The sequence below is a fragment of the Ovis canadensis genome, chromosome 16 (genome assembly GCF_042477335.2).
Source record: "Ovis canadensis isolate MfBH-ARS-UI-01 breed Bighorn chromosome 16, ARS-UI_OviCan_v2, whole genome shotgun sequence".
Lineage (NCBI taxonomy): Eukaryota > Metazoa > Chordata > Mammalia > Artiodactyla > Bovidae > Ovis > Ovis canadensis.
The window spans coordinates 74,182,212-74,326,390 of NC_091260.1; positions in this window are offsets into that span (position 1 = coordinate 74,182,212).

Genomic DNA, 144,179 nt, shown 5'->3' on the forward strand with positions numbered 1-144,179 from the left:
GCTGTCCCCTCCTCCTCCTGCCTTCAATCTTTCCCAGCATCAGTGTCTTTTCCAATGAGTCAGTTCTTTACATCGGGTAGCCAAAGTATTGGAGTTTCAGCTTCAGCATCGGTCCTTGAGAATGAATATTCAGGACTGATTTTCTTTACGATGGACTGGTTTGATGTCCTGCTGTCCAAGGGACTCTCAAGAGTCTTGTCCAACACCACAGTTCAAAAGTATCAGTTCTTCTTCATCAGTTCTACTAGCTCTATGCTGCTGCTGCTAAGTTGCTTCAGTCGTGTCCGACTCTGTGTGACCCCATAGACAGCAGCCCACCAGGCTCCCCCATCCCTGGTATTCTCCAGGCAAAGACACTGGAGTGGGTTGCCATTTCCTTCTCCAATGCATGAAAGTAAAAAGTGAAAGTGAAGTTGCTCAGTCGTGTCTGATTCCTAGCGACCCCATGGACTGCAGCCTACCAGGCTCCTCCGTCCATGGGATTTTCCAGGCAAGAGTAATGGAGTGGGGTGCCATTGCCTTCCTCACTAGCTCTATAGTCTTAAGCAATTGATTTATTGTACTGAGTCTCAGTTTACTCATCTGTGAATAGAGAATCCCAATTGTACCAAAATCATGACAATCATAGAATTGTTGTCAGGATAAAACATTGAAACTGCTTGTAGCAAAATCTGGAAACATGCAATGATCAATAATCTTGACTACCACTAATTTTATTTAAAATGGTCCACACCTAATTGTCTCAGGTCTGTCATCTCTGCAGTGGTACCTCTTTCAAGCCTCCATAGTAAGCACCATCTACCTCTCCTTTTCAGTGTATTTCACCTCATAGTAGAGGCTGTTTCTATCTGGCAATCTAATTAGGAGAATGACTTTTCCACACTCAGATTGTTCAGTCTGGACCAACTCTCCCATGCAGTTTTATCAGGCTGGTGGAGGGTTCTTGCTCTCAGAATCCAGCACAGGTTTCAACTATAGAAGTCTGGTACATGTGTGAGATCTCCTGCCAGAGTGATAAACCTTTCCCTCACTTCAATTTCCGCAAACCTGAAGGAGTTGGCACTTCAAGTTAGTACATAGGTGGGTGATAATCTCTCTCCTTGGCTTGCCAGGCCCTCTTTGCTTTGAAATCTGCTCCCTCCTTCCCAGATAATGGACTCACTGTTCAAATATATTCTTCTTCTTGGAAGTTTTCTCCTGTACACAAAAGCAGGCTGGAAATGGCTATTTGGAAGGTCTGACTCATTCCTTAGAGAAATGGTTTCTCTTCCCCAGAATCGGCGGAGGGTGGATGTATAAGCACACAGCAATGGCATGGGCATTGTTTCCTTTTTTCCTGCACCAAACAATTTTCTAGGCAGCAAAAAGGGAAAGGCTCATAAGTGTATCTAACTTACTTAAATAAGATGTAAAAGGTAATGTAAGATAATAATTGATTGACTTATGCAATATTATTTCGATTTATTTCTTTTTGTGACCCCATCACCCACACTCAACAGCCCTATAAGGAAAGTATAGTATTATTATCATCATTTTACTGAAAAGGAGAAATAAGCCCCAGGGAGTTAAGTAATTTTCCAATATTACAAATATGCAACTGTAGTAATTATTTTGTCATATATATATATATATATATATTACTCTAGAGTATTAACCTAATTACTAATACATTATTTTGTATACATCATTTTTATAACTATAAAATTTAATTATAATATATCATGGACATCAAATAGCCTCTTAATTTCTGGTTCCCCATCCAACACAGCTGAAACATCAGTATGTATCTTTCTTTATGGTACGTATTTGTGGAATTTACCGTTTATTCCTACGTGTTATGTTGAACCATATGAAATTGTCATTTGTGACCAACCTTGGCCTATATGAACAATAATTTATTATGATTAAAACTATATGTAATATCAATAGTACACGAAGTATCCAGAAGCACCCCACTCCAGTACTCTTGCCTGGAAAATCCCATGGACAGAGGAGCCTGGTGGGCTGCAGTCCATGGGGTCGCGGAGAGTCGGACACGACTGATCGACTTCCCTTTCACTTTTCACTTTCATGCATTGGAGAAGGAAATGGCAACCCATTCCAGTGTTCTTGCCTGGAGAATCCCAGGGATGGGGGAGCCTGGTGGGCTGCCGTCTATGGGGTCACACAGAGTCGGACACGACTGAAGCGACTTAGTAGTAGTAGTAATAGTAGTAGTAGTAGTATAGAGAATTCCATTTAGATGAGACTGTCCAGGAGGAAAAGATGGACAAAATGAAATTATTTCTCCCCTTTTTTTCCTGCCTCCCTTCCCTGCTTATCCCATCCCTACACATTATGTTTAGATCAATTTTGAAGTTCATGGATAAAATGCATCCCTTAACATACAGTTATTAAAGATCAAAATATATCCTATTACAAAATAGTCACCAAAGAAGAATAATGATATACTAATGATATATTAAGAATAATGATATACTAATTTGCTTTTGGGGGAAAGAAAAAAAATATCTCTGGCCCCTCAGAAACTTCCATTAAACATAGTTTCTGGACTGATGTCAATTTCTTCAAGGAAACAATCAAAATGCTAAAGCTGAAAATACATTCTCAATAGTTTTGTGTAGATTTCAGCAAGTCAAAACAACTTTTATGAATTACCTTCAAACTAAAAAATGGGAGAAGATATTAATAAAACCTGAGCCTGATGCTGGGAAAGATAGAAGGCAGAAGGAGAAGAGGGTGACAGAGGATGAGATGGTTGGAGGGCATCACTGACTCAATGGACATGAACTTGGGTAAATTTCAGAAGATGGTGAGGGACAGGGAAGTCTGGTGTGCTGCAGTCCACAGGGTCAAAAAGAGTCAGACACGACTTGGCGACTGAACAAGAACATTAATAAAAGGATTCATGTTGATGTATGGCAAAACCAATACAATACTGTAAAGTAATTAACCTCCAATTAAAACAAATAAATTTATTTTTTTTTTTAAAATAAGGCTGCATGGTGACCACACTGGGCCTGGATACAGACAAACAATAGGAAAACACTTTGCTAAGAATCTTGTTGTCAGCTGTGCAGATGCATGAGGCATGCAGACTCTGTAGGCTGACATAGGGAGAAAATTCATGAGACATATTAGCAACTTGACTTAAAAGCGTTAGTAAACTTGACTTCAGAATTGATCCCTTGTTGTTGTGTAAACACTGGCTGCAGAAAACAACTGGCATATAGCTAAATAAGTCAGTAAGAAGAGGTTAGGGTAGTAACTGAACCAATTAATGAAAAAGATAGGTTAAATCAAGAGAAGCAGCAAATAAGAATGATTTCCAGTAAGTTTCCCATTTCCCCCAATTTTTAATTCCATAAATGTTGTTTGCAGACAGTTCCCAACTGACTAAATGATCTATATCTGGGAAATAGACAGTCTCATTACCAGATGAAGAGGCCATATTTCTCGGCTGAGACAATAGCCCAAGTTGAAGAAAAGAGGGTGGGGAAATGTACAAACCATTGAAAAGCAGAAACAAGAGCACAGGCAGCAATTCTGTAATTCACTGAATTGAAGATGACATATATTTTACCCAGCACCCTTATTGTTGTCGCATTAAGAAGAAAAGAAGGTGACAACCTGTACCCAATGTTTCCTAATAATCTAAGAGTTTTCGTTTTGCTCTTAGTAGTAGAGAACTTTTACAATTATTTACACAAAGATGTGTACCATTTATCTCTCTCATTCATAGAAAAAAATTAAAATGCAAGCAAAATAAATTAGAGATTGCCCCTCCCCCCAAATCAGTCAATCCAAAAAGGAATCAGTCCTGAATATTCATTGCAAGGACTAATGCTGAAGCTGAAGCTCCAATACTTTGGCCACCTGATGCAAAGAGCTGACTCATTGGAAAAGACCCTGATGCTGGGAAAGGTTGAAGGCCGCATGAGAAGGGGGAGACAGAGGATGATGTGGTTCGATGTCATTACCAGCTTGATGGACATAAGGGTGAGCAAGCTCCAAGAGTTGATGATGGACAGGGAAGCCTGTCAAACTGCAGTCCATGGAATCACAAAGAGTCGGACACAACTGAGCAACTGAACCGAACACCTCCCCCAAAAAGAGATTAGTTGGCCAATTGAAGATATTCCTCTTACAATCAATATTTTTGTCACTGAAAAATATGTGCCCACTGCTCTATTTCTATGCTGTTTTCTATACATATTAACTTTTCCTTAGAAGCAAGTCATTGTGTAATCTTTTGAATGTATTTCAAAAGGCAATTAAACTCACGGCATGTAGTTTAACTGCAAAATAAAGAGATGACAACATGAATAGCTAGAACCAAGTATGTTATTTCATATAACCAATGACAACCATAAAATAAAGCCTTCCTAACCAATAGCAGCTTTCCCAGGTGGCTCAGTGGTAAACAATCTGCCTGACAATGCAAGGGAAACAGGCTTGATTCCTGGGTCAGAAAGATACCCTGGAGGAGGAAATGGCAACCCACTCCAGTATTCTTGCCTGGGAAATACCATGGACAGAGGAACCTGGTGGGCTACAGTCAATGGGACTGCAGAGTCAAACACAACTTAGTGACTAAACAACTAAAAATAGCAGGAGTATTCTTAGTCATAAGTAAAATCCCAAGAACGCAAATGTTGAAATATAGGAAAAATGGTCTTAAATAGATGAAAAACAGAAATCACAATGATAAGCTTAAAACATATGTGTATAGAACATTAAATAGTTCGGGAACTTGGAGAGATCTTTTGCTTTGCGTGGCTATAATAACTACTCTTGTCTTTATGTCCTCTTTTGTGCAAAAAAGCGCATTTTCACTACACTCAACACAGTAGCTAAAATGACTAAGTGTGTCAAGTTCTTGTATATAGAGCAAGGAAAACTCCCTTAGCGCATCTAGCGAAAGTCTCTCAGTCATGTCTGACTCTTTGCAAGCCCATGGACTGTAGCCCACCAGGCTCCTCTGTCCATGGGACTGTCCAGACATGAATACTGGAGTGCAGTCTTTGCTTTCTCCAGGGGATCTTCCCAACTTAACTCACCTTGTTGGGTTGTAAATCATTGGCATTAAGTTTTAAATCATTTGGATACTTCCCTGGTGGTTCAGTGGTTAAAATCTTGCCCTCCAGTGCCAGGGACACTGGTTCAATCCCTGGCCCAGGGAGATCCCACATGCCTCAGGGCAACAAAGCCCGTGTGACACAGCTAGGGAAGCCCAGCCATGCCCTGCAATGATGAGCTCCTGCAGCACAGTGAAGACCCAACGCAGCCACAGTTTTTAAAAATGAAAAACAGATGTAATCATTCGGGGGTTTCTCATAAATAAAGCATACTCTTAATATATGACCTAGCAATTCTACCCCCAGAGCAATAAGCATATCTATCTACACAAAGTCCTGTACATGAAAGAGTGTCTCTATCTACACAAGCACTTACACATGAAGAAAGAAGTGTATCTATCTTCACAAGGACTAATAGCAGTAGTACTATTACCAGCCCAAACTAGATGACTGCGATGTTCATCAGGAGGTAAATGGCATACTTACACAATAAGAATTGCTTAAGTACAGACAGATATAACAAAAAATGGAAGTTAGAATGCTGAAATAGCAATTAATTTTGGCACACGTGCATGTGTGCCTGTGTATGTATGTCCTGTATACACTGAGAAAGTGCATGAGGAACTCTGTAACCCTAGATATGTTCTATATCTTAATCTGAGTAGAGATTAAATTTGTACCTATAAAAAAATCACTGAACTGTGTATGTCAGATTAGTATACTAGATGTACTCCATTGCAAGTATGTTATCTCTCAATTTTGAAGTAAAAATAATTTACTCAAAGTATCTAAAACATTTATGACTCAATTCAACATAATTCATGTTGTTACAGTTCCTAGATATGTTCCAATGGATGTTGGTAATTTGATCTCTGGTTCCACTGCCTTTTCTAAATCCAGCTTGAACATCTGGAAGTTCATGGGTCACATACTGTTGAAGCCTGGCTTGGAGAATTTTGATCATTACTTTGCTAGTATGTGAGATGAGTGCAATTGTGCAGTAGCTTGAATATTCTTTGGCATTGCCTTTGTTAGGGACTGGAATGAAAACTGACCTTTTCCAGTCCTGCGGCCACTGCTGTTACCCAAATTTGCTGGCATATTGAGTGCAGCACTTTTACAGCATCATTTCTGAGGATTTGAAATAGCTCTACTGGAATTCCATCACCTCCACTAGTTTTGTTCATAGTGATGCTTCCTAAGGCCCATTTAACTTTGCATTCCAGCATGTCTGGCTCTAGGTGAGCAATCACACCATTGTGGATATCTGGGTCATCAAGATTTTTTTTTTTTTTTGTATAGTTCTTCTGTGTATGCTGCCACCTTTTCTTAATATCTTCTGCTTCTGTTAGGTCCATACCATTTCTGTCCTTTATTGTGCCCATCTTTGCATGAAATGTTCCCTGGTTTCTCTATTTTTCTTGAAGAGATCTCTAGTCTTTTCCATTCTATTGCTTTCCTCTATTTCTTTGCATTGATTGCTGAGGAAGGCTTCCTTATGTCTCCTTGCTATTATTTGGAACTCTGCATCCAAAAGGATATATCTTTCTTTTTCTCCTTTGCCTTTAGCTTCTCTTTTTAGCTAGTTATAAGGCCTCCTCAGACGACCATTTAGCCTTTTTGCATCTTTCTTCTTAGGGATGATCTTGATCACTGCCTTCTGTACATTGTCACCAACCTCTGTCCATAGTTCTTCAGGCACTCAGTCTATCAGATCTAATCCCTTGAGTCTATTTGTCACTTCCGCTCTATAGTCATAAATTCTTAAAGAGATGGGAATACCAGACCACCTTACCTGCCTCCTGAGAAATGTATATGCAGGTCAAGAAGCAAAAGTTAGAACAAGACATGGAACAACAGACTGGTTCCAAATTGGAAAAGGAGTATTTCAAGGCTATACATTGTTACCCTACTTATTTAATTTATATGCAGAGTACATCATGAGAAATGTTGGGTTGGATGAAGCCCAAGCCAGAATCAGGATTGCTGGGAGAAATATAAATAACCTCAGATATGTAGATAACACCACCCCTATGGCAGAAAGCATAAAGGAATTGAAGAGCCTCTTAATGAAAGTGAAAGAGGAGACTGAAAAAGCTGGCTTAAAACTCAGTATTAAAAAAACTAAGATCATGGCATCTGGTCCCATCACTTCATGGAAAATAGATGGGGAAACAATGGAAACAGTGAGAGACATTATTTTCTTAAGCTCCAAAATCACTGCAGATGGTGATTGCAGCCATGAAATTAAGACGCTTACTCTTTGGAAGGAAAGTTATGACCAACCTAGATAGCATATTAAAAAGAAGAGACATTACTTTGCTGACAAAAGTGTATCTAGTCAGAGCTATGGTTTTCCAGTAGTCATGTATGGATGTGAGAGTTGGATTGTAAAGAAAGTAGAGCACAGAATTGATGCTTTTCAACTGTGGTGCTGGAGAAGACTTTTGAGAGTCCCTTGCACTGCAAGGAAATCCAACCAGTCCTTCCTAAAGGAACTCAATCCTGAATATTCATTGGAAGGACTGATGCTGAAGCTGAAGCTCCAATATTTTGGCCACCTGATAGAAGAACTGATTCACTGGAAAAGACTCTGATGCTGGGAAAGATTAAGGAGGGAGGAGAAGGGGACGACAACAGATGACATGGTTGGATGGCATCATCAACTCCATGGACATGAGTTTGAGCAAGCTCCAGGTGTTGGTGATGGACAGGGAAGCCTGGTGTGCTGTAGTCTATGGGGTCACTAAGAGTCGGACAGGACTGTAAGACTGAACTGAAGTGAGATATGTTCATGTCATGTACTGTCACATGTAACTCTTTGAATAAGCCTAGTATGGTATAAGTCATTTCTACATTTTTTATAATTTTTAAAATTGAAATATGTTCAATTTACAATGTTGTGTTAGTTTCAGGTGTACAGCAAAGTGATTCAGTTATACATGTACATGTCTGTGTATGGGTATATATGTAGGTACTCTTTTTCAGATTCTTTTCCATTATAGGTTATTGTAAGACAATGAATATGGTTTCCTATGCTATATAGTAGGTCTTGCTATTTATTTGATATGTACTAGTATGTATCTGTTAATCCCAAACTCCTAATTTGCCCTCCGCCTCTGACCCCTTTCATAGCCACGAATTTGTTTTCTATGTCTGTGAGTCTACTTCTGTTTTGTAAATAAGTTTGTTTCTATCATTTTTTTAAGATTTCACGTATAAGTGATGTCAAATGATGAGTGTCTTTCTCCGTCTGATGCATGTCATTTACTCCTTAGCCGTCTATGGGGTCACACAGAGTCGGACATGACTGAAGTGACTTAGCAGCAGCAGCAGCAGACATGAGTTAAACTACCTTGTTGTCTCCATCAGTAAGTTAAGATTAACAAGTCAGCCATATTTTTTTAGATCAAGGTATAAGAATATATATTTTGAGGATGGAACAGGATATAATCTTTATGGTGTCGAAAAGGAAAGACCCGAATACAGGAAAGGACTACATAAATAAAACCAGGATGCTGTCTATTTAAAATACATGTCACCAGGAGAACAATAGAAAATGTCAGATACTTTTCCTGCTCATTCTATTCACATTTGAGAGATTCAGTCTAGTAATGTGAATACACTGGTTTAGGTACATTATTAGCAAAGTAGCTTCTGTGGGCTGACATGAAAACATAAGCAGCATATAAAATATGGACAATTTAGTTAATGGAATTTATGGAAACTTTTGCTATGAATTGCACTCTTCCCTCCCCAAACAGTGCTTACAGTGACCTTATAAAAATGCCTTGCAAGTGATGGACAACTTGTACTGTACTTAAATTCGATTACCTCAAATTGTTATCATGTTAAAAAGTAAGTTGTTTCTGCATATGTCAGGCTAGCTTCTTTTCTACTTCAGTGCAAAGTGCAATGTTGGCAGGTCTTAATTTTAAGTTGCTTTCCTTGGAGAAATAGGTACTCTTCTCAGGCTGATGCATGAAAGGCAAAAACCTATCTAGAGGGTAACCAGGGGACATATAAAATTTTGAAATCTGCAGACATTTCAATTTCAGAGCATTTTTTTAAGGGCAAGTACTTTTTTTTTGTTTTAAGGAAAGTACTTGGTTTTTAAAGTTTACTATTTTATTTATTTATTTTTACATATAAATTTATTTATTTTAATTGGAGGTTAATTACTTTACAATATTGTATTGGTTTTGCCATACAAGGATAGGTGATGCAACACAATTTAAAAGAGAAAAATTTATAAGCTCAAGCATTCAAGGGTTTGTAAGATCCCCCGGAGGAAAACATGGCAACCCACTCCAGTCTTCTTGCCTGGAGGATCCCATGGACAGAGGAGCTTGGTGAGCTAGAGTCCATGGGGCTGCAAAGAGTCTGGCATGATTGAAGCCACTAAGCATGCACACAAACACGCAGGCATTCAAGACATGGGAGCTTGTTAGGAATTTGGTATTTCCATTCAATGGAATACTTAGCAGCCGTGGACATATTTGTGTCGACAGTGATGGTTCCCCTTTATTAAGAGAAGATTTATTTAAAGGTTGAAGAATATAATAAAATCTAATGAACAAATAAAATGCTTTAATTTACAATTTTAAAGAAAGGACATTAGTGAAAAACAAGTCAAATTTGACTATTGTCTATAGTTTGTTTGAGACAACTGTAACAATGTTAATTTGCTGGTATTGATAAATACACCCTTGTTAAAACAGGTTATTAACACTAAAAGAAGCTATGTAAAGGTTTATTTTTCCAATTTTCCTGTAAAGCTAATATTATTTCAAGATCAAAAGATTTTTTAAAGACAATAAAATTAAAAAAAAAACAGAATAGACCATTAAATGTAACTTTAAAATTTTAAATAAAAAGTTTAATTTAAAACATAACAAAAAGAATATGTAGAATGATATCATATGTGTTATGCACACAATTACTGAAATCAGAGTTGGATGTGAATGACTGCAGTTACCTAAAAAGGATAAACGACAGAAAACTTCCCAGTACATTTTAAAATTGTTAATTATAGCAAAAATCACACAAATGTAGCAAAAACACAGATTACAATTCTGTTTTCAAAACAGAATTAAAACTTAAAATCACATTCCAGTCCAACTATAAGAAGCATATCTTTTCTAGAGTTCTCAACTGACTACTTAATAAATTTAATAATTAAATTATCCTACTTTGCATTTTTCAACTTTTCTCATGAAAACCTGTAATTTCCTCTTAAATGATGGAGCAATATTTGAACATCTTCATAAAAATATATGAATTGTGTGAATAATCACATGCATGTGTGCCAAGTCACTTCAGTTCAGTTCAGTTCAGTCACTCAGTCGTGTCCGACTCTTTGCGACCTCATGAATTACAGCACACCAGGCCTCCCTGTCCATCACCAGCTCCCAGAGTTCACTAAGACTCATGTCCATCAAGTCAGTGATTCCATCCAGCCATCTCATCCTCTGTCGTCCCCTTCTCCTCCTGCTCCAAATCCCTCCCAGCATCAAAGTCTTTTCCAATGAGTCAACTCTTCTCATGAGATGGTCAAAACACTGGAGTTTCAGCTTTAGCATCATTCCTTCCAAAGAAATCTCAGGGCTGATCTCCTTCAGAATGGACTGGTTGGACCTCCTTGCAGTCCAAGGGACTCTCAAGAGTCTTCTCCAACACCACAGTTCAAAAGCATCAATTCTTTGGTGCTCAGCCTTCTTCACAGTCCAACTCTCACATCCATACATGACCACAGGAAAAACCATAGCCTTGACTAGACGGACCTTAGTCTGCAAAGTAATGTCTTTGCTTTTAAATATGCTATCTAGGTTGGTCATAACTTTTCTTCCAAGGAGTAAGTGTCTTTTAATTTCATGGCTGCAGTCACCATCTGCAGTGATTTTGGAGCCCCCCAAAATAAAGTCTGACACTGTTTCCAGCGTTTCCCCATCTATTTTCCATGAAGTGATGGGACCAGATGCCATGATCTTCATTTTCTGAATGTTGAGCTTTAAGCCAACTTTTTCACTCTCCTCCTTCACTTGCGTCAAGAGGCTTTTTAGTTCCTCTTCATTTTCTGCCATAAGGATGGTGTCATCTGCATATCTGAGGTTATTGATATTTCTCCTGGCAATCTTGATTCCAGCTTGTGTTTCCTCCAGTCCAGCGTTTCTCATGATGTACTCTGCATAGAAGTTAACTAAGCAGGGTGACAATATACAGACTTGACACACTCATTTTCCTATTTGGAACCAGTCTGTTGTTCCATGTCCAGTTCTAACTGTTGCTTCCTGACCTCATGCACATTTCTCAAGAGGCAGGTCAGGTGGTCTGGTATTCCCATCTCTCTCAGAATTTTTCACAGTTTATTGTGATCCACACACTCAAAGGCTTTGGCATAGTCAATAAAGCAGAAATAGTTTTTCTGAAACTCTCTTGCTTTTACCATGATCCATCGGATGTTGGCAATTTGATCTCTGGTTCCTCTGCCTTTTCTAAAACCAGCTTGAACATCAGGGAGTTCACGGTTCACATATTGCTGAAGCCTGGCTTGGAGAATTTTGAGCATTACTTTACTAGCATGTGAGATGAATGCAATTGTGCGGTAGTTTGAGCATTTTTTGGCTTTGCCTTTCTTGGGATTGGAATGAAAAATGATCTTTTCCAGTCCTGTGGCCACTGCTGGGTTTTCCAAACTTACTGGCATATTGAGTGCAGCACTTTCACAGCATCATCTTTCAGGATTTGAAATAGCTCAATAGGAATATCATCACCTCCACTAGCTTTGTTCGTAGTGATGCTTTCTAAGGCCCACTTGACTTCACATTCCAGGATGTCTGGCTCTAGATAAGTGATCACACCATCGTGATTATCTGGGTCATGAAGAGCTTTTTTGTATAGTTCTTCAGTGTATTCTTGCCACCTCTTCTTAATATATTCTGCTTCTGTTAGGTCCAGACCATTTCTGTCCTTTATCAAACCCATCATTGCATGAAATGTTCCCTTGGTACCTCTAATTTTCTTGAAGAGATCTGCATTCTTTCCCATTCTGTTGTTTTCCTCTATTTCTTTGCATTGATCGCTAAGAAGCCTTTCTTATCCCTTCTTGCTATTCTTTGGAACTCTGCATTCAGATGCTTATATCTTTCCTTTTCTCCTTTGCTTTTCACCTCTCTTCTTTTCACAACTATTTGTAAGGCCTCCCCAGACAGCCATTTTGCTTTTTTGCATTTCTTTTCCATGGAGATGGTTTTGCTAGCTGTCTCCTGTACAATGTCACGAACCTCTGTCCATAGTTCATCAGGCACTCTATCTATCAGATCTAGGCAAGGCAAATTGGAAGTGGTCAAAAAAGAGATGGCAAGAGTGAACGTCGACATTCTAGGAATCAGTGAACTAAAATGGACTGGAATGGGTGAATTTAACTCAGATGACCATTATATCCTACTGTGGGCAGGAATCCCTCAGAAAAAATGGAGTAGCCATCATGGTCAACAAAAGAGTCCGAAATGCAGTACTTGGATGCAATCTCAAAAACGACAGAGTGATCTCTGTTCATCTCTAAGGCAAACCATTCAATATCACCATAATCCAAGTCTATGCCCCAACTATTAATGCTGAAGAAGCTGAAGTTGATCGGTTCTATGAAGACCTACAAGACCTTTTAGAACTAACACCCAAAAATACGTCCTTTTCATTATAGGGTACTGGAATGCAAAAGTAGGAAGTCAAGAAACACCTGGAATAACAGGCAAATTTGGCCTTGGAATGTGGAATGAAGCAGGGCAAAGACTAATACAGTTTTGCTCAGAAAATGCACTGGTCATAGCAAACACCCTCTTCCAACAACACAAGAGAAGACTCTACACATGGACATCATCAGATGGTCAACACCAAAATCAAATTGATTATATTCTTTGCAGCCAAAGATGGAGAAGCTCTATATACAATCAACAAAAACAAGACCAGGAGATGACTGTGGCTCAGATCATGAACTCATTATTACCAAGTCACTTCAATCATGTCAAATTCTGTGCGACCCTATGTACTGTGGCCCACCATGATCCTCTGTCCGTGGAATTCTCCAGGCAAGAACATTGGAGTGGGCTATCATGCCCTTCTCCAGGGGACCTTCCCAACCAAGGGAAGGGACCTGCATCTCTTGTGTCTCCTGCATTGCAGGCAGGTTCTTTACCACTAGTACCACCTGGGAGGCCCAAGGGTATTCACTGCATCCCAAATATTTATTCTCTATTTATCCGTTTATGTTGCAATGCTGCAAATTGTCATTAAAGTTAGTGACTTAGTGCCTGAAACTGAATAAGGTACTATATTTATATGTCCAATGTTAAGAAAAAAAAAATCACCCATACACTGAAGAGGAAGAGAGGTTTTAAATTATGTTACCCCTTGCTCATTTTTTCAGCACCTACTGAGACCCCAATTGCTAGGGTTCACAATTCAGATTTAAATGTCTCAGCCTCTGACCTCAAGGGGTCTCATCTTGCATTAAGCCAAGCAATTATCACCTGGAGCAAAGCATCCTCAAACAGTGAAGATCAGAGTGCAATAGAACCCTTGGGAAAGTTCCCAGAAACAGCTAGGTTTGGATGAGTGAGAAAGACTCAATGAAATAATTGACTAAGGACATTCAAACTGTTTAAAATACAACCTTCAATCATAATCATAACCACTCAAATCAAAAGAATGCATCACTTTTGTCTATAAAGTCTTTTTAAAAATAAGAATAGAACTACCTAAAGTACACATTACTACAAGCATCATCAAAGAAAGTAAATCATTCTCAGAGTAGGCACTCGATTGAAACTATATCTATTTGACCACATAGACAAACCAGAAGAGGATATTAAGAGGGAACACTGACTGACTGACAGCAAAGTAGATATAAGATTCAATAACAAGTCCATATCAGTGAGAATCTATATCCAGACACAATTAATTAATCTGAAATTTCTTCTCTCTCTCTCTCTCTTTCTCTCTCTCTTTTTTTTTTTTTTTTCCAGTTTGGAGAGTCAGGGGCTGTAATCCCTCTGAATCTCATTTGAGATTGTCTCAGGAACTAAGATTTTTTTAACCCGTTGTCAGACAGGATGGAAGTTTTAAGAATCCAGGGAAAGTAATCAAAACTAAAGCTGGAGGGAGAGGGAAAGATGGCGGAGGAATAGGACGGGAAGACCACTTTCTCCCTCACAAATTCCTCAAAAGAACATTTCAATGCTGAGCAAACTTCACAAAACAACTTCTGTAGGCTGGCAGAGGACATCAGGCAACCAGAAAAGCAGACCATTGTCTTCAAAAACAGGTAGGAAAAAATATAAAAGACGAAAAAGGAGACAAAGGAGGTGGGGAGGGAGCTCTGTCCCGGGAAGGAAGCCCGTCCCGGGAAGGGAATTTTAAGAAGAGAGGTTTCCAAACACCAGGAAACAGTCTCCCTGCCGAGTCTGTGGCGAGCCTTGGAAACACAGAGGGCAACATAACAGGAAGGAAAAATAGATAAATAATTAAAACCAACAGATTACAAGCCCACCAGTAACTCCCCCAGCGGAAAAGCAGCACAGACGCCTGCATCCGCCACTAGGAAGTGGGGGCAGGGCAGGGACGCGCGGGAGGCACGGGCTGCAGTGCTTTGTAAGAATCGGGCAGGAACGCCCCACATGCAACCAGAACGATCTAACTTGGGCTAGCAAACCAGACTGTGGGATAGCTACCACGCGAAAAGCTCGAACATAAGACACCGCCAGGACCGAGCACAGAACAAAGGACGGAACGGAAAAAGCCGCCGGGGACAGGCAGCCAGAGCCGTAAGGACTGGAAAGGGGCAATTGCAGACCCGGAGAGACTTTACGTACCTAACTGCAAGCAGGCTCCTTTGCTAAGACTTCTGGGGGTGCTGGACAGTCACAATCTGCCTCACAGGGGGCTCCAGCGGTCCACTCAGAAAGCTGAGCAGCAGCGGGAGAAAAGGTGACAAGCCGAGGCGATCGCGCTCGCCAAACTCCTGCGCTACTCGGACCTGGGAAGGGCACAAAGCGCAGTTCCAGCCGAATATGTGCCTCTGAGGGCTGCCTGAGCGCCGAACCTGAGCGGCTTGGGCCGGGGAAGTGCATGCAGCCTAGGGCCGGCCCCAGACGGTTCCCGGCTGAGCATCCTAGAGCCGGAGCGGTTTGTGCGCCTTGAGAAAGGACAGGTCAAGCGGGGCAGAGATACTGTGTGCACACGACAGTGCTATTTGTTTGCAGCATCCCCCCTCCCCACAGCGCGACTGAACTAGTGAGCCTAAAAAACCAGCAAACAGAAGAAGTTAAACAGAGGGAACCACCTTGGAAGTGATCCCACACGGCCCATAACACCAGAAAGGGCCAGAATATTTTAAATATTTTTAAAATCATTCCTTTTTTTTTTTTTTGCTTTTTTTTTCTAACTTTTTGTTAATTGTTAAGTCTTCTATTTCTCCTCTAATTTTTATTTCTATAACCTATTATTAATTTTTTTTTAAAGACTTTTTTTTTTTTAAGGCAAACACCATATATATAGTCTTTGGATGGTTGTTGATGGTTGTTTTTTTTTTTTTTTTTGATTGTTGGTTTGTTTGTTTGTTTGTTTTTAATAATTCTTTTTCTTTCTTTTTTTTTCTTTCTTCCGTTTTCCTTCTGCTTCTCTTTAATATTGTATCTTTGAAAATCCAACCTCTACTCTAGATTTTTAATCTTTGCTCTTAGGTTTTTGTTGTCAATTTTGTACATTTAAAAACCCAAACTTCACTACCCAAGTTTACCTGAGAGTGAGATTACTGGCTTGACCACTCTCTCCTCCTCTGGACTCTCCTTTTTCTCCACCAGGTGGCCTCTGTCTCTTTTCTCCCCCATCTCTCCTCTATCCAACTCTGAATCTCTGTGTGTTCCAGATGGTGGGGAACACCTAAGGAACAGGTTACCGGCAGGATTTGTCTCTCTCCTACTCATTCCTCTCTCTTATCCTCCTGGTCACCTCTGTCTACTTCCTCCCTCTCCTCGGCCCCGTATAACTCTGTAAATACCTCTGAGCGGTCCAGACTATAGAGCGCACATAAGGAAGTGACTACTGGCTAGCTTGCTCTCTTCTCTTTTGATCTCACCGCATCTCATTCCAGTTACCTCTAACTACCTCCTCCATCTTCTCTTCTCCTTATAACTCAGTGAACCTCTCTGAGTGTCCCTCAATGTGGAGAAACTTTTCATCTTTAACCTAGATGTTTTATCATTGGTGCTGTATAGATGGAGAAGTCTAGAGGCTACTGTAAAAATAAAACTGAAAACCAGAAGCAGGAGGCTTAAATCCAAAGCCTGAAAACATTAGAGAACTCTTGAATTCAGGGAACATTAAGCAATAGGAGCCCATCTAATGCCTTCATACCTACACCGAAACCAAGCTCCACCCAAGGGCCAACAAGTTCCAAAACAAGACATACCACGCAAATTCTCCAGCAACACAGAAACACTCCCCTGAGCTTCAATATACAGGCAGCTCAAAATTATCCCAAAACCTTTGATGTCTCGTAACCCATTAAGGGTCACTCCACTGCACTCCAGAGAGAAGAAACCCAGCTCCACCCACCAAAACTCCAACACAAGCCTCCCTAACCATGAAACCTTGACAAGCCACAGATAGAACCCCACCCAAAGTGAGGAAGCTCCATAATAAAGAGAACTCCACAAATTACCAGAATATAAAAAGGCCACCCCAAACGCAGCAATATAACCAAGATGAAGAGACAGAGGAATACACAGCAGGTAAAGGAACAGGAGAGTTGCCCACCAAACCAAACAAAAGAGGAAGAAGTAGGGAATCTACCTGAGAAGGAATTCCGAATATTGATAGTGAAAATGATCCAAAATCTTGAAATCAAAATGGAATCACAGATAAATAGGCTAGAGACAAGGATTGAGAAGATGCAAGAAAGGGTTAACAAGGACCTAGAAGAAATAAAAAAGAGTCAAAATATAATGAATAATGCAATAAATGAGATCAGAAACACTCTGGAGGCAACAATTAGTAGAATAACGGAGGCAGAAGATAGGATTAGTGAAATAGAAGATAGAATGGTACAAATAAATGAATCAGAGAGGAAACAAGAAAAACGAATTAAAAGAAATGAGGACAATCTCAGAGACCTCCAGGACAATATGAAACGCTCCAACATTCGAATTATAGGAGTCCCAGAAGAAGAAGACAGAAAGAAAGATCATGAGAAAATCCTTGAGGAGATAATAGTGGAAAACTTCCATAAAATGGGGAAGGAAATAATCACCCAAGTCCAAGAAACACAGAGAGTTCCAAATAGGATAAACCCAAGGTGAAACACCCCAAGACACATATTAATTAAATTAACAAAGATCAAACACAAAGAACAAATATTAAAAGCAGCAAGGGAAAAACAACAAATAACACACAAGGGGACTCCCATAAGGATAACAGCTGATCTTTCAATAGAAACTCTTCAGGCCAGGAGGGAATGGCAAGACATACTTAAAGTGATGAAAGACAATAACCTACAGCCCAGATTACTGTACCCAGCAAGGATCTCATTCAAATACGAAGGAGAAATCAAAAGCTTTACAGACAAGCAAAAGCTGAGAGAATTCAGCACCACCAAACCAGCTCTCCAACAAATTCTAAAGGATATTCTCTAGACAGGAAACACGAAAAGGGTGTATAAACCCGAACCCAAAACAATAAAGTAAATGGTAACGGGATCATACTTATCAATGATTACCTTAAACATAAATGGGTTGAATGCCCCAACCAAAAGACTAAGACTGGCCGAATGGATACAAAAACAAGACCCCTCTATATGCTGCTTACAAGAGACCCACCTCAAAACAAGGGACACATACAGACTGAAAGTGAAGGGCTGGAAAACGATATACCACGCAAATAGAGACCAAAAGAAAGCAGGAGTGGCAATACTCATATCCGATAAAATAGACTATAAAACAAAGGCTGTGAAAAGAGACAAAGAAGGCCACTACATAATGATCAAAGGAACAATCCAAGAAGACGATATAACAATTATAAATATATATGCACCCAATATAGGAGCACCGCAACATGTAAGACAAATGCTAACAAGTATGAAAGGGGAAATCAACAATAACACAATAATAGTGGGAGACTTTAATACCCCACTCACACCTATGGACAGATCAACTAAACAGAAAATCAACAAAGAAATGCAAACTTTAAATGATACATTAGATCAGTTAGACCTAATTGATACCTATAGGACATTTCACCCCAAAACAATCAATTTCACCTTTTTTTCAAGTGCTCATGGAACCTTCTCCAGGATAGATCACATCCTGGGCCATAAATCTAAACTTGATAAATTCAAAAAAATCGAAATCATTCCAAGCATCTTTTCTGACCATAATGCATTAAGATTAGATCTCAATTACAGGAGAAAAACTATTAAAAATTCCAACATATGGAGGTTGAACAACACACTTCTGAATAACCAACAAATCACAGAAGAAATCAAAAAAGAAATCAAAATATGCATAGAAACGAATGAAAATGAAAACACAACAACCCAAAACCTGTGGGACACTATAAAAGCAGTGCTAAGAGGAAAGTTCATAGCAATACAGGCATACCTCAAGAAACAAGAAAAAAGTCAAATAAATAACCTAACTCTACAACTAAAGCAACTAGAAAAGGAAGAATTGGAGAACCCCAGAGTTAGTAGAAGGAAAGAAATCTTAAAAATTAGGGCAGAAATAAATGCAAAAGAAACAAAAGAGACAATGGCAAAAATCAACAAAGCCAAAAGCTGGTTCTTTGAAAGGATAAATAAAATTGACAAACCATTAGCCAGACTCATCAAGAAGCAAAGAGAGAAAAATCAAATCAATACAATTAGAAATGAAAATGGAGAGATCACAACAGACAACACAGAAATACAAAGGATCATAAGAGACTACTATCAGCAGTTGTATGCCAATAAAATGGACAACGTGGAAGAAATGGACAAATTCTTAGAAAAGTACAATTTTCCAAAACTGAACCAGGAAGAAATAGAAAATCTTAACAGACCCATCACAAGCACGGAAATTGAAACTGTAATCAGAAATCTTCCAGCAAACAAAAGCCCAGGTCCAGACAGCTTCACAGCTGAATTCTACCAAAAATTTCGAGAAGAGCTAACACCTATCCTCCTCAAACTATTCCAGAAAATTGCAGAGGAAGGTAAACTTCCAAACTCATTCTATGAGGCCACCATCACCCTAATACCAAAACCTGACAAAGATGTCACCAAAAAAGAAAACTACAGGCCAATATCACTGATGAACATAGATGCAAAAATCCTCAACAAAATTCTAGCAATCAGAATCCAACAACACATTAAAAAGATCATACACCATGACCAAGTGGGCTTTATCCCAGGGATGCAAGGATTCTTCAATATCCGCAAATCAATCAATGTAATTCACCACATTAACAAATTGAAAAATAAAAACCATATGATTATCTCAATAGATGCAGAGAAGGCCTTTGACAAAATTCAACATCCATTTATGATAAAAACTCTCCAGAAAGCAGGAATAGAAGGAACATACCTCAACATAATAAAAGCTATCTATGACAAACCCACAGCAAACATTATCCTCAATGGTGAAAAATTGAAAGCATTTCCCCTAAAGTCAGGAACAAGACAAGGGTGTCCACTTTCACCGCTACTATTCAACATAGTTCTGGAAGTTTTGGCCACAGCAATCAGAACAGAAAAAGAAATAAAAGGAATCCAAATTGGAAACGAAGAAGTAAAACTCTCACTGTTTGCAGATGACATGATCCTCTACATGGAAAACCCTAAAGACTCCATCAGAAGATTACTAGAGCTAATCAATGAATATAGTAAAGTTGCAGGATATAAAATCAACACACAGAAATCCCTTGCATTCTTATACACGAATAATGAGAAAGTAGAAAAAGAAATTAAGGAAACAATTCCATTCACCATTGCAAGGAAAAGAATAAAATACTTAGGAATATATCTACCTAAAGAAACTAAAGACCTATATATAGAAAACTATAAAACACTGATGAAAGAAATCAAAGAGGACACTAATAGATGGAGAAATATACCACGTTCATGGATCGGAAGAATCAATATAGTGAAAATGAGTATACTACCCAAAGCAATTTACAAATTCAATGCAATCCCTATCAAGCTACCAGCCACATTTTTCACAGAACTAGAACAAATAATTTCAAGATTTGTATGGAAATACAAAAAACCTCGAATAGCCAAAGCAATCTTGAGAAAGAAGAATGGAACGGGAGGAATCAACTTGCCTGACTTCAGGCTCTACTACAAAGCCACAGTCATCAAGACAGTATGGTACTGGCACAAAGACAGACATATAGATCAATGGAACAAAATAGAAAGCCCAGAGATAAATCCACACACATATGGACACCTTATCTTTGAAAAAGAAGGCAAGAATATACAATGGAGTAAAGACAATCTCTTTAACAAGTGGTGCTGGGAAAACTGGTCAACCACTTGTAAAAGAATGAAACTAGATCACTTTCTAACACCACACACAAAAATAAACTCAAAATGGATTAAAGATCTAAATGTAAGATCAGAAACTAGAAAACTCCTAGAGGAGAACATAGGCAAAACACTTTCAGACATAAATCACAGCAGGATCCTCTATGATCCACCTCCCAGAATTCTGGAAATAAAAGCAAAAATAAACAAATGGGATCTAATTAAAATTAAAAGCTTCTGCACAACAAAGGAAAATATAAGCAAGGTGAAAAGACAGCCTTCTGAATGGGAGAAAATAATAGCAAATGAAGCAACTGACAAACAACTAATCTCAAAAATATACAAGCAACTTATGCAGCTCAATTCCAGAAAAATAAACAACCTAATCAAAAAATGGGCCAAAGAACTAAATAGACATTTCTCCAAAGAAGACATACGGATGGCTAACAAACACATGAAAAGATGCTCAACATCACTCATTATTAGAGAAATGCAAATCAAAACCACACTGAGGTACCACTTCACACCAGTCAGAATGGCTGCGATCCAAAAATCTGCAAGCAATAAATGCTGGAGAGGGTGTGGAGAAAAGGGAACCCTCCTACACTGTTGGTGGGAATGCAAACTAGTACAGCCACTATGGAGAACAGTGTGGAGATTCCTTAAAAAATTGCAAATAGAACTACCTTATGACCCAGCAATCCCACTTCTGGGCATACACACTGAGGAAACCAGAATTGAAAGAGATACATGTACCCCAGTGTTCATCGCAGCACTGTTTATAATAGCCAGGACATGGAAACAACCTAGATGTCCGTCAGCAGATGAATGGATAGGAAAGCTGTGGTACATATACACAATGGAGTATTACTCAGCCGTTAAAAAGAATTCATTTGAATCAGTTCTGATGAGATGGATGAAACTGGAGCCAATTATACAGAGTGAAGTAAGCCAGAAAGAAAAACACCAATACAGTATACTAACACATATATATGGAATTTAGGAAGATGGCAATGACGACCCTGTATGCAAGACAGGAAAAAAGACACAGATGTGTATAACGGACTTTTGGACTCAGAGGGAGGGGGAGAGGGTGGGATGATTTGGGAGAATGGGAATTCTAACATGTATACTATCATGTAAGAATTTAATCGTCAGTCCATGTCTGATGCAGGGTGCAGCATGCTTGGGGCTGGTGCATGGGGATGACCCAGAGAGATGTTGTGGGGAGGGAGGTGGGAGGGGGGTTCATGTTTGGGAAAGCATGTAAGAATTAAAGATTTTAAAATTTAAAAAATAAAAAACTAAACCTGAAAAAAAATAAAAATAAAAAAATAAAAAAAAGAATCAATGAAACCATGTCCCTTGCCAAAAAATAAATAAATAAATAATCAGTGAAAAAAAAAAACTAAAGCTGAAGAATCAATATAAATTTAATATCAATCTTCTACTTTGGGCATTTCCCACGTGGTTCAGTGGTAAAGAATCCACCTGCCAATGCAGGAGATGAGGGTTCAATATTGGGTAGGGAAGATCCCATGGAGGAGGAAATGACAACCCACACCAGTATTCTTCCCTGGGAAATCCCATGGACAGATGAGCCTGGTGGGCTAACGTCCATAAGGTCACAAAGAGTCTCACAGGACTTAGCAACTGAGCACTTCAACTTTTACCGATTTGTGTTTCTTTGATTCTTATAGAAATATTCTTATGCATGTGTGAAAATAATGTTAACATTGCAGTTCTAAGAAGGAATTATTTTTACTAAAAATGAGGAAAGAGGCTGAAGCCAAAATAGTATGAATATGACATGAAATATGAAAGTGGGCTATGGTAATGAAAGTGGATCTTGCAAACTTGATCAGAGAAAAAGTTTTGTGAAAGCACAACCTAAGAAATTACTTAGAAAAGTATACTACATCCTAACTTTTGAATGTAAGACAGAATTTAATAGAAATAAAACACATGCCAAAATTGAACTGATCACTCTGGATTCTATGCTACTCTATTGACAATAACATAAAGAAAAGGAAATTCTAAAACCACATCAAATTTCTGAAATTCGTCACATGCTTTGAAGTTTCACAAACACACAGAATTGATTCTAAATGTGTATTTCCCACTTGAAAATAGCAGTTTTTACATAGCCTCTCAGTCAAAGCACAGTGGGGTGCTCAGTTAAACACAGTCATTTTCAAACACTTAAAATTTTGTTTTGAATTAATTTAATAGCTCTCAATAGCTCATGATTCAAACCCTTTGTGTTTTCCTCAATCTAAACTATTGACCTTGCTGCTTAAGTCTATCTACTCCCAAACATTCACTCAACACCTTCAAAGTTTCACTCAACTCCTTCAAAGTTTCATGCCTCGGTGGGGTGAAGGAGCTGCCCAGTTCCCAACTGTGTCTAAACTGGGGGAAGAAGACAATGGTTAGAAACCATCTTTCCCGACCAGCAAATAAAATCCTGTTGAGTGGTGAAGGGAAGATAATGAAGATGCGTTTGTGTAAAGGACCACAACTGAAGAATTATTTTGAAAGAATTAAACTCTTTCACAGATGTATAGTTCATCCTTCCAGGGATCCAAGTTCTCTCAAGAATATTCCAGCTTTAGGACCCCATAAAAAAAGGGGGCGGTGAGGGTTCCCAGTTATGAAAGAAAGGACATAAGAGATAGGGGGATTTCCTGACATCAAGGAATGAGAGTTAACTAAATTTCTTGAGGAATAAGACAGAGAAGATGAAGGGAAGGAAGTTGGGCCATTATGTGTTCTAACTTTCCTCTTTGGGATAAAACACAGATTGAGGGAGCAGCTGACAGCAAACTATCTTGCGTTCTGCCCCAGTCCCCTGCAGGTAGACTCACCGTAACCCAAGGAAAGGTGCTGTGTTGGAGTGAAACAGTAAGAGGACCTGATTGAGCGCATCTGACCCCTCTACATCCCCTCACATTGGGGAAGGGATTCTGGTCGTCTTGCATTGGATATAGAAGAGGTTAGCGGCTGAGCTAATATGCTCTCCCTGAGTTAATATGGCTTCCGTGGTGGCTCAGACAGTAAAGAATCTGCCTGCAATGCTAAAGACCTGGGTTTGATCCCTGTGTCTGGGAGATCCCCTGGAGAATGAAACGACAACCCACTCCAGTATTCTTGCCTGAAGAATCCCATGGAAAGAGGAGCCTGGCAGGCTGTGGTCCATACGATTGCAAAGAGTTGGACATGACTGAAGCAACTTAGCAAGCAATATGCTCTCTTATTCATGAGAGTTGGTAGCACAGATAACAGGGAGAGGGGCCAGGTCAGAAGGGAAAAATGGCTCAGTCTCACAGACAGTAATCCACTGCAAACAGAGCTCTCAGAGAAGACACCTGAATAGTCAGTGACCTGGGGTGACCTGGAGGGCAGCCTGATAACTTCATGCCATCTTGGGAAAGAGGGAGGTAAGCACAGAAACACTGAGATTTTGATGTATCTACTTGGCTATTTCTTTAGCATCTCAAACTTAATGAAAAAAAAAAAAAACCAAAAAACAAACAAACCTGTAATTTTGGTTCTTGTTGTTGCTCAGTCACTAAGTCATGTCTGACTCTTTGCCACCTCATGGACAGTAGCACATCTGGCTCCTTTGTCCTCCATTATCACCCAGAGTTTGCTCAAATTCATGTCCATTGTGTTGGTGATGCTATCTGAATATCTCATCCTCTGCCACCTTGTTCTCCTCCAGTCCTCAATTTTTCCCATCATCAGTATCTTTTCCAATGAGTCAGCTCCTTGCATCAGGTGCTCAAACTACTGGAGCTTCAGCTTCGGCATCGGCCTCCCAATAACTATACAGGGTTGATTTCCTTTAGGATAGACTTGCTTGATCTCCTTTCAGTCCAAGGGACTCTCAAGAGTCTTCTCCAACACTACAGTTCAAAAGCATCAGTTCTTTAGTCCTCAGCCTTCTTTATCCCTGTTTCCTGTGTTAGTAAATAATCCAATCTATCCAGAAGTTGGAGAGTCATTCTTGATATTTTTTTCCCTCATTACCTGCATCTAATCTACCATCAATTTCATTTGATTTTATGGAGTAGTCACTCAAACCCACCCAGTTTACTGTCTCTCAACCTAAATCACTCTCATCTCTCTTCTGAACTGAGGCGTTAACCTTCTAAGGGGCACTATGGCACTCCGGCTCCCAGTGCATTCGAGACAGTGATGTGGTAGGCAAATGCAGACTGAAGCCAGACTGCCACAGCTCTGCCTTTTGGTCATGGAAGAGTCAGGCCAGTTACTAACTTTCAGAGCCAGATGGGAGATAGTAAGAGTACACACCATATACAGATGAGGCAAGGATTAAAGGTCCTCATATATGTGAAGTGTTCAGAATGAGGCCTGACTCATAAAGAGTATTATAGAAGTATTCGTCCATCTTTTTTGTCTTCTTTCCTTCCATCCTCCTTCCCTCCCCTTTACCTCCTCCCATTCTTTTCTCCCTTCTCCTCCTCCTTCTTCTCTGTCTTACTTTTTCCTTCTTTAATTTTTGTTAAATTCTAATTCCTTGCATAAGCTGTTCACAAGCTACTCCTCACTTTAATTTTATGCTGTGCTTTTTATGGCTGAGTAATATTCAATTCTATATATCTTCCATTTTCTTTATCTATTCATCTGTTGATGGACATATCAATTGCTGCCATGTGCTGGCTATTGAAAGTAGCGCTAGGGTACTGCAGGTGCCTTTTTGAATTATCCAAAACTGGGTCATTTGTAGAGATGTGGGTGGACCCAGAGTCTGTCATACAGACTGAGGAAGTTGGAAAGAGAAAAACAAATACAGTATATTAATGCATATATGTGAAATGTAGAGAAATGGTACAAATGAACCTATTTTCAGGGCATGAATAGAGATGCAGATGTAGGGAACAGACTTGTAGACTTGGAATGGTATGAATTGGGAGATTGGGACTGACACATATACACCACATGTGTAAAATAGATAGCCAGGGGGAAGCTGCTGTGGGAGCTCAGTTTAGTGCTCTGTGGTGACCTAGAGAGATGAGATAGGGGACAGGAGGGAGGTCCAAAAGGGAGGGGATAAAAGACACATATAGTTGAGCCACTTCATTGTAGAACAGAAACTAATACAACATTATCAAACAATTATACCCCAATAAAAAATTAAAATTAAAAACAAATATTAGCTGTGCTCCCTGTTTTATACTGAGCTACTCTCTTTTCCAGTTACTGTGAAGTTTTTCATTTTCTCCAGCACTCCAGGTACATTTCTCTCCCAATGTTTTTTCACTGGCTACTGTGCATTCTGGAGGCTCCATCCCATACTCTTGGCAGACTTGGTTGTACCTGTGTGTTTCAGGCATGCTCAGTTGCTCAGTCATGTCGAGTTTTTTTGTTTTTTTTGTTTTGTTTTGTTTTTTTGTTTTTTGTTTTTGCAAATCCATGACCTGCAGTTTGCCAGGCTTCTCTGTTCATGGAATTTTCCAAGCAAGAGTACTGGAGTAGGTTGTATCTCTTGCATTGGCAGGCAGATTCTTTACCACTAACACAACCTGGGAAGTCCTTATCAAATAGAGACACATCCAATATTATATCCAAATATGTGCCTCTGCATTTGTTTCTTGAGTATCTCTTGAAGAACAGAAGTTGTTAATTGGCACAAAGTTCAATTTACCTTTTTTTTTTCTGTTTGGATTTTTTATGCCTTGCCCAAGAAATGTTTGCCTATCCTAAATTTGCAAACATACTTATCCATGTGTTTTTAGAGCTTTTATGCTTTTAAGTGTTATGTTTATGATCTATCATAAATTAAATTTTTATGCATCAGTTCAGTTCAGTTGCTCAGTCATGTCCAACTCTTTGTGACCCCATGAATCATAGCACTCCAAGCCTCCCTGTCCATCACCAACTCCTGGAGTTCACCCAAACCTATGTCCATTGAGTCAGTGATGCCATCCAACCATCTCATCCTCTGTTGTTCCCTTCTCCTCCTGCCTTCAATCTTTCCCAGCATCAGGATCTTTTCAAATGAGTCAGCTCTTCGCAACAGGTGGCCAATTATTGGAGTTTCAACTTTAACATCAGTCCTTCCAATGAACACCCAGGACTGATCTGGTTGGATCTCCTTGCAGTCCAAGGGACTCTCAAGAGTCTTCTCCAACACTACAGTTCAAAACCATCAATTCTTCAGCACTCAGCTTTCTTTATAGTCCAACTCTCATGGTATGAAGTAAATATAAAGTCTCATTTTTTGAAAAAAAAAATCTAAGATAATCCAGCACCATTTATTGAAAATATCTTTCTCCATTGACCTTTTTCAACAATCAGTTAACTATATATGCATGGATCAATCTAGACTCCCTATTGTTCCATTGATCTGTTTGCCTATGTCATACAAATATTAAATCAGTTACTGTAGTTTACCGGGGTCCAGGCCCGGTGGATCCAGGGTAATTCAAAGGTGGGGATGGAGTCGGCGTCCTGGAAAAAACTTATTTAATTACAGATATAGAGGGAGATTAGAAACAGATAGTGTAGTAGGAGAATTAGTGGAGAAAAGAGGCTGAATAACTGGTTTACACGGAATACCAATCACCACCTATGTAGGCCACAGGTGTCTTTCCATTCTCCCAAAGGAGAGGAGGCACTGAGGCCTCCCCGGTCTGATCTCAGAAGCCCAGGCAGAATTAGAAGGCTTGGTGAGTACCCACATTTCAGATGGGAATTCAGCCAGGAAAACGGGGAGCGAGAAAGAAACGACACGGGGGAATCAGTCTTTCCAGAAACTGATCCGACTTCTTTATTTTTCAGGTTTGTTTATATACCTTTTTGTTATACATAGGGATGAATACAGAGTCACGCGGGGGTCAGCAGACCTGACCCTTGTCACAATCAGGTGCTTCATATAAAATTATACAAAGGTCTTATGAGTTTCATCATCTTTTAGCCATGAAGTCTGCTGACATTTTATGGCCCTTTCTGAAGTCGGTCATTTAAGCACAAAACTTATTTTTCCAGGGGTGATTTTTTTCTTAAATCAGGCGCCACCCTCCAAATAAAGTTGCATTCCTATAGGGTGAGGGTGTAGTGAGTTACAATCAAGAAAGGAATTTACTTAACCTAAGGTTTAACATGATTAATCTTAAAGGTTAATGCTTATTTCTCCTATATGCTAGTTATAGTCATTATAAGGGCAGGAATATGGAGATTTAGCAGCAAATATTGGCTCAACAAATGTAAACCCTTCACCAATGTTTCCCTTAAGATCTATTTTGTCTTAAGATAGTGATAAAGTTACATTTTTGCATAGCAAGGACACAGTGATTTATAACAAAAGTACAGTGGTCTATAATAAAAGAGAAAATTCATTAACTCAAAAAGTCTAGTATTGCTAACATCAAAAACTGCTATATTTCCTTTTCTATATTCCAAATACATTGATTAATATATTCCCAGGTGCCTAAGGATATGGAGGGCTGATGGCAATCATTGACTCATCAATGAAAAAAGCCCTATGCTAATACTCCAAACTCTCTGTGCTGTTTATGATTGAGGGGTTGTCACACAAGGTAGTCTGTCAGCAGAGAGGTTTGACCTGAGACATCCTTGTCACACCCAGGGCAGGGAATTAGCAGTAATTATTGGCAGGACAAATGAAAAAACCCTTCACCAATGTAATTCCTAATCAACCTACTAATACTATACTAATGATCTTCTAACTTCTCAAAAGAGTCTGTATTTAGAAAGTTTTAAAACATCCCTGCCTCTCACTGTTAGGAGGCTGTAAACAATCACATGCGGCCGGACGAGCCTGATCAGGCAGGCCAGAGAACCTTCAGAGTTCATAAGTTGAAACACTCTTATCACGCCCAGGAATTTTTATTAACTGGAGCTACAAGTTAACTCCTTCTCTGAGAGAAAGGGTTATGGGGAGAGCTCTCCGTAAAGTACTCTGGTTTTGGGGGTAGATGCTCGGAAACAGGGGGTTTCCTGAGGCTTGATCACGCCTTTGCGTATGCCAAGCTTCCTTCCTCATGACTTTTGCCGTGGGCGGAGTTCCTCATGCTGGCTCCCAACAGTAGTTTATAATAGATCTTATCAAAGTTAAGACTAGTTAACCAATTGTAAATCTTCCAATTTTGTGCTTTTGCAAAATTATATTTGCTCTTCCAGGTGCTTTTCATTTCCACATATAATTTTTAATTAGTTTGTCAGCCTCTATCCAAAAATATTTGTTGAAACTTAATTGATATCCCTTTGAATTTTTAAATATTTTTACACATTAAAATGATTTCATGACATTTGTCATCATTTTAAAAGCGATCTTAATATACATCCTTAAAAAATAATTATTGGTAAATGGAAAATTCCTAAATATAAAGACTACTATAGGAAGATTTCCAACCAGTAATTGAAATACATTATAATAAATTTAATTAAAGAGTTGGTATCAATACAAGACTGGCAGATATAATTAAGAATCCAGAAGTATAACTGTGATATAAACTGCCATTAAATTAGATAATCTTGAACTAGAAAAATTAGTTATTAAATTGACAAAAAGACCCAAAATAGATGTAATTACTAATAATACTATTCTAAGTTAATTTACCTAAATATGACAATTCTTTGCATTGCAAACATTTTAAAAAGATAAACTGAGAAACATTTATTCAGTTTTACAATAGGCAAAACTTTAAGATATGTTCTTGCACATGAGTATGAAAAAGAAAAAATCCAAAGAAATGAAGTAAAGATATGAATGAGTAGTTCACAAAAGAAGAGAAACAAAGTTGACCAGGTATTGAACATTCATTAAACATATTAACAAACCAAATCAGATTAAAGCAATAATAAAATGTTTTTGCCATTTAATTGATTAGCCAATTAGAAAAAAAAATAAACTGTGTAGTTCCAGGATTTGTTATTGCTATACTAAAATGAGTTCTCTAATAATCTGTAAGGGAGAAGGCAATGGCACCCCACTCCAGTACTCTTGCCTGGGAAAGCCCAATGACGGAGGAGCCTGGTAGGCTGCAGTCCATGGGGTCGTGAAGAGTCGGACACGACTGAGTGACTTCACTTTCACTTTTCACTTTCATGCACTGGTGAAGGAAATGGCAACCCACTCCAGTGTTCTTGCCTGGAGAATCCCAGGGACGGTGGAGTCTGGTGGGCTGCTGTCTATGGGGTTGCACAGAGTTGGACACGACTGAAGCGACTTGCAGCAGCAGCAGCACTAATCTGTAAATTTATACACTCTCTGTAAAAGGCAAGTTTTATGGTATGTATAATGTTTAGAATGTATATATCATTTGCCCCAGCTGTTTCACATCAATGAATGTATTAAAATGCTAATGAAGAAGGTGCATGACATGGTGTGTGTGTGTGTGTGTGTGTGTGTGTGTGTGTGTGTGTGTACCCATGTAAAGATTATCACTGCAGTGTTGCTTATAATAGTACATACCAGGAAGAATTCAAAATATCCACTCGTAAGACACCGTGATTAGTTGCTCAGTTGTGTCCCAAGTATTGTAATCTGCCAGGCTCCTCTGTCCATGGGGTTTCTCCAGGCAAGAACACTAGAGTGGCTTGCCATGCCCTCCTCTAGGGAAGCTTCCCAACTCAGGGATCGAACCCAGGTCTCCCGCATTGCAGGCAGATTCTTTACAGACAGAGCCACCGAGGAAGCCATAGGATACTAGTGAAATAAATTGCATACATCTCTATAAAAAAGGGATATATTGCACTTAAAAAGTGATTTGAGTTTGCATAGTAATTGGCATAATAAAGGACCACATCCTTTGTTCAGATTTCTAAAAGGATCTTGAGAAAACTACATGCAATATAAGATCAGTTTTGATTTGTGAATGTATACACAAAGACATTTAGCATCACATTAATAAGTGTTTTATCCTGAATAGTAGTGTTTGGATTGTTACCATTTTGTGAGGTATTTTAAACAGCTTAGAATTTTAAATAGCTATTTATGATAAAGGAATCAGCAATGAATAAGAAAACAAATTTACAGGTTAAATACATAAGAAATATTAATCTCCAATATGTATATGAAAAATATTCAACCTCACTAATTATTGGGAAAGTGTATATTTTAATGACATATAGCATATAATTTTTCCTAATTATTTTCCAGTATATAACTTTTAATGTGATGAATTCAGTATGGAAAATGATTATGAGAAATGCATCATTTCATATATTACTAGCAGAGGGCTTAAATTGATACAGATTTTCTAGTGTGCAACTTCATATCTTTAGTAAAATAATTTTAACAGCTTTATTGAGGTATAATTGGTATGTAAATGACTGCACATATTTAATGTGATGAGTTTGGACATATGCAAATACCCATGATGCCACGACCACCGTCAAGGAAACAGATGTAGCAAATACCTCCCAGGGTGTCCTTGCAATCCTTTGGTTTGGGGGTTATTTTTCCTTTCCTTTTCTTTTTTTCTTTTTTCTCCCGCTGGTGATAAGAACACTTAACATGAGGTCTATACTCTTAACAAATTTTTACCTACAGACACCATGTTGTACAGCAGATCTCTAGAGCTTATTCACCTAACATACATGAAATTTCACTCCCATTGAGCAACTCATTTCCCCTACTAAGTGAAAGCAAAAGTGTTAGTCACTCAGTTGTGTCCACCTCTTTGCCACCTCATGGACTATAGCCTGCCAAGCTCCTCTGCTCATGGAATTCTTCAGGCAAAAATACTGGAGGCAGAAACTGTTCCCTTCTTTGGGGGATCTTCTCTACCCAGGGATTAAACCCAAACCTCCTGCTCTGCAGGCAGATTCTTTACCTCAGAGGGAAGCCCTCTTCCCCCAACAAAGTGGGCGTGTAATTTGCTGTAGCAAGTCTTTTCTTGGCAGTGATTCAAAGCTACTTGCAGTGTGTATAAGGAGACCCTTACGGTCACATTCTCTAAGGTATTTTTCATAACAATAAAGTTTGGAGAGATATTAAACGACTACTCTGACAAGAGTGAAGAGATGACAGCAAAAGTCCTTGGACTACTGGACAGCAGTTATAAAGTAATTAATTAATGCTGTAGGACGAGACAGTGAAATAGCTCTAAGATCTGTATTTACATAGACAACTCAGGAGAAAGTAGTAATTAGCTTCTCAGTGTTGTGAGATTAAAAATCAAAATATGTATGTTATTAATGTTTAAATGTTCTCCAAGCCAGGCTTCAGGAATACGTGAACCGTGAACTTCCTGATGTTCAAGCTGGTTTTAGAAAAGGCAGAGGAACCAGAGATCACATTGCCAATATCCGCTGGATCATCGAGAAACCAAGGGAGTTCCAGAAAAACATCTATTTCTGCTTTATTGACTATGCCAAAGCCTTTGACTGTGGATCACAATAAACTGTGGAAAATTCTGAAAGAGATGGGAATACTGGACCACCTGACCTGCCTTTTGAGAAATCTGTATACAAGTCAGGAAGCAACAGTTAGAACTGGACATGGAAAAAAAGACTGGTTCCAAATAGGAAAAGGAGTACCTCAAGGCTGTATATTGTCAGCCTGCTTATTTAACTTCTATGCAGAGTACATCATGAGAAACACTGGGCTGGAAGATGCACACACTGGAATCAAGATTGCTGGGAGAAATATCAGTAATCTCAGATATGCAGATGACACCACCCTTATGGCAGAAAGTGAAGAGGAACTATAAAGCCTCTTGATGAAAGTGAAAGAGGAGATTGAAAAAGTTGGCTTAAAGCCCAACATTCAGAAAACGATCTGGCATCCGGTTCCATCACTTCACGGGATATAGATGGGGAAACAGTGGAAACACTGGCAGACTTTATTTTTCTTGGGCTCCAAAATCACCGTAGATGGTGACTGCAGCTATGAAATTAAAAGCTGATTACTCCTTAAAAGGGAAGTTATGACCAACCTATATAGCACATTCAAAAGCAGAGACATTACTTTGCCAACAAAGGTCTGTCTAGTCAAGGCTATGGTTTTTCCAGTGGTCATGTATGGATGTGAGAGTTGGACTGGGAAGAAAGCTGAGCACTGAAGAATTGATAGTTTTGAACTGTGGTGTTGGAGAAGACTCTTGAGAGCCCCTTGGACTGCAAGGAGATCCGACCAGTCCATCCTAAAGGAGTTCAGTCCTGGGTGTTCATTGGAAGGACTGATGCTGAGGCTGAAACTCCAATACTTTGGCCACCTCATGCGAAGAGTTGACTTGCTGGAAAAGTCCCTGATGCTGGGAGGGATTGCGGGCAGGAGGAGAAGGGGACGACAGAGGATGAGATGGCTGGATGGCATCATTTATTATAATTTTCTCGATGCACATGAGTTTGGTGAATCCGGGAGCTGGTGTTGGACAACGAGGCCTGGTGTGCTGCAATTCATGGCATCACAGAGTCAGACATGACTGAGCGACTGAACTGGACTGAACTGAACTGAGGATGCACTAAGGACTTCCCTGGTGACTCAGTGGTATAGAATCTGATTGCCAATACCAGAGACTCCTGTTGGAGCCCTGATTCAGGAAGATCCCCTTGAGGAGGGCATGACAACCCACTCCAGTATTCTTGCCTGTAAAATCCCATGGATAGAGGAGCCTAGCAATCTCCAATCTGTGGAGTCCTGAAAATGTCAGACACAACTTAGCAACTGAACAGTAACAACAGTGAGGATACACAAAAATTGTAGATATTTAAGTTTAAAGTAAAAAATGGGAAATAGAGTGATTAAGGATATTTTTAAACATGTATCCTCCTATTTTTAAAGATTTTACACAAAATAATATGATCTTATCCAAAGTTATGGCGAGTAAATTTTAAAAGTTTAAAATGAATGCTAAATTCAAGTTTTCACAAGGCCAAAAATGCTTTTATGTTCTCTGTGTAGCTGAATGTTGCTTCCTTTTCCAGAAATAGATAAAGAGGTAGCTCTAAGCTTCGTGATCACAGAGAAATCATTTGTCCTACTCCTATCTTAGGCTTACCTTTAGTACGCAGCACCTGACAGACCTTTAATAGTATTTGTAGGAGTAATTCACAAACAAATGTGCTAATTAATTATACCAGAAGACTACCTAATAGATGGTATATGCAAGAGCCTGGCAAGAGTATTGACCTTGGCATAGCCAGCCTGATACAAGAAAGCAGGACAGCTTGTCATTACTGATTACATTGCATGTCTTTGCTCAGGGTAATGTGCTATTAGTAAGATTCAATCGCACACTGAATTACTATCTCATTAAAATATACACGTAAACATCCTTGTAACATATTTTATAATAGTGCTATTAATGTTACAAGCATACCAAGTAAACAGTTTTATTATAATTTTCTTTGTGAAACTTCTCTATGTTTGAGATGTTGGTGCCCTTTTTTTTTTATAAAGCCTTAAAGTTAATCTTATACCCTTTTAAAGAATAGTAATTATAATGAATAATAATTATAATGAATAAGGGTTGGAAAACAAAGTCTCTTTTTAAAAACAAGTCCAATTATTTAAATGAGACTAGGAAATTGTAATTCTTTTCTACTGCTTAGTAGTTGAGAAGAGAATGAAAGGTTGCCTTGACAACGGAAGACGGCAAAATAAAATGTTAATGAATAGTAATTGTTCTAATCATCATATAAAATACTGGCTCTATAATATGTAGGACAAATGCTTATTGAATTTTAAATCATATAATAACAACCAGACATTAAACATTCATCTCTTTAATACATATTTCAAACTATTACTTTTGATAATGAATGAATTTCCTCTTGAACCCAATTAGTGTTACTTAAGGAGTCCACAGTAACATTTACCATTTCACACTGATGTTTCAAAAATGGATGGCCTGGAGATGGAAAAAGATGGGACGATATTAAGGGAAAATTTTCAATAACAGTCCTCTTTCTCCACATGCTAAATGTGAACCTAATGAAAATCGAAAATAACATCAATAGTGAGATTGTTGGCATTATTACTTATAAAGCTTATAGTGCCTGCAATTAACACCAGACGTCCTAATATTGTGTTATATTGAGCCCTGCTTAGGCGGTTCGACAAAGTGCTTCTAATATTGAAGTTTGCTCTTTATACATCTTGTTTCATGGAAGACCAACTCTCAAGAGCTGGCTACCAAGTGAGAGAAGAATGTACTAGCCTCCACCTGGTCAGGTGTTGTGGCTAAACTCTTCACAGCTCAGGGACCATTTCTCACTTGGGAAAGTACGCAAAGACATAGGCTAAGTCGTTTCAGTCGTGTCCAACTCTATGTGACCCCATAGACGGCAGCCGACCAGGCTCCCCCGTCCCTGGGATTCTCCAGGCAAGAACACTGGAGTGGGTTGCCATTTCCTTCTCAAATGCATGAAAGTGAAAAGTGAAAATGAAGTTGCTCAGTCGAGTTCAACCCTCAGCAACCCCACGGACTGCACCCTACCAGTCTCCTCTGTCCATGGGATTTTCCAGGAAAGACGACTGGAGTGGGGTGCCATTAGTAGTGTTAAAAATACTGTGGCATAGAAATATAAGGCTGTGATCTCTGGTTCCTCTGCCTTTTCTAAAACCAGCTTGAACATCAGGAAGTTCACGGTTCACGTATTGCTGAAGCCTGGCTTGGAGAATTTTGAGCATTACTTTACTAGCGTATAAAGTACTGTTCTAACTTTTGCCAATATTTTTAAACATATGTAAAAATGGGGTTTAGCCTCACCTATTTTTACATGACTTTTTTTCATTCTCAGAGACTGTCAGTACCATATCCTTGCTAGTCTGTTCCTATGTTCACAAGACCCTCCTCTCCCCAAACTAACCAGTACACCTTTGTGTGTCTTCCAGAAACTGGTTTTGGTTTAGTTCAGTTCAGTTCAGTTCAGTCGCTCAGTCGTGTTCGCTCTTGGCAACCCCATGAGTTGCAGCACGCTAGGCCTCCCTGTCCATCATCAACTCCTGGAGTTCACTAAAACTCACTTCCATTGAGTCGGTGATGCCATCCAGCCAATTTATCCTCTATCATCCCCTTCTCCTCCTGACCTCAATCCCTCCCAGCATCAGAGTCTTTTTCAGTCAGTCAACTCTTCCCAAAGTACTCTTCTCAAAGTACTGGAGTTTCACCTTCAGCATCAGTCCTTCCAAAGAATACCCAGGACCCGTCTCCTTTAGAATGGACTGGTTGAATCTCTTTGCAGTCCAAGGGACTCTCAAGAGTCTTCTCCAACACCACAGTTCAAAACTATCAGTTCTTCAGTGCTCAGCTTTCTTCACAGTCCAACTCTCACATCCATACATAACCCCTGGAAAAACCATAGCCTTGACTAGATGGACCTTTGTTGGCAAAGTAATGTCTCTGCTTTTGAATATGCTATCTAGGTTGGTCATAACTTTCCTTCCAAGGAGTAAGAGTCTCTTACTTTCATGGCTGCAGTCACCATCTGCAGTGATTTTGGAGCCTAAGAAAAATAAAGTCTGACACTGTTTCCACTGTTTCTCCATATATTCTCCATGAAGTGATGGGACCAGATGCCATGATCTTCATTTTCTGAATGTTGAGCTTTAAGCCAACTTTTTCACTCTCCACTTTCACTTTCATCAAGAGGCTTTATAGTTCCTCTTCACTTTCTGCCATAAGGGTGGTGTCATCTGCATATCTGAGGTTATTGATATTTCTCCTGGCAATCTTAACTCCAGCTTGTGCTTCTTCTAGCCCAGCGTTTCTCATGAGGTACTCTGCATATAAGTTAAATAAGCAGGCTGAAAATATACATACAGCCTTGAAGTACTCCTTTCCCTATTTGGAATCAGTCTGTTGTTCCATGTCCAGTTCTAACTGTTGCTTCCTGAGCTGCATACAGGTTTCTCAAGAGGCAGGTTGGGTGGTCTGGTATTCCCATCTCTTTCAGAATTTTCCACAGTTTATTGTGATCCACACACTCAAAGGCTTTGGCATAGTCAATAAAGCAGAAATAGATGTTTTTCTGGAACTCTCTTGCTTTTTCCATGATCCAGCGAATGGTATGTTGGCAATGTGATCTCTGGTTCCTCTGCCTTTTCTAAAACCCACTTGAACATCAGGGAGTTCACGGTCCACGTATTGCTGAAGCTTGGCTTGGAGAATTTTGAGCATTACTTTACTAGCGTATGAGATGAGTGCAATTGTGCAGTAGTTTGAGCATTCTTTTACATTGCCTTTCTTTAGGATTGGAATGAAAACTGAACTTTTCCAGTCCTGTGGCCACTGCTGAGTTTTCCAAATTTGCTGGCATATTGAGTGCAGCACTTTCACAGCATCATCTTTCAGGATTTGAAATAGCTCAACTGAAATTCCATCACCTCCACTAGCTTTGTTCATAGTGATGCTTTCTAAGGCCCACTTGTACAGTTCTTCTGTGTATTCTTGCCACCTCTTCTTAATATATTCTGCTTCTGTTAGGTCCATACCATTTCTGTCTTTTATTGAGCCCATCTTTGCATGAAATGTTCCCTTGGTATCTCTAATTTTCTTGAAGAGATCTGTAGTCTTTCCCATTCTGTTGTTTTCCTCTATTTCTTTGCATTGATTGCTGAGGAAGGCTTTCTTATCTTTCCTTGCTATTCTTTGGAACTCTGCATTCAAATGGGTGTATCTTTCTTTTTCTCCTTTCCTTTTCACTTCTCTTCTTTTCACAGCTATTTGTAAGGCCTCCCTAGACAGCCATTTTGCTTTTTTGAATTTCTTTTCCATGGGGGTGGTCTTGATTCCTGTCCCCTGTACAATGTCATGAACCTCTGTCCATAGTCAATCAGGCACTCTGTCTATCAGATCTAGTCTCTTAAATCTATTTCTCACTTCCACTGTATAATCATAAGGGATTTGATTTAGGTTATACCTGAATGGTCTAGTGTTTTTCCCTACTTTCTTCACCTCAGGTCTGAATTTGGCAATAAGGAGTTCATGATCTGAGCCACAGTCAGCTCCAGGTCTTATTTTTGCTGACTGTGTGGAGCTTCTCCATCTTTGGCTGCAAAGAATATTATCAATCTGGTTTCGGTATTGACCATCTGGTGATGTCCATGTGTTGAGTCTTCTCTTGTGTTGTTGGAAGAGGGTGTTTGCTATAACCAGTGTGTTCTCTTGGCAAAACTCTGTCAGCCTTTGCCCTGCTTCATTCTGTATTCCAAGGCCAAATTTGCCTGTTACTCCAGGTGTTTCTTGACTTCCTACTTTTGCATTCCAGTCCCCTATAATGAAAAGAACATCTTTTTTGGGTGTTTGTTCTTTAAAAAGTCTTGGAGGTCTTCATAGAACCATTCAACTTTAGCTTCTTCAATGTAATTTGTTGGGGCATAGACTTTGATTACTGTTATACTGAATGGTTTGCCTTGGAAATGAACATTCTGTTATTTTTGAGATTACATCCAAGTAGTGCATTTCGGACTCTTTTGTTGACCATGATGGCTACTTCATTTCTTCTAAGGTATTCCTGCCTGCAGTAATAGTAGCTTTTGGTTAGTAATCATTTATTCCCCAAATGCTCTGAAATTTGTGTATCTATCAATCCCAATGTTCTCTTCACCCAAGACTGAAGATCACTCCATACACTATAGTGGTGGCCTAGTCACTAAGTTGTGTCTGACTTTTTGTGGCCCCATGGACTGTAGCCCACCAGGCTCCTCTGTCCATGGGATTTCCCAGGCAAGAATACTGGAGTGGGTTGCCATTTCCTTCTTCAGGGGATCTTCCTGACCCAGGGATCAAATCCACATCTCCTGCAAAATATTTCAGGCAATCTCTTGCATTCGTTTTAGGTTCTTCTTCTTTTTTTTTTTTTTGAAATGTTTTTTTAAATGTATTTTTAATTGGAGGATAATTAGTTTAAATATTGTGTTGGTTTCTGCCATACATCAACATGAGTCAGCCACAGGTGTACATACATCCCCACCCGCCTGAGCCTCCCTCCCACCTCCCACCGCATCTTACCCTTCTAGGTTGTCACCGAATACTGGGTTGAGCTCCCTGCACACACAGCAAATCCCCACTGGCTGTCTATTTTACAAGCGGCAATGTATATGCTTCAGTGTTCCTCTTTCAATGTGTCCCACGCTCTCCTTCCCCACTGTGTCCACAAGTCTGTCCCATGTGTCTGCATCTCCATTGCTGCCCTGCAAATAGGTTCACCAATACCATCTTTCTGGATTCCATATATATGCATTAATACACAATATTTCTTTTTCTCTTTCTGACTTACTTCACTCTGGATATTAGGCTCTAGGTTCTTTCTTTACTGCTGAGCCACCAGGGAAGCCACTATATCGTATTCCAAATTGTACACAGCCTCCAGGGCCCTGCCATTTGAATGCTATAAAAAGCTGTTTTAATCATGAAACACAGTTACTTAGAAAATGCCAACATTTTAGTTATAAAAATTAATGCTTCTTAAGGTGTTAAAATTCAATAGAAAAAAATGTTTTGTCATTCTTATAAGTTAAAGCCCAAAGTAAAAAGATATATCTTAAAGTGCAAAACAAACAACTCTGTCTTCAAATCCACCCCCTATTTCCTTAGTTTAATCACTCTTACCCAGAAACTGTCTCCACATCTGGATGGCAGTACAGCCTGAGTACCTCTCCCTGGACCAGAATAAATCCTTTATGGTCTTAGAAATGTAGTTAGATACAGGTCAAAACCTAGATGCGTTGTTCACTTTTTAAACTGTTCAAAAGTTTAAAAAGATATTTTCTCAATTCAGGATCCTCAGTAACCAAATTTAAAACACATGTCAGATTCCCACCCTGATGGCAATTATCCTGAGAAAATTATAACATCAAAAAGCCTGCTTAGTGTTATAAAAAGACATAAAAAAGATTTAAAGGGGTACTGATTACTGGAATGGTGATTCCAGTTGAAAAGCATTTCTCAAACAACCTATTTCATCTTGAGAGAGCTTTGATAGATTGCGACTTTCAAGAAATTTCATTTCAATTATTATCAAACTGATTGGTATAAAGGTATTCATAATATTCCCCTTAGTCTTTTTATCTATGTAAGATCTTAAAGATGTCAGCTTTGCCTTTAAAATATTGATAATGTGTATCTTCATTTTCACTGAGCACATCTGCACAGATGTTTATTTTTATGCATCTCCTCCCAGAGCCAGCTATATTTGGTCTCACTGATTTTTGTCCTGCTTTCAATTTTATAGATTCGTCCTCTTTGTTCTTTTCTAATTTTTTCATGTTTGGGACTTGTTTACTATTAGGATTTACTCTCAACTACTTTCGTGTATCACAGGCAGCAGTGTTCATTATATTAATCACGGTGCTGCATCCATAATTCTTATTTCTCTCCTAACTGAAGTGTGTACCTTTTGATCCCCTTCACCCAGATTCTCCTCCCCTAAGTCCCTGCTTCCTATAGCCACTTTGGAGCATGCTTTATAAATTACCAGTAATGAAACAGAATCAACAATTTTAAAAAACTTTCAACAATGTCAAGCACCAGATGGCTTTACAGATGAATTCTCCCAAACAGTTAAAGAAGGGTTAACACCTATCCTTCTCAAACTATTCTCAAAAAATGCAGAGGAAGGTATGCTTCTGAGTTCATTTTATATGGCCTGTGATATTAAATCCAGACAAACATACCACAAAAAAAGAAAATTACAGACCCACATCACTAATAAACATAAAAGAAAAATCCTCAACAAAATACTAACAAATTGAGTTTAACTACACATTAAAGGCTGCACTGGTACCAGGATTAGATGGTTACACAATCTGCCTGCAATACAGATGACCTGGGTTTTATCCCTTAGAGGGCAAGATTCCCTGGGGAAGTGAACCCCTACCCACTCCCATATTCTTGCCAGGAGAATCCCATGGACAGAGGCGCCTGGTGGGCTACAGTCCATGGGGTCGCAAAAAGTTGGACATAATTGAGTAACTAACACTTTCACTTTCTTTTTCACACATTGAAAGGATCACACACCATAATCAAGTGGGATTATCCCAGGGATACAAAGATCATTCAATATCCACAAAATAATAAATGTGATACACCACATTAAGAATTTGAAGGAAAAAATACTATATGATCATCTCAATTGATGCAGAAAAAGCTTTTGGCAAAATGTAATGTACATTTGGGCTTCCCTGATAGCTCAGTTGGTAAAGAATCTAGTTGTGGTGAGCAGGGTCTATTCTTTAGCTGTGATGCAAGGGTTTCCCATTGCAGGTGCTTCCATTGTTGGGGAGCAGGGGCTTGAGGATGAGCAGGTTTTAGTAGTCGCAGCTCCCAGGCTCAGTAGTTGTGGAGCCTGGGGGTCCAACTGCTGAGTGGTACGTGGGGATGAGAGGACTCATACAAGGAATGGAACCCAGGAATCCTGCATTGGTAGGCGGATTCTTTACCACTGAGCCACCTGGAAGCGCTTATCCTCAACTATTTAATTAATATCTCCCCATATGACCTCTTTGCCATTTTATTAAAAGACTATATTTGTAATCCAGGCACTCTTGAACCTTATATTTGTAAACATGGAGGCTTTGTTCACATTCTCCTAACACACTATGTTTCTTGGCCCAGACATGATGCAGTAAGAGATACACTTCCAGGAAAAATGTTTCTCTAAATAATTTCAGTCTACTGATCCATTCTCCAAACTATTGAATGAATTCGCCAAGTAAAAAGAAGAAAAACAAAAAACCAAAGAGCTAGCAAATCTTGATTAAATAAACTATTTTATATAAGCTTTTAATCAAACTTTCTTGAACTTCGAAAAAGTAATCAAGAAACGCTTTCCATGATAATGTTGATCTCCAGTGGGGACAACAACTTCATTTTCCAGAATGAAACAAATTATAGCCATGGAGGAGGGCATGACAGCCCATTCTAGTCTTCTTGCCTGGAGAATCCCCATGAACAGAGAAGCTGTGTGGGCTACAGTCCATGTGGTCGCAGAGTCAGGCACGGCTGAGCAACTAAGCACAGCACACAGCACAGCACCCTAAAAGTGCTCATTCCCAGAAGTAATTTTCTAAACTGTTTGTATGAGTTTTTTCATTATGCATTCAGCTCTTATTTTAAAGTAGACAAAGTCCTTCTTATTATTTGGAAAACTCAGTAGTGGCCACAGAACTGGAAAAGGTCAGTTTTCATTCCAATCCCAAAGAAAGGCAATGCAAAAGAATGCTCAAACTAAAGCAAAATTGCACTCATCTTACATGCTAGTAAAGTAATGCTCAAAATTCTCCAAGCCAGGCTTCAGCAATACGTGAACCATGAACTTCCAGATGTTCAAGTGGGTTTTAGAAAAGGCAGAGGAACCAGAGATCCAATTACCAACATACTCTGGATCATTGAAAAAGCAAGAGAGTTCCAGAAAAATATCTATTTCTGCTTTATTGACTATGCCAAAGCCTTTGACTGTGTAGATCACAATAAACTGTGGAAAATTCTGAAAGAGATGGGAATACCAGACCACCCAACCTGCCTCTTGAGAAACCTGTATGCAGGTCAGGAAGCAGCAGTTAGAACTGGACATGGAACAGACTGATTCCAAATAGGAAAAGGAGTACGTCAAGGCTGTATATTGTCACCCTGCTTATTTAACTTATATGCAGAGTACATCATGAGAAACGCTGGGCTGGAAGAAGCACAAGCTGGAGTCAAGATTGCCAGGAGAAATATCAATAACCTCAGATATGCAAATGACACCACCCTTATGGCAGAAAGTGAAGAGGAACTATAAAGCCTCTTGATGAAAGTGAAAGTGGAGAGTGAAAAAGTTGGCTTAAAGCTCAACATTCAGAAAATGAAGATCATGGCATCTGGTCCCATCACTTCATGGCGAATATATGGGGAAACAGTGGAAACAGTGTCAGACTTTATTTTTCTTGGGCTCCAAAATCACCGCAGATGGTGATTGCAGCCATGAAATTAAAAGACACTTACTCCTTGGAAGGAAAGTTATGACCAACCTGGATAGCATATTCAAAAGCAGAGACATTACTTTGCCAACAAAGGTCCATCTAGTCAAGGCTATGATTTTTCCTGTGGTCGTGTATGGATGAGAGATTTGGACTGTAAAGAAAGCTGAGCACCAAAGAATTGATGCTTTTGAACTGTGGTGTTGGAGAAGACTCTTGAGAGTCCCTTGGACTGCAAGGAGATCCAACCAGTCCATTCTAAAGGAGACCAGTCCTGGGTGTTCTTTGGAAGGAATGATGCTGAAGCTGAAACTCCAGTACTTTGACCACCTCATACGAAGAGTTGACTCATTGGAAAAGACTTTGATGCTGGGAGGGATTGGGAGCAGGAGGCGAAGGGGATGACAGAGGATGAGATGGCTGGATGGCATCACCGACTCGATGGACATCAGTTCGAGTGAACTCCGGGAGTTGGTAATGGACAGGGAGGCCTGGCATGCTGCAATTCATGGGGTCGCAAAGAGTCGGACAAGACTGAGCAACTGAACTGAACTGAACTGAACTGATGCACAGGCAGACATCCAAAAACAGGCAGTAAAGCAATAATAATGGTTAGATAGCATGACGAACTCAGTGCACATAAATTTGAGCAAACTCCAGGAGATAGTGGAGGACAGAGGAGCCTGACTTGCTGCAGTCCATGGGAGTCACAAAGAGTTTGACATGATTTAACTTACTTAACAAGTATCTTTACTATTCAAGTCATTTTGATTTGTGGCTTTTTTTACTTGAAATTGAAATCTTATTTATTGGTTGTGATGACTAATGTCATTAATTTGACTAGACTCTGGTAATGAGATGTTTGCTCAAAATCTTGTCTAAGTGCTGCTATAAAGGCATTTTTTAGATAAGCTTAAAGTTTATAATCAGTTGATTCTAAGTCATGAATGACCCTCGACAATGCTCATCCCATCAACAGAGAGCCTTAAGAGCAAAGACTTGGGTTTCTGGGAAGAGTAATTGTACCTCCACAATGTAACACAGAAAAATTCTGCTTTAGTTTTCTAGCCTTTAGACTTAAGACTGCAACATCAGTTCTTACCTTAATCTCCAACTTCATAGTTTGCCTACAGATCTTGGACTTGCCAGTCCACACAATTACATGAGCCAGTTCCTTAAATCTCTTAATACATATGTATTCTACTGGTTCTATTTTCTGGAGAAATCTGATTAATATACTGATGCAGTGCTTCTATTTTGCAACTAACAATATTATGTTCAAATGGAAGATAATGCTAATTAATAATTTAAATAATTGCATAAAATCCATTATCTGATTCTTTATTTTTATGAAAACATCTACATTTGGTATGTATTGGGGGAACTAACAGATATAAATAATCTTAATCTCAGGTTCATTTTATGTAATATTTATTTATTTAAAAACTAATGTTTTCAAAAAGACTAAGTGAATATTTTTATAACTATTTTTAACTTAAACTGAATAAGACCTATTTTGTTTATCCCCATTTCTTTTGTATTCTCTGAATCTGGGTAAAATTTATTCTTTTATAATGGCAGGATTATCTTACCTACTTTTGTTTAGTACAGAGGAATTTTCTTGCAGTAAGATAAAGACAATAGAATATGCTTAGAATTATGGGATAATATAATTTTAAACTCACAAATAAATTTTTATTATTTCTTGTTGTCAAGGAAACCATTTTGTATGCCCTTGTGCTATATTACTAAAATGTTAGCCTTTTTTAATGCAAATACTTATTCCTATTTAATTTTGTATGCTATATTAATCATTGTAATTTATATTTGATGAAGCTATTTTAAAGTGTTTGCCAATAAAACACATGAAAAATGAAGCACAAATCAAACAGCTTTTGCATGAGATAGGCATCATTATAGGAAACAATCTATCACTTATCAATTGAAAATGTATAAAAAGAATTATACGTATATGCTTGGTAAGAAAAATATTAAAAGTTTGATCATTGAGTTGTAATATATTGTATGAAATGTCTCGAAGAAGGTGAAAGCATTTTGCCAAAGATGATATAAATATTTGTTAATATCTGCAGAGCTTAGAAAAAAAAATTTTTTATGTAGTCCTAGGAACCTTCTGGTCACATCACTTCATAGCAAATAGATGGGGAAACAGTGGCAGACTTTATTTTGGGGGGCTCCAAATTCACTGCAGATGGTGATTGCAGCCATGAAATTAAAAGATGCTTACTCCTTGGAAGGATAGTTATGATCAAACTAGATAGAATATTAAAAAGCAAAGACATTACTTTGCCAACAAAGGTCTGTCTAGTCAAGGCTATGATTTTTCCTGTGGTCATGTATGGATATAAGAGTTGGACTGTGAAGAAAGCTGAGCACCGAAGAATTGATGCTTTTGAACTGTGGTGCTGGAGGAGACTCTTGAGAGTCCCCTGGACTGCAAGGAGATCCAACCAGTCTATCCTAAAGGAGACCAGTCCTGGGTGTCCATCGGAAGGAATGATGCTGAAGATGAAACTCCAATACTTTGACCACCTCATGCGAAGAGTTGACTCATTGGAAAAGAGCCTGATGCTGGAAGGGATTGGGGGTAGGAGGAGAAGGGGACGATAGAGGATGAAATGGCTGGGTGGCATCACCGACTCGATGGACATGAGTTTGAGAACTCCGGGAGTTGGTGATGGTCAAGGAGGCCTGGTGTGCTGCAGTTCATGGGGTCACAAAGAGTTGGACATGACTGAGCGACTGAACTGAACTGAAGTGAGGAACCATTAGGAAGCTTCAAATTCCCCATAGAATCAAATATCTCTTCCCATTGTTTGATTGGTCTCAGTCTAAAATAGCATCACTTATATATTAAATGGGGTTAATAGCCAAAAGTCTCAGAAATAGAAGGCTACACTCTAAGCATTTAAACATCTTAGAGTAATTTTTCATTGAAACGGTAAAAAAATATTGAATAAACTTTAGTTTTTAAATCAAAGCATATAGGTATAACAAAGGTATGTATTTCAGAGATACTGTGGAAATCCACAAAATCTTAATTGCCTTCACATCAGTTTTTCAGCATTTTAGAATTTTGCAAGAGCATTTCTTAAATATATATTCAGAGTGTATCTAATCTTTAATGGCAAGGCAACATATAAGCATACAAGAATCTGCCTTCCTGTGCACTCAGGAGGCAGACAATGATGACTATATCTGAGACTAAATGAGAAACACATAGACATGCATATGCCACGACTTTGTGACAAATAGGTAAATAAAATGAAAACCTGGGCTTCTGATTTGCCAGTGTGGGGTGATAAACTGAGTGACAGCGGACACTGGTGAATGATCCAAGTCATGGGAGAGAAACTGTGGCTAAATCACCAAGTACCAGTGGACATGCACCTGTACACACGCATACCCAAAAAGGCGGGTGCACACACGTACACACACATGGGCTTCCCTGGTGGCTCGGATGGTAAAGCATCTGCCTATAATGAGGAAGACCCGGGTTCAATCCCTGGGTCGGGAAGGTCCCCTGGAGAAGAAAACGGCAACCCACTCCAGTACTCTTGCTGTGAAAATCCCATGAGTGGAGGAGCCTGGTAGGCTACAGTCCATGGGGTCACAGAGTCAGACATGATGGAGGGACTTCACTTTCACTTTTACGTATAGTATATAAGTATTTGGGATTCTGTGGTGGCCCTGGGGGTAAAGAACCCACCTGCCAATGCAGGAGATGTACGAGATGTGGGTTTGATCCCTGGGTTGGGAAGATCCCCTGAGGAGGGCATGGTAACCCACTCCAGTGTTCTTGCCTGAAAAATCCCATAGACAGAGGTATCTGGCATGCTATGGTCTATAGGATCACACAGAGTTGAACAGAACTCTGTGAACAGAGTTGAACTCTGTTCAACTTAGCATACACACAGGCATATAAGTATTTAATCTTTGTTAGTCCCATAAATTGCAATAATACCTCCCTATATGTCAGCCTTTGCTTTGTCTATTATGTTCATTTGTCAAAAATTCTTAACTTTGATGGAGTGAAATTTATTCAATGATTACCTATATATTTAATGTTGGAATGCCTTAAATTCTTCCCCATTTAAAGTAATAAAGATTGTTTTTCACATTATGTTTTATTTTTATATTTCGTACTTTTACATTTAAACCATTAATATTTGGGAACATGTTTTTATATGTGATGTGAGATAAGATATCTTTTCTCCACATAATTAAGATGATTATTCCAATATGTCTACTTATCCCTAGACTTGTGATACTTTTCCACCAGAAAGTCTGCCACAAACTTGCATACCTATTTTTGAACACCCTAATTATATTAATTCTTTTTCATTTTTAATTCTCATATTATTTTACTGTCTCATACCATGTTAGTGTCATTTCCATGACTTTGTTTTAATAATCTGTGCAAATATTTAGTAAAGAATACTCCATCATTTGGGAGTATAACTATCTTTATGATATTATATGTCTACAATTATTCAGATATTATTTATGCCCTTGTAGCAAGGATTTCCAGTTGGCCCCATTTTCAACCTCCATTTCCCCCCTCATCCTTCATAACTGTGATCTTTTTCTTGGCTGGACACATGGATCTCAAGATAAAAATCTATATTATCCAACATTTTCAGCAATTAGGAAAGTTTCTGAACACATTGATACAAGTGAATTGCTATGCTTATGTCCTTCTTTTATTTTCATTTAAATCTCCCACAATTACCTTGCTAAAATAGTATTTAAAGTCAGTACGATGGAAGATTTATGAGACATAGATTTTTTGACAGCTTTCCTGGTTCCTGTTTTGGTGACCTGCTTGATTTTTCTCCCTCTTCTTATGCCAGGTTTCTTTTAATCTGTTTAACTGTATAATCAAATTTAGTTATGTGTGTGTGTGTGCTTAGTCACTCAGTTGTGCCTGACTCTTTGCAACCCCAAGGGCTGTGGCCCTCCAGGATCCTCTGTCCTTGGGGATTTTCCAGGCAAGAATACTGGAGTCAGTTGCCATGCCCTCCTCCAGAGGATATTCCCAACCCAGGGATTGAACCCAGGTCTCCCACATTCCAGGTGGATTCTTTACTGTCTGAGCCACCAGAGTTGAATCCCTGGGTCAGAAACTTTAGTTGGATTTATCAATAAATCCTGTGGAAAGGTGGCATTTTAGCAAGAACCTAAAGGAGGCCAGGGAGCCAAGCATATGCATATTTTGGCAATGAAGATCACCAGCAAAGGAGACAATTGTGTAAAGACACTGAAGTGCAAATATTCCTGACCACAGTCATTTTTGAGGCAACATTGGCTATTAACAGGAGCTTTTGTCTTTTAATCTGGCACAGATTGGAAATTATTTCTGACATTATCTGACAGATATTAAAAAAAAAAAAAACCGTGGTGGATTCATGTTGATGTATGACAGATATTTTTTACAAGGAAAACTCTAAACTCTAGTTATTCTGTTGAAAATCCACTGGGTCAGCACTGGAGGTGGAGACATGAGGAAACTGAGATGATATTGTCTTGGACCAGGGCAGCAGTGGTGAAGGCAGTGAGAAGTGGTCTGAATTACATAAAATTTGAAGCCTTAGTAAAAAGCATAATGGGCTTCCCAGGCGGAACTAGTGGTAAATAATATGCCTGCCAGTGCAGTATATGCAAGAGACGTGAGTTCAATCCTCAGTTCAGGAAGATCCACTGGAGAAGGAAATGGCAACCCCACTCCAGCATTCCTGCCTTGAAAATCCCATGGATGGGAGATGCTGTGAGTTACAGTCCATATGAGGAGTTGGACACGAATGAGCACACACACAAAAAGCAGAATAGAGAAAATAGTTCAAATTTGTTTGCTAGAATCAGCAGGGCCCCAGGTGGTAGAAAATTTTGTGAATGAGCTTGAAGGAAAGAGTGAAGATCAGAGCAGGATCCATGAAATTAAGAAAAATGAAAGGTTTGTTGTTATAGTTAATGGAAACCTAATAGGATATATCCTGAGAAAGAGTGACTGAGAAAGTGTGGAGGCTACCATCATACAAGAAGCTAGGAGTAGAGAGTTTTCAAAGGATTATCTACCTAGAGATGGAAATTACCAAGAATTAACTCAGAAGTTTTACAAAAGAGAGTAAGTGAACTGGGTGATTAAAGCTTCAATGAGTAAAGATGCTTTGATCAGATATTAAGAGATGACTGCACCAGGGTGGATAATCAGATTATATAGCCCAATGACAAGTAATTGAAAACTGGTGATGGAGTTTAGGAAAAAGAAGAAAGATTTGGAAATGGAAATAAACAGCAGGAAAGATAGCTATCCCACCTCCAGGTCAAATTGTAGGAAGTGTGGGAGAGAAAGCAGCCCTCACTGGAGGATACTGCAGAAGCAGTATTTTGTTGATGACAAACAGTGAGTCCCAGAGAACACTTTGGAAAAGCCCAGAAACATAGGACAAGGAAAAGTGAAACAGAGTGCTCAGGCACTGGAATCCAGGAGATGAAGGTTCACCTGGAGTCTAGGGCTTAATATAACACCGATGTGATTAATTTTCACAGTGTTTCTATGGCAGATAAGATGGTAAGACTATCATTGTTGAAAGAGAGTATGCAGTGGGGATGTTTCTGAAGCATTGAAGATCCCCAAATTTATTTTTCCTTCCCACTAATAATGGTTGTAAAGCTGGGAAAACAGCTTACTTAGAGCCCCTGGATTTAGAGTTCCCTCCCAAGGTGGTCCCTGCACAGACAACCTCACTTGTAACCCCTGGAAACATGTTAAAAATGTAAAGTCTTGAGCTCCAAACCAGACCTATTAAATAGGAAACCCTGGGGTGGGGCCCAGTCTTCTTTGTTTTAAAGAATAGTAGGGGCAGTTCTAATGCACACAAACATCAGTTGTTTGAGACAAGAGACTTTAGAGCTGGAGCTCTGGGGCTTTCTTTCCAGTGGTGATCTGGATGCTAGTGTTCATGGCCAGAGTCTGATTTTAAGAGCTGTGTTCCTAACCGATACACTGCATTTTCCCATGACAGTTTAGTGTTCTATGTAACATTTTGAGGAATTTCAATGATATTGCCGTAAGAGCCATGGATCAAGCCTGAGCAATCGTTAGCAGATACAACTGAAACTCATCCAGAAGATTAGAAGTCACAACTATCAAGATTATTAATTTTGTTTAATATAATTTCCTAAGCAAAAAAAAATCTATTTAAAGAATTATATGTATGCCCCAAAAGGAAATTAATATTCTTTCTGATACATATGGGCTTCCTTGATAGTTCAGTTGGTAAAGAATCCACCTGCAATGCAGGAGACTGGTTCAATTCCTGGGTCGGGAAAATCCCGTGGAGAAGGGAATGGCAGCCCACTCCAGTAATCTTGCCTGGAAAACTCCATGGACAGAGGAGCCTAACGGGCTACAATCCACGAGACTGCAAATAGTCAGACACGAGTGGGTGACTAAGCACACAACACACACACATACATATATATGTGTGTGTGTGTGTATCAGATATAGATAGATTTGACATTGAAAATTAAACTTTTTTATAATGAAAATATCAAGGTAGAACATCTTATAAAGAAATGTCAAAAGCTGAGGGCTATTAAAGCCAAATAGATTTCTTTTCATTCAAGGAAATTTGGTAGAAACAGTTGATAATAACTCAAATTCATTTTATTCTTGAATGGTTGCACTGAATTTGGATAGCATATACCCTTTACACTGCACATTTGATACAATAAAATGGCTAAATACAGATGTTTAAGCCATCTGTTATAAAAGAAAAATAATATTTTCAAAACTATGATTGAAAGAATAATTAATAAATAGATAAAATGGAAATGGAGTCATTACTATTAATTTATGTTTAACTCCACATGAAAAATTGGCAGATTTCATATCTCATTAGTAGTATTGAGCCTGTTAAAATGGAAAAAAAAATCGGTTTCTCAAGAAATATTTGATGACAGGCTCAATCAATAAAGAAATAGGATAGATTAATCAATTCATTTATTCAGCAAATTCATTCAACAATCCATTCTGCTGTATTAGTCCTAGAAATATTAAAAGCCAGTGTTTCTGCACTTCAGACATCCACACCCTTGGAAGAATAGTATGGCACCACAAAGCAGTTCTTCCCATTCATCCATTTGTAAGAAAAGTTCCATTGAATTATTCTGAAATCTTCATAATTGGGATTTATGTGTTTATGCTTTCAATATTTTTAGTCATTAAGATTTGTGATTTTGCATCATGATATTATGATTTAGAATGAGAAATGTATATTTGGTCTTCATCCCTAGGTCTACTACAGAGCTCCTAAAACTCTTAGAGTCTCCTAGATGCTGAGAATCTTAAATATCTTTTGTTATATTTATGTTGTGCCCCTTGGGAAGCACCTAAGGATTGGAAATTGGTTGCAAGGAGAACCAACAAAGCTATTAAATGATTAGAAATGTCAATCTTGACCCATCAAACTCTGGGGAAGGGAAGAGGCTAGATGTTGAATCAATCACCAATGGCTAGTGGTTTAATCAATCATGCTAATATAATGAAGCCTGCATAAAACCCCGAAAGGAAGGGGTTTGGAAAACTTCCAAGTTGGTGAACAAAAGGAGATTTAGGGAGAGTCACATAATGCCAAAGAATGTTCAAACTACCGCACAATTACACTCATCTCACACACTAGTAAAGTAATGCTCAAAATTCTCCAAAACAGGCTTCAGCAATACATGAACCATGAACTTCCAGATGTTCAAGCTGGTTTTAGAAAAGGCAGAGGAACCAGAGATCAAATTGCCAACATCCGCTGGATCATCGAGAAAACAAGAGAGTTCCAGAAAAACATCTATTTTCTGCTTTATTGACTATGCCAAAGCCTTTGACTGTGGATCACAATAAACTATGGAAAATTCTGAAAGAGATGGGAAAACTAGACCACCTGATCTGCCTCTTGAGAAACCTGTATACAAGTTAGGAAGCAACAGTTAGAACTAGACATGGAACAACAGACTGGTTCCAAATAGGAAAAGGAGTGCATCAAGGATGTTTATTGTCACCCTGCTTATTTAACTAATATGCAGAGTACATCATGAGAAACACTGGGCTGGAAGAAGCACAAGCTGGAATCAAGATTGCCAGGAGAATATGCAGATATGCAGATGACACCACCCTAATGGCAGAAAGTGAAGAGGACCTAAAAAGCCTCTTAATGAAAGTGAAAGAGGAGAGTGAAAAAGTTGGCTTGAAGCCTAACACTCAGAAAACAAAGATCATGGCATCTGGTCCCATCACTTCATGGGAAATAGATGGAGAAACAGTGGAAACAGCATCAGATTTTATTTTTCTAGGCTCCAAAATCACTGCAGTTGGTTACTGTAGCCATGAAATTAAAAGACGCTTTCTCCTTAGAAGAAAGCTGAGCACCAAAGAATTGATGGTTTTGAACTGTGGTGTTGAAGAAGACTCTTGAGAGTCGCTTGGAATGCAAGGAGATCCAGCCAGTCCATTCTGAAGGAGATCAGCCCTGGGATTTCTTTGGAAGGAATGATGCTAAAGCTGAGTACTTTGGACACCTCATGCGAAGAGTTGACTCATTGGAAAAGACTGATGTTGGGAGGGATTGGGGTCAGGAGGAGAAGGGGATGACAAAGGATGAGATGGCTGGATGGCATCACTGACTCAATGGACGTGAGTCTGAGTGATCTCCAGGAGTTGGCATGCTGCGATTCATGGGGTCGCAAAGAGTTGGACATGATTGAGGACTGAACTGAACTGAACTGATCTGAATGCATATCAAGGGAGCTCAAAATTCTTTCCCCACACCTTGCCCTACACAACTCTTCCATCTCACTGTTTTTGAGATATATACTTTTTAATAAACCAATAATCTATCAAATAAAATATTTTTTAGTTCTGTGAACTGTGCTAACATATTAATCAAACCTGAGGAGATGATCCTGAGAACCTCTGATTTACAGGCAGTAGGTCAGAAGCAGGGCTTCCCTGGTAGCTAAACTGGTAAAAAATCTGGCTGCAATGCAGGAGACCCTGGTTCAATTCCTGGGTTGAGAAGATCCCCCGGAGAAGGGATAGGCTTTCCACTCCAGTATTCTTAGGCTTCCCTGATGGCTCAGTTGGTAAAGAATCCGCATGCAATGTGGGAGACCTGGGCTCAATACCTGAGTTGAGAAAATCCCCTGGAGGAGGGCATGGCAACCCACTCCAGTATTGTTGCCTGGTGAATTCCCATGGACAGAGGAGCCTGGAGGGCTACAATCCATGGGGTTGCAAAGAGTCAGGCCAGACTGAGTGACTAAGCACAAGTCAGAAGCACAGGTGATCACCTGGGATTGTTTTGGTGTCTGGAGGAGGTGGGGGCAGTCTTGTAGGATGGAACCTGTGGAATCTAGTATGATCGCTGGTAGTGTCAGAACAGAGCTGAATTATAAGATGCCCAGCTGATGTCTCTGGAACATTCTTAGTTGAAAGTGTGGAGAAATTCCCACAACAAACACACACATGTTAAAACTGGGTCCAGGAACAATTATGCACATACTTCTGAAGGGGGACATACCTTAACTCTTCATAGATGATTAGCACCTATTAGTTTAGCAGAAATTTAACATGAATGTATAAAATGGGGGCACTCCCAGAAGACCATAGTAAGTATTGTACCACTACATTGAACGACTGGATTAAAAAGGGAAAATAAATATGTGAAGTTAAGTGTTTCTTTGTCCTCCAAGGCTTCCTTGGTGGCTCAGTGGTTGATAGTCTGCTTGCTATGTGGAGTATACCAGTTTGATTTCTAGTCCAGTAAGATCCCATGTGTCTTGGAGCAACTAAGCCGGTGTACCACAGCTGCTGAGCCCGTGTACCTACAGTGGCTGCTCCGTCACAAGAGGAGCCACCACGATGAGAAGCCTGCACACTGCAACTAGAGAAAGCCTGTGCACAGTAATGAAGACCCAGCACAGCCAATAAATAAATAACATAAAAAATAAAGTGGCTGAACCATTTAAAAATATATATATTTCTATGTCCCACATTGTATAAAGCTCAATCTGTTCAAGTTTATGACAGAAAGCCTAACCCAAAGAATTCTTGCTTAAAATTTAAACACAAAAGACAGTGTGCAGTAATGAAGACCCAGCACAGCCAATAAATAAATAAACACTATAAAAATAAAGTGGCTGCAACATTTTTTAAAAAACTACTTCCATGTCCTACATTTGTATAAAGCCCAATAAGTTGAAGTATATGACAGAAAACCTAACCCAGAGAATTTTTGCCTTAAAATTTAAAGATCAAAGACAGTACTTGTCAACTTCAATTGCTGACTTCAATTTCACCAAGATTATATCTAAAGCTGAGTCCAATTTTTATCTACAATAAGCATAATGCAAGCTGAAATTAATGGGCTCTAGTGGGTGAATTAAAATCTCTTTGTTACTGTAAAAATCATAAGAACATATTATGTGAAAACATGGAGTTTGATTAACATTACCAACAATTTCAATGGCTGGACATATAATGAAAAGAGATTCCATTTAGGCAAAATAACCTCATAAATACTTCATGAAACGAATATATTCTTATAAGGGTAACACTAAGAAATTTGTAGGAAGGAACAGTACAACACAAATTCCAATCATTCCAATCACATAATTAAGCCAAAATGAATAGAGTCTTTCTAATAAGACTAAAAACATACTCAAGATTAGAAGAAAACTGTATAAAAATCCAGAAATTTCTAAGAATGTGATTAAACTCATTATAAATGATAAAAATTTGAATTAACGAATTTGTTGATTGACTGTTTCAAACTATCTGGAAGTTTTCACATGGGTTTGCTTGAATTTGAGCCACTAATGAGAACATTTAACTTTCTAAACGTGTGGCATATGACTTGGGCTACAGGTGTAACTCAGTGGTGAATCACTATAATCTCTGAGACGATATGCCTTGAATTATCGAATTCCACTCATGCCTCCAAGGGCAACAAGATTCCCCGGCGGCTCAGATGGTAAAGAATTTGCCTGCAATGCAGGAGACCCAGGTTTGATACCTGGGTCAGGTTGATCCCCTGGAGACAGGAATGGCAACCCACTGCAGTATTCTTGCCTGGGGAATTCTATAGGCAGAGGGGTCTGGTGGGCAACAGTCCATAGGGTCACACAAGAGTCAGACACAACTAAGTGACTAATACACTTTCCTAGGGCAACTCATTTAAGTTTATTAATCTACAATCTCCTCTGTTTTTTTTTTTTTCAATCTCCTCTGTTTTTAAAAGAGACACAGAAGTGTATAACGGACTTTTGGACTCGGAGGGAGAGGGAGAGGGTGGGATAATTTGGGAGAATGACATTCTAACATATATACTATCATGTGAATTGAATCGCCAGTCTATGTCTGACGCAGGATGCAGCATGCTTGGGGCTGGTGCATGGGGATGACCCAGAAAGATGTTATGGGGAGGGAGGTGGGAGGGGGGTTCATGTTTGGGAATGCATGTAAGAATTAAAGATTTTAAAATTTAAAAAATAAAAAACTAAAAATAAAAAAATAAAAAAAAATAAAATAAAAGTAATATTAATAAAAACATAACATCTTTCTAATGAGTTTTGAAGAAAATACTTAATTAAAAATATTTTATAGTATATAAGTACTAAATATATGTAAGGAATAATCACGGTGATAAACTCGGTGTTAAGAACATACTCCACCTCCCAAATGAAATATCCTCATTCCAAATCTCTCCTCTCAAACTCAAAACAACTAGATAGACCAACACAGCACAACAAGTCAAACAAAAATATTTGATAAAAGAACAACAGCATGAGTAGGAGACAGAGGATATTCCAAACTTCAATAATATATAAATAGGAAATCAATACCTAAACAGCAAAATTGGATCCAAGTTTCATTCAGAAGCAAGAAAGTCAAGGAGGCAGTTTGTGGAAATCTCATCAAAACGGTTCATGGCAAATAGGTGGAGAAACAGTGGAAACAGTGGCTGACTTTATTTGGGGGGCTCCAAAATCACTGCAGATGGTGACTGAAGCCATGAAATTAAAAATGCTTACTTCTTGGAAGGAAAGTTATGACCAATCTAGACAGCATATTAAAAAGCAGAGACATTACTTTGCCAACAAAGGTCCATCTAGTCGAGGCTATGGTTTTTCCAGTATGGATATGAGGGTTCATGTATGGATATGAGGGTTGGACTATAAAGAAAGCTGAGTACCGAAGAATTGATGCTTTTCAATTGTGGTGTTGGAGAAGACTCTTGAGAGTCCCTTGGAATGCAAAGAGATCCAACCAGTCCATCCTAAAGGAGACGAGTCCTGGGTGTTCATTGGAAGGACTGATGTTGAAGCTGAAACTCCAATACTTTGACCACCTCATGCGAAGAGTTGACTCATTGGAAAAGAGCCTGATGCTGGGAGGGATTGGGGGTAGGAGGAGAAGGGGAAGATAGAGGATAAGATGGTTGGATGGCATCACTGACCCAATGGACATGAGTTTGAATAAACTCCAGGAGTTGGTGATGGGCAGGGAGGTCTGACGTGCTGCAGTCCATGAGGTCGCAAAGAGTCCGACACGACTGAGCAACTGAATTGAACTGAACTGAATATCAAAGCGGAGGAGCCTGGAGGAGACAAAGCACAGGTAAAGTTAGCCCAAGAAGTAGGAAAGCCCCACCGTGAGTGTAGGTAATCTGAGAACCGTCTGAGACCTGGTTGTTCCTAGTGAGCAACTTCAGTGGATACTGGCAGCTCTTCACCAAGATCCTCTGAGCTTCCTTTTGATGGTGTTTTTATGTGCTTGTATCTTTATTCCACTCCATCCAATAGCCAACATCAGTACTGCTTTCTAGAGGGCCTCTTCTGGGCGTGTGGGGTCCTTTTTCTTGCAGGCACAAAGAACTAAAGGTGACCCTAAACAATGAGTGTGGAATTCACAAGTCCAGTGTCATTGCTGAAGACTGTTACAATGCTGAGGAACTACAGAATTTAGCCAAATATCACAAGCTCACCTGACTTCCTTCTCTTTCCTATTTTCGTTTCTAAACTTCCTTGCCAGCTTCCTTTGGAGGACTTTTATTTTTTCCCAGAGAATTCAAGCCAAAGAAACCATTTCCAGCAAATTGAAAGTTAAGAAACCTGAAATTGCATAAGTTCCTAGGAGGAAGCAGTGCTTCTCAGGATGAATGGGGTAACCTGGAATGAGGGGTCCTCCTTAGAGGCTTGACACCACAGGGAAAGCAGGATGCAGGTGGAATAAGTAATAGCTTTATAGCAATGACAAGGAATGATGTGGCAGATATATGAAAGTATTTCTCTCTTCCCCAGTGAACAAAATCAATTTAACAAAATTATATTCCACTGTAGTTTATGGATGTGAGAGTTGAAGCATAAAGAAGTCTGGGCACCAAAGAACTGATGCCTTTAAATTGTGGTCCTGTAGAGGACTCTTGAGAGTCCCTTGGACAGCAAGGAGATCAAACCAGTCAATCCAAAAAGAAATCAACCCTGAATACTCATTGAGAGCAGTGAAGCTGAAGTTCCAATACTTTGGTCACCTGATGCCAAGAGGCCAACTTATTGGAAAAGACTCTGTTGCAGGGACAGACTGAAAGCAAAAGCAGAAGGGGGAGACAGAGGATGAGATGGCTAGGCAACCTCACCAACTCAATGGACAAGAATCTGGGTGAACTCTGGGAGATAGCGAAGGACAGGGAGGCCTGGTGAGCTGCAGCCCATGGGGTCCGCAAAGAGTCGGACACAACTTAGCAACTGAACAGCAACATTCCACTGTATCAATACCACTGACAAATCCAGGTGTTAACGACTTCAAAAAGTGGCCAAACTGCAGAGAGCTGCCTCATCAAAGGTGATATTCCTATCACAGGTAGCATACATTCAAGAATATTGAAACAAGTTGTTATGAAGACATAGCCATCTGCCCTAACTGGGACAATTTTGAAAGACCATTGTAGCTCGAGATCATTCCATGGGGAAATTGTCACAGCTCTGTTTTTTCCTCTGCCACCCACTATGCTTTCTTCCACTACCTGTCACAGGTGTTGATCTTAAGGGCACCCTTAATAAACATTCTGAAGGCTAAATTGTAAATCAGAGTCAGTTGTTAAGGCACCTAACCAGTGACATTTGTTGCTGATTAGTTGCTAAGTCATGTCCAATTCTTTTGTGATCCCATGGACTGTAGCCCACAAGGCTCTTCTGTCCATGGAATTTCCCAGACAAGAATACTAGAGGGGGTTGCCATTTCCTTCTCCAGGAGGTCTTCCAAAACAAGGATTGAGCCCAGGTCTCCTACATTGCAGACAGGTTCCTTATCACTGAGCCACCAGGGAATGCAAACCTGTGATATAAACCAACCCAAATCCTCAATATCCACTGGCATCACTATTATTTCTGATTGGGCTCAAGGGGAATCATACATAAAAAGATATTGTAAGAAGAAACATAATATGAAAAAGAAATACATTTCATCTAATGAAAATTCCCCCTACAAAACATTCATGAAGCAGAGGAAATTATAACCAAAAAATCCTTAAGCAATTATTTGCTTGTGATAAAATCCCCTTGTAACAAATGTCACAGACTGAAAACAGAAGAGAGGGAAAAGAAAGATGTGAGTCAGAATTATGTTTAATGAATGAATACATTTTAAATAACTCAGAATTATGTTAGAATAACCATGAAATTGCAAATGTCAGTGAAGAAAGCCATGACGATAGTCAAGACAAAAAGAATGAAATAAAGGGGTTTAAAGAATAAGAAAATGAGGGAGAGGGTGGGGTGATTTGGGAGAATGGCATTGAAACATGTATACTATCATGTAAGAAACGAATCGCCAGTCTATGTTCAATACAAGATACAGGATGCTTAGGGCTGGTGCACGGGGATGATCCAGAGAGATGATAAGGGGTGGGAGGTGGAAGGGGGGTTCAGGATTGGGAACTCATGTACACCCGTGGCTGATTCATGTCAATGTATGGCAAAACCAATACAGTATTGCAAAGCAAAATAAAGTAAAAATAAAAATTAAAAAAAATAAAGAATAAGAAAATGAAATAAAATAAGCAAATGGCATCATTGATTGGTGTATGAGACAAAAATAGAAGCTGTATTGTATTAAGAGTTTATAAAGAGAAACCAAACAATGAAGTAGAACACATATTTAAACTCTCTAAGAAATTTTTCTAGAAATAGAGTTGACTCTTGTATAGAAACAGTCCATAGTGTATATATGGAAATTAATGCCTTGATGATGTAGTCTAACATAGTAAAATGATTCGATTTTGACAAACAAATGAGCAAGCAGGATTCCCAGGAAAACAATACTAAGGTATCTACAAAGGACAAACAGAGGTTAGAGGAAGAGGAATGGAAGAAGGAGGAGGAGAAAAAGAGAATCAACCTAACACCAGACTTTTTCAGAGCAATATAGAACACAAGAACGAAATCCATCAGATTTCTAAGAAATTTAAAGTTCAAAGGGTGGACCAAAGAATTTGTATTCAACAAAGTTGTGCTTTAAGGAACAAGAAATAGGGGAAAGAGTTTGAAACACCCAATAACTCAGGGAATATTGCATTCTTGAATACTTTTTTTTAAAGTTGTCTAGAAAACAAGCTTTGTCACTCAAAGCTTGGCAGCAGAATGAAGGGGATGATGAGACACTCTCAAAGTATCAACTTGTAGATTATTCATTGCAAAGAGGAAATGACACTTTAACAATGAAGAAAATAAATGATCCAAGTCAAAATCACCAAGGATGGTCTAAACACACATCAGGAGGAAAAAAGCAAACCTAGTTACCCAACACCTAACCTAGGTTCTTCCAAATTATCAATGCTATAGGAGAAATATTCTAGATTAAAGAGAGCTAAAGAAATATGAAAACTAAATTCAGTATATTAACTATAATTGCAATCTGTTTTAAAAATGCCGTAAGACCTATTAGGCAATTGAGCAAACATGAATTTGTTATCAACACTAAATTCCTTGAATGTGATCATTGTACTGTTCCTGGGCAAACTCTGGGAGATGGTAAGAGACAGGGAGGCCTGGCATGCTGCAGTCCAAGGCGTTACAAAGAGTCGGACACTACTGGGAGACTGAACAACAACAATCCTTGTTCTTAGAAAACTCATGCTATAGTACTTAGAGGTGAAGTGCCATTGTTCCTACAACTGATTCTGAAATGGTTCACCAGAGGAACATATGGTTGTATATATTTATCTAAAAAGATAAACAATTTCAGTCTAGTCAAGGCTATGGTTTTTCCACTACTCATGTATGAATGTGAGAGTTGGACTATAAAGAAAGCTGATTGCCGAAGAATTGATGCTTTTGAACTATGGTGTTGGAGAAGACTCTTAGGAGTCCCTTGGACTACAAGGAGATCCAACCAGTCCATGCTAAAGGAAATCAGTCCTAAATAGCCATTGGAAGGACTGCTGCTGAAGTTGAAACTCCAATACTTTGGCCACCTGATGCAAAGAACGGACTCATTTGAAAAGACCTTGATCTAGGTTCGATGAAGGATACAGGATGCTTGGGGCTGGTACACTGGGATGACCCAGAGGGATGGTATGGGGAGGGAGGTGGGAAGGGGTTCAGGATTGGGAACATGTGTACATCCGTGGTGGATTCATGTTGATATATGGTGAAACCAATACAATATTGTAAAGTAATTAGCCTCTAATTAAAATAAATAAATTTAAATTTAAAAAAATAAAGGCAGGAGGAGAAGGGGACAACAGAGGATGAGATGGTTGGATGGCATCACAGACTCAGTGGACATGAGTCTGAGTAAACTCTGGGAGTTGGTGATGGACAAGGAGGCCTGGCGTGCTGCAGTCCATGGGGTCACAAGGAGTCAGACTTGACTGAATGACTGGACTGAACTGAACTGAAAAAGATAAAAACTATGGCAAAACATGATTTTGATAATAAAATCATCATGCATGTAGGTAAAACTATTCACTTAACTTTTTGTTTTTGAGATTTTCAATATAAGTTACAGGAGCTAAGTACACTTGAATTCTCACCAAGAGTATGAGATATCTTCAAACAATATTATCAGGCTACTTAGTGTATTGGGCATGTGCGCAGTCATTTCAGTCATGTCCAACTCTTTGAAACCTCATGGACTATAGCCCACCAGTCTCCTCTGTCTGTGGGATTTCCCAGGCAAGAATACTGGAGTAGGTTGCCCTTTCCTTCTCCAGGGGATCTTCCCAACCCAGGGATTGAACTTGTGTCTCTTGTGTCTTCTGCATAGGCAGGCAGAGTTTTTGCCACTGAACCACATAGAAAGCTTAATGCATTAAAACTAGCTAGAAACTAGGATAAAATTCACATGTCATTAAGTTTTTCAAAGTAATAGTTGTGAATTTCTTGACTGGCTAGAAAGAAAAAGAATAGTAAAATAAACAATTTGGAAACTTTAAAATGATGATGCTTAACTGTAGTGAATTTATTTTTGAGTTTGCTCTTAAGAATAAACAATATATAAGAAAATAAGTATAGATGCAGTTATCCCTCTCCTATTTATTTTAATAAGGTAATTGAAAACTCAAGTTCCAGTCTAAAATGTGTTTCTGGTAGAGAAAACCACTTTATACAATACTGAGCAAAGCTCTTCAGATCATGGCTGAGCTGAAATGATGGGATGTGGCAGTGGTACTCCTTAGGGACTCTGCTTCCCTCTCTTAGCACTACCGTCACCATGACAACCTGGATTGCATGTACTACATTAGCTAATTGATGCTCCATCAGTCTTAACATTTTCTTCCACGTACTTCTCCCAGAATGTCACAAACTACTTTTGTTCTTAAGAGAGCAGTATACCAGAAGGCCTTGACTCTAGTTAAACGGAGGCAGGAGATGGTGGGCTCCAGGCTAGACATTTACAACTAGCTTCCTGTTTATATTTCTTGAGGCAAGAAATAGATGGACTACAGGTTAGACTCCTATAGCCAGCATCCTGTTTACACTTCCAGATAGAAATGACATCAGGAACAAGGTAAAGGCCTGGACTTTGCCTCCGGAGGATGCTTTAAGATAGCAGTAATGGAGGGGCAGAGAGGAGCTGAGTTCTGCCCAGATGAAAGATAAAGTGACCATGTATTTTCATTCTTGCAGTCAAGGCAACCTCCCTGACTACACATGCTCAGAAAGACTCTCTGGGGATCAAAATGGAGGAGGCGCCACCCTATAATAGGTGATACCAAGCATCCATGGGCTTCTGCCCTGGAATCCATCTTGGCTAAAAGTTGCAAACACATGTTGGGGAGGGTCCTGCTGCTGCTGCTGCTGCTGCTGCTAAGTCACTTCAGTCTGACTCTGTACAACCCCATAGACGGCAGCCCACCAGGCTCCCCTGTCCCTGGGATTCTCCAGGCAAGAACACTGGAGTGGGTTGCCATCTCCTTCTCCAATGTGTGAAAGTGAAAAGTGAAAGGGAAGTCTCTCAGTCGTGTCTGACTCTTGGCGACCCCATGGATTGCAGCCTAAAAGGCTCCTTCGTCCATGGGATTTCCCAGGCAAGGGGAGGGTCCTAGGGCAAGTCAAGTGTGGAAAAAGAAACAGGAGAATTGAGTAAAGGTAAACAAAGACCCAGGGACTTCTTAGGTAGCTCAGTAATAAAGACTCTGCCTACAAATGCAGGAGACATGGGCTTGATCCCTGGGTCAGGAAGATCCCATGGAGAAGGAAATGGCAACCCACTCCAGTGTTCTTACCTGGAAAATTCAATGGACAGAGAGCCTGGTGGGCAATAGAGGCAAAGAGTGACTGAGCACGCATGGAAACGAAGACCCAGAACTGCCCTCTATAAATGATTTATGAATGATCTGTCCATGGGGTTCTCCAGGCGATAAAGGATTTAACGGTCTCTTTACTGGGCTCCTCCTCACTAAGGAGGATACCCACACCCTTCCCCCTGGGTATGTATCTCTGCCTTGCTTCTGTCCTAACTAAACAGTTTCACTCTGAGCTCTCCTGTGCTCAGGCTCCAATAATAAGCTTTGTATCTCTTTTCACAGTTTTTGCCTCCTTGAAACATTCTTGCTTTCAAGCAGGGCAAGAGCCAGAGGAACTTTGCTTTTAATCTCTAACCTTGCTGGTGTAGCAGCTAAGATCCCTGGCTTTCATCCAGGCTACCCACATCTGATTCCTAGGCAAGGAACTAGAATTTTGCTTCAAGCTATCAGTCAGGGCTGTCTCCTCAAGATCAAAGCATATGCAAAAAGTTCTATATACTAATAACCACTTTGGGTATGCTGTCTCAATTCCAATATTTCATCCACCAAACTGTGGATCCATCTTTCAAAATGAAATATCAGTTTTTGAACAGCCAGCAAGAGGGCTCAAAGAAAGTTTGCTTTCTGCTCAGTCGTGTCTGACTCTTTGCAACCCCATGGGCTGTTGCCCACCAGGCTCCTCTGTCCCTGGGATTTCCCAAGCAAGAATCCTGAAGTAGGTTGCCAATGCTTCCCCTAGGTCATCTTCCCGATCCAGGGGCTGAACTTACACCTCTTGTGAACCCTGCATTGGCAGGTGGATTCTTTACTGCTCTGTCATTGGGGAAGCCCTCAAAAAAGCTATCAGATACAATTTACTTAATTGTCTGTGCATAAACACACATCAATTAGAAAAGAATTACAAAAATCACTACTGAAATGGCATTCCATCTTTGCAGTTGATCACATCTTCTCATATAATTTTTACAGGAACATTTTCTGAATTTTCATAATCATTACTACTTTTTGCGTGGACTTTTACATGTGTATTTTTATAATATAAAATAATATTTATTAGTTTCCCTTTGTTCATTATTGTAACTTGCAGGTGTTTTGTACCAGCCACTTCCTATAAATTATAGCTTGTCCTACACTGCCTTGCTAGGATTTACTGAAATTCCTACTAGGCCGTATAGCTCTGGAGGTCAAGGACATTATTTTTCTTTACTCACCGTTGAAAGCCCAGCTGATAGTAGAATTCAGGGTTGTCAGATGTGGGAGGCTAAATGACATCCACTCCAAAAATATCCCTGTCCTAATTCCTAGAACATGTGAATAGGTTACCTTCTATGACAAAAGAAAATTTGCAGATCTGACTGCTTTAAGGATTTGGGGATGGGGACGTTATCCTAGATGTCCCATTGGACTCATTGTAACCACAAGGGTATTCATAGGAGGGAGGCAGGAAAGTCAGAGATCTGAAGGTGCCCTGCTGGCTTTTAAGATGGAGGAAAAAGCCAGGATGAAGCAGGTGGCCTCTTGAAGCTGGAAAAGACATGAGGAAATAGATTCTTGCTCTGGATGAAAAATATAGCCTGCCATATCTGTAAACAAAGGCCCCCACTACAACCAACATAGACAGTGATCCTTGAAGGAACTCGGGATGGAGACAAGCAGACTGCCCCTTTACCAAGCCCTCAGCCCCTGCAGCCATCCTCCAGTGTGCCCCCTGAAGGGCCTCAGAAAGAAGAGGATACTGGCTCCAGATAGCCAGATGTGCTTCTCAGTTGCTCGGTTTTGTCTGACTCTTTGCAGTCCCACGGACTGTAGCTCACCAGACTCCTCTGTCCATGGAAACTTCCTGGCAAGAATACTGGAGCAGATTGCCATTTCTCAGTCCAGGGGATCTTCTGAACCAAGGGATTGAACCAGAGTCTTAAGTCCCCTGCACTGGCATTCAGGTTCTTTACCACTAGCACCACCTGGAAAGCCCCTTAGACAGCTAAGGTGCATATCCAAGTGACAGTTTCAATGATCCCAGACCCTTGCATCTTCCCGCACAAAGAAACCACTACATTCATTAACTTGAGTTATCTGGTTTCCTTTAATTAACATTAACAATTTGATGTTCCAACTACCTGGTTTTTGTTGCAAAACTCCTATAGAACATAATCCTTCCCTCACCTTTTTGGAATAGTCCCTCAGAGACATCTGAGAGGCTATCTCATGAGTTTAAATCCTCAGGAAGTTCACCAAATAAAATATAATTCTTAACCATTAGTTCTACATTTTCCCCCCCAGTGGACAGCAGACTTAAGAAGAAATAAGCCTCACTGACACTATTGCCTATAATACAATGAGACTTATTTTAAATTTTGACCCCCATAATTCTAAGTTTATGTTGTTTTAACCCATTATCTCACATGATAGCAAAGTAATACTCAAAATTCTCCAAGCTAGGCTTCAACAGTACATGAACTGAGAACTTCCAGATGTTCAAGCTGAATTTAGAAAAGGCTGAGGAACCAGAGATTAAATTGCCAACATCCGTTAGATCATAAAAAAAGCAAGAGAATTCCAGAGAAACATCTAATTCTGCTTCATTGACTATGCTAAAGCCTTGATTATGTGGATCACAAAGAACTGTGAAACATTCTTCAAGACATGGGAATACCAGACCACCTTGCCTACCTCCTGAGAAATCTGTATGCAGGTCAAGAAGCAACAGAACTGGACACGGGACACCAGACTGCCTCCAAATTGGGAAAGGAGTACATCAAGGCTGTATACTGTCACCCTGCTTATTTAACATATATGCAGCGTACGTCATGCAAAATGCCAGGCTGGATGAAGCGCAAGTTGGAATCAAGGCTGTCCGGAGAAAAAGCAATAGCCACAGATATGCAGATAACACAGCCCTCATGGCAGAAAGTGAATAGGAAATGAAGAGCCTCTTGACGAAAGTGAAAGAGGAGAGTGAAAAAGTTGACTTAAAACTCAGTGTTCAAAAAAATGAAGATCATGGCACCCAGTCCCATCACTTCAAGGCAAATGGTGGCGAAATAATGGGAACACTGAGAAAAACTTTATTTTCTTGGCTCCAAAATCACTGGAGATGGTGACTGCAGCCATGAAATTAAAAGAAGCTTGATCCTTGGAAGAAAAGCTATGACCAACCTAGGCAGCATATTAAAAAGCAGAGACATCACTTTGCTGACCAAGGTCTATGTAGTCAAAGATATGGTTTTTCCAGTAGTCGTATATGGATGTGAGAGTCGGACAAGAAAGAAACCTGAGCACCAAAGAATTAACACTTTCAAACTGTGGTGTTGGAGAGGACTCTTGAGAGCCCCTTGAACTGCAAGGAGATCAAACTAGTCAGTCCTAAAGGAAATCAGCCCTGAATATTCTTTGGAAGGACTGATGCTGAAGCTGAGACTCCAATACTTTGGCCACTTGATGTGAAGAACTGACTCACAGGGAAAGACCCTGATGCTGGGCAAGATTGAGGCAGGAGGAATGGAGTTTGACAGAGGATGAGATGGTTGGGTGGCATCACCAACTCAATGGACGTGACTTTGAGCAAGCTCTGGGAGTTGGTGATGGACAGGGAAGCCTGGCATGCTGCAGTCCATGGGGTTGCAGAGAGTCAGACACCACTAATCGACTGAAGTGAACTGAAGCCTCTATATTTGTGGTAAATTCTTACAACAATTAAGGCATTAATAAATAAGTTTTACCATTGTAAACTCAGGTTTTATACATTAAGGTAATTCTTCTTAGATCACATGCAAATACAATTAGGATACAAAATGAAATTTTTCTGACCATAAACACTATGCTATTTTTATCAGATTTACTAAGCTATGACAGTTATCACCATGAGACAATCGTATGAAAACTGGACTGCGTGTTTGGTACTAAAATACTTTTTCTGTATTACTTTAGTCATTTTAAATAAAATGGAAGACAGCAAATAAATAACTTTCAGTAAGTTTCATTGATTAATATGCATTTCTGGGGTGAATGGTCGAATCAAAATGTTACCTATGTAACATACTAGTTGTTATTCAGCTTACTTACTACTTAAAACAGAATGTTTATGTTCAGAAAAACATCATTAAAAGTGATGGAATGGATGTTAAAACTATCACATATATTAAATAAATATTTTGAAAGAGTTAAGATAATCTCATTGATAATCATCAGTACAAATTCAACTGGTCTCAATAATTTTCATAATATAATGCATCAAATTTTGTGTGTTTGATGTTATGATTGAATAGTATATTGTTTCACCACCCACATCATAAAACTGCAAAGATTTTTCAAAATAAGATTTATTGAAGTATAATTTATATGCAATAAATCACACCCTTTTAAATTGCACTGTTTGTTGAATTTTGGTAAATGTATATTATTGTGGACTCACTACCACAGTGAAAATATAGAATATTTATATCTCCTCAAAAGGTTTACTCCTACTACTTTGCACTGAAAACTGTTCCACCCCTAATCCTTGTCAGCCACTGGTTTGTTTATAGCCACTCAAATGTTGACTTTTATAGACCGTAATGTAAATTGTATCATACAATATGTAGTCTTTTGTGTCTGGCTTCTTTCATTTAGCATAATACTTTCAAGATTCATCCATGCTTTTGTGTGTTTCAGCAGCTCATTCTTTTCATTTCTGATTTGATTTCTAAGGCATGGATATACCAGAATCTGTTAATTCATTCAGCAGTTAATAAGCATCTGAGTGCTTTGCAATTTGGGCATACTATAAATAAGACTGCATGAATATTTGTATATGTCTTTGTTTTCACTTCACTTGAATAAATACCTCAGAGTCAAATCGACAGGTCACGTGGTAGGTATATGTTTAACTTTATAGGAAACTTTCAAACTATTTGCCAAATTGAATGAACCAGTTTGCATTTTCATCTGTAACATATGAGATCACAGTTTCTCCTATCTTTGTCACCACTTGAAACTGCCAGGCTTTTTCATTTTAGCCATTCTTGTGAATGTGCCTCTGTTTTCTTAATTAAGAGCAAGCAATATTGATCATCTTTTCATAAATATTTTGTAGCCATTTGTATATCTTATTGTGTGATGTTTCTGTATGTTTTGCTCATTTTTTTTACCGAGTTATCATCTTAACATTGAGTTGAAAGACTTGAGTGCTTAACTTTTGGTAAAGAACTTTTATAAGATATTTGCAAATACATTATTCCAAGCTTGGGCTGACCTTTTATTTTCCTAATTGTGCCTTCAAAAAAGCAAGTTTTAATACTGAAGAAACAGTTTTCACATTTTATACATTTTTCTTTTATGACTTGTGTTTTTGTATCGTTTAAGAAATATTTTTATATATATATCTAATAGTTCCAGAGTCATTTAATGACTATATTATTGTATGTATATATATACATATATATATACACACACATGCTATAAAACTCATGGTATAATCTCATATTTTTATTAAATATTCACATAAATTAAAAAGTAGTTAACATAAAGATGAAAAATTTTAGAAATTATATTTTATATGTACCATTTCTGATATTATTCATACTTTCCTGGTGATTCAGGTTTCAATCTGATATAATTTCCTTTCAGTCTGAAGAAGTTTTTACAAACTTTTTGTGGTGACATTCTTCTTGCAATTAATTTTCTTAACTTTCTTATATCTAGAAACATATTTTTCATTTTCATCTTTCAAGAAAGCTTTTGCTTGATCCAGAATCTTGGGGTAACATACTTCAGTACGTCAGCTCCTTACCGATGTTACTCGAGTGTTTTTTGGTGTTCATGATTCCTTCCTTTAAGTCTCTGGCTGAATCATTTTTTTAGTTTATTATGATAATTTTCTCTTGATTCTTTCAAGATTCACTATTAACATCTGACTTTCAATGGTTTGCCTATGTGTGACCTTTTTTGGTGTTTATTCTAGGTTTGCATTGAGAATCTTGAATCAATAATTTTGTATAGTTCATAAAATTTGGGAAATTTGAAGACATTATTCCTTCAAACATTTTTCTGAACATATTAGATTTTAATTTCATGTATTTTCAGCTTTTGGATATGATCTCAAAGTTCCTGAGTCTCTGCATTTTCTTTTTTTCAGCGCTTTATCTCTTTGTACTTTGATAATTAGTAGTGATCTGTATCCAAGTTCACCAATTTTTCTTTTCTCTGTTGTTTCTCTTCAATTTTTAAATTCATCTAGTTTGTACTTGTTTGTATTTTATTTTGGGTATTTTAGCTCTCAGTTCTAGAAATTCCTGTCTTCCTTTGTTATTACTTCTATTTATCTGATGAGATTTCCTATTTCTTTTTTTTTCTTTTTTTAATATAAATTTATTTATTGTAATTGGAGGCTAATTACTTTACAATATTGTATTAGTTTTGCCATACAATTCCTATTTCTTAAAAAAAGTTAAGTAATTTTTTTTTTTACTTCCCTAAGAATATTTATCATGGCTCTCAAAAGTCTTTATTTCCTTATTTCAATCTATGGGTCATTTCAAGATTGATTTCATGTTGTTGCCTTTTTGAGACAATTAGGAATGTTACCCAGTTTCCTGGTCCTCTTTATGTTAGGAAATTTTAGATTGTGTTTCATTTCAATGGAAAACTGTGCATTGTCTAGAGGACAATCTTCAGATAATTTGATTTAGGTCCTTGTCTTCTGAGCTAAAGCTTGGTAAGTCATAATTAACTTAAAAATCTGCAAATTCTGTTTTCTCTGGTAAAAAGTTCAACTCACTTTTCTCTCTGCTGCAGGAAAAAAATAATTTTGCTCCCATCTGAGCACTCATTTCAATATCCCTGCTGTATATCTTTTGAAATGGTTATAACTTGTATCCGATCCCTTCTTGATAAACAAACAGAACAAAATATTTCAAATGTGTTCATCTTTTTACCTGTATGAGGCTCATAATTTTACCTTCTCTTTTGAAAATTGTCTTTGAGAGTGTCCTAAGCGTTATGAATGTTGAGATGTGAGAAATCTAAAATCCATTATTATTATCTGTCAGTAATGTGTCTTTTGTTTTAGCAGACAATCCTCAAAATTAAATTTGTTTTTTTGATATTAGCTTCAATCTCAGTTCAGATCTGTTTGATTTTACTCTGAGTCTGCTCCACTCAGGAATGGTTCAAGGATTGGCCAAAACGTGATCAGACAGAAATCTAAGATCCTTTCTCTGGCCTTTTCAGAGCAAATTCACAATGTTGTCATAGGTACCTTGCCTTGTCTTCAAACTAGCTGACTCACCTTGACGCCCAAGTGTGGTTTCTGAGGCCAGAAATACTATGGTCCCTCTATTATCACCCCACTCCCAAGCAACATATGTGAGCATTACTGTTGGGGAAAAACAATGGAGAACTTACCATATATCTTCCTTCAGAAACAGTATTCTATACCCTCCTGTCTTCTTCATCACCTAGGGCCTTCAGACAGCTGCTTATTATATTATGTCCATATTCATCACTGCTTTCTGTGGCAACATCAGTCCACTTTGACCTTACTCCATCACTATGGAAAATACAGCTGTATATTATAGGGTTTTGAACAAATATGGGGGTGTTATACAAATGAACACTTTGCTTAATAATGTATCAACACATTTGCATTTAATATGCTTCCCAGTATTAGAATAGATGTACATATATTTGGAAAATATACATTTAACATTAACATAATGACTCTACATTATAGAGCCAGTCATATATTTGGATGAGAATAATATTTACAATACATAATATTAAATCTTTATATATTTCTTGACAACAGTGTCAAGTACAGCATCTTAGAAAATAAAATAGGTAAAAATCGGAACTTTCTTTTTGAAGCTCCATTTTGTTGAGAGTAAAAGAAAGAAAGATAAAGGAAGTAAGGAAGGTAGAGAAGGAGAGAGAGAAGAAGGAAGGGAGAAAGCCAAGGAGGAAAGAAAATAAGCCATGATAACGGAGATTAAGAATGGTTACAAACGAATACCCCAACATAAAAATAGAATTTAATTTTCATGAGCTTCACATGCATCTTTATATGCTTTTGTCATTGCCCTTTCCAAAACGCTCAGCTTTACCTGTGACTACATTTTATGTTACCCTTTCCTATAATGGCTTTGTATTCATCCCTCGGGTTGGATGTTGCTCCCAAGCAGTCTCACACTCCTTGTTTCCATGATGTAACACACACTGTCTGTTGCTATGGCAATGATCAGCATCTTCCAGCATGAACCCCTGTGATTACAGGTTTCTAGTGCCAGACTCTTCTTCTTTCAGTCAATTTTCAGAGATCCCTTTTTTCCTTCCACACACTCCAAATTCAGCTCTTAATGTGCTTTGATTAATGTTTCAGAGTTTAACCAGTGTAGTGATGTGTTAAGTGGCAGTGCTTTATCTGCATTTTTCTATAACTCTGTTGTGCAGCCTATATGAAATTTTTTACTGAATCACAGTAAACTAGGTGTAGCAGACATTTTTAATAAGCATAAATCAGCCTTGAAATAACAAACTTGTAGTTTGTGTATATGAGATCTAGATTGTAGGATTCAAGTATTAAACACAAAGTGAATTACAAAGAAAAAAACTTTTATTCAGTACTATCTTGATGATTAAATACAGTTTGAACCTGAATTATCATATGCTGGAGAAGCAGGGAGCCCATCCTACCACATATAGTAAGTCACATTATGCATGACACTATCAAAGTTTTCACCTTGTATTTACCAGACAAATTTCAGCTGAACATCTAGCTTGTGAGATTAAATATGTGTATAAAGTTAAAGGCATATTTTCTTCCTAAATTATGCATTCTTTGTTCCATATGTCCACAAGGGAAAGGCTCCTTCTCTCAAGTAAATGTTTTTATTTTTTAAGAATGTAAAGATCATTGTGCATTTTTCATTGCAGTTAAGACCACAACTGAAATTTCAAATAACAATGAGTTTTTATTTCATAAAGATAATGAAAACACACATCAGATTGTGCAGAAAGTAAATTATATGGCAAGCAGACCAAAAATGTCCTAATTAATCAAAATTTACTTTTACATTTTTCACATAGTTTTTAAATGAGTATTTTTGCAAAAAGGCAAATAACCTATGAGATGCAAATTTGTTAACCTTTCTCATACATATAAGAGGTCTTCTTTTCCAAATTTGAAGAATGAATTAATATCCACTGATATGATGCTTTCAAAGTGTGATGCTGGAGAAGACTCTTGAGAGTCCCTTGGACAGCAAGCAGATCAAACCAGTCAATCCTGAAGGAAATAAACCCTGAATTTTTATTGGAAAAACTGAGGCTGAAGCTGGAGTTCCAGTAGTCTGACCACCTGATGTGAAGAGCCAACTCATTGGAAAAGACCCTGGTCTGAGGGCAGGAGGAGAAAGCGGTGTCAGAGGATGAGATAGCATCACTGGCTCAATGGAAAGGAATCTGAGGAAACTCCAGGAGAAAGTGAAGGACAGGGAAGCCTGGAGTACTGCAGTTCATGGGGTCACAAAGAGTTGGATACAGCTTAGCAGCTGAACAACAGCACTGATATAAAGATTACCCAAGTACCTATAACCATACTCCTAGCTCGGATTCAATCTTGGCTCCAATTAACTATCAACTGTTAACTTGGATTGCCGTTAAAAACCTGGGTTTCATTATGCTTAATCAAATTATTTTCTTCCCCAGAAGATCAAATATACCCAAGCTGCAAGTGCTGTTTAAAATTCACTAAGTAATAAGATCAATTTTGTGGGCTGTCATTTAGTTTATATACCTAAATTTCCTTTCTCAATTATTAATGCACAAACCACCCATGATACTATGCTACTAAGTGAACACATATTTTAAGTGAAAAAGACTTGTGAAAAACAAATATACTGGGCATGTTTTTCCCCTCCCTTTCAAGCCTGTTCTTAACCCTCAGTGATACGTAGGACTGTATCCCATACATGCAGTGCAATTTACTCTGTTAAGTTGTCCTGTTTTCAAAAGTCACTCTCTAAAAAGGATTTGTCAAACTAATTTAACCCCAAAATAAATAATTAACAATCTTAATGCATCACCTTTATCTTTCATTAGAAAAAGCTAGACTTATCTAACTATGAGAGTTTCTGATTGAGACTAATCATACCTGAGCTGGGCTTCCCTGGTAGCTCAGCTGGTAAAGAAACCGCCTGCATGCAATGCAGGAGACTCCGGTTTGATCCCGGGGTTGGGAACATGCCCTGGAGGAGAGCATGGCAACCCATGCCAGTATTCTTGCCTGGAGAATCTCCATGGGCCAAGGAACCTGGCGGGCTACAGTCCATGGGTCTCAAAGAGTCAGACACAACTGAGCAACTAAGCACACACACACATACCTGAGCCAGCAGGAGGGGCAGGTCAATTCCACGGCAGCCATATTTACAACTTTAAATAAAACTCTACCTCTGGTTACGCAAGTGCCAAAATTAGCAAGAGTTTAATAATTATTGTTGTGCATGACAATGTTTGTATTATAAGATCTTATAGGATCTGAACTGAATCAGAGATCACATTATATTCTAGCAGTTTACTGCATACACCTATGAAAACATATTTCAGAGCAAGGCAGTGTATATTTCAATGCTAAAACCACTGATGACAACTTCAAGTAGAGCAAACGTTTTAAACAATATGGATAAACTCTAAAGGAAAACATGCAATTTCGTTGGAACTTCAAAATGAAGTAGTTTTAGATTCCTAAAATTGAATATGAAAAACACTGCAGTAGGGTTAAGAAAGAAAATATTAGAACATCTGTTTATGAAATTTCTCATTCTGTATTTTATTTAAAAAAGAGTGTGAAAGCATGTTATTTAAATCATGTGTGACTATAATAGTACACATAAAGGAGTTATATATATATGTGTGTGTGTATATATATGTATATATGTTAGTCTCTCCATTGTGTCTGACTCTTTATGACCCCATGGACTGTGGCCCGTGAGGCTCCTCTCTCCATGGAATTCTCCAGGCAAGAACACTGGAGTGCATAGCCGTTCCCTTCTCTAGGGGATCTTCCCGACCCAGGGATCAAAACCAAATCTTTTGCATTGCAGGCAGATTCTTTACCGTCTGAGTCACCAGGGAAACCCACAACAGTGTACATAAAGTTATAAATAAATGACAAACTGTACTTCTCACTAAAGGTAAAAGAAAATACAGCAATTGATAGATGGATACTTTCAGAAGACTCCAAAGACATATTGCAGTTAACGATCGTAAGGTGGAATTAAGAACTGAATTACCATTTCTAAATTATAATGTTAGCTTTTCAATTTTAGCAATATTTCCACATTATGGATTCAACATTGGACACAATAACAGCAAACTTGGACACAAAGATAAGAAAACTTCACATGTAAACCTCTTATTTACCTTTAAAATGGACTCTAAATATTGAATAAATGAGCCTGGAGAGTATAAACTAGAGAACACAATAAATTATATAAATTCAGGTTGTGGCAAATAAAGGAACCAAGCAAATACATGGACTATAACATTAAAATTCAAACTCACAGGACAAAATGCTTATTTTGGAAGCACACAGATACAAAATATCACTTGGTTAGCAGAGCTCTTGAAGAGGAAATTTCGTAAACATGAAAATTTGTTATTTGTGAAATAGTTAATCTAATGGCTGCTATAATGAGATTACGATATGTTTTCAGAAAGGATTACTTTGTCTAATCAGTATTTGTTATTGCTTTTGATTAAAGCTTATATCTTCTATACTAATATAAAATAAAATGCTGACCCAGAAAAATTATCTATTGTATAGAAATTTTTAATTCTGTCCATTCAACTTTAGCTGATTTGTCCTTTAAATGAAGATACTTAATTTGATCCCTAGAAAGTAGCTTTTCCCTTTGCAAATCAGAAGTGCCTTGTTAAAAGTTCATTCATTTCTGCACATCACCAAGGGATAATATATGGTATCTTAATTCACCTCATTTTGCAATGAAGTTCCCAATTTATCCAAGCACAGCCATGGAATTTGGAGGTTGGGCAGCTACCATCTCACTTTCTTTGGTCACAATTTCTAACCCAAACATCTACAACTCTGTGCATAAATTAGAAAATTCCTAGTAAATTTTTTCAGGAATGCTATGGGCACTCCTGGGAAGGAATGAAGGCAAAAGGAGAATGGGGCTGCAGAGGACGAGATGATTTGATAGCATCACCGCTGCAATGGACATGAATTAGAACAACATCCACTATTTGAGACAGTGGAAGACAGAGGAGCCTGGCATGCTGCAATAAATGGAATCGCAGAGTCGAAATGACTTAGTGACTGAACAGAAATAACCACACGGAGCACTGTCACAAAATAGTTTAGGAGTCAGTGTTGTATCTCACAACATTGACTTAACTTAACAACCTTAACTTAAACATTGTTTAAGATATGATTACCAGAATCACAGTTATCCATATTGTAATTCTCCATCGTGAAGTTCAAATGCAGAATTACTTGAAGTCAAATGTAATAGTATATTGAATTCAGTGCACTATTATACTTTAAGGGTAAATTTTAATAATATGAAAAACCTGCTTTATTTTTGCATTTTGTATGCTTTAAAATTTTATATTGACTGGATCAATAGATTGAAGACTGACAAAGGACTGAACTATACTATGTACAACAATGTGGCAGGTAGACACTAAGATGGGTCCCAAGTGTCCATATTTCTTGGTATTCACACTTATATATGGGCTTCTCCAGTGGATCAGTGGTAAAGAATTCACCTTCCAGGCAGGAGGGGTGGGTTCGATCCCTGGGTTCCTTTCTTGAAAGAAATATCTTTATCAGCTCTTTGAACTTGATACAAAGTTTGAAAAGGACAGCTAAAAAAAAAAATTTCTACTTAGCTGATTTGAACAAGTAGCAAGTTAATATGCATCTAAAGGGGAAAAAAATAGTATTTTGTTTAAAATAAAATCCAAAAGAGAAGTAGGCAAGTGAAGACATTTTTATGAGGAATAAGTATGCATCAGATAGCTCAAAAAGGTGAAAAAGAAAATGCAATCAGTTCTGTAATGAATTAATAGGTACAGCAGGGAATCTCATGTTACTTTATGTGAAATTGCTAATGAACAGCAGAGAAGCTGGGAAAAAAATGGTAGTCAGCACATTCTAGGAACCCACTTGCCTTTTAAAGGCCTTATAAATAGAAGATGGCTCTTTATTAAAAATCAACATATTTTCCTTTCCTTCTACGTTTAGAAGAAATTGTAGGGTTTTTTCCTATCTATATAAGTAATGGTAACACAGAAAACTTAAAGCAACATGATTTAAACATCATCTTTGCACTTTTTTAGTTTTTTTTTTTTTTTAATTTGCATTGCTCTTAATATGAAGTTTACAGCTAGTTTCTCTTAGAGAGCTCTTTGGTCCATCCCAGAAGAATGACCCTTCTAAGATCCATTTCATTCACATATGGGGGAGTCACACACTCAGATGTTGGAAGAAGCAGGTAAGTAACTTAGAAGACTGGAGTTTATTAGATAAGAAGCACACTCCTACATGAGAATGGGTTCCCCATCTAAAGGGCAACCAGTCTTCAGCTTAAGTATTTGGAGGACATGAGGAAATAGACTCAATGTTGCTTGATCATTGAGTTTATAAAATAATATTGTTTCCTAGGTTGTTGGCCCAGAATCATACCTCTGCACTTCCCTCAAATGGAGAACAATTATTCTTATTTAAGTTTCAGGAGGAAGCTGCCAAGAGAAAAAATAAGAACTGGGTAGAAATGGCAGCGTCCTGACTGTCATGGCACTGGTTGTAATATATTAGTATTTGCTGAATGACACGCCAACCAGTGCCATGACAGTCAGCAATTGTCATGACAAGAACCAGAAGAGCCATTGTTATCGCTGCTGTCGATTTGCTAGGTAGCGTCCGGTTCTTTGCGACACCATGAACTGCAGCACACCAGGCTCCTCTGTCCTTCACCATCGCCTAGAGTTCACTCAAATTCATGTCCATTGAGTTGGTGATGCTAACTAACCTCTGCTATCCTCTCATCCTCTGCTGCCCCGTTCTCCTTTTGCCTTCAATCTCTCCCAGCATCAAGGTCTTTTCCAACGAGTCAGTTCTTTTCATCAAGTGGCCAAAGTATTGGAGCTTCAGCTTCAGCATCAGTCCTTCCAATGAATATTCAGGGTTCATTTCCTTTGGGACTGACTGGTGGAAGATTCATGTTGATGTATGGCAAAACCAATACAATATCGTGAAGTGAAAACAATTAAAAAAAAAAGGGTCTCCTCCAGCATCATGATTCAAAAGCATCTATTCTTCAGCATTCAGTCCTCTTTGTGGTCCAACACTTTTCAGCCTACATAAGGACTGAAAAGAAGTGTTACATCACTTCTAGGTTCTAACCACATGCTTGTTCTTGGATAAGTCATGAATATTCCTACCATTCTTTCCAAACCCCTCTCTTTTACTTCCAATCTCCTATATTTTTATCTCCAGATGAATTAGCTTGAGAAGTTGCTTTTCAAACTAGATTCTTTGACCATTGAATGAAGCTTGTGCCCTTCCAGTCTCAGCATTGGTCTCATTACTGGCTATGTGAATACATCAGAAGACCTCCCTGGCCAGGACAAGTGGTCTTGATCTGACGAAGGGACCTAGAGGGGGTCTCGTAGATCAACTTGGTAGCAATACCCAACTGTTTATTTGGAGACTTCTGATTTTTAAATATTGACACCTAAGTCAATTTAAAATATTGGAAAGGTTGAGTAAAATATGTCCAGTTGCTCATTTCAGTCCAGTTCAGTCTCTCAGTCCTGTTCTACTCTTTGTGACTCCATGGACTGCTGCATGCCAGGCTTCCCTGTCCATCACCAACTCCCAGAGCCTGCTCAGACTCATGTCCATTGAGTCAGTAATGCCATCCAGTCTTCTCATCCTCTGTTGTCCCCTTCTCCTACTGTCTTCAATCTTCCCCAGCATCAGGGTCATTTCCAATAAGGTATTTTCCAATAAAATATATAGACATAAAATATGTCTATTTGTAGATAACTTAAATCAGTTACAAGGCACTGTACACTGCAGTGCTTCTCCAGTGGACCCTCTAAGATAACCCCCTGGTTCTTCAGGTGAGAGACTCCTGAGTGAGTGACTCATGACCAGAACTGAGCCAACCACATTCTGCTAGGGATTTGAAGTATGATAAGAGGCAATCAGGTACCCAGTTGGGGACAAATTATCTTATAAAGTAGAAGGCAATGGCACCCCACTCCAGTACTCTTGCCTGGAAAATCCCATGGACGGAGGAGCCCAGTGGGCTGCAGTCCATGGGGTCGTGAAGAGTCGGACACAACTGAGCGACTTCACTTTCACTTTTCACTTTCATGCACTGGAGAAGGAAATGGCAACCCACTCCAGTGTTCTCGCTTGGAGAATTCCAGGGACGGGGGAGCCTGGTGGGCTGCCATCTATGGGGTCACAGAGAGTTGGACACGACTGAAGTGACTTAGCTGCAGCAGCAGCAGCAACAAAAATAGTAAAAAGATCCCAAAACTCTAGCAGAGCATTGATTTCTAACCCTCCTTCACTTTTTAAATGATTTTAATACTTCTTCTGATAAAAATATTTTTATTATCCTTTCCCCTCAGCGAGCTAGAGTTGACTTTTGTTGCTTGAGTGCAAAAATAATACAAAACACAATTTTTACCAACATGAAAACCTTCATTAAGATGGAAATAAGTCTTTTCTTTCCACTCAGCTACTTTCTCAACTCAAGTGGCTCCCTACCAGGAGAAAGACTGGGCTTCTAGGGATATTTGAACAAGGGAAGTAGTTGTGAGTGTGTGTGTGTGTGTGTGTGAACATAATTATGGGAATCAAGTCCCATTGATATTTAGTGTTTCAGAAGTCCCATGAGTTATCATCTCCCCGCACCATGAGGCACAGTTCTATACATAAATATCCACGCCTTCCGAACGCCAAAGGAATTTTCCTTTAATCGTTTCTAACATACTCTGAGAGGAGTGCTGTCATATGCCTAAAATTAATAATCTATTATTTCAAATCCAAGAGGTCAGCTTGAGTCTTTTCACTTGTCTTCATAAATTTTACCTTTGTCCTCAAGTTTACAATATTCAAGCAGGTATGCTAAATATTTTTAAAGGATAAAAAAAGAAAATACATGGAGTCTCACAAATCTTATATACAGAACTTACATTTTATTTCCCACTAATCTGTGCGCCAGCTTTCATGGAATAAAATCCTGGCTATCACCTGCCTTACTTTCTTATGTCACCACTAGAGAGAAACATGAAATTTTCTTCATGTTTCAGCACTATTTGTTTATTGAATCCCCACTAAAGGAAAATGAGTTTGTCCTCCAAATAGCTTCCACTTATTATTTACATTGGTAACTAACCATTTTATTGCTATAGTAGCATGAGCCTATTTAAGAAAGTACTAAATACAAATACCTGTAGAATTTAATACATATACATTTTTTTGGTTTGTTTCAGTCTGATTAGAACCCTAGATGAGTGCGCAAAGGTTCTCAGAAGTATGTTGCAGGTCTTTGGCAGGTTGCATTGTGGGAAATCATTGATACAGGTAAAAAAAATCACTGAAGATGTTAACTGCAGCCATGAAATTAAAAGATGCTTACTCCTTGAAAGAAAAGCTATGAAAAAATCAGACAGTGTAATAAAAAGCAGAGACATTACTTTGTGGACAAAGGTCTGTTTAGCCAAAACTATTGTTTTTCCAGTAGTCACAGATGGATGTGAGAGTTGGACCTAAAGAAGGCTAAGCTCTGAAGAATTTAAACTTTTGAACTGCGGTGTTGGAGATTCTTGAGAGTCTCTTGGACTGCAAGGAGATAAAATCCAGTCAATCATAAAAGAAATCAATCCTGAATATTCATTGGAAGGACTGATGGCAGCCATAAAATTAAAAGATGCTTGCTCCTAGGAAGTAAAGTTATGACCAACCTAGATAGCATATTAAAAAGCAGTGACATTACTTTCTTGACAAAGGTCCATCTAGTCAAGGCTATGGTTTTTTCAGTAGTCATGTATGGATGTGAGAGTTGGACTATAAAGAAAGCTGAGGGCATAATAATTGATGCTTTTGAACTGTGGTGTTGGAGAAGACTCTTGAGAGTCCCTTGGACTGCAAGGAGATCCAACCAGTCCATCCTAAAGGAGATCAGTCCTGGGTGCTCATTGGAGGGACTGATATTGAAGTTGAAACTCCAATATTTTGGCCACCTGATGTGGAGAGCTGACTCATTTGAAAAGACCCTGATGCTGGGAAAGATTGAGGGCAGGAAGAGAAGGGGACAACAGAGGATGAGATGGTTGGATGGCATCACTGACTTGATGGACGTAGGTTTGGGTAGACTCCAGGAGTGGATGATGGACAGGGAGGCCTGCAAAGAGTCAGACAGGACTGAGCAACTGAACTGAACTGAACTGAACTAACTCTGGGAAAGATTGAAGGTGGGAGGAGAAGAGGATGACAGAGGATGCTTGCATGGCATCACCAGCACAATGAACATGAGTCTGAGCAAGCTCTGCAAGATGGTGAAGGACAGGGAAGCCTGGTGTGCTACAGGGGTCACAGAGAGTCTGACATGACTGAGCAACTGATCAACAACAAGTAAAGAAAGCATTGCGTACATTTCTCTTAGCCTCAACTGGCACTCCTTCATATTCAAATTAAACTACTTTTTTCAAATATACCAACCAACCCTCTCCAGGTCCATTTATCTTCAGTAGCAGACTTGGTGAACATGTGTTTATTGAACACCTGCTACATTCTAGAAAATGCCTCTGAATTGTAAGAGCTGTCAGGCATCAATAGAAGCATAGTGAAATGATAATCACAAAAACACTAACGAGGTGATATTTTTAATGCAGTGGGGGGACAGAGAAAAGATTTTAGGCAAGGAAAGCTTGATGTCATTAAATTCTGTATTTCATCTGTTCTTCTTTGTTACAATTATATTGTCAACAATACAATTGTAACTTAAGTAGATTGTGAACTGCCCAGATTGGTCAGCATCTCTCAGCTTATATTTTTATGTCTGGACAATTTGTCTGTTGCAAAATAAGTCTGTAACAAATAAATGCTTATGAATGAACATAAAGAACACAATTGTTTTGTTGCTGTTCAGCTGCTTAGTCATGTCTGACTCTGCAACCCCACAGACTGTAGCACACCAGGCTTGCCTGTCTCACACCATCTCCCAGAGCTTGCCCAAACTTAGGTCCATTGAGTTGGTGATGCCATGCACCATCTCGTCTTCTGATGTCTCCTTCCCCTACTGCTTTCAATCTTTTCCAGCATCGTGGTGTTTTCCTTTTTTTTTTTAAATTGTTATTTTCACTTTATTTTTCTTTACAATACTGTATTGGTTTTGCCATACATTGACATGAATCAGCCACAGGTGTACATGAGTTCCCAATCCTGAACCCCCTCCCACCTCCCACCCCGGTATTTTCTAATGAATCAGCTCTTTGCATCAGGTGGCAAAAGTATTGGAGCCTTCCAATGAAAGGCTTCCATTGGAGCCTTTCAATGAATATTCAGGGTTGATTTCCTTTAGGATTGACTGGTTTGATCTCCTTGCAGGTACTTGCAGTACCTTCCAAGGTACTCTCAAGAAACTTCTCCAACACCACAGTTCTGAATGGGAGAAAATCATAGCAAATGAAGCAACTGACAAACAACTAATCTCAAAAATATACAAGCAACTTATGCAGCTCAATTCCAGAAAAATAAACGACCCAATCAAAAAATGGGCCAAAGAACTAAATAGACATTTCTCCAAAGAAGACATATGGATAGCTAACAAACACATGAAAAGATGCTCAACATCACTCATTATTAGAGAAATGCAAATCAAAACCACAATGAGGTACCACTTCACACCAGTCAGAATGGCTGCGATCCAAAAATCTGCAAGCAATAAATGCTGGAGAGGGTGTGGAGAAAAGGGAACCCTCCTACACTGTTGGTGGGAATGCAAACTAGTACAGCCACTATGGAGAACAGTGTGGAGATTCCTTTAAAAATTGCAAATAGAACTACCTTATGACCCAGCAATCCCACTTCTGGGCATACACACCGAGGAAACCAGAATTGAAAGAGACACATGTACCCCAATGTTCATCGCAGCACTGTTTATAATAGCCAGGACATGGAAACAACCTAGATGTCCATCAGCAGATGAATGGATAAGAAAGCTGTGGGACATATACACAATGGAGTATTACTCAGCCGTTAAAAAGAATTCATTTGAATCAGTTCTGATGAGATGGATGAAACTGGAGCCGATTATACAGAGTGAAGTAAGCCAGAAAGAAAAACACCAATACAGTATACTAACACATATATATGGAATTTAGGAAGATGGCAATGACGACCCTGTATGCAAGACAGGGAAACAGACACAGATGTGTATAACGGACTTTTGGACTCAGAGGGAGGGGGAGAGGGTGGGATGATTTGGGAGAATGACATTCTAACATGTATACTATCATGTGAATTGAATCGCCAGTCTATGTCTGACGCAGGATGCAGCATGCTTGGGGCTGGTGCATGGGGATGACCCAGAAAGATGTTCTGGGGAGGGAGGTGGGAGGGGGGTTCATGTTTGGGAATGCATGTAAGAATTAAAGATTTTAAAATTTAAAAAATAAAAAACTAAAATTAAAAAAAAAAAAAACGTCAGTTGAACTGTGATGTTGGTGTTTTAATAATTTCCTTTGAATTCACTGACGTTTCAAGATTTCTTACTTCAGTTGGAGAACTAGGTGAGTGGCTCATTCCTTAGCCTAGCAAAACTGAGAGCCAGAACTGTGCTGTGATGAACGTGTTAAGTAAGGGAAATTCATTTCTTAAGGATAGGGTCATTTGTCACTGAACTCAGTGTGAAATTCTCAGTTCTCCAAATTCTAAGCAGAAACCCTGAGTCAAACCCATAATGCCTGAACACATTTTACAAGGGATCCCTACACTTCTAACCCAATTACAAACCAATGTGCTCCCATTTGGAATATGGGTTACCTTTTGTTACTGAAGAATATTTCTAAGGGAAGTTCGCAGAAAGAAGTGGAAAGCAGTAGGTATTTGGAGACAGATCAGACTGGACTGCTCACTGACTGAGTCTCTTATATTCCTCAGAAAATCTTCTTAATGTTGCAGTACTCTCTCTCACTCATTTTTAAATACACCAATGGTTATAACATCTGTTTTAAGTGATTTCTACTTTAAGACATGGAAAAGCACATTGTTGAAAGCCTGACACACAATAGGCTGTTTAAATATAGAATTTCCCTTCCTCCATTGAAAATCAGGACAAATCCTCCTCCTATCTTTTTGTACATTTTCAGTTCAACACACAAATTTGTCGAGGACCACTCTGAAAGGTATGATAGGAGGTACGGGTGAATGCAGAACCATCACAACATATGTAAGAGAGATGTGCTTTGATGAGTGTAATATTAAGGCTCAAGAAACACAGCCCAGTGTCATGGAGAAGAGTGAGATTAATCTGAGCTAGATGAATCTTCAGAGTTCTCCTTGAGAATGTGTATCTCCAAGCCAGGCTTCAGCAATACGTGAACCATGAACTTCCTGATGTTCAAGCTGGTTTGAGAAAAGGCAGAGGAACCAGAGATCAAATTGCCAACATCGATGGATCATGGAAAAAGCAAGAGAGTTCAGAAAAACATCTGCTTTATTGACTATGCCAAAGCCTTTGACTGTGTGGATCACAATAAACTGTGGAAAATTCTGACAGAGATGGGAATACCAGACCACCTGACCTGCCTCTTGAGAAACCTATATGCAGGTCAGGAAGCAACAGTTAGAACTGGACATGGAACAACACACTGGTTCCAAATAGGAAAAGGAGTGTGTCAAGTCTGTATATTGTCACCCTGCTTATTTAACTTCTATGAAATGTACATCATGAGAAACGCTGGACTAGAAGAAACACAAGCTGGAATCAAGATTGCAGGAGAAATATCAATCACCTCAGATATGCAGATGACACCACCCTTATGGCAGAAAGTGAGGAGGAACTAAAAAGCCTCTTGATGAAAGTGAAAGTGGAGAGTGAAAAAGTTGGCTTAAAGCTCAACATTGAGAAAACGAAGATCATGGCATCCGGTCCCATCACTTCATGGGAAATAGATGGGGAAACCGTGGAAACAGTGTCAGACCTTCTTTTTAGGGGGCTCCAAAATCACTGCAGATGGTGACTGCAGCCATGAAATTAAAAGACGCTTACTCCTTGGAAGAAAAGTTATGACCAACCTAGATAGCATATTCAAAAGCAGAGACATTACTTTGCCGACTAAGGTCTGTCTAGTCAAAGCTATGGTTTTTCCTGTGGTCATATATGGATGTGAGAGTTGGACTGTGAAGAAGGGAGCGCTGAAGAATTGATGATTTTGAACTGTGGTGTTGGAGAAGACTCTTGAGAGTCCCTTGGACTGCAAGGAGATCCAACCAATCAATTCTGAAGGAGATCAGCCCTGGGATTTCTTTGGAAGGAATGATGCTAAAGCTGAAACTCCAGTACTTTGGCCACCTCATGCAAAGAGTTGACTCATTGGAAAAGACTTTGATGCTGGGAGGGATTGGGGGCAGGAGGAGAAGGGGATGACAGAGGATGAGATGGCTGGATGGCATTACTGACTCGATGGACGTGAATCTGATTGAACTCTGGGAGTTGGTGATGGACAGGGATGCCTGGGGTGCTGCGATTCATGGGGTCTCAAAGAGTCGAACACGACTGGGCGACTGAACTGAACTGAACTGAACTGAGGACCTACACAGCCCAGTTTTTAATCTTGTTAAATCTTCCTTGACCAGTGCAGTCACCAGAGAAATCTCTACTTTTTACTTTCTTGTTTTATGTGTGGCAGACTCAACTAACTTATTGGTTGAAAAATAATCTTAAAGTTGGTGACTTTTATCACAGTGGTAAAATCTGTGATGAGTTACACCATGGAGTAGTAAGTGTGGGGTGGGGAAAATTTCAATTAGTTTAGAGTGAAAAGATCAGAGATAAGTAACATCATTCATTCTCAGCATAGTTTTTACATACTCAGCCCGTTTCACAGGCGTAGTCATCTCACTAATTCCAAGAGTGAGTGTTATGAGTTAACAAGAGTGTTGATAGGAAATCACCTTAACTGAAAAATATACTACAAATAGAGGTTATTATTAGGGTAAGGGGAACTGAACTAGTAACTATTATTTAAAACTAAGAGTTAAATGGTTTAGAAAAAGATTTTCCTTTCTCTAAGTGAATCACTGAGATGCTTCATTGAAGGCATCAACATAAATTTTTAGTTTCCTGTTTAAAATCAGTCAACCATAGAAGTGATAGCTCCAGACAATACCTTGAGTGTGTTGGAAATATTTTCATTATTAGTGTTGATAATATCTCAACTTTTGTATAGCAAAAAGATACCAAGTTTTGGCAGAATGATAATCATTTCTTAAACACCATAGGAAAAATTAAATTAATTTTGAGAATGCAAGTTTTTACTGCCAAAGTAAACGGTGATTCTGATTTTAGAACAATGACTTTGTAAATAAAATGGTTATAGTTTTTCTTCATTGTTTCCATCATTTTCCTTTAAAAGTATCAATGCTTTAGCTGCAAAATATGAAATATATGCATTTGAAAAATAATCTAGTTTATCCACTGACTTGATATTTTTACTTCATTTAGGCAAAAACAAGCTGAACTTCAATATCAGTCTATAGAAGCAAAAGGTCATATTTAATTTTAAAAAGTGGAGTGGGGGAACATATTAATGTGGACATGCTTACCTGAGAGCCACACAAGTGGATTTAGAATCTTAGATTATCACTACTGGACTGTATTATCTTCATAATTTACATGATTATTCTGGCTTCAATTGCTTTATCTTGAAAATGAAGCTTAATAATGCCATTTTTGTAGGAAAATTTTCAGGTTAAAAAGTGTTCATTGAGAGGTACTATCTATATTTGGAACAGCAAACTACCAATTTTTTTTTAAAATTTGCACTCATATACAATCTATATTAATATTGGCCAAGAAAAATTACTTATTTAATTGTATTTGTCAATTACAATATATTTATTCGTCAGAATAAGACATACCACAAAATGAACCTCTGCTAACTCACAGCTATTAGTTAAAAAATAATCCATGCTTTTTGCACTCTTTAAGACTTCTTTCACAGTTATGTTCAATATTTTACCTTTCAGAGAAATTACCGAGCATCTGTCTAAGTGGATACTAGATAAAAAAGAAGTAACAGGACTCTTAGGAATCAGAGCCTCTGATTGTCAGCTATTCTCAGCTCTTAATAAATTGGACATTTTATGCTGAACCACCACACTCTTCTGGAAAGCTCCTTTCTTCTGTAAACACCAAATGGATGAATTAAATGATCTCTACAAGGAGATCAAACCAGTCCGTTCTAAAGGAAATCAACCCTGAGTATTCATTGGAAGGACTGATGCTGAAGCTGAAGCTCCAATCCTTTGGCCACTGATGCAAAGAGCCAACTCACTGGAAAGACACTGATGCTGGGAAAGATTGAGAGCAGGAGGAGAAGTCGGCAACAAAAGATGAGATGGTTGGATGGCATCATCAATTCAATGGAGTTTGAACAAACTTTGAGAGATAGTGAAGGACAGGAATGCCTGGTGTGCTGCAGTCCATGGGGTTGCAAAGAGTCAGACATGACTTAGCAACTGAACAATAACAACAACATGTTGACAAACTTCAAAATTTATTTATTTAATAAATGGAGAAGAATGACAACAAAGAGATTAGGCTTTATATATATAATATAATTCAGTAATAACAAGTCCCAAACATTGAAAATAAATTAATATAAAAGTAAGCAGTAAATTTTTTGGTGCCCAACATTATACAGATGACAAAAAATTTCTGGATCTGTAACAGTTACCTGAGGATGGAATCCCTACTAGCATTTTAATTTAACATAAATATTCATTCCTTTGGTGGGGATACCTTACTCAGGCTCTGAACTAAAAGACTAGAATACACTTCATCTCTGCTGAACCAAATTTTCCACATTTTTCAAGACACAATGCACCTGCATCACTCCCATAAATCCAATGGTATCCCACTTAAAATTCTGCTATACTTCACATCATTTTAACAGTTCATAGCATACTTTCTTGCATTTGTCTCTAATTGTATTCTTTAACGATTCTGATTATAGTAGAAACCACTGAGACGATGAGAATCTTGAAACCTAAATTATGTACATTGTCCATAATCAAAGGAAAATAAAAGAATTTGCCTAGTGGAGAATGAGAACATGCTAACCTTGTATGGATAATTTTAAAATGTAAATATATGAAGAAGCATATGTTATTTCTTTCTTTCCTGTCATTAAATACATGAGGTTAGAAAATAACAGTGTATAGATGCTAGAAAAAAAATCATGTCACACAGTCTGTATCTCTGAGAAGTTTTTCTCACATATTACATATTTTTTTGCAATAAGTGCAATATGCTTTATTTGTTTGCTTTTTAGTTGAGAGCTTCTTCTGTATGTTGTCTATACACTTATTTAAACTATACAAATAAAAATAATCTAACAAAACATTTCAAATATTATAAAAACAAGAAAATATTAACCCAAAAGAAAACCACATCTTAGACATCAATAAAAGACAGAAGTCATAACATAAACTTCCTATTACTTCATATTCTATTAATCCCTAGAATTGTGAAATAACTATTTTAACCAAAAACATTGACCCCTTGTTATTTCAAGATCCTCAAAGATTTTTAAATAAAATAAGATGAGTAAATTTTATCATTACTGAATCCATGCTTGTACTGCTCGCCACACAATGGGCCATTAAATGTAGAGACAGGTTGTCAGGGCAAGAAATAGCAGCTTCATTCAGAAAGCCAACAGAGCGAGAAGATGGTGGGCTACTGTTCAAAAGATCCAACTTACCTGAGTTCGGATGCTAGTTTCTTTTATAAAGCAAAGAAGAGGAGGTAAGGCAATACAGTAACAAAGGCAAAAATTGGTCTCAAATATTTCCTGGTTCTGCCAGACTGAAAAGGAGATATGTTCATTTCTTCTTTTCTATACCTATTTATAGGAGAGCAGGTAAGAATGTTTCCTGTAAGCTAAACAAAGGTATTTTATTTTAACCGTAAGGCCTGGGAGACCAGAGATGAGCCATTATGTATACTCTAAACTACAAACCACATGCCTTTGTGATTAACTTGTAGGAAAAGCAATAAAATACAAAGGTTAAGCTAAAAGAAAGATATCCCGTATGGAGTCAGATTTGTTCTTCCCTATTACATTATTTGGGTTATTTTTTCTGTCTGTGAATTAAGTACTGCATTAATCAAAGTCCAACTAAGTGTTCAGTATCCTGTCCACACCTCCCTGCACTCAGATCCCCACCGTTCTTTATTACAATCACCTCCATGTCTCCTTGACTCAAATTTGTTCTACTAGAGGATCCTGGAGGGCTAGAGTCCACAGAGTGGCACCGAGTCAGACAGGACTGAAGCAACTTAGCACTCAATGTATAGAAAACAATGCTGTTTATGAAACCTAAAGTTAATCAAATCCCCTGCTGACCATAATTTGTTTCCTAATATCATCAAGATAAAATAAATTTTCTCTACAAACCATGCAAACTCTTTTTTGCTTATCTAATCTCCCTTCTTCACACTGACATCCTGAATTCCAGCTTCACCAGCTACATACTGCTTCCTTAACAGTATTTCATTCTCACCTACTGGTTTCTCTATATACACTTTGTATTAGGGGAGTGTCTATGCTATTCTATATTATTAAGTTGTGTTTGTTGTTGTTATTAATCAGAAAGCCCATTGGATTTTTTTCTCACACCTTCTCCGCATCAGTGGAGAGGATCCTGTATTTTTTTTATACTTAGATCTATCAGTACAGTGGATAATACTTTTGAATTTCCTAATATTGAAATCATTCTTGTGTTCCTAGAATAAATCTCACTTGGTCATAATGTCTTCTACTTTAAATGAACTGTTGAATAGTTTGTCAGTATTTTTTACATGATATTTCTACCATAATATTCATAATAATCAAGGATTTCTGTCCACTTAGTTTATTGATAGATCATGACCCTCAGGAGAGTGCTGGGTGCATATTGGACACTTAGGAAAAATGTATTCCATAATCAAAATGAAATAAATTTTATATACAAGTACATTGTTTTCATAAGTCAAATATTCATTAAAATGGAGAAGGACATGGCAACCCACTTCAGTATTCTTGCCTGAAGAATCCCATGGACAGAGGAGCCTGGCAGGCTAGAGTCCATGTAGTCACAAAGAGTCAGACATGACTGAAGCCACTTAGCACATTCATTAAAAAGTGAGTCAATGATATTCACTATCAGATACACATATAATGATATCAATTGATCTTGAATGAAAAAGAAAAGTAGTAATTTCTTTGAATTTTCCCCTGGATAAAACAAGAATTTCTACCTCCAACCCCTTCATTGAAAACAGATTGTTGGGATATAATTAGTGTCCACTTTGTCTCAATCAAGTGAAATTAAGCATCTAATGGGCATAAAACTGAGGTCATAAATGATACGCTTTTCATAAGCATAAACTTTTGCAGGTTTGAAAGTTGCCCTGGAGTTGGAAATACTAGTGTCTATCTCAGGCATTTGCCAGTTTGAACTATCAGGTATGTGATAGCACTGACATAGGAGATAGATGGGCTCCAGGCTGAACACTGACAACCAGCCTCCTGTTTGCATTTCCTGAGACAAGAGACAGTTGGGCTCTGGTTAAGGCATTTGTAATCAGCCTCCTGTTCACCCTCTGAAATGGAAACAGCAACAGAAATAGAGCAAATAGCCAATGTCTGTCTCTTGCAAACACCATAAGGTAGTAGTCATGGCAAGGACAAATAGGGGCAAAACCCTGTTTGAGTAAAGGATTAAAGGATCTCCCTCTCTGCTCTTTTGCAACAAGGGAGACACTACTCATGTGCAGAAAAGGCTCCTAGTGGGTCAAAATCAGGTGATAATTCCAGGCCACAATCAGTCTTGCTCATCCCAGAAGCCTTCACTTCGAGTTCCGTCTTGGCTGAGGGGTGCCTGCACCCCAAGAGAGGGTCCCATAATAGGTCAGGTGTGGAAAAAGAGAACAGATAACTGGCCTGAGGGAAGACAAAGACCTGGAAGAACTGAACTGTGTAAATAACTTAAACCACTCTTTACGACACTCCTCCTCACTCGGGGGACTCTGCACACTTTCTCTCCGGGTGTTCATCTCTGCCTTGCTTCTGCCTTTCCTGTCTGTGCTCTCCCCCTTGTTGCTGTTCTATGTCTGTAACAGTAAGCTTTGTACCTGCATTTACAGTTTCTACCTCCGTGATAAATGCATTTTTCACTGGAGGTAGAGATTCAGTTTAGCCTCCAGTCCTTGCTGGCCTGGTGGCCAGGATTCCTGGTTCTCATCCAGGCTACCCAGGTTCAATTCCTGGGCAGGGAATTAAGATCTCACTTCCTGCCACCACTCACTGCTGTTTTGCTGAGATCAGTACATTACATGACTTTAAAGAAAAAAATTATTGACAACTTTTGAGCCCTGAGTGACAGTTTTGTAGTAATAGGAAATCATGTGCTGGGGAGTCTAACTTTCAGAACAGCTGGTTTGAAGCATACAGTGTGAAAATAGTAATTATAGCTCAGATTTTGATATTGTCAACAATAATTCCATTTAGATAAATTTGAATCAATTTTAGTGAAAAAAAAAAATCTTTGGTCCTAAAAGGCCAATCTCAAAATTCAAGGCTTTGGAAATGCTCTAACTTTCATGGCTTTGAAGAATTTCTTATAGTTGATTGTTTATCTCAGACTTTGAGAAACATAAGCTGTTTTGGCCTAGTCTGTTTTGTTTTTTATTTTTTATTTTTTTCCTCATACAGCCAAATGTTTGGTGAAGATAAAGGCAAGATAGCAGGATCACATTTCCAGGAACATGCAGTGGCCATCCACAAAGAGGTGGATTTGATTAGTGGCTTCTCTTATTCAGAACCAATGATTTGTTCTATTTTTGTTATTTCATTTATGCAGGGACAACAAATGATACTGATAAACATACAACAATATCCTTGTGGTATGGTTGACAAAACTAAAACAATAAATAATAAACCAGGAGTTTCAAAGTATCTAGAGTTATTTACTCACCATCTTTCTCATGTGAGATATAACTTGATTGTCCTTTTCTTGTCATTCATTCCAAACTTGGAAACCAGAATCTCCAGGTACCCCAAGGCATCTGCCAGGAAATAACATTCTGTAGTTCCTATAAGGCTGGATTCTGTAAGCCGGAGTAGCAACAGACTTGTTTAGTAGAAGGAATTTGCACATATAATCTCTGTGTATGAAAATAGCCTTTATTTCCTTGTGTATATATATATATACACACAATTAAGGAAAAATATATATATTTTATATATATATTATATTATATATATATATAATCAGGTGATTTTCCTTCAAATATAACATCTCTGGCATGGCCTGACTGAATATTTGGGGTTTGGTTTTGTTCTTTTTTTTTTTTTTAATCTATCCAAATAACAATTTGCCATAAAATCAAAAGACTCAAAAAACCACTTAGATCAACAGTTAATTACTTTTCAAACAAGAATGGTCAATGCATGTTGTATTATCAAGAGAATTATCTTCTTAGGTACTCTCAGTTACTCAGTAATTTCAAGGGAATTATCTTCTTAGGTACTCTTAGTTAGACAGTAATGCACATAACTCACAATAAACTGTGGAAAATTCTGAGAGAGATGGGAATACCAGACTACCTGACCTTCGTCTTGAGAAATCTGTATGCAGGTCAGGAAGCAACAGTTAGACATGGAACAACAGACTGGTTCCAAATAGGAAAAGGAGTCTGTCAAGCTGTATATTGTTACCCTGCTTATTTAACTTACATGCAGAGCACATCATGAGAAACGATGGACTGGAAGAAACACAAGCTGGAATCAAAATCGCTGGGAGAAATATCAAGAACCTCAGATGTGCAGATGACACCACCCTTATGGCAGAAAGTGAAGAGGAACTCAAAAGCCTTCTTGATGCAAGTGAAAGAGGAGAGTGAAAAAGTAGGCTTAAAGCTCAACATTCAGAAAATGAAGATCATGGCATCCGGTCCCATCACTTCATGGGAAATAGACAGGGAAACAGTGGAAACAGTGTTAGACTTTATTTTTTGGGGCTCCAAAATCACCACAGATGGTGACTACAGCCATGAAATTAAAAGACACTTACTCCTTGGAAGGAAAGTTATGACCAACCTAGATAGCATATTCAAAAGCAGAGGCATTACTTTGCCGACTAAGGACCGTCTAGTCAAAGCTATGGTTTTTCCAGTAGTCATGTTGTGAAGAAGGCTGAGCGCCGAAGAATTGATGCTTTTGAACTGTGGTGTTGGAGAAGACTCTTGAGAGTCCCTTGGATTGCAAGGAGATCCAACCAGTCCATTCTGAAGGAGATCAGCCCTGGGATTTCTTTGGAAGGAATGATGCTAAAGCTGAAACTCCAGTACTTTGGCCACCTCCTGCGAAGAGTTGACTCATTGGAAAAGACTCTGATGCTGGGAGGGATTGGGGCAGGAGGAGAAGGGGATGACAGAGGATGAGATGGCTGGATGGCATCACTGACTCAATGGGCGTGAGTCTGAGTGAACTCCGGGAGTTGGTGATGGACAGGGAGGCCTGGCGTGCTGCGATTCATGGGGTCGCAAAGAGTCAGTCAGACACGACTGAGCAACTGAACTGAACTGAACTGAATGCATATAACATTTCCTGTAAAGTATTTTTTATGAATTCTGAGAGCTCAATTAGAAGAAATCACTATTCAGAAGTTGTATCATTCCAATTCTCCCAAGCAATTCCGTTTAAATTGGTGGCTAGATTTTATTTATTTATTTGGCTGCATCAGGTCTTAGCTGCAACCTATGAGATCTTTGATGGTACATGTGAGCTTAATTGTCCAATGGCACATGAGATCTTAGTTCCCTGACCAGGGATTGAACACATGTCCCCTGCATTGGAGGGTGGATTCTTAACCACTCGACCACCAAGGAAGTCCTGATGACTAGACTTTTAAAAATGTTTTCTCATAGTCCAACTAGAGAATGAAGAGTAAAACTATAGTGAACATATTTTAAGTCAAATGACTGCAGCTAAACCTTCCTCTTCAGATCCATCCAAGAATGAGATAATTAATTTTTATTCTTCTCATCTTAAGTCAGCAGTTCACCCCCTGAAATCATCTGCTTCAGCATTAAACCTGGAAATCCTAACTCAGGGCCATATGTGAGATGTCTGCTCCACAAGCCAGGTCATCTGGTTCTGGGAGCCTGAGCCTCTGACCCTATTTCCTGTATCAGATCTCAGAAGTGCTTGCTACAACCTGTTCTGACAATATTCTGAGAAACTGGTCTCATTTGTTCTTTCTCCCCAGAAACCTAACTTCTGCTTTGTAAATCGTAGTAGGAACTTTCAAACAATAATAAAAGAATAATGCCAACCATCTATTGAAATAAAACAAAATCAGAACAGAGACAGAATTTCTGATTGGGGCATGAAATACAACTAACCTTGTTTTTGTTGAGTTGGTCAGTTGTGTCCGACTCTTTGTGACATCATGAACTGCAGCAAACCAGGCCTCCCTGTCCTTCACCAACTTGTGGGCCTGGCTCAAACTCATGTTCATCGAGTCGGTGATACCATCCAACCATCTCATCCTCTGTCATCCCCTTCTCCTCCTGCCTTCAATTTTTCCCAGCATCAGGGTCTTTTCCAGTGAGTTGGTTCTTTGCATTAGGTGGCCAAAGTATTGGAGCTTCAGCTTCAGTATCAGTATGTCCAGTGAATTTCCAGGGTTGATTTCCTTCAGGATTTACTAGTGTGACCTCCTGGCAGTACAAGGGATTCTCAAGAGTCTGCTCCAGCACCACAGCTTGAAAGCGTCAGTTCTTTGGTACTCAGCCTTCTTTATGGTCCAACGTTCACATCCAAACACATCTTTTGGCTTAGATCAAGTGTCGTACAACTAACCTTAACTGTATCCGTAATATGCAATCAGTTAATGGTTACCCTGAGGATAAGAAGCTATCAGGGCCATTTGCAAGCTTCCAAGACTGTCTAATCTATTTTATGAAGCATGTGTTAAGATTTCCAAGGACTTCCCTGGCAGTCCAGTGGTTAAAATTTCACCTTCCGGTGCAGGAGCTGTGGGTTCGATCCCCGGTTGGGGAGCTAAGATCCCACATGCTTCTTGGTCAAAAACCGAAAACATAAGACAGAAGGAGAGTAGGTGGCATGGAAACATATATACCACCACATGTAAAATAGATAGCCTGTGGGGATTTGCTGTATGATGCAGGAAACTCAAACTGGGGCCATGTAACCACCGAGAGGGGTGTGATGGGGTGGGAGGTGGGAGGGAGGTTCAGGAGGGAGGGGACAGAACTATACCTTTGGCTGATTCATGCTGATGTATGGCAGAAACCAGCACAATATTGTAAAGCAATTAACCTTCAATTTAAAATAAATAGACAATTTAAAAAAACAGAAGGAATATTATTACCAATTCAATAAATAATTTAACATTTTTTTCAACATTGACAAGTGTGTTTTATTCCTAGAAACAATTTTTCTTACCAATCAGTTTGCTGACAAATAGGTTTCATGGGAATTATGATTAGAATAGATTTATATCAATTGTAAAATATGGTATAACAAAAGCATATTCATATTAAAATTGACTCAGTAAAAAAAGAAAAAGGATTTAACTTCCATGTCAGGGACTGGCACACTAAGGCCTGTGCTTGTTTTAGTAAATTAAAACTTTCTGAAACACATCCACATCCATTCGCTTATGTTTGCCAGGATTGCTTTTGTGCTATAATGGCAGACTTAAGTAGCTGAGATAGAAGCTGAATGACTGAAAGGTTTAACATATTTACCCTGACTGGACATGGAACAACAGACTGGTTCCAAATAGGAAAAGGAGTGTGTCAAGGCTGTATATTGTCACCCTGCTTATTTAACTTATATGCAGAGCACATCATGAGAAACGCTAGACTGGAAGAAACACAAGCTGGAATCAAGATTGCCGGGAGAAATATCAAAACCTCAGATATGCAGATGACACCACCCTTATGGCAGAAAGTGAAGAGGAGCTAAAAAGCCTCTTGATGAGAGTGAAAGAGGAGAGTGAAAATGTTGGCTTAAAGCTCAACATTCAGAAAACGAAGATCATGGCATCCAATCCCATCACTTCATGGCAAATAGATGGGGAAACAGTGGAAACAGTGTCAGACTTTTTATTTTTTTGAGCTCCAAAATCACTGCAGATGATGACTGCAGCCATGAAATTAAAAGACACTTGCTCCTTGGAAGAAAAGTTATGACCAACCTAGATAGCATATTCAAAAGCAGAGACATTACATTGCCAACTAAGGTCCGTCTAGTCAAGGCTATGGTTTTTCCTGTGGTCATGTATGGATGTGAAAGTTGAACTGTGAAGAAGGCTGAGCGCTGAAGAATTGATGCTTTTGAACTGTGGTGTTGGAGAAGACTCTTGAGAGTCCCTTGGACTGCAAGGAGATCCAACCAGTCCATTCTGAAGGAGATCAGCCCTGGGATTTCTTTGGAAGGAATGATGCTAAAGCTGAAACTCCAATACTTTGGCCATCTCATGTGAAGAGTTGACTCACTGGAAAAGACTCTGATGCTGGGAGGGATTGGGGGCAGGAGGAGAAGGGGACGACAGAGGATGAGATGGCTGGATGGCATCACGGACTCAGTGGACGTGAATCTGAGTGAACTCCAGGTGTTGGTGATGGACAGGGAGGCATGGCGTGCTGCAATTCATGGGGTCGCAAAGGGTCAGACACAACCAAGCGACTAAACTGAACTGAACTGAACTGAACCCTGTGACCCATTAACCAAAAAAAATTCTGATCCCTCTTCTACCTTAATAATTTTTTAATATAAATTTATTTAATTTAATTGGAGGTTAATTACTTTACAATATTGTATTGGTTTTGCCATACATCAACATGAATCCACCACAGGTATACACGTGTTCCCCATTCTGAACACCCCTCCCTCCTCCCTCCCTGTACCATCTCTCTGGGTCATCTCAGTGCACCAGCCCCAAGCATCCAGTATCATGCATCGAACCTGGACTGCCGATTCGTTTCTTATATGATATTATACATGTTTCAATGCCTTTCTCCCAAATCATCCTACCCTTTGCCTCTCCCGCAGAGTCCAAAAGACTGTTCTATACATCTGTGTCTCTTTTGCTATCTCACATACAGAGTTATTGTTACCATCTTTCTAAATTCCATATATATGCGTTAGTATACTGTATTGGTGTTTTTCTTTCTGGCTTACTTCACTTTGTATAACAGGCTCCAGTTTCATCCACCTCATTAGAACTGATTCAAATGTATTCTTTTTAATGGCTGAATAATATTCCATTGTGTATGTGATACCACAGCTTTCTTATCCATTCATCTGCTGATGGACATCTAGGTTGCTTCCATATCCTGGCTATTATAAACAGTGCTGCAATGAACATTGGGGTACATGTGAAACTATAAGCAAGGTGAAAAGACAGCCTTTGGAATGGGAGAAAATAATAGCAAATGAAGCAACTGACAAACAACTAATCTCAAAAATATACAAGCAACTGCTTGCAGCTCAATTCCAGAAAAATAAACCACCCAATCAGAAAATGGGCCAAAGAACTAAATAGACATTTCTCCAAAGAAGACATACGGATGGCTAACAAACACATGAAAAGATGCTCAACATAACTCAATATCGGAAAAATGCATATCAAAACCACAATGAGGAGCCGTTTCACGCCAGTCAGAATGACTGTGATCCAAAAGTTTACAAGCAATAAATGCTGGGGAGGGTGTGGAGAAAAGGCAACCCTCTTACACTGTTGGTGGGAATGCAAACTAGTATAGCCACTATGGAGAACAATGTGGAGATTCCTTAAAAAACTGGAAATAGAACTGCCTTAGGACCCAGCAATCCCACTCCTGGGCATACATACCAAGGAAACCAGAATTGAAAGAGACACGTGTACTTTAATGATAATTTTTAAACCTGATGTAAATCATGGTAGGGCTACGAAGAATTAGAGAATTTTCAATCTACTAGAGATGTCATAAATGACAACTGAATAATTTATTATATCCCTTTAAAAAAAGATTACTGAAGTATACTTGATTTACAATGTTATGTTAACTTACACTGTACAGAGCAGTGATTCATTTATACATATACATTCTTTTTCATATTTTTTTCCATTATGGTTTATCACAGGATTTTAAATATAGTTTCTAGTGTTGTACAGTAGAACCTTGCTATTTATCCATTCCATATGTAATATTGATAGTTTTCATCTGCTACTTCCAAACTTCCAATCCTCCCCTCCCACAAGTCTCTTGGCAACCATAGGTCTCTTCTCTATGACTGCTATCACTGTTTTTGGAGTAAGAAAATTTTACTATGCTTGTTGACTTTCTTTTCCTTGAAATACTATAGTATTTTTGGAAATATTAAAACAAAATGTTCAGGTTATTTGAAAATGGTTTTGACTCATGAACTTTTTTTTCCCCCTTCTGTGATTTGAAAGATGAAACTTTTTTAGAAATTTAAGATGTATATAAGATTTGTCAAGAGCATAGTTATCTAGACCTTCCTTTGGAACCCTACTTTAGTGCAGGAGCTGGGGTACTTCTAAAATGTTAGGATGCTTGGATTCCAGCCCTGGAGATTTGGATATTAGGTTTGAAACAGAATCCTGCTTTTTGCTTAAGTAACATGACTATAAATGTCTGACATGTTTGATACATTACTTGGTTTACAATCAAACAGTATTCAGGAAACATAATATTCTTCTTGTTAGAGAACTTGCCAATTATACTCTGCTTCTTATGAATTACTTAAAATCAGAGTCAATGGAGTCTACCAAATAAACGTCAGTCATAAGATATACAGAAGTAGAGAAACTTCAGAAATGTGTTTTTGAGCCCTGCATCTTCAATTAATAAACTGTTGATGACACATTTGAAGCAATCAGACTTACCTCTAAGTGCAGTGCAGAAAGTAGAATTTTCTATCAGTGAAAGCTAGTACAAGTGGCCATGGATATTGGGTGACAAAAATGGAATTCTGCCTAAATAGTAGGAAAATGGGATATGATAGCATTAGTAACTACAATTTGAGTGATATTTTATAATTCACACACAATTACCTTCTCTTTCAATCATCAAAGCAGTAGAAATGACATGGTTGCCGTTGTGTTCCCACAGTGTAGACAGTCTAAGATCACAGGGGCACTACTAATTGCCCTTCCGACCAGGAAATAAAGACACGTGGCAGGAAATGATGCTAGGCCTGTAATAAGACCTTAGATGGCTGCATAACAGAGTCAGGTCTATTAGTTTTGGCACAGCAAAGGTGAACACCCTCCAGAGCAGCTGTTGAGCATCTCAGAAGAAGGGCTTGGAAAGGAATTTATAGGGCATTTGGACTTCTACTGGATAATTCTAAAGTTGGTGGTTTAAGAAAGCAGAGGTCAGTCTTGAATTCAGTTCAGTTCTGTTCAGTTCAGTTCAGTTCAGTTGATCAGTCATGTCCAACTCTTTGCGACCCCATGAACCACAGCACGCCAGGCCTCCCTGTCCATCACCATATCCCAGGGTTCACTCACGTCCATCGAGCCGTTGATGCCATCCAGCCATCTCATTCTCTGTTGTCCTCTTTTCCTGCTGCCCCCAGTCCCTCCCAGCATCAGAGTCTTGTCCAATGAGTCAACACTTCGCATGAGGTGGCCAAAGTACTGGAGTTTCAGCTTTAGCATCATTCCTTCCAAAGAACACCCAGGGCTGGTCTCCTTTAGAATGGGCTGGTTGGATCTCCTTGCAGTCCAAGGGACTCTCAAGAGTCTTCTCCAACACCACAGTTCAAAAGCATCAATTCTTCGGTGCTCAGCTTTCTTCACAGTCCAACTCTCACATCCATACATAACCCCTGGAAAAACCATAGCCTTGACTAGATGGACCTTTGTTGGCAAAGTAATGTCTCTGCTTTTGAATATGCTATCTAGGTTGGTCATAACTTTCCTTCCAAAGAGTAAGCGTCTTAATTTCATGGCTGCAGTCACCATCTGCAGTGATTTTGGAGCCCCCCCTCAAAAAAAAATCTGACACTGTTTCCACTGTTTCCCCATCTATTTCCCATGAAGTGATGGGACCAGATACCATGATCTTCATTTTCTGAATGTTAAGCTTTAAGCCAACTTTTTCACTCTCCTCTTTCACTCTCATAGAGAGGCTTTTTAGTTCCTCTTCACTTTCTGCCATTAGGGTGGTGTCATCTGCATATCTGAGGTTATTGATATTTATCCCGGCAATCTTGATTCCAGCTTGTGCTTCTTCCAGCCCAGCATTTCTCATGATGTACTCTGCATATAAGTTAAACAAGCAAGGTAACAATATACAGCCTTGACGTACTCCTTTTCCTATTTGGAACCAGTCTGTTGTTTCATGTCCAAAAGACAGACAATTTTATGATTACAATAAATATTAATAATGTTACTATTTTGATATTATACAACTAATTATAAATATAAATATATTATAACTATAATTATGTAATATATATAAGTACAATTACATAATCAAAGTATATACTATTTTTACTAGTACATATTGCAATGTATATTATATTATATAAATTTATATGAAAATATATCATATAATTATATGTTATATGTATTATAACATACAATGTAAAATTAGTATCATATGATCAATTACTAACATAATGATTATGTTAAGAATCTTCCTGTCAGTGTAGTAGACGTGGGTTCAATCCCTGAGTCAGAAAGATCCTCTGGAGGAGGAAATGACCATCCACTCCAGTATTCTTGCCTGGGAAATCCCATGGACAGAGGAGCCTTGTGGGTTATAGTCCATCAAGTGGCAAAAGAGTTGGACATGACTTAGCAACTAAACAACAACTAATTATTAATATCAATACATTTTAATAATATTTCTCTAGGACACTGAGGAATGAAGTATGGTTAGGATTGTTATGGCCAAAAAACAAAAAGCAAACATTGTTCATGGCAAACAGAAGAGGGGATGTTTGTGCATTCCTGTGGCTATGGAACGGCCTTGTTTCTGTCTCACTCCACATACTCACAGAGTCATCTTCCTCTTTCTTGGTGGTTTTCTTTTATTCTCATTTGGGAATATAAGGGTTTAGCAGCCATATAATGCAAACTGAGTTCTAGACTCTTGAGGCAGACAGTATTTAAAGACCACTGTAATAATAAATGATGCAGGAATCAAGCCATTTTTACACGATGAATTATATTGTTAGCAGAACTTAACCAGATAAAAATTACTGGGCGAAAGAATCACTTGTATTTACTTTCTTTAATTAATGCTGAATATTTTGCAAATTCAAACCAAAACTTAATTTATTTTACTTGTAACAAAGTTGTGTTTTTTTTTGTTGTTGTTGTTTTTCACTTAAAACATATAGTCAAAAGAGAAGCAAAGAAGTTAGCAACTGGATATAAGAAGTGAGTAAATAAATCATACATTCACTAAGTTAGCCTGAGGCCCTGTGGGGCCAGCAATGCACTGTGAAATCAAAAGTTAGAAAGGACGTTGTTAATGTCTTTTCAAAGACAAAACAAGATGACAGATACAATTCAGAAAATCAGGGACTTGAATGACAATGAATATGAGAAAAGCAACATATGACAAGGAGTTTCTAAACATTCTAAAATTAAACAGATACATTTCTTAATATTAGGCTTAATGTGTAGAGAAAATATCTCACACTGAACAAAATCCAAATCAAATAAATACTATTTACAAGGCCAAATGAGAAAGATGACAAACTTACAACAGAAATTCTGTTTATAAAGAATAAATCAGTTTAATCAGAAATATCTGTAAGTGGTCATTATTCCTTATTTTATATAATTCAATATATTAGAAAGTTTGGAAACTTTTAACATCATATCAAGATGTAAGATATTTTGGTCCTTCAAGTTCATAAAAATTGTGATTTACTTTTTTGATATCTTTATCTTATTATAATTTCATCCAAACTTTTTGATTTCTCTATATAGAAATATTATTATGCATTAAATTAATCAAATCAAATAACTGAATCACTGAGAGTTCTAATTATTTTGATTAGACCCTTAAATTACAGAGTAATTTATAATTTTCATTATAATCAATTAATGTCACCTGTCTACAAAAACAAATAAATATGAAAGGACATTTTAGTAAGTTTATTTCCCTAAATATATTATCATATGTTAATTAAATGAAAATTAGAAACTTTTTCAAGATGACATAATCATATTGAAAGCATAAATTTTTGAGGAAAATAGATCTTATTCTTTTTGGCCTGATATCTTCTTGCTGACATTTGGAGCATCTACACTTGAAAATAGTAATACTATTGAAACACACTGAAACAAGCCTTTGCAATCTACATTGCAGTATATTTGACTTCTATACAAAAATATAATTCTTGAATTTTTATAACCACTTTTTATTGAATTACAGCGAATTTACAATGTTGTGTTGGTTTCAGTGGTACAGTAAAGCGGTCTAGTTTTATATATACATGTAATTCTTTTTCATAATCTTTTCCATTGTAGATATATTTGGATATTGACTATATTTTCCTGTGCTATCCAATAGGTCCTTGTTCTTTATTTTATTTTTAGTAGTGTGTATGCTAAACCCAAACTCCTAATTTATCTCCCTCTCCAGTAAGTTTTATTTTATAACATGTACTCTGTAAAGAACAGAATAAGAGGATATTGTACATCATTTCAATAGGAAATGCTTTTCAATTAATCAGTCTCTATACTTTGTACCAAAGAAAATAGGATAGTTGCAGCTAATGAGTGTTTCACAACCGCCACTTCATGTAAGATCCACCTGAATTAATTCTAACCTTCCCTCCTAGACTCAAAATTATTTCAGGTGAACTCTGCCCCGTCTCAATTAATTTTGAAGAGTGGTATTACAAGTTGTTTCTGTTTTCCTGGAGTTGACAACAAGAGCTTAACAGATGAGCTAAGGTATTAATTAGTCCGTATTCCAGTCTCAAAGGATCAGCCTACCTGGTAGCCGTTTGGAGCCATCATTCCAGCAGGACCACTGTTAGGGACCCACCTCATCCTCCTCACCTTTCCCAGCTTCTGTATGAATTGAATGTTGTTGTTCAAGACTATGCTTTTCTCCTCTACCTGTTGAGGCCTTGTATACTCTTATTTCTTTATATTTACTTGTTGTTGTTCAGCCACTGAATCTTGTCTGACTCTTTGTGACTCCATGGACTGCAGCAGGCCAGGTTTCCCTTTCCTTCACTATCTCCCAGAGTTTGCTCAAACTCATGCCCATTGAGTCAGTGATACAATCATTTAATGCAAAGCTTTTAAAAATTTAACCTACATCAAATTATGACTTTATCCATCATTTTCGTTTTTGCTTTTATGCAATCAATAGTTACTAAATTTTACTTTCATTATTAAAAATATCTTTATTCAACCTTCCTTCTTTTTTTAGATACTGTCCAAGGAGGGTGGTTGATTGCAAATTCTGTTTTGTTATCTACAAATGTCCTTATTCACCTACTTTTCTAAAAGATCATTTGTTGGGAATAGCATTCTAGGTTAACACTGAATTCAATATAGATGTAATTTATGCAGATGTAACTCAATACAGGCAAATGTAATTTGATACAGATGTAACTACCTCACTGTTGCCATGGTGAGACTGTCAATCCATCCTTACTCTGAAGATGACCACCCTTCCAAACTTATCCTCCACTTTTTAAGATCTTCTCTTTTGGGGTTTTACAATTTCTCTGGAAAGTGTCTAGTCTGGGATATACTTTTTTAATTTGTATTGTCCTGAAATCTCAGTTTATCCATTTTCTTGATTATCTAGTTCATCTGGATTTGGAAGGATCCATATCATCTTCCTGAGTGGTAGTGGTCGTGCTCAGTTGCTCAGTCACATCCGACTCTTTGCGACCCCATGGACTTTAGGCCACCAGGCTCCTATGTCCATGGGATTCTCCAGATGAAAATACTGGAGTGGGTTGCCATTCCCTTCTCCAGGGACCTTCCTGACCCAGACATCAAACCTGCATCTCTTGTGTCTCCTGCATTGGCAGGCAGATTTTTACCACTAGCGCCACCTAGAAAACCACCCTTCTGAGTGGGAGGGTTTAATTCTTATTTATCCTATTAGCTTCACCATGTTAAGGAAATGCTAATTGACGTCACTTGTCATATATGGTAGAGATAGTATTAAAGTCAAAATCCAAGGTTTTCAGAAACCCTCTGAGAGAAAGTTAGGTCCATCCCTCTTGTCCTGTGGATGCTGCTTTCACTATATTTGGGGCATCTGATTATTTATTTTCATGTCCACTCATAAATATAGTCTTCTTTTTAAATTGTATGCAGCATGTTACTTGCTTTAATTTGCAGAGTCACTCAGTTTATCTCATACAACATTGTCCAGAAAGTTGACAAACAGAAGTCCCAACTTTTTTATCAAGAGCGTTGTGAAGCAGAAGAGAGAGACTCACTCATTTGAGACGCTGGCTCGGAGAATAAAAAATCTCCCTGCAGTGCAGGACACCTGGGTCGGGAAGATCCCCTGGAGAGGAGAATGGCACCCTACTCCAGTATCCTTGCCTGGAGAATCCCAGGGACAGAGGAGCCTGGTGGGCTACAGTCCATGGAGTCGCAAAGTGTCGGATGTGACTGAGCAACTAACACTTTCACAGTTTTCATTTGCAATGCAGAGTTTGCAATGTGTTCGGCCCCCTTCCCTTTTTCTCCAGTTCCCCTCCATGGATGGGTGGGGAGCAAGGTAGAGTGCTAAGTTAGACTTGCTGTCTTTCATTTCAAAGTCCTGACTTGAGATTTCTTACGTAGGATAAACAATGATTTAGAAGAAAAACAAGAAGGACTAATTCCATCCACTCCCTGAGTAAAGCTCATTATTTTCCATTTTTTTTCTCTCTCTCTCTCTCTCTTTTTTTTTTAAAGTACAACCCTAGGAAAAATCCAGGAAGAGAAAACTATGTGTGTGAGATGATAGACATTCACACACTTATCTCTACTACAGCCCTGACCCAACACAAGAAGGGAGCCCAGAATATTAAGGATTAATATTTAAAGATGAAAACAAAAACTTGGACATAATTTGAAGAGTCTAGTCAAAAGGAAAAAAAATCAATCAAAAGATAACATTTTACATGAGATGTTAAACTTGTCATGAGCACATTAAGCCAAAGAAACCAACACATTTTTGTGGATGAAAAATGTGTGAATTAATTATACCTTCACCATTATGTGTGTTTTCCCGTAAAGTCATAGTAAACAGTACTAATGGTTTAAGTAACTGTTTTATTTAATACATAGACCTATATATAGGCATGTGTTTGATATTTTCAGATTCAGTTCAGTTCAGTTCAGTCGCTCAGTTGTGTCCGATTCTTTGCAACCCCATGAATCGCAGCACGCCAGGCCTCCCTGTCCATCACCATCTCCCAGAGTTCTCTCAAACTCACATCCATTGAGTCAGTGATGCCATCCAGCCATCTCATCCTCTGTCATCCCCTTCTCCACCTGCCCTCAATCCCTCCCATCATCAGTCTTTTCCAATGAGTCAACTCTTCGCATGAGGTGGCCAAAGTATTGGCGTTTCAGCTTTAGCATCATTCATTCCATAGAAATCCCAGGGCTGATCTTTAGAATGGACTGGTTGGATCTCCTTGCAGTACAAGGGACTCTCAAGAGTCTTCTCCAACACCACAGTTCAAAACATCAATTCTTCGGGGCTCAGCCTTCTTCACAGTCCAACTCTCACATCCATACATGACCACAGGAAAAACCATAGCCTTGACTAGACGGACCTTAGTCGACAAAGTAATGTCTCCGCTTTTGAATATGCTATCTAGGTTGGTCATAACTTTTCTTCCAAGGAGTAAGCTTCTTTTAATTTCATGGCTGCAGTCACCATCTGCAATGATTTTGGAGCCCAAAAAATAAAGTCTGACACTGTTTCCACTGTTTCCCCATCTATTTCCCATGAAGTGATGGGACCGAATGCCATTATCTTTGTTTTCTGAATGTTGAGCTTTAAGCCAACTTTTTCACTCTCCTCTTTCACTTTCATCAAGAGGCTTCTCAGTTCCTCTTCACTTTCTGCCATAAGGGTGGTGTCATCTGCATATCTGAGGTTATTTATATTTCTCCCGCAATCTTGATTCCAGCTTGTGTTTCTTCCAGTCCAGCATTTCTCATGATGTACTCTGCAGATAAGTTAAATAAGCAGGGTGACAATATACAGCCTTGACAGACTCCTTTTCCTATTTGGAACCAGTCTGTTGTTCCATGTCCAGTTCTAACTGTTGCTTCCTGACCTGCATACAGGTTTCTCAAGAGGCAGGTCAGGTGGTCTGGTATTCCCATCTCTTTCAGAATTTTCCACAGTTTATTGTGAGCCACACAGTCAAAGGCTTTGGCATAGTCAATAAAGCAGAAATAGATGTTTTTCTGCAACTCTCTTGCTTTTTCCATGATCCGGGTGATGTTGGCAATTTGATCTCTGGTTCCTCTGCCTTTTCTCAAACCAGCTTGAACATTAGGAATTCACGGTTCACATATTGTTGAAGCCTGGCTTGGAGAATTTTGAGCATTACTTTACTAGTGTGTGAGATGAGGTATGTATATTTCCTAAAATAAAATATAAGCTTCTTAAAAACAAATAAATTATTTGTCTTGAGGAAATAAATATTCTAATACTACATATATCTCTTCATAAAAAATAAATAGGTTGATTAAGTAACAGATTAAATTGTGTAGGAGCTCTGCTTTGGCCTTTATAAGCAGCTTTGCTCATAGTTCTAGAAAACCATGAGCCAATTCAGTCACTGGCAAACAAAAGTTGAAAGGAATATTCTAAAGCCCATTGTATTTTGTTTCCTCTTTGATTTTTCCCTTCCCTTTCTTCCAAGGAAAAATTGAAAAGCTCTTTTCCACTGTCAGCCATTATTATGCATGTTTCCAGACAGGCAAAGAAGGGGAGGTAATATCATAAAAAGTAATGACTAAATTTATTTTAGAGCCTTTGCTTCTACAGCTTTGGAAAGAAGGTGATTCAGAGCTGAGAAGTCTGGTTAATGCAATAAAAACATCCCTGTGGTACCATTCTTGACCTTTAAAGCCAACATGCATTTGCAGAATGGAAAATTGAGCAGGAAGCCTGCTTTCAAACACCCGCCTACTGATGCTTGGTTTACGAGCTTAACAGTGCCCCTTATCAATATTTCAGAGCCTGATGGAGCGGCCGCCCTTTGTAACCAAAGGTCATATTAAGAACTGGAAAGTAGAGTTTCTAGAAGAAAGTCAACTCTAGCAACACTAATGTCAGCTACAAAGATTTCAAAAAAAGGTATTTCTAATAGTGGACTTAGAAGCTTCAAAAGCTATACTGTGTTAAGTGATTGTTTAATCACAATAAGAGAAAGACATTCATGCCAATGTAGGTATAGGAATTTCTTTTGTTAAAGTACATAGATGATCTAAGTGTTTGTGGGAATAGAAAATACGCACACCCAAGGTACGTGGATCTGGAATTTGAATGTTAGAAACTAAAACCGTCTCTTCTTTGCATCTCTGCTTTTCACTGAATTATCTAATGCACTAGCCTGTGTATGTGTTTGCGCTCGGTTGCTAAGTCACCTACCTCTCTACAAACACACATTTCCCCATGAGTTATGTCTTTTCTGTTCCTCAAAGACTTTAATATGTCCTAATGTCCACTGTGGCTTTACATCTATAAGGTTGAACTCAAGTTCAGCATCTGGCTTAATTTAACTGGCCTAGACTCTAAGGTTTCTGGTTCCAATTCTTATAAAATCAGACTTAGCATTGTATATAGATTATTTGGGGGCTTCCCAGGTGGTGCAGCGATAAAGAATCCACCTGCCAAGTAGAAGACTCGGGTGCAAGCCCTGAGTAAGGAAGAAGTAATGGCAACCCACTCCAATATTCTTGCCTGGAAAATCCAATGGACAGAGGAGCCTGGTGGGCTGCAGTCCATGGAGTCACAAACAGTTGAATAGAAATGAGCACGTACACACATAGATTATGCACCTTATGTCAAAACTTTACTTCTGTTAATGGTGTTAAAGGAGTTACAAGTTACCAAAAAAACAAACTAAATAAAACCATGCAGGGATGGTTGGAACTTCATTTGTCTACAGATTACCAGCAAAGAGAGTACAATTAACGGCTTTAATAGGGAAGCAATTATTAGCTTCTCTACTGAAATTAGCAATGTAGATTAAAGAGTAGAAAAGAGATTACTGGTCCATCAATTTCAAACAATTGAGCTAAATTTATTTTACTTAATGAGGGACAGTATTGTGACCTCCAGAGTAAACAGCCTAATTTTGAAAATACCTATGGATGAACTGTTATCTTGCCTCAGTTTTTAAGGGTTACCGAAAAAAGCATTGGAAACTAGTGAGACATAAATAACATCACTGACCAGGATTAGAACATCTGAATATTCATTACGGTAGAGGAAAGACATATAAAGTTACAAATAAACTTGAGGAGGTGGAGGAAACATCTGGAGAAAACTACAGCAATTAAACTTCCATAGATGACATTATGATAAAATAGTGATCTTGACCTTTAAGAAATACTTCTCTTTTGATAAGATAGGAAAATTGAACTAGATTCATAGGACAGTCATTTTTTGAGCAGTAACTGTGGACTGGGCTGTAAACCTAGAACTAAAATAGCAAAAACAGCAACGATAAATGAGCAAAAAGACCTCCTTTCTGATATCAAGGAGAGAAAAATCTAGAAATTTTCTGTCTTCTAGCTCTAAAATTCTGCTAACTCATGTGTTCAGGGCAATGGTGATATTACAGGAGACAGTATTATAAATAATATCCAAGAACCAAGGGTGCCCAGATTTGCCCTAGTGCAAGCTTTCTTCTGGTGGAAGACTCTGAAATCTATTTGCACTAAAGAAATTTCAAACTTGAAGTGAATTTACACTTTCTCTTAATGGAACTAATGCCTGCAACTCTCATGTTAGGCTTTGGCAAACACTGAATTATGAAATGTGGAATACATTTATAGGCCTAAAATGTCCTTTGATTAATTTCTTAAACCCAGATGGAAATTGGGTCTTACTGCTTTCCAGCCAGCAGCATGACACGGAAGACTGAAGCAATGAAGGTTAATGGTCATAAATGAGTTCACTGACCCATGTTGCTGCTTGATTGGTGGTTGTGGCACATAGGAGAGAGAAAGTGAAAGTGAAAGTCTCTCAGTCCTGTCCAACTCCTTGAGACCTCATGGACTATTTAGTCCATGAAATTCTCCAGGCCAGAATGCTGGAGTGGGTAGCCTTTCCCTTCTCCAAGAGATCTTCTCAACCAGGGATTGAACCCAGGTCTCCTGCATTGCGGGCAGATTATTTACCAGCTGAGACACCAGGGAAGCCCAAGAACACTGGAGTGGGTATCCTATCCCTGCTCCTGTGGATCTTCCTGACCCAGGAATCGAACCAGTGTCTCCTGCATTGCAGGCGGAGTCTTTACCAACTGAGTTATAAGGGAAGCCCAGGAGAGAGAAGCCATGGGTATCTACAAAAACTTGTACTGTTTCTCAAAAAAAAAAAAAAGAAAGAAAGAATGAAAAGGAAGAGGCATAAAAATTAATAAAGAAAACAGAAAATATTGCCCAATCACTTTCTTAGAGCTCAAAGTCAGATTAGTAAATACTTGGGGAAAACAAAAATAACTCATAGTGGAGGTATGGTGGAATAGGAAAAGATATGGCCTACAAGAACTTTCACCATCTAATCCCTGTCAGACTTCTGACTTCAACATCAGCCCTCTCCTCCTGACTGCTGGATATGCTGATTTATTTACTGGTCCCTGTGTGTAGCATACACACCCTCCCCTTCACCCTCTGTATAATGAACTCCTGGTCCTCTCTAGCTGGTAATCAAGTCTTTTCAGCTAATGAAATCATCCCCTAACCCCCACAGAAAGGATGTTCTTCCTTCACCATGATTTCCACAGTGAATTTTGCACAGCTTTTAGACAACCATGATGTATTATTTTTTTCTTGTATCTTTACTGTCTTCCTGATAAACTGAATTCACTGAATGTGAAGCAGATGGTGCTTCATCTTTATGCTGTAAAATATATTACTTGATAGGTGCTCAAAAATAAATAGGATATCAACATGAAAATTAAAAGTAGTATAAAACACTTAAAAGACATTTCATAGTTTTCAACTAACAATAAGAATTAACAATAAAGAAAATGTTAAAAATAATGACTTTTTGTCTTCTTTAATGCCAATGATAATTATCTTTTTAAAAAGTCCCTTCTCAATTACTAAATGATTTGTAAGCAACTAAATGAATAAACCATATACTATATGTTAGGATTAATGTCCAGAAATGGCTTCTATTTCTCCAAGCCTTCCTATGTCCCCTCATCCTTTGCAGCATGACTGCAAATCTTCCCTTTGAATCTGGACTGACTCTGTAACTTGCTTTAGCTCTTAGATGCTCACTTCTGCTATCTCTCTTGAGGTCCTGTCCACAATAAGGAACCAGACTGGGCAAACCCTCTTGACCACATGCATGCATGCTAAGTCACTTCAGTCATGTCTGACTCTTTGTGACCCCACAGACTGTAGCCTGCCAGGCTTCTCAATCCATGGGATTCTCCAAGCAAGAATACTGGAATGGGTTGCCATGCCCTCCTGCAGGAGATCTTCCTAACCCAGGGATTCTACCTCTACTTGCATTAACAGGTGGGTTCTTGACCACTAGCGCCACCTGGGAAGCCCACAAGAGACCATATAACGCTGAGCAGAGTCACATAGATCCAGCCTGGTCTTCCCAGAGCAGCCAGCAACCAGACATCGGACCACAGATGCATGACAAGCCCAGGCCAGTTAGTGAAACCATCAAATTAATGTAGACGTGCATAAAATAATAACTTTCTGTGGTTTGAAGATACTAAATTTGAGAGTGATTTATTATTCAACAATAGTAACTGACACAAAACAAAACAGAATTTTGAGTGGAGAAGAAAAAGATCCTCCTGCCTTAGAATAAGGGCAAGACAAATGAACTAAAATCAAAATTATAAATGTTTAAATACTTTACATAGAATAACAGATACAAGAATCAGTCAAAACCAGGATCTAAACTAGGTTAAAAATCATATAATTCTTCTTTTTCATGGGGAAGTTCTTGTCAGATTATTTTTTTAAAAAACAGTTATCACTACCTCAGGATCTTATATTCACATAAAAATAATTAAGTGTCATAATAAAAGAACTTTATTCATAGGAATGTAAACATCATATCAGCATCTCTTTTTTATATTGCTATCTGGCATCTAGTTTTCTTATAAAGTTATATTTAGACTCACAAATGTGATTGAAAATATATCTCTTCATTTGAGTGCCTGGTGTTTCTATCACTAAAAGCGAAAAACTGAAACACTGGTTTTGTGCTATGATGCATTCAATTTTTTTATTTTTAATCTCTTGGATGAGTGACTTATTGAGGTCAATATCCATGATTTATAAAGCTATTTCATTCTCTGTAGTATTAAACTATTTGAAGATGAACACTCCTTCTATTAAAACACTACTGTTGATAAATAAATATATGGAAAAATCTGTTTATCTTATACATAAAGGTCACCATGCCTGTGTGCATGCTAAGTTGCTTCAGTCATGTCTGACTCCTTGTGACCCTATGGACTGTAACTCACCCAGCTCCTCTGTCCATGGGACTCTCCAGGCAAGAATACTGCAGTGGGTTGCCATGCCCTCCTCCAGGGTATCTTTCCAACCCAAGGATCAAACCCATACCTTCTGTGACTCCTGCATTGCAGGCAGATTCTTTACCACTGGGCCACTGGGGAAACCCAAAGGTCACCATACATGTAACAAAAAACATACTTTTATTTTGGATCATCCTTTTTATCATACAGACTAAAAATAATAATCACATGTTCCTGGTGCTATGTGAGGACTTTAATATTAATTTGATTAATTCACTCTGTGATTCTTTTTGTTTTTAAAATGAATCATGAGGTATCTTTTCCTAAAGAAGACAGAGAGTCAGGGCTTTTAGCAAACGTTTTAAGATGGAAAGTTTTAAGGTATAAGGATTTCAAGCTTGATATTTATGTTTGATAACATATGTGTAGTATATGGAATTTGGAAAATTCAGAACCAGGTATGAAACAAAATAATGTATGACTGTAGAAAATTTTACTCTGCATTTAAGGTATTCTCAAAGCTTCAAGTACAGGATCACAGAGCATATAGATTGAGACTAGAACAACATCACATACAGATGGAATTTCAAAAAGCCAAATCTGTGGAAACTGAAAGTAGAATGGTGGTTACTACAGCCTGGGAGGTGGGGCAATTGGGGAGAGGCTGTTTAAGACACAAATTTTCAACTAGGTTAAATATGTTCTGGAGATCTATTTCACAGCATAACAATTCTAAGCAACAATTCTGTTTTGTAAACTTCAAAGTTGCTAAGAGACTGGATCTCAATTGTTCTCATTACCAAAAAAGGAAATAAAGAAAATGATAATTATGTGATGTGATAAAGATGTTAGCTAACTCTATGGTGGTAATCACATTGCAGTATATAAACTTATCAAATCAACACATGGTACACCTCAAACTTACACAATGGTGTATGTCAATTCAGTTCAGTTCAGTGGATCAGTTGTGTCCGACTCTTTGCAACCCCATGAATTGCAGCACGCCAGGCCTCCCTGTCCATCACCAACTCCCGGACTTCACTCAGACTCACGTCCATTGAGTCAGTGATGCCATCAAGCCGTCTCATCCTCTGTCATCCCCTTCTCCTCCTGCCCCCAATCCCTCCCAGCATCAGAGTCTTTTCCAATGAGTCAATTCTTCAGGTGAGGTGACCAAAGTACTGGAGCTTCAGCTTTAGCATCATTCCTTCCAAAGAACACCCAGGACTGATCCCTTTAGAATGGACTGCTTGGGGCTGGTGCACTGGGATGACCTAGAGGGATGGTACAGGAAGGGAGGAGGGAGGGGGGTTCAGGACGGGGAACACGTGTATACCTGTGGCGGATTCATGTTGATGCACGGCAAAACCAATACAATATTGTAAAGTAATTACCTCCAATTAAAATAAACAAATTTATATTTTTAAAAAAAAACAGAACTTAAAAAAATAAAAAGAATGGACTAATTGGATCTCCTTGCAGTCTAAGGGACTCTCAAGAGTCTTCTCCAACACCACAGTTCAAAGCATCAATTCTTCGGCACTCAGCTTTCTTCACAGTCCAACTCTCACATCCATACATGACCACTGGAAAAACCATAGCCTTGACTAGACGGACCTTTGTTGGCAAAGTGATGTCTCTTCATGGCTGTAATCACCATCTGCAGTGATTTTGGCAATTACATCTCAATAAAAAGAAAAACTGAAATCATCTGTTCAGCTCCAAATTCTTCACTGAGGCCTAAACCAGTTTCTAAGTAATTATCCATCAGACCTATCAATTTGAGTACACAGTGGATCAAAACTAACTAAACCCTCACCTCCCTCTTCATGCTTTAATTCTATAAGCAACATCATAATTTATCCCTTTAGTCAAATTAGAAACCTGGGCAGTAGCTTTGATTTTTGTGTTTTTTTTTTGTTTGTTTTGTTTTTTTGTTGTTGTTTTTTTTTTTTTTTTGTCATAGTCCTCTCTCTTCAGCTTTCTCTGTTTTAAGACCTATGGTGTGGATCTCATAAATACTTCTTGAACTTGTTTGCATCACAGATTTATTCATCTAATTTAAAGTAACACATCACACACAGACTCAAGCTACAACTCTTGACAAAACTGTCACTGGAATTTTATTATTACAATCAATTCTTTAATCTCATCATCTCTGGACCACGGAGTTAGGGGTTTTAAGGTGATCCACCAGACCCTGCTGTGTTTCAAACTGTGATAAACTCAACTGGTCCAGATGTGCTGGGTGACTTTCAGGTTTCCTTGTCTGTCTCCCCTTGGAGATCTTGCAAATTCAGTCCCCTCTTCTTGGAGCACTCACATATTTCTCCCTTCAGTGCATAGATCCTACTTGTTTTCAGACATCATTTGCTTTAGGAAGTCTTCCACAAGATTGGGTAAGGATTCTCGTGTTATTCCCAGAGCACACTGTGTTTATCTTACATCCAGTCCCCCAGCCTATTATGTCACTTTTCAACTATTATCTCCTGTATATCAAACTATACACAGAGAATAGAGCCTCTTCATCTCATCCAGTTTAATAATGGTTTAGAAATATTCTGATGCCTAGTAGAGTTCTTGGCTCAGAATGAAAAAAATATTTCTTGACTAAATATAATAATGAATAAATAATTGCATAGTAACTTTATGTGGCTAACTTGGGCTTCTCTGTTGATTATGTACATCTCCATAGTGGATTTGTTAAATTAAATATTTTTCTTAAAAAACTTCACAAGAGTAAGTACGTTGAGTGAAGCAAGGAGGCACACTGTTACAATACAAAGACTATTTAAATCAAATCAGAATAGAAGAAATCCAGATTTGAACTACATTTACACCTGTAAAACCATCACCACAATCCACATAGTGAACGTTTCCCAAACTTATTGAATTACATGTAGTATTTAAACTAGTGTATAGTTTATTGTATGCTGTTTATGCTTCAATAAAACTGTTTAAAATAGGGTTAAATTTATTAGAGGAAAATATTGAAAAATTATCATTTTAAGCATAAAATATGAATATGTAATACATGGCAGAAAGTGAATAACTAAAGAGCCTCTTGATGAAAGTGAAAGAGGAGAGTGAAAAAGTTGGCTTAAAGCTCAACATTCAGAAAACGAAGATCATGGCATCCGGTCCCATCACTTCATGGCAAACAGATGGGGAAACAGTGAAAACAGTGGCTGACTTTATTTTGGGGGGGATCCAAAATCACTGCAGATGGTGATTGCTGCCATGAAATTAAAAGGCGCTTACTCCTTGGAAGGAAAGTTATGAGCAACCTAGACAGCATATTAAAAAGCAGAGACATTACTTTGCCAACAAATGTCCATCTCGTCAAGGCTATGGTTTTTCCAGTAGTCATGTATGAATGTGAGAGTTGGACTGTGAAGAAAGCTGAGTGCTAAAGAATTGATGCTTTTGAACTGTGGTGTTGGAGAAGACTCTTGAGAATCCCTTGGACTGCAAGGAGATCCAACCAGTCCTTCCTAAAGGAAATCAGTCCTGGGTGCTCATTGGAAGGACTGATGTTGAAGCTGAAACTCCAATACTTTGGCCACCTGATGCAAAGAGCTGACTCATTTGGAAAGACTCTGATGCTGGGAAAGAGTGAGGGCAGGAGGAGAAGGGGACAACAGAGGATGAGATGGTTGGATGGCATCACCGACTCAATGGACATGAGTTTGGGTGGGCTCTGGGAGTTGGTGATGGACAGGGAGGTCTGGCATGCTGCAGTTCATGGGGTCGCTGGACAAGACTGAGCACTGAACTGAGCTGAGCTGACTGAGTATATGCATCCATCCGTAGATGGTAGCTTCTGCTGTAACACAACAGAGAGATAAGCAGATGGCAGCAGCAGAGTAGGAGATAAAGCTATAAAAACGCCCAGCAGCTGGATTGGTTTCATGCTGTGCTGCTTTCTGCCATATACTCTTCTATCCATCTCTCCTTTGAAACATTGCATGAACATAGAGAGCCCTCAATATTTTTCTCTGCTACCAAAGAATATGCTGTAAGGCATCTATGTGATCAATTATGCTTAAATTTTAATCAATAGGAAAATAATATAATTGCATTTAAACTTTTGAAACTGGAGCAAACTCTACACTTTGGTCCACACTCCACACAGATGAGCTCTCTGATATCCAGAAAATGGCCTGGGCATTTTTTGTTTGTTTGTTTTTAATTTATTTATTCATTTTAATTGGAGGTTAACTACTTTATAGTATTTTGGTGGGCTTTGCCATACATTGACATGAATCAGCCGTGGGTGTACATGTGTCCCCCATTCCAAACCCCCCTACCACCTCCCTCCCCAACCCATCCCTCTGGGTTGGTCCCAGTGCCCCGGCTTTGAGTGCCCTGCTTCATGCATCAGACTTGGACTGGTCATCTATTTCACATATGGCAATATACATGTGTCAATGCTGTTCTCTCAAATGCTGGAGAGGGTATGGAGAAAAGGGAACCCTCTTATACTATTGGTGGGACAGCAAACTAGTATAGCCACTATGGAGAACAGTGTAGAGATTCCTCAGAAAACGGCCTGAGCTTTAAAAAGGCAATACAGCAGGCAGTTGGGATTAGCATTCCAATCAGCCATTTCAAAATTCACAAGTAGAACACACTATCTGAATTATTTTCTGAGTAGTTTTTTAGGTATAATTTATTTTTTAATCAAATGCTGTTATCAGTCACCTTCCCTCAATAGAGAATATAAATGATACTGCCTGAGGAATTTATTCTATCCACTTAGGTTAAAATTAAGAAATTCTCCTTGCTAAATATACCCATTTTTACCATTGCCTTATAATTTCTCCCATTTTTATTACTTTTATTACTCTTTCATTTTTCACTAATAAAATTAACTTTAGCTGAACTTTCATTCTTCTTTAAATACCTAAATCATTAAATTAACATGGTAGGCAATTGGCCAATATAAATCTAAATAGTGAAATTTTTATTAAGAAAAGTCTACGAAATCTATTTTTATTTCAACATTTAGACAAAAGCAGTCACTGAGGGTAACCTTAGTATTACATTTTCTATCAGTACTCTGAAAACTTATTTATGGCCAACTACTTCTCTTAGGCCTGGGGGTTGGGATTATGGTCCATTTAAAGATATAAAGTTTACAATGATTTATTATAAAGTTGCAATATATATGCTTTCAATCACTAGGCAGTATTCTGCTATGATAACAGAATAACTGCTTGGAAAAAAATTTTATATTAGTCATTGCTTTGAATCTTTCATTTTCATGAGCTAAGCCATATTTTATAAGACTGAAAGGTATTTCAAGACTGAAAATGCTGTTGAGTGCTATGCTGACTGATTTTGTTTCTCTATAAAATCAAAAAAGTTTTTAAAATGTTACTTTCCTAAAATGTTACTTTCCTTTTGTCTTTTCCCTTTTCCTGTTTTCTGTTGTTATTGTTATCTCTTTTGACAGGTAGTGAGAAAAAATGTAGAGAAAAAATTGACTTTTTGTTCCCAGTAATCCAAAGAGATTCATGAGGCATTCTGTAAACAGTATTTGTGTCATGATTCTAATGAAATTACAGCCTTAGGTAGGTAATTAAGTGTCAAAGTTTTTTTTTTTTACACAAAACAGCTACTGTATTTATGGCCTTTAATTATAACATTCTGGCTATTATCTTTCAATTAAGTTTTGGAAAAAAAAATATGACACAGCAAGTTTAGCAGTATTTGAGAAGCACAAAACGTGGTTTCTATTAACCTCTAGAAATGACCACTTGCAACACCATTCCAATTCATAGCATCTTACTCACAACATGAAAACATTAATGATTATCACAAGGTTATAAATATTCACTTAAGATAATTCACTCAGTTTAGACAGTGATTCATGAATTCACATCACCTGCTTGCTTCCAATGAGTAAAGGACAATATCTATCTGTTTTAGTTATAAAAACCTTAAAACAGTGACTCACATATAACCAAAATATTTGGTGTATCCTTACCAAATACACACTTCCCATTAATCAGGATTCCATTTGGAAACCATAAGCAAGACTAGTCAGACAACTAGCAGGACATCTGAGTATATGTTATATAGGGGTTCAGTTCAGTTCAGTTCAGTCACTCAGTCGTGTCCGACTCTTTGCGACCCCATGCAGCACACCAGGCCTCCCTGTCCATCACCAACTCTCAGAGTTCACTCAAACTGACATCCATTTAGTCTGTGATGCCATCCAGCCGTCTCATCCTCTGTCATCCCCTTTTCCTCCTGTCCCCAATCCCTCCCAGCATCAGTCTTTTCCAATGAGTCAAGTCTTCACATGAGGTGGCCAAAGTACTGGAGTTTCAACTTTAGCATCATTCCTTCTAAAGAACACCCAGGACTGATCCCCTTTAGGATGGACTGGTTGGATCTCCTTGCAGTCCAAGGGACTCTCGTGAGTCTTCTCCAACATCACAGTTCAAAAGCATCAATTGTTCAGCACTCAGCTTTCTTCACAGTCCAACTCTCACATCCATACATGACTACTGGAAAGCTTAGTAAATTTTCATAAAGTAAACACACTCAGGAAGCCAGCACCTCGATCAAGAAACAAAACATTATTGCAATTCCAGACACACACCTCCCCTTCCAGGTTCTACTTTCACCCATAGGCAATCCACTGTCCTAACCTCTAAGACCTTGGTATGTTTTGTGTGTGGTTCACCTTCTGATCAATGGACTAGTATTATATGCTTATTTTTGTATTTAGTTTCTTTTGCTCAATATTGACAATACTTGTCTTAGTGTGTGTAGTTCTAATTGCAGGTTTTAATTATGAAGGGCTTGTAAGAGTTGAAAATCAGTACATATACAGATATATATATATATATATATATATATATGCATATAAACTAAATATATTTTGTTCTAGAACAGTATGTCCTGTACCAATGTAAATGTACCTGCCAATTGGCAAATAGAAATTTATTGCATTTTCTACTATGTACTATTGTTTGCCTAAAATGTTTTCCCTTTGCCTTTTGAGTAGCTAGTGAGAACTATATAGAAAAATGAAGCATGAAGGAAAAATCAGAAATTATTGGTTTACCATCCTCCATAAATATCTAAAATAATTGCATTTCAAATTTGTAACATTCCTTGGTTTGCATTATATCTGCATGCAACATTATAAGAGGTTTTATATTTTACATTTGCATGATGCTTCAGAGATCATAAAACACTTGTTATATTTTTTTCATTTATATTCTATAGAACTCAACTAGTAAAAGCAGTTACTTTTTAATCACCTCTTATGTGTCTTGTGCAACACTAAATATGATGTCATATTTTTTAAAAAGCAAACATCAGCAATCACAAAATAATACTTTATATCACAGTAGTAGTACCTAAGGAAAATAGTTTTCAGGGCTGAATATGAGTAAGGCAATCTTGGATGTAAAGGAATAAAGGAAGATAGTTAATCAAATCAGGAGAATACAATACTTATTAAAAAAAAAAAAAAAAACAATAGTTGGGTTATCCTGGTGGCTTAGACGATAAAAAAAACCTACCTGCAATGCTGGAGAGCTGAGTTCGATCCCTGAATTGGGAAGATCCCCTGGAGAAGGGAATGGCTACCCACTCCAGTATTCTGGCCTGGAGAATTACACGGACTGTATAGTCCCTGGGCTTGCAAAGAGTCAGATATGACTGAGTCACTTCCACTTCATACTTCGCTTAATTCTCTTTCACCAATTTGAATGTATCACTTTCAAGCACTGGCTTTTCTCATGCCTGACTCCTCTCTCATAACACCCAAAATAGACCTTTGAGGCTGAATTTAACCATAACATGGGCAGAAGGAGACCTATTAAGCTAGACACCCATAGAAAAACATCCTCTAGACAGATGTTTAAGTCTGAAGATAAATTTCTCAAAGATAAGTGTCCCTAGATGGTAAGATATTTGTGGAATCCCTTTGGCTGGTTGTGGAGAACCACATTTACATCCAGAAAGGTAGTCCTGACCTAATACTAGTCCACAGAGCTGGAAAGACCTTCTCAGAAGAAGACCTCAAAGAAGTTAGGTTGTGAACACCTAGGAGTCTGGGAATAAGTGGTATATTTCATCTTTTGGGATGAATTATGGGTCTTTGCACAGGCCATAGGGAGTCTGTGAGAAGAGAAGGACCAAAAGTGAAAAAGACAAGACCAAAGTCCACAAGACCTTCAACGCGGTGGGGGGGGGGGGGGGGTGGAAAAAAGGAATGATTTAGGTAACTAAATAAAGTCACCCAGTCACTGACTATGGAAATGCACAAAGCAAGGACTTGGCAACAGAGTAAAATCCCAACACTCAACTGCTAGTGGATAGATAGATATTCAGAGTTTTAGTATTAGAAATTCTAATTTTAATCTAATTATTCTGCACTTAGTCTAGGATCTCTAATACTTCCACTGACTTGGGATATGGTTGGCCTGGGGTCTGCATTTCTGCTGAAGCAAGGCTTAGAGGATTTGACAGCCAACACTGGAGGGATACAAGCCTAATACTGTGTCACTTGATTGTCCTTTACCCACCTCCCTCTTTATAAACTTAGAAAGTTGAATAAAGTCATCTCTATTTCCTGGGTCTGCAAGAATTTTTTTTCATTTTTTGGTCATTTTTTTCACATCATCTTTTTTAAGATTAGCACTTTTTAAGGTCAACCCCACTATATGATTCTGAAAGATTCAGACTCATTGAAATAGAAGAATTAATCTCACCATAAAAATAGACAGAGGTCAACAGAGTGTCTAAGGCCAAAAAGAAAAAGCGAAGGAAGCTGTGATGAGAAAATTATACCCGACCTCACCTTTTTCTTCCCTTGGTTTTGGTTTTTATTGGATGCTATTATTTCTGGGGGAACCATTCACATTTGCTGCAGGTAAATGCTTATGTTCTGAATTTATTGAAACAGGCAGCAGAAGGTCAAGGTTTAGACCAAGGGTAACTAAAACAGGGAACCAAAGCATTTGAGAAAGATGACCGAGGCAAACTTTAATGTTTAGACACGTGTTAGAGAGGGGAGTCATCAAAAGCACTTATAGAAAGATGTAGCAGAACTGATTTTATACCCATAAGACAGGGAAAACATTGGGCCAGTTTTTTTTTTTTTTTTCCTTCCACTTCTAAAGTTGTCCTGAGTTGATACAAACAATTCTGAAGAGAGAAATTCCTTAAAATTATAATACATTGCATGTATTATTGCAAATAATAACCCTAACCCTACCCCTAATAGTGTTTTATTTCTATGCTTAATCTGTCTTTAAGGATGGAGGGAACGTCCTTCATACAAAATACAAATTCAGTCTCTAAACTGGACTCTTAGGAATCAGGTGGATAACTGATCCAGACAAATGATATCATTTTTTCTCTTTTCCCAAATGTGAATGGTCAATATTTTTATTTGAAATCCATTCCAGTGGGTTTAAGGAAGCAGAGATGTCCTTTAGGAAAGTGGAAAAAAATAAAAGAAATTAAAAACTATAAACTAAACAAGTATTATACAACTTCCTTTACAGAAGGTATATTCTGTAGCCCAGATCAAATAGCTTTGCAGTGTTTTGCTACTTAATAAATATTAAAAACACCAAATGAGAATGCTCTTTCAAATTAATTTAATCCTGTATATAATATGTAACTATTTTTACTAGATTCCAGGATGTTTGAAGCACAAAAGTTAATAGATGGCTTTTAATTAAAAGTCAAATAGGCATTTATGAGTTTATAATTTAAGTGAAATGCTCTTACAAATGTGTATATAAGTACTTAACCTGGTTATTAGCTTGCTAAAAGAATGTATTTCCTATGTGTATCTAAATTGAAGGGCTATAGTTGGAGAAAAGCAAAATTGCTTTTTCTTTAATTAAATGTTTATTGAGATAATTGTACATTCACAAGAAGTTGTAAGTAACAATATACAGTGATCTCACGTGTATTTTGGGCTTCCCAGGTGGCTCAGTGGTAAAGAAAATGCCTGCCAATGCAGGAGATGCAAGAGATGAGGATTTGATCCCTAGGTGGTGAAGACCCACTGAAGAAGAGATTAGCAACCCATTCCAATATTCTTGCCTTGGAAACCCCATGGACACAGGACTTGGTAGGCTATAGTCCATGAGGTCACAAAGGAGCCGGACGTGACTGAGCAGCTAAACAGCATCACAGCCGCAAGTTTCTTCTACTGGTTTTCTCTGGTGGTGACATCCTGCAGAACTACAATATAGAATTATAACCATTATATTAACATTGATCAATCCATATGTGATTCAGATTTTGCTTGTATTTGTGTATATATCTGCTGCTGCTGCTAAGTCACTTCAGTCGTGTCCAACTCTGTGCAACCCCAGAGATGGCAGCCCACGAGGCTCCCCCGTCCCTGGGATTCTCCAAGCAAGAACACTGGAGTGGGTTGCCATTTCCTTCTCCAGTGCATGAAAGTGAAAAGTGAAAGCGAAGTCGCTCAGTCGTGTCCAACTCCTAGTGACCCCATGGACTGCAGCCTACCAGGCTCCTCCATCCATGGGATTTTCCAAGCAGGAGTACTGGAGTAGGGTGCCATTGCCTTCTCCGGTGTATATATCTAGTTCTCTTCGATTTTATAATCTGTAGGTTTGTATTTCCACCACCACAATCAAGATACAGAATATTCCCACCATCATAAGCATCTTTCACGTTGCTCCTTTATAAGTGTAAATCATTTTTTAACTCCCAAAAGACAGGATGTTAAAGGAAAATGAAGGAAAATATTTTAAGAAAATTGGAAAAGGTAAGAAAACATGAAGAATTAGTAAGACACAAAAGAGAGCAATAGAAAAAATAAAAATAAAAACACAGATAATGAGGTCCTGACACTGGTTTTTCCCCCAGAAAGAAGAGCTTGGATGTGTATATGAATGAGGTAGAAAACTGGGACAATTAAGACATAGAAAGTGGAAAAACCAACTTAACGGTTTGTCTTTTAAGTCGATCGCTACTAGGAGCAACTGGGTCTGGATTCTCCTGGAACACATTTTACAAGGACTCGTTAGAATGCATCAGAGAATTCACAAATGATGAGACAGAAAGGTGAGTATTTATCCTCCAGTATACGCTACAGTGAAAAAGTTGGCTTAAAATTCAACATTCAGAAAACTAAGATCATGGCAACTGGGCCCATCACTTCATGGCAAATGGATGGGGAAACAGTGACAGACTTTATTTGGGGTGGAGGGGCTCCGAAATCACTGCAGATAGTGACTGTAACCATGAAATTAAAAGCCGCTACCTCCTTGGAAGAGAAGTTATGACCAAGCTAGACAACATATTAAAAATCAGAGACATTGCTTTGCCAACAAAGGTCTGTCTAGTCAAGTTCAGTTCAGTTCAGTCACTGACTCATGTCCGACTCTTTGCCACCCCATGAACTGCAGTACGCCAAGCCTCCCTGTCCACCAACTCCGAGAGTCACCCAAACCCATGTCCATTGTGTCGGTGATGCCATCTAACCATCTCATCCTCTGTCATCCCCTTCTCCTCCTGCCCTCAATCTTGCCCAGCATCAGGGTCTTTTCCAATGAGTCAGCTCTTCGCACCAGGTGGCCAAAGTATTGGAGTTTCATCTTCAACATCAGTCCCTCCGATGAACATCCAGGACTGATCTCCTTTAGGATGGACTGGTTGGACCTTCTTGCAGTCCAAGGGACTCTCAAGAGTCTTCTCCAACACCATACTTCAAAAACATCAATTCTTCAGCACTCAGCTTTCTTTATCGTCCAACTCTCACATCCATACGTGATTACTGGAAAAACCATAGCCTTGACTAGATGGACCTTTGTTGACAAAGTAATGTCTCTGCTTTTTAATATGCTGTCTACGTTGGTCCTAACTTTCCTTCCAAGGAGCAAGCATCTTTTAATTTCATGGCTGCAGTCACCATCTGCAGTGATTTTGGATCCCCCCTAAATAAAGTCAGCCACTGTTTTCACTGTTTCCACATCTATTTGCCATGAAGTGATGGGACCGGATGCCATGATTTCAGTTTTCTGAATGTTGAGCTTTAAGCCAACTTTTTCACTCTCTTCTTTCACTTTCATCAAGAGGCTCTTTAGTTCTTCTTCACTATCTGCCATAAGGGTGGTGTCATCTGAATATCTGTGTTTACTGATATTTCTCCCATCTAGTCAAAGCTATGGTTTTTCTAGTAGTCGTGTATGGATTTGAGAGTTGGACGATAAAGAAAGCTGAGTGCCGAAGAATTGATGCTTTTGAAGTGTGGTGTTGGAGAAGACTCTTGAGAGTCCCTTGCACAGCAAGGAGACCCAACCTGTCCATCCTAAAAGAAATCAGTCCTGAATATTCATTGGAAGGACTGATGCTAAAGCTGAAACTCCAATACTTTGGCCACCTGATGAGAAAAACTGACTCACTGGAACAGACTCTGATGCTGGGAATGATTGATGGCAGGAGGAGAAGGGGATGACAGAGGATGAGATGGTTGAATGGCATCACCGACTCAATGGACATGAGTTTGAATAAACTCCGAGAGTTAGTGATGGACAGGGAGGCCTGGTGTACTGCAGTCCATGGGGTCGCAAAGAGTCAGACAAGACTAAGTGACTGAACTAAACCCACTAGAGTATAGTGATGGTCAAGAGCTGGCCCACGGGTTCATGAACAACTCTAGGTACCTGCCTGGGTCACTGGCTGGCTGGATCCTAGAGATCCCAGAACCCATTAGAGAAAATCAGGGACAGGGAGATTTTGACAAGTGGTATAGGTGAGACAAGATGCTGTTGAGTTATCTGTGAAAATGGTAGATAAAGCAAAGAGTGAGGACATGATGGATTCAGTAGAAAGGAGGCACACAGGAAATCTGGTAGCCTGAATTTGAAAGATTAGACAAAAGAATCACCATTTAATTATAAACAAAATCCACTTAGATGAAGTGTCTAATTAAAATTCACTTACTTACTTCCCCCTGGAGAAGACTGAGCAACTAACAAACACTTCTGGAAACAAATATGGATGAAAGAATTTTAAGTAAGGAGGCATGAAAATCTGTCTGTTTTAAGGTTGTAATTTGTAAAATGGTTTTTGTAAAGACTGATGGATTTGTTTTAAGATGAAGAAGATAAAAGATTACATTTTAAAATATTCATTGAAGTCAAAATAAGTGATTAGATAGTCCAGTCACTGAATAGTTTAAATGATTTGTTTTTTTTTTCTATTTTAAATTTTTATTTTTACTTTATTTTGCTTTACAGTACTGTATTGGTTTTGCCATACATTGACATGAATCCGCCACGGGTGTACATGAGTTCCCAATCCTGAACCCCCCCTCCCACCTCCCACCCCATATCATCTCTCTGGATCTTCCCCGTGCACCAGCCCCAACCACCCTGTATCCTGTATCGAACCTAGGTTTTATATTTTCACCCAACAAATAATTATTAGTGGACCCAAAATATGCAATTATTAAACCAAGTAAAATCAAATTTAAGATGATCAGAATATTAGTTGGTCATGAATTTCAAGACTTCCTATACATGTACCACATCGTATAAGTGGAACTGGTGCTGAATTTTACTTTGATGGGAATAGGGTTGGTTGTGGGAAGGTCAAAATTCAAGTAACATTGTTAATAATTGTTTCCAATGACTGAAGTTTATTTTGAGATCCCATGAAGTGCACGCATGCTCAGCTGCACAGTCACACAACTCTTTGCAACCCCATGGTATATAACCCACCATGCTCCTCTGTCCATCGAATTTCCCAAATAAGAATACTGGAGTGAGGTGCCATTTCCTTCTCCACAGGATCTTCCAGACCCTGGGAGTGAACCCATGTCTCTTGTGTCTCCTGCACTGGCAGGCGGATTCTTTGCCACTGAGCCACCTGGGAAGCACTCAGGTTCCCAAGGTGAAGGTAGAAAACCCAACTGCACGAATAAGGCAAAGTTTCTTAATTTTTTTTTCTGAAGGAGGAACTTTGATTAATATTTCAAGGAAATATGCATAAGTAGTCATAATAATTATGCAAAAATAGGTAACCTGAATACTATTATGATTTCCTTAAAAAAAAGAGGATCCAAACAAAGTCTTTGGGCTTCCCTGGTAGCTCAGCTGATAAAGACTCCACCTGCAATGCAGGAGACACTGCTTCTGTTCCTGGTCGGGAAGATCCGCTGGAGAAGAGATAGGCTACCCACTGCAGTATTCTTGGGCTTCCCTGTTGGCTTAGATGGCAAAGAATCCTCCAGCAATGCAGGAAACCTGGGCTGGATCCCTGGGCTGGGAAGAGGGGAGGGGAGAGGAGAATGGCTACCTACTCCACTATTCTGGCCTGGAGGATTCCATGGGCAGAGGAGCCTGGCAGGCTACAGTCCCCGGGGTAGCAAAGAGTCAGACACGGCTGGGCCGCTTTCACTTTCACTTCTCTTTCAAACAATGTCAGATGAAATGCTTCCCCTATGGATGAGTCTTAGCAAAAATTTCAGTGTACTTAACCTATTGTTCTACATATACCTTTTTATGGACTCTGTCAACGGCTCAGCAGTGAAGAATCCACCTGCAATGCAGAAGCCACAGGAGACACAGGTACTATCTCTGGGTCGGAAAGATCCCGTGGAGGAGGGCATGGCAACCCACGCCAGTATTCTTGCCTGGAGAATCTCGTGGACAGAGGAAACTAGAGGGCTACATTCAGGGTCACAGAGTCAGAAACGACTGAAGCTACTTAGCAAGCACAAATACTTGTTGCTGGTGTGCAGTTTTCCACATAAGGCTTCTAACGCATATGCATGTACTCTAAAAAGTATACATGCATACTTAATCAGAAAAAAAGTGAAGTAATCTTTCTTGCCAGCAAAAGGAATAAAGTGTATCAGGCTCATAAATAACAATGTAATTATTTTATGTTCTGATATTTGCATACTGTGACAATAATTTTTACTGACAATAAAAACCTCTCATCTTCTGGAGTTTGAAAAGTAATTATAACAACTTCAATCAAATGTTAATGTTATACCTTGACATTTACAAAGCATTCCTTAGTGTATTGCTGCATTTAAATTTTGTGGAGGAAATTGACTGGAAACTTTAAGTGAATCAATTTTAATGCAATAAATAATTTTAGTTTTTTTACTAAAATGAAGGATATGACAGAGGATGAGATGGCTGGATGGCATCACTGACTCGATGGACGTGAGTCTGAGTGAACTCCGGGAGTTGGTGATGGACAGGGAGGCCTGGCGTGCTACGATTCATGGGGTCACAAACAGTCGGACACGACTGAGCGACTGAACTGGACTGAACTGAACCGAACCATCTATTGCCCAAGATTCATGGCAGTAGTAACTTTATAGCAATTAAATTGCTATAGTAATTTCCAAAGCTAAAGAAATTTACTAACATCAAATCCTGTATCAATTCTACTCCAGTGGTGGCTATGTTTCATTCTGTGAACAGTTTTAGCAGTTTTCTGTTGACTACACCCATGATCTGGAAGATTGTTTATTGCATATAAAATACCATTTTTTAGTAGTTTCCACTATTAGAGTAAAAAATGTGATATATTTTCTTTCTATATCCTTTTGGTGACATGGCTGAAGCATTACTTCTTTGTATTCAAGAATGCATTCATTTTTCCTAAATGTTTCTATGTTTCCTCCTATCTACATTGCAACAATATCTAAAATATAAATAATTCATCAAAACTTTGATATCTTGTCAGTCAAAGTCAGGAAGGCAGTCATGTTTTAATCAACAAAGTTTAAAGAGAAAGAGAGGGAAGGAAAGAGAGAGATTCTTTTAGGATTTGTTGCATACAACTTTTTTAAACACAACTTCTTTCAGACACTCCAGAATTACTGGTTACACAGGAAACAGATTAATCTAATAACTGCAATGATAATTTTTTTTAATGGAGTTGCAATTTGTACACTAAATGTCTTCAGTGCTAATATATATGCAAAGAATTAATTTTGTATTCATGAACTTGAAATATGGCTATTCAAAACTTGTATTTATAGCATAATATTTCTCTAAAATTAAAAAGTTATCTAATTCATTAAATCTAATATATTGATATAGTGATACAATATACATGTATATTGTAATTGAGAGGAAACAAAGAGATTAGAAGAAAGAAAAAAGTGTTTTACTTTCTTCCATGTCTGCTTTCTTTCCTTAACCCATTTTATTTTTTTATATCATTTCCTTTTTTTATAGTGTTCACTGTAATACTAGATTTGCTTCATTAAAATTCCTCGTGATTCTTTCTCTTTCTGTATACATGTGTGTTCATGTGTCAAACGGGGTGGGAGGAAAGAGACATTAAGAGAGAAAGAGAAAGGTTTGACCTCAATATTGAATAGACACTGAATGCTCATTCCAAAATAATGAGACCAGTACAATGAAGAAATTCTCTCCTTTCTCATGATTAGTAGCAGATTTGAAAGTGACAGAAGTGCAAGGAAGTTTTATGGTACCAAATTTGACCATTTTCATTTATTGTCTGATAATTCCATTGTATATATTATAACTTTACTTCATCTATCAATGCTTCAGTAATGTAAAATTCCATCATATGCATTGGGATCAGTCCTACCAGGTTCTCAAAAATATATACTTTGGTGAGGGCAGCACATACACAAAATAATTGTGTACCCAAGAACAACTTGACATTGGCCATGAGAAAGGAAGAGAATAAAATCCCTGCAATATGGGTGAAGGGATGTGAGAATGCTTATTTGCCTAACAGTCTCCTTGGCATGGAACTGGGTTGATGAATTAAGGAGAATATTAAATTGATGCTAGGCTTGTTCAGCTTATTTGCATTTTGCTAAAAGACCAATTAGGAATATCAGGCAGACAGGTATATGCATGTGAATGAGAATCAGAACCTTCACTCAGAACCTTCACTCAGAACCGTCCTACACACAGTCTTAGATGTAATAAAAGTGTAGGAGCTCATAGTGGTACTTCTTTCCATGGAACTTCTTTTCTGTGGATCTAGTAATGAAGCGAACAATTGAGTTTATTATACCAACACATTTCTCCACTTCTAAGACTAATCTTTTTCTTATTTTGACATCTTTGAAATCATGTTGTAAGATTTGTACACATACACCTACATTCATTTGTACGTGTGTACATATGGTATAGCTTATTTTCCATGTCACTATAAAATCAAAGAAATATAGTTACATATTTTACATTTCAAGTTATACAACTTTAAATGCTGATTAGAGGAAACATGCTCAGAAAATATCTGGGGTTAAGCTTTTAACTTGACAAAAGTCATCCCACTGCCCGTATTATTTTGGCAAGTAGAATTCAAATATTGCAAGAAAAAGGTAGAAATGTGGCCTAAGAAGTGAACAGACTGAAGCCTATATCCTTTTTATTTAGCAACTCATTCAAAGCTATCGTGACAGCTCCCTAATTGAAATAAGTGCTAGTGGTAACAAACCCACCTGCCAGTGCAGGAGATGTAAGAGACATGGGTTTGATTGCCAAGTTAGGAAGCTTCCCTTGAGAAGTGAAAGGCTACCCACTCCAGTCTTCTTTCCTGGAGAATCCCATGGACAGAGGAGCCTGGCAGGCTACAGTCCATAGAGTCGTAAAGAGTCGGACACAAGTGAAGCAATTTAACACACTCACACACACACACACACACACACACACATAAGCAAGCAAGATGAACAGTCTGGAGATTCATTACAAGGGGTTTTGAAGGAATGAGGAGGCTGGAGGAAAAGAAAACATATTTTGTTGCACTCAATTTCTAGTTTTGATAATAAGGTGAATGATGCTATTAAATGATAACAGAGAATGTGAGAGGAACTAGATGAAAAACTGGGAGGGGAGTGCAAGCCAGTCTGAATTTTTTTAATTCAAATGGAAAATGAAAGTTTCTATTTCTAATAATCTGCAGTAGATTTAGATCTAGGTTGCAACATATAACTGTTCATACTCTGTTCTTTTGGAGAAAGTGCATAAAGACCACCTATGCTGTCTGAACAAATTTTAGAAATATTTGGGTACCTATCCTTTAGTTATAGAGCTATGAATAGATTTTTGTCAACGCAATCCTGTCTGAAGAGACTCCCCTGGCAGTCCCGTGGTTAAGAATTGGCCTTGCAATGCAGGGGATGTGGTTTCAATCCCTGGTCTGGAAACTAATGTCCTACATGCTTCAGAGCAGCTAAGCTTGCCCTCCACAACTACTGAGCCCGCACACAGCATAACACAACAAAGATCCCCTGTGCCACAGCTAAGACCCAACACAGCCAAATAAATAAATTAAAAGTTTTTAAAGTCTAGATCAGTACTATCTGCTGTTTTCAAATGTCTTATTCCTTACATTCCAGATTCGAGTCTCCAATCTGATAAGGCTTTCCTTTAATCAGAACATCTGGCCTGTTTGTATTGAACTAATGTTCTATTTGGGTATGAATTCAGCTCCCTTTCCTTTAGTCTTGCCTTTCTATGTTTGCCAGGCTTTTCAGTGGTTACCCTGAAATTATAATATACCTCCTTGACTATTAATATTTAGGACTTTTACTATTTCCACTGCAGATAATGATCCTGAAACACTGCAACTTCATTTGTCCTTACAAGCTACTTTTGTCAAGTGATTTAATTATCTTTATCTTAATCCCATAAGTCACTGTCAATATCATTTATATTTATTGATACATTTGCCATTTTCGATGCTCTTCTTTAAAGTTACAACTTGAGCTTTCATTTGGCATTCTTGTACTTCCCCCACAAAAATATATTTACTTAGTAAAATTGTGCAAGCAACAAATCACCTTCACTTTTATTTTCCTGAAAATCTCTTCTTTTAATGTTCACTTTTTGAATGGTGTTGATGGCTTTGGAATTCAAAGTTGACAGATATCTGCTTTCCTCCCTTTGAAGGCCCCGTTCTGCTGTCTTCAGCTTCCCAGGCTGATGTAAGGAAGTCAGTTGTAGTCTTCCTGTTGTTCATTTGAAGCCTCCTTGTCTTTTTTCTCCAGATTCTTTTAAGATTCCTTAAAGCACACATGTGGAGAAAACTTGTGTATGTGCTTTCTGGTTAGTAGTTACTTTGCAGTAAAGTAAAACAAAGCTTTTTAGTTAATTCATAACACAACTTTATCCTGTTTTCAATAAATTACTGAGAGCAACCCAAAGTCCTGATACACTGGGAAATGTAAAAGAAACCCTTGACTGGCTAGGCTGGCTTCTAACAGCACTTCAGTTGACTGCTCTTCCCTGGCCACCAGACCGTGTACAACTTCTTCTTTTCTGTATCTTATTTGTGAAAGGAATTTAAGCATAACAGTGTATTATTTATGTCAACAAGTCTTCTCTCAAGTAGAATGTACTCAATGTTTTTGCAAATAAAATCAAATAAAATGTATGTCTTTTACACCTTATTACAACGTCTAGTCATTTTTTATAATTAAATTACTTTAGTTAAGTATGAGCCATCCACATATGCCTTCTAGGTTAATTTTAACTGAAATTCTAAATTACAAAACAAGGTATGAAATATCCAAGCTATTGAAGGATATTTGACTGAGAAAGAATGGGATTCTGAGTATGCTGATACTCAGTTGTGTCCGACTCTTTGCGACCCTTTGGACTGTAGCCTACCAGGCTCCTCTGTCCATGGGGTTTTCCAGGCAATAGTACTGGAGTGGATTGCCATCTCCGTCTCCAGGGGACCTTCCCGACCCAGGGATCAAACCTGGGTCTCCAGCATTATAGACAGACGCTTTACGTCTGAGCCACCAGGGAAGTTATCAGGGCTTTTCTCTGCATCCTCAGTACACATGTGTTGTGTATGTGTGTGTTGTGTCGGCGAGCAGGCACATGTATGTGGTTGTGTGTAGCTTCATCTAATATTTTAAGTTTTTTTCTGAGAATTCCACCATAAGCTTTATCTTCTCTGGTATAAAGGATGCCTAAGAGCTAGGCTAGACTATGTACAGTATAGTTACTGCCACAAGTGTTTGACTTAAATGTAGAGAGTGGACATTTATGAAATTTAATTTATTGACATTTGTATAGTGTATATAAGGAAAATGATTGTTCAAATATAAGGAAAATGATTAGACTACAGAGCACAGGGCTACTGAGTTGACTCAAATGTAAATTTTAAAGATCCAACATTCATTCTACTTATAGTTCATGCTAGACTTATAATGAATAATATGTCCAATAAGCAAATATTGAACTAATGTGTAATACAGTATTATCATACACTTAACCACCAGGGAAGTCCATACACTTAGCACCTACATCTAAGCATTTTTCTTTCTGAATTCTTGGCAGCCAATGTCTGGTAGTCTCTGACTGCGATCTGCCAGTACCAGCTTCATGACAGCATCCAGAATTTCCCCAAGAGTCATTATTTTCTAGTCATTGATTTTATTACAATGACTAGGATTATCCTATTTGGCATGCCAATCTCCAGTTGAGGCTGGCCCACACTGATTTTCTTTCATTTTTAAATGACTTAATCTCATTATATCTGCCATGTCGGGCCCATATTCTACTGTATTTTGTTTTGTTTTGTTTTCACTTTTTGGTCACACTGAAAGACATGTTCCCTTACAGGGATCAAAAGCACATCCCTTTCATTGGAAGCATGGAGTCTTAACCACTTGACTGTCAGGGAGGTCTGCTACAATCTAAACTGATGTAACATAAATGCTTTATCTGATCTATTCTTTTGTGTGTATGTTCAGCCACTAAGAGAACGGAAACCCACTCCAGTGTTCTTGTCTGAGAAATCCCATGGACAGAGGAACTTGGCAGGCTGCAGTCCATGGGGTTGCAAAAGAGTTGGACAAGACTTAGGACTGAGTGGTTGGCCATTTCCTTCTCTCGGGGATCTTCCGGATTCAGGGATCTAACCTGTGTCTCCTACATCTCATCCATTGCCAGGCAGATTCTCTACTGCTGAGCCACTGTGGAAGCTCTAACTTTTCTTTTAATTTACCATATATATTGTAGCTTTCTCCTAAATAATCAGCTTATTGTTAGAATTAAAACAAAGTTTTATTAAACTTTAGGGGTATAATGCTTGGCAGAGTAAGGATTTTATCCCCAGAGAACGGGGGATTTTTTCTAGATCTATAAACCTTGTACTTTATGTCGTAAATATTTCTTTTTGGGTAAGAATAAAAATCTAATCTTTGTTTCTAAAATTGTATCCTTGAAAAGAGGTATTTTTCATCTAAAATAGTAAACGTAAATTTTTAAGTACACTTTATACGTTATTTTAAAATGAACTAATTTGTTTTTCCATCTCTTCTCAGTTTTTATAGCCTGTGCACCTGGCTCAATTAAATAATTATATTAATCTTGTTAGCTGAACTCAGGTGGGCTTCTTGCTGCACACTTTCCAAGACCAACTCCAAAGGTTCTGCTTGGTCACGACAGTGTTTAACGGGAAGCCATTTCAGGTAATCATTAATGTAGGAGGTCAGATTCTTCATTGATTTTTCCATTGCGTGCAGATCTGCTACTTCTCCTAATCTTACTTTGGATGTTTATTTGTCTATGTACTCTGCAGAAGGAAGCAGAAGGTAGAGAGATTGAGCCACTTAATTCTTTATTCTGATTCCTTTTAATCCATGAAAGGAATCAACAGGGAAGGCAAGGCATTGTGTACATTCATTAGAGAGAAATCAGGAATTCAGTTAAAGGTTATCTAGTGATCTCATTTTGGCAATTAAGGATAAAGGGGAACAGAATCAGGTAAACAGGAAATGGGCACAGACTGCCTACAAATCCCCACTTGTCAGACATCATTCTGACAAAGATCCGTATAGTCAAAGCAATGGTTTTTCCAATAGTCATGTACAGATGTGAGAGTTGGAACATAAAGAAGGCGGAGCATCGAAGACTTGATGTTTTAGAATTGTGGTGCTGGACAAGACTCTTGAGAGTCCCTTGGATAGCAAGGAGATCAAACTTGTCAGTCCTAAAGGAAATCAGTCCTGGATATTTACTGGAAGGACTGATGCTGAAGCTGAAGCCCCAATACTTTGGCCACCTGATGTGAAGATCCAACTCATTCGAAAAGACCCTGATGCTGGGGAAGATTGAGGGCAGTGGGTAAAGGGGGTGACAGAGGATGGTTGGATGGCATCATCCACTCAATGGGCATGAGTTTGAGCAAACTCTGGGAGATAGTGAAGGACAGGGAAACCTGGAGTCCTGCAGTCCATGGAGTCGCAAAGAGTCAGACACAACTAAGCAACTGAACAACAAAGGGGCAATGGTCCATCTTCTGTAATTTCCTCATATTGACAGGGGCTGCTTCATTCTTAGAGTGGAATATGTAGACTTGGCATCACTCTGCTGATAATTTTGGCTGCCCACTTACATATACAAGCAAAGCAAGCTACAACTGTCTTGATACCCACATATACATAGATATTATGAACAATAAGTAGGCTTGGGCTATAAAGAACCTGCCAGCCAATGCAGGAGACACAAAAGACGAGGGTTTGATCCCTGGGTCAGGAAGATCACCTGGAGAAGAAGATGGCAACCCACTCCAGTATTCTTGCCTGGAGAATCCCATGGACAGAGGAACCTGGTGGGCTACAGTCCATGGGGTCACAGAGTCGGACACGACTGAAGCGACTTAACACAGGCGCAATATTAATCCCATTGTCTTGAGGCCAGTTCTTGGATTATGCTAGCCATGGGTTTGCGTCATGGTCGTGGTCTGATCAGCATGCAGTTAGCGTTTCTCCCCCTGGTGACAGTTGTAGTACCTGTAAAAATGACTCGAATATGTATCAGAAGCTGAATGATTCTGTGACTCTCATCTTAATCAGTACAGCTCTTTTGTGGCTCGGGGAGCCCCGAGAGACTTCAGCTTTTCACCAAAGTAGAGGCTGGGAACATGGAGGGGCTTTCGTACTCGGGCAGGGGGCATGGTGCAGAGTTCTGCAAGGCTGTCTCAGCACCACTTTGGGTGTGGGCATCAGTTTAGAAGCAGGGACTACCTGGCGAACTTGATTCAGTCACTAGGAATCACCGGCAGGTGAATTCTTTACTGTTGAGCCACTGGGAAGCAAAACTATTAGTTAACTTTAAACTTAGAAGAATGTTGGTATTCAACTATGTAAAAAAAAAAATAAAATAAAAACATTGATCAGGAGGTGAGGAATAGAATAAAAAATATAAGTATGTGTGCAGTCGCCATTATGCAGTTACTGGTTATCTTACCAAATAGGTAAGGGCTATTTTATATAGCGATTACATATTCAGAAAGGTGCTCCCTTTTCCATTTGTTCCTATAACATTCAGAATGTTTTCTCCTTGCTATGTACTCCCTGATGCCTGAGTTTATCCTTGTCATGCAAGATTCACTGAAAAAAAAAATGTGCTGTTAGCCAGACTGTAATTTATGTGAGGCCAGAGATCATTCAGTATTCAATAATCCATCCCTTGATGCATATCTCATATATTAGGACATTGTTTCTTTAACAAACAAATTAAAGAGAAGCATTTCAGAGAGTGCAATAAAACCCTCTGATGACTCTGTGCCTTCCCATAACTCTATAAATTATAGTAATAAACTCACCTCCTGCTCTAACTCATAGTCAGCCATTCATTGATGGGTAGGCTAATGCTCACTATTAAGGCCAATTTCCAGGCTGGGGCAGCCTTGAACTAGGTTCTGAATATCCTACTTTAATGAAGCAAAGTTCCAGTTATAGGCATTACACAGCCATAATGACTTAAAAGAAGTTTTAATTTTGTAGTATTTATTAAATGTTTACATTACTCGCAAAAGTCTGTGCAATAGCCTTTCAAAATATGCTTTATATTTAGATTATGAATTCATGTTAGCTTAAGATCTGTTCTACAAGTATATTGAAAATAATGTTCAAACTCAATTTTTTTACCCTTGCTTTGCTTGTTTTTGGATGAAACAAGATATGTCATAAGCTTCTAGAAATTGTATGAGATTAGAAAGAACAAAATGCACAATGTATAATATTCATGATGACTTAAAAACTGAGTTTCAAAACAGATTTGAATATCATGATGGCAGATTTTGAACAACTATGACATCGTTTTCTAGTTTTAGCAATTGAGTGACTGAACTGAACTGAACTAGCTGAACTTTATGATACTCAACACACAATGATCTTACAAGTGTTAAGTTGTTTCCTTTGTGATTTCTTTTGCTAGATAATTGGAATTGCCAGCTCTAACAATAATTATTATTTCAGCTGTGAAAAGTAATGCTCCAAAGGCAGCTTCATTGGACTACATAATCTCTTCAAGTGTAAGTTTATATTTGCTTCACCTTTGATATCACTGCTGAAATCTGGAATTTTCCAGTAGTTCTTGTGAACATGTGCAAGTCTGGACATATATCTGCTAAAGCTAATACTGTATGACCACAGGGAATAACAGCCCTTTAATGCAGAAGTATTCCTCTTAGCAGGAAAAAAAATGGATCGGTTGGTAATTTCAGAACTTCTAATTGCCTACACTTGAATAATTTAATGATTTGAAAGTTCAATCCTAAATTGCCATGACTTGTCAAACAACTGGCACTTCACATGAAATTAGTCAAAGCTTCAGTGCCACTCCTCTGAGTCTGTGGTTACAACCAGGAATTCTTGGTCATGCTGGGGACCTAAGTGTATCCATAAACAGATACCTCTGGGAAGAGAGAGTTTTATTAGCAGGCAGCCTAGTCACCTTCTTTAATCAATGAGCCTGGATTATACGTGAACATCAAATGCTTTCTCATCTTTGTAATGTAAGAGCTAAGCAGAAAGTCTTACATTAAAACTGGGGGAAATTCTTCAAGACATAAGAATACCAGACCACTTTACCTGCCTCCTGAGAAATCTGTGTGCAGGTCAAGAAGCAACAGTTAGAACCAGACATGAAACAACAGACTGGTTCCAAATTGGGAAACGAGTATATCAAGGCTGCTTATTTAAATTATATGCAGAGTACATCATGTGAAATGCCAGGATGGATGAAGCAAAAACTGGAATCAAGATTTTGGGGAGAAATATTAATAACCTCAGATACGCAAATGATACCACCCTTATGGCAGAAAGTGAAGAGGAACTGAAGAGACTCTTGATGAAAGAGGAGAGTGAAAAAGCTGGCTTAAAACTCAACATTCAAGAAAAGATCATGGCATCCAGTCCCATCACATCATGGCAAATAAGTGGGGAAACAATGGAAACAGTTAGAAACTTTATTTTCTTGGGCTCCAAAATCACTGCAGATGGTGACTGCAGTCATGAAATTAAAAGATGCTTGCTCCTTGGAAAAAAAGCTATGACCAACCTAGACAGCATATTAAAAAAAAGAGACAAAGATCTGTCTAGGCAAAGCTACGGTTTTTCCAGTAGTCATGTGTGGATGAGAGTTGGACTATAAAGAAAGCTGAGTGCCAAAGAATTGGTACTTTGAACTGTGGTGTTGGAGAAGACTCTTGAGAGCCCCTTGGACTTCAAGGAGACCCAACCAGTCAATCCTCAAGGAAATCAGTCCTGAATATTCATTGGAAGGACTGATGCTGAAGCTGAAACTCCAATACTTTGTCCACCTAATTGGAAGAATTGACTCATTGGAAAAGACCCTGATGCTGGGAAAGATTGAAGACGGGGGGTTAAGGGGATGACAGAGCATGAGATGGTTGGATGACATCACCGACTTGATGGACATGAGTTTGAACAAGCTCAGGTGTGCGTGATGGACAGGGAAGCCTGGGGGTGCTGCAGTCCATGGGGTTGCAAATAGTTGGACATGTCTGAGCAACTGAACTGCACTGAAGCAGATCGTCTGTGCCTCCTTTGGGGAGGACTACTCTCCCGACTCCATCCCTTTATGTGGTCAGGTCTTCCCAAGAATAGGAAATTTCCACCAGATCCTGTCATCCATACCAGCAAGGGTGACAGCACAAACTTAAAGAGAGTCACCAAAATAAGTAGGGCAAAGTTAAAACATGAGTTCTAAAATTGTTTTGAATCTACTTGGAGACCACATCTTGAGTTAGCATGATTTCATAACCTAAATATAAAGTATATTTTGATAGACTATTTAAACTTCTCAGTGTATTGTAAACATTTAACGAATAATCCAGAATTAAAATTTCCTTTCAGTCATTATGGCTATTAACCTCATTAAAGTAAAATCTTTAGAAGAATGGCTTGCCAGATGGCTCAGTGGTTAAGAATCCACTTGCCAGTGCAGGAGACTCAGGGTTGATGCTTAGGTAAAGAAGATCCCTTGGAGAAGGAAATGGCAACTCACTCCAGCATTCTTGCCTAGAGAATTCAATGGACAGAGGAGTCTGGCAGGCTATAGTCCATGGGTTTGCAAAGAGTAGAACACAACTGAGCAACTTTCACTTTTCATATGGTCAATAATGAAACATATTTCATGAACAATTAAAATTGAAAATTGTGTAAGTTTTGATGGAAAGGCTTTATCATATTTACAGGTACTGATGCAAATGTTCAATATTCTTACTGAACTGATTTTTTAACTACTGGTTCCAAAAAATATTCAGAGAATGATAATATTATTTTTGTATTTGTCTCTTTCTCTTTCATTATGGTCAATTTTCATTTATACATTTGAAGGTATATTTACTGAGTTCATATGATTTTTGAATTGATTCATATTCCTTGGATAAATTAAACACTGAAATATTTCTCTTATGGCCACTGTTTGATGCCTACTTTGTTTTATATTGCTACAGCAATATTTCCATTCTTTTGCAAGGGTTATCTTTTTCCATGCTTTAAATTTTAACCTTTTAAGTAGTTATTTTAAAAGTACAATATGTATTATTTAAACAGCCAAGTTTTAATTTAGTTTGTTATTTGTGCTTCCTTTTATGTGATGACCTGGTTATTTACATTTATTCAGAAAATGAATATCATGGCATCCAGTCCCATCACTTCATGGGAAATAGATGGGGAACCAGTGGAAACAGTGTCAGACTTTATTTTGGGGGCTCCAAAATCACTGCAGATGGTGAACTGAAGCCATGAAATTAAAAGATGCTTACTCCTTGGAAGAAAGGTTATGACCAACCTAGATAGCATATTCAAAAGCAGAGACATTACTTTGCCGACTAAGGTCCGTCTAGTCAAGGCTATGGTTTTTCCTGTGGTCATGTATGGATGTGAGAGTTGGACTGGGAAGAAGGCTGAGCGCTGAAGAATTGATGCTTTTGAACTGTGTCATTGGAGAAGACTCTTGAGAGTCCCTTAGACTGCAAGGAGATCCAACCAGTCCATTCTGAAGGAGATCAGCCCTGGGATTTCTTTGGAAGGAATGATGCTAAAGCTGAAACTTCAGTACTTTGGCCACCTCATGCGAAGAGTTGGCTCATTGGAAAAGACTCTGATGCTGGGAGGGATTGGGGGCAGGAGGAGAAGGGGATGACAGAGGATGAGATGGCTGGATGGCATCACGGACTCGATGGACGTGAGTCTGAGTGAACTCCGGGAGTTGGTGGTGGACAGGAAGGCCTGGCGTGCTGCAATTCATGGGGTCGCAAAGAGTCAGACACAACTGAATGACTGCACTGAACTGAACTGATAACTATAAATATTATTTTAAATCTACCAATTTACTACTTACATTCTATTTGATTTCTATCCATTCTACATCTTTGTTTCACTTCTTCTCCTCTTTAGGGTTATATATTAATTTTTTGTGAATCAGTTACCCTTTTATTGGGGCAGTTGCAAAGAACACCCCTGCCAGTGCAGGAGACATAAGAGATGCTGGTTCGATCCTGGGTTGGGAAGATACCAGGAGGAGGAAATGGCAACCCACTCCAGTATTCTTGCCTGGAAAATCCCATGGGTAGAGGAGCCTGGTGCCCTACAGTCGATGGGGTCACAAAGAGTTGGACATGATTGAGTGAGTATATCTTCTTGGAGAGTGCAGACAAATCAATCAGAGCAGGGTGGGGGGAGGGTGGTTTGACAGAAAAAAATCAGCCAAGACTTTGATCAGGAAATTCAGAAAAATGTGTAATGACTAGTAAAACTAGAAAGTGATTTCTAACATTATTTAGTTTGGTTCAGCTGCTCTGTGTCCAACTCTCGGCAACCTCATGGACTGAAGTATGCCAGGCTTCCTTGTCCATCACCAACTACCTGAGCTTGCTCAAACTCAAGTCCATCAAGTCTGTGATGCCATCCAACCACCTCATCCTCTGTCATCATCATCTCCTCCCACCTTCAATCTTTCCCAGCATCATGGCCTTTTCCAATGAGTCAGTTCTTCCCATCAGGTGGCCAAAGTTTTGGAGCATCAGCTTCAGCAACAGTCCTTCCAATGAATATTCAGGATTGATTTCCTTTAGGATGGACTGGTTGGATCTCCTTGCAGTCTAAGGGACTCTCAAGAGTCTTCTCCAACACCACACTTCAAAAGCATCAATTATTCAGCACTCAGCTTTCTTTACAGTCCAACTCTCAAATCCATACAGGAGGGATTGAGAGGAAAAACCATAGCTTTGACTAGACGGAACTTTGTCAGCAAAGTAGTGTCTCTGTTTTTTAATATGCTGTCTGGGTTGGTCATAGTTTTCCTTCCAAGAAGCAAGTGTCTTTTAATTTCATGGCTGCAGTCACCATCTGCAGTGATTTTGGAGCCCAAGAAAATAAAGTCTCTTACCATTTCCACTGTTTCCCCTTCTATTTACTGTGAAGTGATGGGACCAGATGCCATGATCTTGGTTTTTTGAATGTTGAGTTTTAAGCCAACATTTTCACTCTTCTCTTTCCCTTTCACCAAGAGGCTCTTTAATTCTTCTTTGCTTTCTGCCATAGGGGTGGTGTCATCTGTGTATCTGAGGTTATTGGTATTTCTCCCGGCAATCTGGATTCCAGCTTATGCCTCATCACATGATATACTCTGCATATAAGTTAAATAAGCAAAGTGACAATATACAGCCTTGACATACGCCTTGCCCAATCTGGAATCAGTCTGTTGTTCCATGCCTGGTCTAGCTGTTGCTAATATTATTAGAGTAATTTAAAGTAAAAATAATATGGTAACACATCCTAACTTGAAATTTTCAAATATTAACATTTTCAAAATGTGAAGCATCCACGAGACTATTTGCAAATGAATATTAGCAAGCACTGCAAAGACATCAGACCACAAAAATAATTGTTTTAGAGGTCAATATTACAGAGCCCACAAAATTAAAAATCACATAATTTGTAATTCAGAAAACTTTGTTCCAGATATTTACTCCAGTAAAAATGTGTACATCAAGAGGCACAGATAGAGATTCTTCTAGGAGATTCATATGTAAGAATAGAAGCCATCCACATACCCATAAATAAGAGAATTTATAAATACAATTCTGATTCCATATTTTGAACTCTATTTCCAGGATTTTAAAGGAATGTACAGTCATGGAAGGGCTTTCCTGATAGCTCAGTTGGTAAAGAATCTGCCTACAAAGCAGGAGATCCCAGTTAGATTCCTGGGTTGGGAAAATCCACTGGAGCAGGGATAGGTTACCCACTCCAGTAGTCTTGAGCTTCTCTTGTGGCTCAGCAGGTAAAGAATCCACCTGCAATGCAGGAGACCTGGGTTGGGAAGATCCCCTGGAGAAGAGAAAGTCTACCCATTCCAGTATTCTGGCCTGAAAAATTCCATGGAATTCAATCCATGGGGTTGCAAAGAGTCAGACACAAGTGAATGTCTTTCATGTTCACAGTCAAGGAATTTTTTCTAAGAATTGATGTAGTGATGGTTGGGAGCAGGTGCATACAAATGAATTTCATAGAATCTTATTTCAATAATAAATGAATAAAGGAATTGCTGCATTCATTGAACTGTGCTATATATTTCCAAAGATATGGAATGGGTATAAGGGAAACACCTGGAAGATATTCAAGTTGACATCAATCCCAACCAGAGCAGATATGAATGGCATTAGCTAAGGGCTTTGCAGTTCTGTCAGTTCCATTTAACTGCTCAGTTGTGTCCAAATTTTTATGACACCATGGACTGCAGCACGCCAGGTTTCCCTGTCCATCACCAATGCCTGGAGCTTGCTCGAACTCAAGTCCATAGAGTCTGTGATGTCATGCCGCCCAACCATTTCACGCTCTGTCTTCCTCTTCTCCTTCTGCATTCAATCTTTCCCCGCATCAAGTCAGGTCTTTTCCAGAGAGTCAGTTCTTTGCATCAGGTGGACAAAGTATTGGAGTTTCAGCATCAGTCCTTCCAATGAATATGGTCCTTACAGTGAATTTTCAGGACTGATTTCCTTTAGGATTGACTGGTTGGATCTGCTTCCAGTGCAAGGGACTCTAAAGAGGCCTCTCCAAGACACAGTTCAAAAGCATCAATTCTTCTGCGCTCAGCTTTCCTTATAGTCCAACTCTCACATCCATACATGACTACTGGAAAAACAATAGCTTTGATAATTTACAAAGGACTTTGTAAATTGGAACTAAATTATTCTAGGTTTCTTTTTATATATAGTTCATTTCAGTTCAGTCCTTCAGTTGTGTCCGACTCTTTGTGACCCCATGAATCACAGCATGCCAGGCCTCCCTGTCCATCACCAACTACTGGAGTTCACTCAAACTATTGTCCATCGAGTTGGTGAAGCCATTCTGCTATCTCATTCTCTGTCATACGCATCTCCTCCTGTGCCCAATCTCTCCCAGCATCAGGGACTTTTCCAATGAGTCAAGTCTTCGCATGACATGGCCAAAGTATTGGAGTTTCAGCTTCAGCATCATTCCTTCCAATGAACACCCAGGACTGATTCCTTTAGAATGGGCTGGTTGGATCTCCTTGCAGTCCAAGGGACTCTCAAGTGTCTTCTCCAACACCACAGTTCAAAAGCATCAATTCTTCGGCACTCAGCTTTCTTCACAATCCAACTCTCACATCCATACATGACCACTGGAAAAACCATAGCCTTGACTAGACGGACCTTTGTTGGCAAAGTAATATCTCTGCTTTTTAATATACTATCTAGGTTGGTCATAACTTTCCTTCCAAGGAGTAAACGTCCTTTAATTTCATGGGTGAAATCACCATCTGCAGTGATTGTGGAGCCCCCCAAAATAAAGTCTGACACTGTTTCCACTGTTTCTCCATCTATTTCCCATGAAGTGATGGGACCGGATGCCATGATCTTCATTTTCTGAATGTTGAGCTTTAAGCCAACTTTTTCACTCTCCTCTTTCACTTTCATCAAGAGGTTTGTTAGTTCCTCTTCATTTTCTACCATAAGGGTGGTGTCATCTGCATATCTGAGGTTATTGATATTTCTGCCAACAATCTTGATTCCAGCTTGTGCTTCATCCAGCCCAGCATTTCTCATGATGTACTCTGCAGATAAGTTAAATAAGCAGGGTGACAATATACAGCCTTGACATACTCCTTTTCCTATTTGGAATCAGTCTGTTGTTCCATGTCCAGTTCTAACTGTTGCTTCCTGATCTGCATACAGATTTCTCAGGAGGCAGGTCAGGTGGTCTGGTATTCCCATCTTTTTCAGAATTTTCCACAGTTTATTGTGATCCACACAGTCAAAGGCTTTGGCATAGTCAATAAAGCAGAAATAGATGTTTTTCCTGGAACTCTCTTGCTTTTTGGATGATCCAGTGGATGTTGACAATTTGACCTCTGGTTCCTCTGTCTTTTCTAAAACCAGCTTGAATATCTGGATGATCATGGTTCACTTATTGCTGAAGCCTGGCTAGGAGAATTTTGAGCATTATTTTACTAGCATGTGAGATGAGCACAATTATGCAGTAGTTTGAGCATTCTTTGGCATAGCCTTTTTTTGGGATTGGAATGAAAACTGAGCTTTTCTAGTCCCGTGGCCACTGCTGGGTTTTCCAAATTTGCTGGCGTATTGAGTGCAGCACTTTCACAGCATCATCTTTCAGGATTTGAAACAGCTCCACTGGAATTCTATCACCTCCACTAGCTTTGCTCATAGTGATGCTTCCTAAGGCCCACTTGACTTCACATTCCAGGATGTCTGGCTCTAGGTGAGTGATCACACCATCATGATTAACTGGGTCATGAAGATCTTTTTTGTACAGTTCTTCTGTGTATTCTTGCCATCTCTTCTTAACATCTTCTGTTTCTGTTAGGTCCATACCATTCCTGTCCTTTACTGAGCCCATCTTTCCATGAAATTTTCCTTTGGTATCCCTAATTTTCTTGAAGATATCTCTAGTCTTTCCCTTTCTATTCTTTTCCTCTATTTCTTTGCATTGATCTCTGAGGAAGGCTGTCTTATCTTTCCTTGCTCTTCTTCAGAACTCAGCATTCAGATGCTTATATCTTTCCTTTTCTCCTTTGCTTTTCGCTTCTCTTCTTGTCACAGCTATTTGTAAGGCCTCCTAATGCAGCCATTTTGCTTTTTTGCATTTCTTTTTCTTGGGTATGGTCTTGATCCCTGTCTCCTGTATAATGTCACAAACCTCGGTCCATAGTTCATCAGGCACTCTGTCTATCAGATCTAGGCCCTTAAATCTATTTCTCATTTGCACTATATAACCATAAGGGATTTGATTTAGGTCATACCTGAATTGTCTAGCGGTTTTCCCCACTTTCTTCAATTTAAGTCTGAATTTGGCAATAAGGAGTTCATGAACTGAGCTACAGTCAGCTCCTGGTCTTGTTTTTGCTGACTGTGTAGAGCTTCTCCATCTTTGGCTGCAAAGAATATAATCAATCTGATTTTGGTGTTGATCATCTTGTTATGTCCATGTGTAGAGTCTTCTCTTGTGTTGTTGGAAGAGAGTGTTTGTTATGACCAATGCGTTCTCTTGGCAAAACTCTATTAGCCTTTACCCTACTTCATTCTGTACTTGAAGGCCAAATTTGCCTGTTACTCCAGGTGTTTCTTGACTTCCTATCATTCAGTTCAGTTCAGTTGCTCAGTCGTGTCCGACTCTTTGCGACCCCATGAATCGCAGCACGTCAGGCCTCCCTGTCCACCACCAACTCCCGGAGTTCACTCAGACTCACGTCCATCGAGTCCGTGATGCCATCCAGCCATCTCATCCTCTGTCGTCCCCTTCTCCTCCTGCCCCCAATCCCTCCCAGCATCAGAGTATTTTCCAATGAGTCAACTCTTCGCATGAGGTGGCCAAAGTACTGGAGTTTCAGCTTTAGCTTCATTCCTTCCAAAGAAATCCCAGGGCTGATCTCCTTCAGAATGGACTGGTTGGATCTCCTTGCAGTCCAGGGGACTCTCAAGAGTCTTCTCCAACACCACAGTTCAAAAGCATCAATTCTTCGGTGCTCAGCCTTCTTCACAGTCCAACTCTCACATCCATACATGACCACAGGAAAAACCATAGCCTTGACTAGACGGACCTTAGTCGGCAAAGTAATGTCTCTGCTTTTGAATATGCTATCTAGGTTGGTCATAACTTTTCTTCCAAAGAGTAAGCGTCTTTTAATTTCATGGCTGCAGTCACCATTTGCAGTGATTTTGGAGCCCAGAAAAATAAAGTCTGACACTGTTTCCACTGTTTCCCCATCTATTTCCCATGAAGTGATGGGACCAGATGCCATGATCTTCATTTTCTGGATGTTGAGCTTTAAGCCAACTTTTTCACTCTCCTCTTTCACTGTCATCAAGAGGCTTTTTAGCTCCTCTTCACTTTCTGCCATAAGGGTGGTGTCATCTGCATATCTGAGGTGATTGATATTTCTCCCGGCTCTCTCCAAGCTTGATTCCTGCTTGCGTTTTCCAGTCCAGCATTTCTTATGATGTACTCT